General features: G+C 35.8%; 14 protein-coding genes across 21 annotated transcripts in view; 4 read left to right on the top strand and 10 right to left on the bottom strand.

Annotated features, from left to right (window-relative positions):
• Window positions 1-242, bottom strand: part of LOC122317109 (UDP-rhamnose/UDP-galactose transporter 1-like) — a 3,506-nt gene extending 3,264 nt beyond the window's left edge. The window contains exon 1 of one of the 2 annotated variants that reach the window (XM_043134030.1): window positions 1-242. This exon is cut by the window's left edge and continues 575 nt beyond it. The gene's annotated coding sequence lies outside the window, so the exon portion shown is untranslated. The other variant, XM_043134031.1, reaches the window with a different exon arrangement.
• Window positions 243-1,601: 1,359 nt separating this feature from the next.
• On the bottom strand, window positions 1,602-3,860 carry LOC122315467 (disease resistance protein RPV1-like). The gene is made up of 2 exons (XM_043131382.1): window positions 3,565-3,860; window positions 1,602-3,476 (listed from the first exon to the last, which is right to left on the bottom strand). Exons 1-2 carry the CDS (start codon window positions 3,790-3,792, stop codon window positions 3,021-3,023), a joined length of 684 nt encoding a protein of 227 aa, XP_042987316.1. The 5' UTR covers window positions 3,793-3,860; the 3' UTR covers window positions 1,602-3,020.
• Window positions 3,861-3,869: 9 nt separating this feature from the next.
• On the bottom strand, window positions 3,870-7,450 carry LOC122316337 (disease resistance protein RUN1-like). The gene is made up of 4 exons (XM_043132865.1): window positions 6,740-7,450; window positions 5,831-5,894; window positions 5,188-5,754; window positions 3,870-5,102 (listed from the first exon to the last, which is right to left on the bottom strand). Exons 1-4 carry the CDS (start codon window positions 7,243-7,245, stop codon window positions 3,972-3,974), a joined length of 2,268 nt encoding a protein of 755 aa, XP_042988799.1. The 5' UTR covers window positions 7,246-7,450; the 3' UTR covers window positions 3,870-3,971.
• Window positions 7,451-19,476: 12,026 nt separating this feature from the next.
• On the bottom strand, window positions 19,477-25,938 carry LOC122314998 (disease resistance protein RPV1-like). Of its 3 annotated transcripts, none has more exons than XM_043130665.1 (9): window positions 25,255-25,936; window positions 23,610-24,699; window positions 23,191-23,499; window positions 22,284-23,105; window positions 21,435-22,146; window positions 21,209-21,282; window positions 20,742-20,822; window positions 20,483-20,649; window positions 19,477-19,815 (listed from the first exon to the last, which is right to left on the bottom strand). In XM_043130665.1, the coding sequence occupies exons 1-5, from the start codon at window positions 25,758-25,760 to the stop codon at window positions 21,583-21,585; spliced, it is 3,291 nt and encodes a 1,096-aa protein (XP_042986599.1). In that variant the 5' UTR covers window positions 25,761-25,936; the 3' UTR covers window positions 19,477-19,815; window positions 20,483-20,649; window positions 20,742-20,822; window positions 21,209-21,282; window positions 21,435-21,582. The 3 variants fall into 3 exon arrangements, with proteins under 3 accessions (XP_042986599.1, XP_042986600.1, XP_042986601.1); XM_043130666.1 differs by having other exon boundaries at window positions 22,284-23,102; XM_043130667.1 differs by lacking the exons at window positions 19,477-19,815; window positions 20,483-20,649; window positions 20,742-20,822; window positions 21,209-21,282 and having other exon boundaries at window positions 22,004-22,146; window positions 22,284-22,401; window positions 22,496-23,105; window positions 25,255-25,938.
• A 10,998-nt stretch (window positions 25,939-36,936) lies between these two features.
• On the bottom strand, window positions 36,937-48,261 carry LOC122316512 (chaperone protein dnaJ 10-like). 2 transcript variants are annotated; one of them, XM_043133093.1, is made up of 10 exons: window positions 48,029-48,260; window positions 47,363-47,422; window positions 46,796-46,878; window positions 46,490-46,649; window positions 39,933-40,062; window positions 39,187-39,345; window positions 38,535-38,713; window positions 38,361-38,441; window positions 38,062-38,268; window positions 36,937-37,386 (listed from the first exon to the last, which is right to left on the bottom strand). In XM_043133093.1, the coding sequence occupies exons 1-10, from the start codon at window positions 48,113-48,115 to the stop codon at window positions 37,288-37,290; spliced, it is 1,245 nt and encodes a 414-aa protein (XP_042989027.1). In that variant the 5' UTR covers window positions 48,116-48,260; the 3' UTR covers window positions 36,937-37,287. The 2 variants fall into 2 exon arrangements, with proteins under 2 accessions (XP_042989027.1, XP_042989028.1); XM_043133094.1 differs by lacking the exon at window positions 36,937-37,386 and having other exon boundaries at window positions 38,064-38,288; window positions 48,029-48,261.
• A 6,454-nt stretch (window positions 48,262-54,715) lies between these two features.
• LOC122315709 (peroxisomal nicotinamide adenine dinucleotide carrier-like) lies at window positions 54,716-66,994 on the top strand. The gene is made up of 11 exons (XM_043131809.1): window positions 54,716-54,911; window positions 55,040-55,165; window positions 55,265-55,339; window positions 61,411-61,541; window positions 61,796-61,850; window positions 62,683-62,835; window positions 63,975-64,043; window positions 64,125-64,232; window positions 64,388-64,456; window positions 64,779-64,833; window positions 66,259-66,994. The coding sequence occupies exons 1-11, from the start codon at window positions 54,831-54,833 to the stop codon at window positions 66,447-66,449; spliced, it is 1,113 nt and encodes a 370-aa protein (XP_042987743.1). The 5' UTR covers window positions 54,716-54,830; the 3' UTR covers window positions 66,450-66,994.
• An 876-nt stretch (window positions 66,995-67,870) lies between these two features.
• On the bottom strand, window positions 67,871-72,019 carry LOC122315708 (protein ACTIVITY OF BC1 COMPLEX KINASE 3, chloroplastic). Its single transcript, XM_043131808.1, has 7 exons — window positions 71,648-72,019; window positions 71,326-71,553; window positions 70,560-70,895; window positions 69,865-70,420; window positions 69,287-69,473; window positions 68,812-69,178; window positions 67,871-68,285 (listed from the first exon to the last, which is right to left on the bottom strand). The coding sequence occupies exons 1-7, from the start codon at window positions 71,960-71,962 to the stop codon at window positions 68,157-68,159; spliced, it is 2,118 nt and encodes a 705-aa protein (XP_042987742.1). The 5' UTR covers window positions 71,963-72,019; the 3' UTR covers window positions 67,871-68,156.
• A 2,274-nt stretch (window positions 72,020-74,293) lies between these two features.
• LOC122316335 (protein FAR1-RELATED SEQUENCE 5-like) lies at window positions 74,294-76,636 on the top strand. Its single transcript, XM_043132864.1, has one exon. The coding sequence runs from the start codon at window positions 74,294-74,296 to the stop codon at window positions 76,634-76,636; it is 2,343 nt and encodes a 780-aa protein (XP_042988798.1).
• Window positions 76,637-81,462: 4,826 nt separating this feature from the next.
• On the bottom strand, window positions 81,463-87,385 carry LOC122317077 (cathepsin B-like protease 2). The gene is made up of 11 exons (XM_043133980.1): window positions 87,150-87,385; window positions 85,426-85,479; window positions 85,075-85,155; window positions 84,783-84,939; window positions 84,668-84,672; window positions 84,504-84,578; window positions 84,164-84,289; window positions 83,778-83,996; window positions 82,034-82,147; window positions 81,910-81,945; window positions 81,463-81,836 (listed from the first exon to the last, which is right to left on the bottom strand). Exons 1-11 carry the CDS (start codon window positions 87,213-87,215, stop codon window positions 81,702-81,704), a joined length of 1,068 nt encoding a protein of 355 aa, XP_042989914.1. The 5' UTR covers window positions 87,216-87,385; the 3' UTR covers window positions 81,463-81,701.
• Window positions 87,386-91,025: 3,640 nt separating this feature from the next.
• On the top strand, window positions 91,026-115,279 carry LOC122315255 (paladin-like). Of its 2 annotated transcripts, XM_043131072.1 has the most exons (19): window positions 91,026-91,531; window positions 103,798-103,929; window positions 104,704-104,775; window positions 106,290-106,360; window positions 106,484-106,583; window positions 106,675-106,773; window positions 107,593-107,719; window positions 107,818-107,951; window positions 108,033-108,092; window positions 108,279-108,514; window positions 108,808-109,237; window positions 110,039-110,362; window positions 110,498-111,100; window positions 111,256-111,429; window positions 111,760-111,990; window positions 112,079-112,362; window positions 113,098-113,382; window positions 113,992-114,114; window positions 114,773-115,279. In XM_043131072.1, exons 1-19 carry the CDS (start codon window positions 91,175-91,177, stop codon window positions 114,903-114,905), a joined length of 3,975 nt encoding a protein of 1,324 aa, XP_042987006.1. In that variant the 5' UTR covers window positions 91,026-91,174; the 3' UTR covers window positions 114,906-115,279. The 2 variants fall into 2 exon arrangements, with proteins under 2 accessions (XP_042987006.1, XP_042987007.1); XM_043131073.1 differs by lacking the exon at window positions 113,992-114,114.
• Window positions 101,467-103,634, bottom strand: LOC122315256. Its single transcript, XM_043131074.1, has 2 exons — window positions 101,941-103,634; window positions 101,467-101,665 (listed from the first exon to the last, which is right to left on the bottom strand). The coding sequence occupies exons 1-2, from the start codon at window positions 102,878-102,880 to the stop codon at window positions 101,628-101,630; spliced, it is 978 nt and encodes a 325-aa protein (XP_042987008.1). The 5' UTR covers window positions 102,881-103,634; the 3' UTR covers window positions 101,467-101,627.
• A 236-nt stretch (window positions 115,280-115,515) lies between the features above and the next one.
• Window positions 115,516-126,846, bottom strand: LOC122316334 (mannan endo-1,4-beta-mannosidase 4-like). Its single transcript, XM_043132863.1, has 4 exons — window positions 126,505-126,846; window positions 116,293-116,415; window positions 115,966-116,168; window positions 115,516-115,870 (listed from the first exon to the last, which is right to left on the bottom strand). The coding sequence occupies exons 1-4, from the start codon at window positions 126,844-126,846 to the stop codon at window positions 115,516-115,518; spliced, it is 1,023 nt and encodes a 340-aa protein (XP_042988797.1).
• Window positions 126,847-133,589: 6,743 nt separating this feature from the next.
• LOC122315254 (mannan endo-1,4-beta-mannosidase 4-like) lies at window positions 133,590-136,969 on the bottom strand. Its single transcript, XM_043131071.1, has 5 exons — window positions 136,414-136,969; window positions 136,059-136,253; window positions 134,453-134,575; window positions 134,129-134,328; window positions 133,590-134,033 (listed from the first exon to the last, which is right to left on the bottom strand). The coding sequence occupies exons 1-5, from the start codon at window positions 136,750-136,752 to the stop codon at window positions 133,679-133,681; spliced, it is 1,212 nt and encodes a 403-aa protein (XP_042987005.1). The 5' UTR covers window positions 136,753-136,969; the 3' UTR covers window positions 133,590-133,678.
• Window positions 136,970-142,957: 5,988 nt separating this feature from the next.
• LOC122314819 overlaps window positions 142,958-143,041 on the top strand; it is a 3,380-nt gene continuing 3,296 nt past the window's right edge. The window contains exon 1 of one of the 3 annotated variants that reach the window (XM_043130429.1): window positions 142,958-143,041. This exon is cut by the window's right edge and continues 325 nt beyond it. The gene's annotated coding sequence lies outside the window, so the exon portion shown is untranslated. The other 2 variants (XM_043130430.1, XM_043130431.1) reach the window with 2 other exon arrangements.

Raw genomic sequence — 143,041 nt, 5'->3', positions numbered from 1 at the left:
AATAAGTGAGGGAGGAAGCAGCGCTCGCCGCTCGGGAAGGAATGTGGAAATCGTGGGCAGATTGTTTCGCAGTTGGAAGCCTTGGCAGATCTCTCACACCCAAGCTGCAGTTCCTACAGAATAGAATAGGCAGCCACGCAACCATACGGCTTTACCCTTGCCTATCCTCTGTCTCAGACTGACTCTTCTCTAGCGCCCATGCTACCACAATTCCAATGTCTTTCTTTTGTACTTTCTATAACGGCAAGACTCGAGCCACCTTAATAAACTACGTTATAATCCGACTTGTCATTAATCTTCCTTCCTCTTGCTTATTTATTTATTTATTTATATTTTATTTTTTACGAGGGTGTTGGAGATACGTAGATAGAGAAGGACCTGGTCTATTAAAAGTACATAAAAATTTACATAATTTTATATGAAATATCTTATATATTTTTATAATCAAATACATTAAGTGATATTAATTTATAAGTTTATTTTTATATAATTTTTAAAGATCAATTATTTTTCATATCATTACGGAGACCATGTTTGGCTAATACCAAAATTTTTTAAAATTTTTCATAACTTTATTCTCAAACATCACTAAAATATTTTTATTTAAATTTTTTTCTCTCATTTCTCAATATACAAAAAATATTTTCAATCAAACTATTTTATACATATTCACAAAATTTTAAAATACTTTAAACATTCAAACAAGCCCTCAATCTTTGCTCCCACGTGATAGGAGAAAAAAATAGTATCAAACTCTAAGGTTATTGGTCGAGTCTGTGTTTATTATAAAGTAGATTTGATATATCAAACCAGTCTGTGAACTTAATTTTCATAATTTTCTCCGTATGTATAAAATTTCATATAAAAAGTTTTCATCTTATCGCATCTTATTATAACTTTTCTGAATTTTCACACAAAATATAATAAATAATTTAACTTTTTCAAATTATAAAACAATAATAATATTAAAAAATAATATTATAACAATATTTTATTCAACTTTCATCTCAACTCACTATCTAAACCTACCCTTAATATATTTGCCCCTTCCTTTTTGTTTTCATTACGTGAATACCAAATTTTCAAACCTCGTATGGTTACACAGATGAGATGAGAGAAAATTTAAAAATTGAATAAAATATTATTAAATATTATTTTTTAATATTATTTTTATTTTAAAATTTTAAAAAGTTTGAATTATTTATTATATTAGATGAGATGGTTTGGCTTATGTAACCAAACCAGACTATTAAATTATCATGCATTGATCATATACATCTCATATACTCAAGGTATATAGATTAATGGTAATGTGTATAATTTTATGATTTGATTTTTTAGATCTAATACATGTCAATCCGTATTTGTAAAATATGAAATTGTAAGCATGGCGTATCTGGTTTGTCTGTATTTTAAATACGACATCTACATTGATGTGTATATGTTGTCAGCATATAAAGACGACAAACGAACGCCACCTATTTAGTAGTTCATTCACTTGCCCTCTGCTGCTGCGGTCACATTTTCTCATGGCATCGTTAATGAACTCAACATCATATCAAAATTCAAAACTTTACGAAGAAGAACAGGAAATACTTACATTTATTGAAAGGAGAAATCACGAACTTGTATATATTGCTTAGGTTACTTCATGTTGGCTATAAATCACGAACCAAAAAAGAAATTATGATAGGACACAGAGAATATTAGTAAGTATTTGTTCTTGTGCTTGTGGCTCTGATTGGGACCTATCAAATGGAGAGCTACTTTTTACAGATTTGAGATGAAGAGCAGAGGGTCCGACGGAGGATGACTTACCAGAAACTTGAGAAACATATAGCCCCAGAAACAAGAAAAGCTTGGGCAGTTCTAGCAATTGAGGGAAGCCTCAGTTTCAGCTGAATTGCCTCAACTAATCTGGAAGCTGTGATCTGTGAATGGACCAATTGATGCAACAACATTAAATTTAAATTTCCTTGACAAGGTCAATGATATTGAGGGGATCCACGCCACGGCTACCCGTTTCCATGAATTCCAATTCGAAACCAAGAGGAGCAATGCTGTTGTAGAACGTTTGTGAAGCATCATGCGAACATATAAGACGCACCCCACACTCTTTCACCTCAATCTCGCCACTCCAACCCTGATTGTGTGCTGTAATTGAAGTTTTAATGTAGCTCCATCCATCCAAATTATTCCATCGTTCTGAAAACCACTGTGCTGATATGTACACCCAAAACCCAATCGCCCCAACAGAAGAGACTTGAGGGCCTTGAATGGGAACGCATCTTTTTACAGGATCTTCATCGGTTTCAAAATTAAACGAAAAACAGATGTATGGACCAAACTCAGACTCAAAAATCCTATAATTCGAATTCTCTGTCTGGTCATGGACTTCATAAAGAATGAACAAAGCACATCCCTTCCACTTACTATTGTGCAACTCAAGTTTTACAGAGGAACCAGGACTTCTATTGTCAAACCACTTTGGGATTCCATGTACCAACGACCAGCCATATAGAATCTGCAAAGTAAAAACAAAAAGAGTTTAATTGCAGTATTTTAAACAGCCACTTCCAATAAAACTGTTCACACAACGGGGATTTAGTGTGTGTGTGTGTGTTGAAAACTTGAAAGTTAGGGAGAGAGAGACTCACATTATAGTCATACATCAATGGATTGTCAACAGCCTGCAAAGACATTCCTAGACCATGCAATATACTGTCGCCCTTACCTTTATATTCAACATAAATGGCATGTGAATAGTTTTTTATACTGCAATATGATAAAAAAGAGACATGGATGGGATCTGAGCTCTTTTTTGATGAGTATAGATGTAAGCACGAATCTCTTGATTTAGGTGGCAAACCTTTCCATCCACTAAGGCGCAAGTCTTTGATGTTCTTTGGACGTAGACTGGGGGATGGCAATTGTGTTATAGCAGTTCTCTCCAATCTAAGAAATTCCAAACATTCCATGCTACTCAAGTCTGGAAATTTCTCTAGTCTTCGGCAGTTGCGTTAATCCAGTTTTGTAAGAGATGACAAACTATATATAACACTGGGGAAAATCGAAAGGTTTTTGCAGCCATCTAAAAACAATCCTCTAGAAATGCCGGATAAATTCTTAAATGATAACGGCAATTCTTTTATGGCAGTATAACCCAAAGTAACTTCCTTCAAAGATGTCATATCTCCCACAATATCTGGAAACTTCTCAAGTCTTAAACAATTATAAAGAGAAATTTTTTCAAGAGATTTCAAATTGATTTTGTCTGGAAGGTTTTTAAGACGTCCGCAGGAATTTATATCCAGCAATTTAAGCCGTTTGAGAACTCCAATGGATGGGTGGACCTTAGACAAACTTCTACACCATGAAAAGTTTAGTGTCTCAAGATTTGGGCTTCCGCTGAAATCTGGTGTCTCGATCAGGTTTTTGGACCAACTCAGGTCAATGCGTTTCAAGCTTCCTAAACTCTGCTATGGACCAAAATATAGTCGTTAATAATTAAGAAACTTCTTTGAAAAAATAAAAGAACAAAAGAAGAAGAAGAGAAAATCTTACCTTAGATCCCTTCCATAGTTGTTTTACTTGGCTTTCACGCATGCTGAGATCAATCAGATTATCGGATTGGAAATTGCTCGGAAAGGATTTCAAAGGATACCGAACTAATTCTATGACTCGCAACTCATTGGATGACAAGGATTTTAAAGGATCTCCATTCCATTCAATTGCTGATGAGTTGCCATAAAAGCAGCGATGGTCAATCTTAAAAATCCTTAACTTTGTCATCTTTGAGAGGGCTTCAGCTCTCAATTTTTCACTCTTTTGAAAAGTTAAGTTTAGGACTATGCCTTCGACCGGTTCGATTCCCTACAAGAACAATAAATTAGTTGTTGTGGTGGAAATATTAGACAAATACTTGAAGAATGTGTATAGCAAAAACATACTTCTTTACGTTCATATCTACACTAGTCACTTACGTTTTTACTCTTTAATACACGGAGGATGTCCTCATAACACCACAATCTAGTACGTCGACCACGATCTTCGGGACACTCACGACGAACTATTTCCCGACCCATTTTTCGTAGCAAATCATGCATCGACAACTTCCCATATGAGATGGTTATGAGGGACTTGTCCATGAGAACATCAAGGTTGATGCCTGGATAGTAACCGAAACTTTCTAATACATCCATTAATTTAGTATCAAGCTTCTCTCCTTCAAAGAAACATGCGATATCCAAGAATAACTTTTTCTGCAAATACTCCAGTCCATCAAAACCTATCTGAAGTACATCCAAAATTTCCTCATTAGGATTTTCTTGTAATTGATCCCAGGCACTTCTCCATGCACTTTGTGTTCTACCAAACAAGAAGGAACCCAAAACTTTAAGAGCTAAAGGAAGGCCTTGAGCATAATTCACAAAGTAATTGGACATATCCACATAGTTTTCTGTAGGATGGGGTTTCTTGAAAGCTGACAAACTAAAGAGTTGCCAAGCTTCATCTTCATTCAACTCCTTAACCTTATAGATACCACTCACATGTCTTTTCAATAAATGACCATCTTTTCTTGTTATAATGATTCTACTTCCTATACCAAACCAATCGTGACTCCCCGCTAATCCTTCTAGTTGTTTTTCACTATCCACATCATCAAGGATAACAAAAACCTTTCTTTTATGTAGTCTTTTCCTTATCACATTGATTCCATCACCATCATCCCATACATTTATTTCTTCTCCCGTGATCATAGAGAGAAGTTGTTTTTGTAAGTCAACTAGACCACCATTTTTAGTTTCTTCTCTACCACAAGTAATAAAGCTCCTAGCTTTAAATTGACAGGAAACTCTTTCATAAATGACTCTTGCCAGAGTAGTCTTGCCGATTCCACTCATCCCATGAATTCCTAAAAAGCGAACATCATCCAACCCTATACCAAGTAAGTTCATCATTTCCTTGACGCTAGAGTCTATTCCAACAAGTTTCTTGTAATCACTAAAGAGGAAGCACACTGCTTTTGGTTTGATTACGTCCCTGGTTTCCAGGTGAGAAGTGCTTCTGCGAAGAAGAAGACCGATTATTTCCGGAAGAGCCTCCGTTCCGTTGAGTGTAATTTGCAGTGGCAATCATAGTTGCCGATTGGGCTTCCAGTCGACGGATATAATTTCCATGCCCAACCAGTAAGTCATGAATTTCCTCAAATGTCATTGAGGTTTCCCGAGCACGAATGGGTGCTGCAATCTCACGGAATTCGGGTCCAAGGCCGTTTAAAATGTAAAGTGTTAGATCATCATCCGAAACATGATGATCTATGATTGCAAGTTCATCGGCAATCATCTTGATGGCCTGAAGAAATTCAGTGACAGTATTACTGCCACGGGTGCTCAAGGTTAAATTTTCCTTGAGTTGAAGAGCGCGTGTGCGAGATTTGCCAGCATAAAGTCGAGTGAGAAGAGACCAGGCCTGCTGGGATGTTTTACAGGAGGCAAGAATGGGGGTTATTGTTGGGGAGGTGGAAGCAAGAATGGCATGAAGGAGGAGTTTATCTTGACGCACCCAGTGGGAGTACGCAGCTTTAGAGGCAGCAGAGTTGGTTGCATCAATGGCTGGACATGGACGATGTCCGGTGACAAAATCAATGAGGTCGTAACCTATGAGCAGGGCTTCAAATTGAGCTCGCCATTGTGGAAAAGTTGCAGAGGTAAGCTTTTCAAATATGGTGGTGGCTGGGTTGATAGTGATGATCTGTGGTTCGGAAGGAGAGGATTGGGAAATATCAGCCATGACTTGGAAAAAAAAATGAAGGAATCTCGTTAGAGACCTGGCTCTGTGGATACCATAAAGAGGAAGCACACTGCTTTTGGTTTGATTTTGCAACACACAATCTGTTATTCACATTCAGTTTTTAAGTACAAGTTCTACCGATCTATCTTATGGAAATATACAAATGCTGTTTATGGAAATAAAGCATTTACACAGATAATAAAAACTGACAGCAAATACACTCCTTGATCTACTCTAAACTAATTTTCTGCTGATTTATTGCTTGATTGGAGCTGTGACAGATCTGTAATATTTTCCTTAATAATCACTTGATAATCTACAATTCAATCCAATAAATATCTTCTCGGTGATTTCTTGGATAAGTGGTGATTCGTAGCTGTAGAAAAGATTGGAAAATTAATTTTGATGCAAGAGTACATGTGATAGTCATAATGAAGAAACAAAACTTTAAATAAAGAGCCCTGTTTGGCATGATTCAGCAGAGAAATGGAGACTTCTTTAGTTCATACTAAGGTTTAATTTGTATAGTTAATCCAATAAGGTACTCCTAACTGAAACTATGCGGTTTCTTTTAGCAATAAAGGGTCAATAATTTGAGAATGATATAGGCTAAAAAGATTTGTCATGTCAGTCAATTGCGGATGGTTCCAAATTGCCAATAGCATTTTTAATTCATCAGTTCTTCATTGCTTGACTATAAGATGCGAAGCCTTTTTGTCATCTCTATTGAATTAGTGATCATTAATCGTATCAAATCTTAGCACTGAAAGGTTGGGATAGATCAATTAAATAAAATGAGATGATGCTGTAGCTCAATAGAATACAAAAAAGATGTTTCAGAGATTATATAGGTAATAGAAAATCAAAGTTTACTATTTAGTATTTTCCCAAGGTTTCCAAGTTATCTATGATATTCTTAGTGAAATAATGAAAGAATATATGTTACCTATCATGCAAGTGCCATCCGGAGATATTCCCCACCGCTGTCAAAGCATCTCTCCGTGCTTGCATCTTTTCCTTGTCAACCTTTAGGCTTTCTTCATGCATAGAAAAAGCTTTTTCAAAAGTTCCCGTTTGATTTCGTACGTCGGAGGGATCCACATGGTAGAATATGGGATAAACTGTCAGCCTCTTTTCTCCCATGCATTTGACGATCTCGGCAAGTTCCATCAAGCACCATTTGGAAAAGGCGAAGTTTCTTGACATGACGACAATCGCGTACAAAGATTCTTGTACTGCTTTCAAGAGTTCTTCAGAAATATTTTCTCCTCGTTGAAGTTTTTCATCATCTCTAAAGGCGATAATGCCTTTCCGTGTCAAATCGGCGTACAGATGGTCCGTAAAACCCATGCGGGTGTCTTTGCCGTAGAAACTGAGGAAAACCTCGTTTTCCCACCCATGCTCTGACGGCGAAGATGAGGAGGAGGCTGTTTGAGTGCTCGTGGACGCCATTGGAGACTCACAAGCTTAAACTTTAAGGCAATAAAAATTTTTCAGACTAATTAAGAAGACGGGGAAAAAGACTAATGCAGTAATTAAATTCCTCTGGCTTTCGGTTCTGCGAAACGACCAACGAGCGGCCAACTTGCAGAGTAGGTGGGAAAATCACCATAAACGCTTACTTCAAGAGTATTATAATGGGAGTGGCTCCATTTCAAGAGTATATTTTTTGAATAATCTTGACTTCCAGGACCCTGCCTACCTGCTCATGAAACGAATATATTCCCGCGTGAGTAGCAACGATCTCCTTACCTCTAGCATATTTTAAATTTTTTTATTTTTTATTTTTATTTTTTTTAACATAAACGCGTATTTCCAGAGTATTATAATAGGAGCGGCTCCATTTCGAGAGTATACTTTTAAAGAAAAAATCTAGTTATAAATATAATTGGGTATTAATATATACATCAATCTATTATAATTGATCAAAAAATAGATTTTATTGAAAACAGTACTAATTTAAATTTTAAGTATGAAAGAATCAATATTGGTACGCAGATTAGTACGCGACTTTACTTGTATGTAACAAAACTCATTTTTAAAATAATCTTGACTTACACTGGTATATTTTAAAATTTTTATATTTTAATTTATTTTACATTTTTTAATATTTTTAAAAGATAAAAAAAATATAATTACATTAAAGATCACTTCTTTAACTATTAAATATGAACAATCAAATGGAGCGGTCACATTAGACTAGCCACATTGGAAAGACAAAGTAGTGTTTTCCTTTTTATAAATATAACATAATTATTCCTTGCTCAAAATCTTTACAAAAAAGAAACAAAACAAAATCAGTGACCACGTGAGCCACAGCCATAGCTCTTTCGATTAGGGTGCAACCAATCCGATCTGGTATAGTTTTAAACAAAATTTTAGGACCGGATCAATATGCACCGGTTTTATATTTTTTTAAATCAATTACGCACATGTTACCTTTCTAAACCGGTACTCCTATTTTACAGGTTTCCGATCCAGTTTTTCAATTTTAATATACTATATTATTATATATTAAATATATTAATATATAATAATATAGTATATAATACTATAATGATAATATATTGTAATATATTATAATTGTATTATAGATTATAGTGATATTTTATAATATATAATATAGTGATATATTATAATATATAGTGATATAGTATTAATATAACTATTAATATGAACTATATAATATTAGTATAACTATTAATACAATAAACTATAATGATATAAGATTTTAAAATTTTTACAAAAAAGAAACAAAACAAAATCAGTGACCACATGAGCCACAGCCATAGCTCTTTCGATTAGAGGTGCAACCAATCCGATCTGGTCTAGTTTTAAACAAAATTTAGGACCGGATCAATATGCACTAATTTTATATTTTTCAAAATCAATTACGCACACGTTACCCTTCTAAACCAGTATTCCTGTTTTACAGGTTTCCGATCCAGTTTTTCAATTTTAATATGCTATATTATATATATATTAATATATAATAATATAGTATATAATACTATAATGATAATATATTAATATATTATAATTGTATTATAGATTATAGTGATATTTTATAATATATAATATAGTGATATATTATAATATATAGTGATATAGTATTAATATAACTATTAATATGAACTATATAATATTAGCATAACTATTAATACAATAAACTAGAATGATATAAGATTTTAAAATTTAATATTATATTAATTAGTAATTTATTATATAATATAAAATTATTGTATATATAATTATATATTCTATATATGAATTATATACAATACAAAAAATTAAAATATATATATGAATCGGTTCAGTCCGATTTGGTTTTAAAAAAAAAAAAAAATCAGAACCAAACCAATTTTGACCGATTTAAAAATAAAAATAAAATTGATACTAGACCAAATCAAATTCAATACCAAACCAAACCCATCGATTCAGTTCAATCCAGTTCGATCAGATTTATCAGTTCACTAATTTTTTTTTTACCCCTTACTTGCGATCAACAAGAGAGCTTTCTTTCTCTAGCTTGGATAATTGAGAGACGCTGGGTCGGGTTTGATACTCGTTTTTACCCTCGACAAATGAGATACTACTACGTATGAGTTTTAGCAAAGTGACTTATATATAGACCTGCATGTACTTGATCACTTTTTTTCAATTCTCATTAATCTTCTCCCCCAACGCTTCCTCTCTCTCTAAAATAAAGCTCTCTCAGAGCATCCCCATCTGGCACCATATCACTCCCATATCTCTATATTTTGAGAAAATATTTAAGGTTTTATGTAAAAACCTTTCTCCATCTGAATCCCCAAATTATGGATGAATTTTGGGACGCTACAATAAATCTTCATATATGGGAATCCACTGTACATCCTCATCCCACCTTGGCCCCAATAATTTTACCCTTCGACCCACGTCTTCTTCTCCCTCCCCTCTCTCACAACGTAGCACCTGCACCTCTCCTCGCCTAAATCGAAGGTAATCATCTGAAATATTTCTCTCTTTTTTTCTTTTTGCATACGGATCTTTGGTATCCCATTCTTGCATGTTTTTGAATTTTTTTTTTCTCTCAGGGTGGTTCCTATGTTGATTTCAACATTGTTGTTGTGGTTTTCTTGTTCCTATGTTTCTATCGACGCCTTCTATAAGTGTTTCTTGCTTTTGTTTGAGCATTTCGGCTTCAAAATCCAAACTTCCCTTGTATAATTTTCAAGTAACGTTCTCTTAATGTGTGTATAAATTTCCTCTGCTAGTTTTATCGTCCCTAGAGTTCTAAAATTGTTGAACGGTGGTAAGGCCTTCCTCCTTCTCTGTTTCTCACGATCACACACACATTCATTTTGGTTATTTTCCACTTCCATGAAGTTTCTGTGAAGTGAGTTTCAAATGTACAGTCCGGCAAATGTATTTCTCCTACGTTTTGTGTGATTTTGGATATGTGCCGATCTTGGGATTTGGGGATTTCTCCTACGTTTTGTGTGATTTTGGGTTACTGCCGATTTTGAGATTTGGAAATTTCTCCATTGCTTTTATGTGATTTTTGGTCGCTGTTGATTTTGGTCATTGCTGAATTTTCTCCTCCGTTTTGTGCCATTTTGTAATAGCTTGGGGTTAATTTAAGCTTATGGTGCTCCTCTTGAAAGTTTGCATCAGACATGTGTTAAGGTTAATTCACACCTTTTGAAGGTTGGCTGACATTGAAATACATAAGTTTCTACCTATTTGATGAAATCCTAGTGCTCGAATATAGTGTTTTGCTTTTTTGGTTCATTTGGTTGTTTGTTATTTGGAGAGATGGAAATGTTCTGATTTTTTATGATTTTTGAGGCCATGAGATGGAAATGTTATGTGCTTTGGCGTGTGCTATAGATATACTTTTTTTCAAACTTGATGAAGTTCATTGAACTTCATAATCTTAGCAAGTAATCTGAGTGTTTCAACTTGCACTATTGATAACTCCTTGATAATTCCTTTTATGCCTTTTCAACCTTTGGTTGTATTTCTCTGGTATTTTCTCTATAAGTATCCAGTGTTAACTCTAGTATCATATTTTTTGTCAACTCTAGCCATGGTATTTTAGAATCCGGATGGGAATTTTCAATGTTTATATTATTGTGATTTGTATTATTAAACCAAAAGGCCTTGGGTTATATATATATATACACATGTTTTCATTAAACCACTAAGTTGGGAACCCCTCTAACAATCAAGGGATCAAGTGGGAACTTTGAATCCATAAATTAACTAGAAAATGTTTGGAAAAGTTGTTGTCTAAATTTACAACCCCTGCTTTTGCCTTGTTCTATTTTAATGTATAAATTGCAGTTGTAGCATACTAAAACTCATCAGTCATTTGATGTATTTTTTATGGAATCTATTTTGTGGAACAACTGAAATCATATTGTCAAAATCCTAGTGTTTATATTAAGGATAACCAAGCTAATGGACTTGATTATTAAAAATGATATATCTCATGTCTTTTCTCCATCAAAGAGGAAAAATTAATTTAGCGAAATTATTGAGTTGCCCATGATTATGTGTTACCTGCCACTTGCCATTTGGCCTTGTTGTGTACAAATTTGATAGCTTTTTCTAACTATCTATGGATGCATGAGGCCCATTGTAGTCAGCTGAGGATTGGCCAAATATGTGTGGACCCCAAAATTTATAGAAATGAGAATATTAAGTTGATTTCTTGAAAGGAGAATATGTAGGCAGCTGAGGATTGGACAAATACGTGTGGACCCCAAAACTTATAAACTGGACCTGGAATGAATTGACTCGTGCATGTATTGGCCCTCTCTTGATTGTCATTGGTCAACCCTTTTTTATTATTATTATTAGTACCATTAGTCAGTTGCATACTTATTTTATTTTAGCTATGTGCACTTTCATTGCTCTTTCCAAAGGGTAATTAGACATTATTGTTCGGTCATTTGTAATGTTTCGTATCTCTCGGGGGAGAGGGCTGTTATTAGGCTGTGATGATGGTGTTATTGTGCGGGTTCACTCATAAGTGTTAATGGGGCCTCATCGATATGGCGGGGTAATCCTCCCCCAAATGGCCATATTGCAGTTTGCGGTATTTTCCACAAAAGGCAATCGGGGTTCAGGTGTGGTTTTGCAGCCATTTGATATTGAGCTCCTTTCATACGCATGCTGTCAATATTTACACTATTCTGAACCCCATTTTTATTTATATTCGATATAAATTGACCGGATGAGGATGCTCTTATTTAGCATTATTAAACTTTGCATGTTGTTTGATTATTTTTTGTGTTATGTTGTGATATAGAAGTAATGTGAAAACTAATGGAACTCGGTTGTGATGATGACAAAGCCTGGTGGGCATACAGGAAATTTATTGTCATTTCCTCAATGGTTAAGTAACCCGGACGGCTAACAAGTACTGACAACCGATTTTTGTAGCCATAAGTGAGTGGCCAAATTTCTAAGATATCACCATTCCATTCCTGAGCCGGCGACCCCGACTAAACCCCAAATTTCAAAGTTTCTTGTTCTAACATTTCATTAATATTTTAGAGATGGATTCACAAGACCCTGAACATATGTATTTCATCAACCTCCTTAGTTAATATACTTAACTTGATCCCATTTACGGTGGGCAAAGTGGAACCTCTTCTATAACCATTAATGACTCTCCACCCCTACCCCCTAATGAGCCTATCAGCATTAAGAAATCAGTCAGGGGTGCGAACTTCACCCCCGAAGAAGACAAGTTACTTGTCTCCGCATGGCTAAATTATAGCCTTGACGCCGTCCAACGAACAGATCAAAAACACTCTCAATTTTGAAAAAAAATATTTGAGTACTTCCAGTAATATAAAGAAACCACAAATGAGCAGACAATAAAGTCTTTAATATATCGGTGGTCGGTTATTCAAAATGCTACAAACAAATTTTGTGCAAAACTAGTCCAAGTTGAAGGGTTAAATCAAAATGGCATGACCGAGCAATACAAGGTAGAATTTCTATACTCTTACTTATTTTACAAAAAATTTATTTTTTCCTACATTGGTTTAACATGGATTTTTTTTATTTACATGCAAGTTTGACAATGCCAAGGTTATGTACCAATCGCTAGAAAAATGCAGCTTCCAGTTCGAGCATTGTTAACACCTATTGAAGGACCAACCTAAGCGAATTTGGCGCACCACAAAAGAGGATCCAAAGCGAAAGAAGACAATATCCCCGTCCCCAACCCCAACTCGATGTTCTACCACTACGGATGATTCAATTTTTTATCTTGAGGTAGATAATGTGATAAGGAATGAAGTTATCGAATTGGACCGACCAATGGGAAGGAAAGCTGAGAAAGGAAAACGAAAGGCCCAAGGTAGGCAAACAGAAGAAAATTTTCAATTCAGGAAGATGAAGTATACTCTTTTCTGAAGTCACGCGCTCAAGAGAAAGAGTTTTATCGCCTTAAGACCTAGAAAATGGAGTATGTCAAGGAGAAAGAGGAAAAAAATTACGTCTTGAGAATAAAAGACTGAGGTTGAAGGCCGAGAAGATGAAAATTGATCGGAAAAAAAGTTAAATAAAATCCATTAAGAGGATGAAAGACTAAGGTTGGAGGTGCAGAAAGTAGAGCTTGTGAAGAATGAAGCAGATCAGCGCATTATGATGATGGACGTCAGTGTCATGCCAGAAATACAGCGGTTATATTTCCAGTAACTACAGAGGGAAATTATGGCGAGACGCAAAAGTAGTCTAGATTTGGATTGATTTTTATTTTTGTAAAAATTTTATTTATTTGTTTATTATATTTTGGACAATGATATATGAGTATATAGATTAACTAAACTTTTGTATTTCAATACTTTGTGATGTAAATTGATATTTTTTAGCAAGGAAATTGCCTATATGAATTTCAAAAACAATTACAAATTACCTCTAATATAGTGACTATTAACATAAAGGAAATATGAAATAAAATTTTATTACCATTAATATAGTCACTACTAATATGAAGGAAATACGAATGCAGCGGAGAAAAAAAAAACATAGTCACTACTAATATGAAAGAAATACAAATGCAGCGGAAATTAACTCAAACATAGTCACTATTAACATGAAGGAAAGAAATACAAATGCAGAGGAGATTAACTCAAACATAGTCACTATTAACATCAAGGAAATACCTTACTAATGCGACATGTCTAATGTTGGGAATATAATAGCCATTGATATTCAATTAAATCTGCTTGGCGCTGATGATGTGCCGAGCTATCTCTAATATAGTGATGACGCTGGATGAAGTTCATAAGCTCAGTTGTATGATTGTGCGAGAGTTCTGGGAGTTCATCATCAAGTTGATCATACTCAATGTTTAGACTCTCACTATCATCACACTCGTCTTCAATGATCATATTATGTAGAATAACACATGCTTTCATTATATTTGTTAGTTCCTTCACTTTGAACATTCAGAAAGGTTCATAAATGATAGCAAATCGTTGTTGAAGTACTCTGAATGCATGCTCGACATCTTTTCTTGCGGATTCTTATGCTTTCACAAAAATTTTCTTTTTATTCCCTCTTGGTGATGGAATCGTCTTCACAAAAATTTACCACTTAGGATAAATACCATCAGCAAGGTAATACCTCATAGTGTAGTCATTGCTCTTGATTGTATAATTGACTGGAGGAGCACTCCATTTGGCAAGTTCTGTGAAAATAAAAGATCTCTCTAAGACATTAATATTGTTATGTGAACTAGGCATACTAAAAAATGCATGTCACATCCAGAGATCATGTGAAGTAACTGCTTCTAAAATAATAGTTGGTTCACGGATGTGGCCGGAGTACATACCTTTCCAAGCTGCGGGATAATTTTTCCACTTCCAATGCATGTAGTCAATGCTTCACAGCATTCCTAAGAATCCCCGTTGTTCAACAATAGCAAGCAATTGGGCAATATCATTAAAATTTGGAGACCGCAGATATCCATCTGAAAAAACACTTACTATTATCTCAGAGAATTTCTTGAGGCTCTCCATTGCGGTGCTTTCACCAATACGTATGTATTCATCCATAAAATCTCCAATAACCTCATACGCCAGCATTCTAAATATTGCGGTTATATTTTACATAGAAGATAAACCGAGTCTTTTGGCATTATCTCTTCTTTAGACAAAGTACGGTTCGTAAGACTCTACCTCATTTAGAATACAGAGAAATAGGGGACGGCTCATCCGAAATCTCTTTCGAAATAGATTTGAGATATATACTGAATTTTTTGCAAAACAATCACGAAATAGGCACTCGTGCCCCTGAATATGATCACGTCCAATAAACTTACGACGTTGACGATTGCCATGATGCGTCGATGACTGTCTATCGGCCTCGTCATTAAGAACAACATCGATATCATCTTCAGAAGATACGTATGTCAGCAATTTGCGAAAGAAAGTACGAGCTATTTGAACAAGGGAGTAGGAGATCAGGAGAGATGAAGGAATTTCGGTTCTATAAATCAAATGAGACTTGAATTTATAAGAATATAAATGCTAGCAATATGCATATTTATAGAGGAAAAAGTTACCATTACATATATGACAAAAAATGTTACCGTTTGAGAGAAGACAAAAAAAGTTACCGTTTGATAAAAGATAAAAAATGTTACCGTTAGATAAATGACAAAAAATATTACCATTACAAAAATAACAAAATTTTTTATTATCAACACGTGACTAGGTATTACGATTAGAGAAACTGATAAAGAGTACTAAATAAAAAAAATTGGCCATCACATTAGGAAATGCACATATTAAAAAAAATTACTATTTTTATAATACGAATTTCGGTTATAAAAATAATACTATATTGGATAGTCAAGATTGTATAAATATTTAGTAGAAAGTGAAATTTGAAAAGAAGATAATAAGACAAAAAATTTAATAGTTAAAATTGTAAATGGAAGAGAGAAAAAAAAGTAATAAAAAAAGAATAGAGAAATATTAGTTAATAGAATAAAGATGGAGATGGAGAATGAGATGTAGGAGATTTTTAGAAAATGAATAAAATTTAGGGATAAATTTAAAGGAATGTGATTTTGAGATAAATTATAAGAAATTTTATGGGGATCCAGATAGGATGCTCTCAGACCCCCACTTTTCTATTATGTCTTTGTAACGCCCTGATAAAGCTTTCCACCAGTTTTTAAAACTCTAAATTATTTCGATAAATTCAATGTCGTCCATTTTTCTTCATCTAATTTTTTTTTTCGATACTATAACTTGTTTGGTGATATGTTTGATGGGTAAGATTTATTTATCTGAGTTTTGTTTGTTTTTATTATTATTATTATTATTTTGGAACTTTAAATACTCTTGCAAGAAGTTGGAGGAATTTGAAGAAAAGGATGGGAAGGAAGAAGTTGGTGAAGAAGCTGCACTTGAAGCGATAATCTCATGGAATTCCATTAATAGGAGTTCATTAGCGAGGAAATTATTTATGAATTCCATTGGGTCAAATGGGTTTGTCATGCTTTTCTCTTCCTTTTTTATTTCAGTAATGGAGAATGATTGCAATGATGTCTAAAAGCTAATGGAAAGTTTTACGAAGACTCTACTTTAAAGAGGTCTCAGAGAGAGAGAGAGAGAGAGAGAGAGAGAGAGAGTTGCAGGTAATGGGGGTTGGGGGTTGGAGAGGAGAGAGACAAGGGAGAAGAGATCTAAAAAAATATTAAAATAAGAAAAATTCTATTCATAAGTCTCATACACCACACACTATTATTTTTTGTTATTTTTTTTTAATTTTTTTCCTCATCAAATATATGGTATATGAATAATAAGTAGAAGAATTCAATTATTTTAAGAAGAATAAAACTATAAAAAAATAAAAAATTGTGTGATGTGTAATGTATAAGACTTATGAATAGAAAGACTCTTAAAATAAAATGAAGTAATCATGTAAATAACAAATTTATTTATAACATATTTAGTAATAAATATTTAGTAAAAGAAAAAATTTTAAAAAAATAACAAAAATAATGGTGGGTGATGTAAGAGGCTTATAAATAAAATTTTTTATCATGTAAATTTTGATTTGCTACACGTCTTACGTGGTGAACTTTTATTAACTGCTGTTAAATGGAGTTTTCACCCTATTGGGAGCATTTCTCTAATTTTATTTTTATTAAAAAAAAAAGTTATTGCATCCACCTCTCCGAGTGGAAATGTAATAATATCAAATTGAAATTAATTTTAATGTAATGGCTCAATTATTACGGCGGAGCTACTTTGTCACCTATATCTACCCGCTGCAAGTTACTGCTAGGCCAAAATGAGATTTTTATCTTTTTTAATTTTTTTATCATTTTAAAATATTTTAAAAATATATAATTATATTAATAGTCACTTCCTTAATTATTAAATAGAGAACAAAAAATTAAAATGAGGTGTCAAAATAAAGTGTCAAAGTATCATTATTCCAATTATTAAGATCTCATAATTATTTTTAAAATAATTGTTAATATATCACCAAAAGTTTCACTACAATCCTTGGATAATGATTTTGATTTTGGAAATCTAGTAATCAACCATCAATAAAAGAGTCAAACTAATTCGTTTTTCTTTTCTATTCTAATTTCATTTTCTTGGGTGGACAAGAGATGAATACAAGGAAAATCCATTTGATTCTTCTCATAGAGTTTATTTTAGAATTTAAACTGGGATACACACGTGCGCGCACACATACATATATGTATATATACACATGTATATATTTTTATATATACGTGTGTATATGTATGTATTTACATACGATTATGAATTGATTTTTGTTGACGGTGGCCAACCGCTATCCAAAAACATGAGGTATAATTTAATTTAAAATATAAATTTTAAATTTTACAAATCAAATTTTAACATTTTAAATATAGTAAATGATTGCTCTACACACTTAAAAAAAAAATAACTCATATAGGGGTTCGGCTTACCTCCAGTTTATCATTAACAGGAAATCTCCTATTCTAATAACTCAATATTGACATGTATATTCTTTTTCAACAAACGATGGAGATTCAAATTCAGTTTTAAATTTTATTTTTCAAGCATAGGCGCATAGGCTCCCTTAAGAAATATATACATGTTTATATAAATATATATATATATATATATATATTTATATAATCCATTACAAATTCATGGGTTTTAAAACTCCATTTTTCAAGCACCTGCCATAACTTTTGTTTTGACAAACAACTTGAACAAAATATCTATGGCAATTACAAATAAATCGCAAAAATCCTACTAGCAAGATTACTGCAAAGAAGGAATATATGTGTGTACATGTAACTCACTATTTTATGAGCATAATTGTAAAAATATTGATATTTTAAGAATTTGACATGATATTTCCAGTTATTAAAATTATATACTAACACAAATTTTCATTTTAAATATAAAGCTATGAATTTGTACACGTTATCATTATTTTTAAAGGAGATATTAAAATATAAATTCTTTTGATAGTGCTTCGAGTTTGTACTACTGTCTCAAATTTCTAAGAATAGTAGATAGTATTGTAATCAAATCGAGTTCGAGTTGAGTCGTGCCTAGCCAAACTTGGCTCGATTATTAAAAAATCAAATTCAAGCTCAACTTGAACTCAAATAAAGCTTTTTTAAATGTTCAAGTTCAACTTGAATAAGATATTTTCATGTTCAAACTCAACTAGAGACCGATTAAAAATTAAGTGGAGCTAGCATTAGACTTGACTAGTTTGTCATTTAAAAAAAAAAATAGAGTTCAATAAATAAAAAATAAAGAAAAATAAAATAATATATTAGAATATTTTACTCACAATTGTACAGTTAGATAAACATTTTTTTATTGCAGTAACAATATTTTACAAAATAGAATTAAATGTCGAGAAGATGACTATTTGGCTGATCTTATACAACTCTAATCAATTATACTTATATAAAATCACAATATTTTTATAATATTTTATAATTATGCTCTTAAAATAATGAGTTATATATACACATGTATATATTCCTTAAGTGAGCCGATATATGCTAAAAATTAAAATTTAAAACTGAGTTTGAATCTCTACCGTTTGTGAAAAAAAATATGTGTCAATATTGAATTATTAGAACAGAAGATGTCCTGTTAATGATAAACTAGAAGTAAGCCGAACCCCTCATGTAGATATAAAAAAATCCAAGTTTCAATTTGAGGTGACAGCTTTTCATGGAAGAAAATAGTCGCTTTGCACTTTTACCTAAATTGGAAAATACTATTTAACCCTTTCAATGTTATCGTTCACAGTTAACACTCAAGTATTTTAATTTTTTTATTTTTACTTAATAGTTAAAGAAATTATTATCAGTGAAGTGGTATATTTTTTTAATAGTTAAAAATGTTAAAAAATATTTGAAAAATAGAAAAAAAACAAAAACAAAAGTTCCAAACACACTCGGGGGCACGTCTAAATGACCGGGCGGCCCCCTGGCTTTGTCCATCTAAATTATGGGCGATACTGATACATTGATATCCAAATGACCCGAGTACCAAGCAAAATCCTCGAAACTAATTATGAACATGTGAAACCGAAATACAAGAACGACAACCCATAGAAAAAAAAAAAAAAAAAAAAAAAAAAAATTTAAAAAAATCACATAAAGGGGCAGCCAATCGCAGCCAGAAATGGTGACAAATGCAAAACAATACCTTCCTTCTACAACCATCTCCTCCTCCTCATCCTAAATGTATATAATTATTTGTCTGCCATAGATACATACATTACAGCATGCGCACTAAGCCAAAGGTGGGATGTGCTTTCCAGCACGAAAGCACAATCAGCTATTCATACAACCACGACATTGATACATATGAAAGGTATTATACACGACAACCATTTCACACATGATATCAAACCTCTGTTCCATCACTCCCTGCCCATTGAAGAATGTCTTGGAGCACCAATCGGTGGCGTTGGCTTTGGGAAGTTAAAGCCTCCAATGTTGGGGGTTTCCACATAGGGGCTCTAGCGCGTCCAATTGTTCCAAAAGGAAAAAAGGGGGAGAAAATAGCATAAGATAAGAGGAAACAAAAGAGAAGATGAATAAGGGTCTTCATCCTAGGCATATGTAAATTGGCACACCATTTAGGCCAATGCTACTGTCTGTATCTTAAGTGTGCATGATCAGTCGCGATCTTCCAAATTCACCCCTATGCTTGTCTTAGACTCCATGAGACCATGGAGTAAATTTTTTACCATAAGTAGATCATCAATTGTCCGTGCTCTTTTTGTTTTTTCACTTTTCTTTTGTCTTTTTTCCTTGATAGTCTCATCATGAAACCAAAACCTACAGCTACCTAATAAAGTAACAAAATTCTATCCAAGGAGGATCCTTCCAACTTGGTGGGAGCTATGCTAGATTTTGTAGTCTTTTACAACTTTCCTGAACTTCCATCCTCTTGATTTTGTATAAAAAAACCAGTCCAATTTGTGACCAACTTTTCGTTCATTTCTTTCTTGAGGGTCACACAAGAAAACATCTACCGATATTAGAGAGTTGAAAAGCTAATTCTCGAAATTTGATGAAAAAATCTAGACAATTAATACAACTCAATCACGTTTGGGATTAAACATGTAACATGTTGAATTGATTAAAAAACCTCATGAACTTACTAGAGAGAAAGAAAGGTACCTCTCGTACCTCAGTGATGTACTAGAAGTAGCATCATTGCTCGATTCACTTCCATTCATTTTCCTTGATTCACTTCCATTCAATTTGCTTGATTCACTTCCATTCAGCTTATGTACTCCACCATTTAGAATCATTTCAGTATCATTTCCGTTGGCTGATTTAACCCTCTATATGTATAGCATAGTATCTGTTAGCCATCTATGGTGAGAATTTTGATATTAACCACACGAATTTGTGTAAAAGGCACCCAAAAATATACCTGGAAGAATTTACCAAGAGTTTTCAACCCCTTCGCTCGTGCATGGAGCTCCTCTTTCTTGGCATTGTTGTCTTGAAGAACCTAAGTACAATGTATAGATTACACAACAAATTTTGACCAAGTTTCTACTTCAGTTTTCTACTACTGGAAATAAAAAGAGTAAAAAAACAACCATCTGACAAACACGCGAAAGAGTGGCCTCAATATCAGCTACGTTAAGCTTCCACAGGGAATCAATCATCAGTTTTTTAAATATGGCGTATGTGGTTTGTCTGTATTTTAAATTCGACATCCACTTTGATGTGTATATGTTGTCAGCATATAAATACGACAAATGAACGCCACCTATTTAGTATTTCATTCACTTGTCCTCTGATGCTGCGGTCACATTTTCTCATGGCATCGTTAAGGAACTCAACATCATATCAAAATTCAAAACTTTACGAAGAAGAACAGGACATACTTACATTTATTGAAAGGAGAAAACCCCATTGTAAAACTCCATGAACTTGTATATATTGCTTAGGTTACTTCATGTTGGCTATAAATCACGAACCAAAAAATAAATTATTATAGGACACAGAGAATATTAGTAAGTATTTGTTCTTGTGCTTGTGGCTCTGATTGGGACCTATCAAATAGAGAGCTACTATTTACAGATTTGAGATGAAGAGCATAGAGAGGATGACTTACCAGAAACTTGAGAAACATAGAGCCCCAGAAACAAGAAAAGCTTGGGCAGTCCTAGGAATTGAGGGAAGCCTCAATTTCATCTGAATTGCCTCAACTAATCTGGAAGCTGTGATCTGTGAATGGATCAATTGATTAAACAACATTAAATTTAAATTTCCTTGACAAGGTCAATGATATTGAGGGGCTCCACGCCACGGCTACCCGTTTCCATGAATTCCAATTCGAAACCAAGGGGACCAATGCTATTGTAGAACGTTTGTGAAGCATCATGCGAACATATAAGACGCACCCCACACTCTTTCACCTCAATCTCGCCACTCCAACCACGATTAACATTTTGTGTTGTAATCGAAGTTTTAATGTAGCTCCATCCATCCAAATTATTCCATCGTTCTGAAAACCACTGTGCTGATATGTACACCCAAAACCCAATCGCCCCAACAAAAGAGACTTGAGGGGCTCGAATGGAAACGGATCTTTTTACAGGATCTTCATCGGTTTCAAAATTAAACATAAACCAGATGTAGGGACCAAACTCAGACTCAAAAATCCTATAATACGAATTCTCTGTCTGGTCATGGACTTCATAAAGAATGAACAAAGCACATCCCTTCCACTTACTATTGTGCAACTCAAGTTTTACAGAGAAACCGGGACTTCTATTGTCAAACCACTTTGGGATTCCATGTACCAACGACCAGCCATATAGAATCTGCAAAGTAAAAACAAAAAGAGTTTAATTGCAGTATGTTAAATAGCCACTTCCAAGAAAACTGTTCACACAACGGGGATTGTGTGTGTGTGTGTGTGTGTGTTGAAAACTTGAAAGTTAGGGAGAGAGAGACTCACATCATAGTCATACATCAATGGATTGTCTAAAGCCCGCAAAGAAATTCCTAGACCATGCAATATACTGTCGCCCTCACCTTTATATTCAGCATAAATGCCATGTGAATAGTATTTTGTACTGCAATATGATAAAAAAGAGACACAGATGGGATCTGAGCTTTTTTTTGACGGGTATAGATGTAACCGCGAATCTCTTGATTTAGGTGGCAAACCTTTGCATCCACTAAGGTGTAATTCTTTGATGTTCTTTGGACGTAGACTGGGGGATGGCAATTGTGTTATAGCAGTTTTCTCCAATCCAAGCGATTCCAGACATTCCATGCTACTCAAGTCTGGAAATTTCTCTAGTCTTCGGCAGTTGCGTAAATCCAGTTTTGTAAGAGATGACAAACTATATATAACACTGGGGAAAATCGAAAGGTTTTTGCAGCCATCTAAAAACAATCCTTCAGAAATGCCGGATAAATTCTTAAATGATAACGGCAATTCTTTTATGGCAGTATAACCCAAAGTAACTTCCTTCAAAGATGTCATATCTCCCACAATATCTGGAAACTTCTCAAGTCTTGAACAATAATAAAGAGAAATTTTTTCAAGAGATTTTAAATTGATTTTGTCTGGAAGGCTTTTAAGACTTCCGCAGGAATTTAAATCCAGCAATTTAAGCCGTTTGAGAACTCCAATGGATGGGTGGACCTTAGACAAACTTCTACACCATGAAAAGTTTAGTGTCTCAAGATTTGGGCTTCCGCTGAAATCTGGTGTCTCGATCAGGCTTTTGGACCAACTCAGGTCAATGCGTTTCAAGCTTCCTAAACTCTGCTATGGACCAAAATATAGTTGTTAATAGTTAAGAAACTTCTTTGAAAAAATAAAAGAACAAAAGAAGAAGAAGAGACAATCTTACCTTAGATCCCTTCCATAATTGTTTAACTTGGCTATCACGCATGCAGAGATCAATCAGATCATCGGATTGGAAATTGCTCGGAAAGGATTTCAAAGGATACCGAACTAATTCTATGACTCGCAACTCGTTGGATGACAAGGATTTTAAAGGATCTCCATTCCATTCAATTGCTGATGAGTTGCCATAAAAGCAGTGATGGTCAATCTTAAAAATCCTCAACTTTGTCATCTTTGAGAGGGCTTCGGCTCTCAATTTTTCACTTTTTTGAAAAGGTAAGTTTAGGACTATGCCTTCAACTGGTTCGTTTCCCTACAAGAACAATAAATTAGTTGTTGTGGTGGAAATATTAGACAAACACTTGAAGAATGTGTATGGCAAAATCATACTTCTTTATGTTCATATCTACACTAGTCACTTACGTTTTTACTCTTTAATACACGAAGGATGTCCTCATAACACCACAATCTAGTACGTCGACCGGGATCTTCGGGACACTCACGACGAACTATTTCCCGACCTATTTTTCGTAGCAAATCATGCATCAACAACTTCCCATATGAGATGGTTATGAGGGACTTGTCCATGAGAACATCAAGGTTGATGCCTGGATAGTAACCGAAACTTTCTAATACATCCATTAATTTAGTATCAAGCTTCTCTCCTTCAAAGAAACATGCGATATCCAAGAATAACTTTTTCTGCAAATACTCCAGTCCATCAAAACCTATCTGAAGTACATCCAAAATTTCCTTACTAGGATTTTCTTGTAATTGATCCCAAGCACTTTTCCATGCACTTTGTGTTCTACCAAACAAGAAGGAACCCAAAACTTTAAGAGCTAAAGGAAGGCCTTGAGCATAATTCACGAAGTACTTGGACATATCCACATAGTTTTCTGTAGGATGGGGTTTCTTGAAAGCTGACAAACTAAAGAGTTGCAAAGCTTCATCATCATTCAACTCCTTAACCTTATAGATACCACTCACATGTCTTTTCAATAAATGACCATCTTTGCTTGTTATAATGATTCTACTTCCTATACCAAACCAATCGTGACTCCCTGCTAATCCTTCTAGTTGTTTTTCACTATCCACGTCATCAAGGATAACAAAAACCTTTCTTCTATGTAGTCTTTTCCTTATCACATTGATTCCATCACCATTGTCCCATACATTTATTTCTTCTCCCGTGATCATAGAAAGAAGTTGTTTTTGTAAGTAAACTAGACCACCATTTTTAGTTTCTTCTCTACCACAAGTAATAAAGCTCCTAGCTTTAAATTGACAGGAAACTCTTTCATAAATGACTCTTGCCAGAGTAGTCTTGCCGATTCCACTCATCCCATGAATTCCTATAAAGCGAACATCATCCAACCCTATACCAAGTAAGTTCATCATTTCCTTGACACTAGAGTCTATTCCAACAAGTTTCTTGTAATCACTTGATAATCTACAATTCAATCCAATAAATATCTTCCCGGTGATTTCTTGGATAAGTGGTGATTCGTAGCTGTAGAAAAGATTGGACAATTAATTTTGATGCAAGAGTACATGTGATAGTCATAATGAAGAAACAAAACTTTAAATAATGCGCCCTGTTTGGCATGATTCAGCAGAGAAATGGAGACTTCTTTAGTTCATACTAAGGTTTAATTTGTATAGTTAATCAAATAAGGTACTCCTAACTGAAACTATGCGGTTTCTTGTAGCAATAAAGGGTCAATAATTTGAGAATGATAGAGGCTAAAAAGATTTGTCATGTCAGTCAATTGCGGATGGTTCCAAAGTGCCAATAGCATTTTTAATTCATCAGTTCTTCATTGCTTGACTATAAGATGCAAAGTCTTTTTGTCATCTCTATTGAATTAGTGATCATTAATCGTATCAAATCTTAGCACTGAAAGGTTGGGATAGATCAATTAAATAAAATGAGATGATGATGTGGCTCAATAGAATACAAAAAAGATGTTTAAGAAATTATATAAATTTTACTATTTAGTATTTTCCCAAGGTTTCCAAGTTATCTTTGATATTCTTAGTGAAATAATGAAAGAATATATGTTACCTATCATGCAAGTGCCATCCGGAGATCTTCCCCAGTGCTGTCAAAGCATCTCTCCATGTTTGCATCTTCTCCTTGTCAACCTTTAGGCTTTCTTCATGCATAGAAAAAGCTTTTTCAAAAGTTCCCGTTTGATTTCGTACGTCGGAGGGATTCACATGGTAGAATATGGGATAAACCGTCAACCTCTTTTCTCCCATGCATTTGACGATCTCGGCAAGTTCCATCAAGCACCATTTGGAAAAGGCGAAGTTTCTTGACATGACGACAATTGCGTACAAAGATTCTTGTATTGCTTTCAAGAGTTCTTCAGAAATATTTTCTCCTCGTTGAAGTTTTTCATCATCTCTAAAGGCGATAATGCCTTTCCGTGTCAAATCGGCGTACAGATGGTCCGTAAAACCCATGCGGGTGTCTTTGCCGTAGAAACTGAGGAAAACCTCGTTTTCCCACCCATGCTCTGACGGCGAGGAAGAGGAGGAGGCTGTTTGAGTGCTCGTGGACGCCATTGGAGTCTCACAAGCTTAAACTTTTAAGGCAAAACTAATTTTCAGACTAATTAAGAAAACGGGGAAGAAGATTGCAGTAATTAAATTACTCTGGATTTCGGTTCTGTGAAACGGTCAACGAGAGGCCAACTTGCAGAGTAGGTGGGAAAATCACCATAAACGCGTACTTCAAGAGTATTATAATGGGAGTGGCTCCATTTCAAGAGTATTATATTTGCTACACAACTTCCTAATATTCTTAATATCTCATCTTTTTTTAATTTTTTAATATTTTTTTAATATTATTTTTGAATTTATTCTTTTTAAATTAATTTAATTATTTTATTTATTATTTATATATTAAATATTTGATAAAAAATAAAATAATAAAAATTAAAAAAAGAGTGAGGTGTTGAAATGTCGAAAAGTTATGAAGATTTTTTCATTCGGATATTCCCGTGAGTAGCACCGATCTCCTTACCTTTAGCATATTTCTTTTTTTTTTTTTAAAAAAAAATTAACATAAACGCGTACTTCAAGAGTGTTATAATGTGAGTGGCTCCATTTCAAGTAGGGATATATACGATGGGTTTGCGTTGGTTTTGGCGCGAAATCGAGACACTACTCATTTCTTCCATATCTTTATTAAATCGGCTGAAATTGAGAGTTTAGGAAGAGAAAATTGATCATATCGATCTCGGCATGGTAGTCAGTCTACCATCGACGTCTTTTGTGAAGGAGGAGAAATTGAAAAAGAGTGATGAAGACGCGTGCCATCCTCTATCATGGATGAAGAAAGCGGTTGCAGAAAGGAAGTATGGAAGAATATGGCACGGGGAAGAAGAAGAGGGGTGGGGAGATTATAAACTCATTTTGAAAGGGTGTCGTTCTATTATATTTTTTTTTTAAGTACTTAACGTAGTTGTTTCACTAATTTAGTGAAACAACGCCGTTTTGTATACATATATTTCAAAAAAAAGAAGACTGGATCGGTCGGTTCAACGATTTCTCAGGGTTCAAACAAGCGCCAAACCACTAAAGTCGATTTTCCTTCAATTCCTCTCGCTCGCAGACTGGTTCTTTGCCGGTTCCAGCTAGTTCCGTACTCTGGCCGTCGGTCTGATCGGTTCATGGCCGGTTTGGTCGGTTCCTATACACCCCTAATTTCAAGAGTATATTTTTAAAAGAATCTTGACTTAAGCTAGTATATTTTAAAAAAAAAAATTAATGTTTTTTTTTACATTTTTTAATAGATTTAAATATTTTAAAAGATAAATATATATATATATATATTAATACATTAAAAATCACACTCTTAATCATTAAATAAATAAAAAAAAATTATGAATGATCAAATGGAGCGTTCAGATTAGAGCAGCCACATTGGAGCGACAAAGTGTGTTTTCCTTTCTTATAATTTTTTTTTTTTTGAAAATATAAATCTTATAAATATAACATAATTATTCCCTACTCAAAATTTTTACCAAAAAGAAAAAAAGAAACAAAACAAAATTGGTGACCATATGAGCACGGCCATGGCTCCTGTGATTAGGGGTTTAACCAATCCGATTTGGTTTGGTTTTAAACAAAATTTAAAATTAAATTAAACCGGTTTTATATTTTTTCAAATCGATTGTGCACTAATTACTCTCTTAAATTAGTACTCCGATTTTACAGGTTTTCAGTCCAGTTTTTTCATTTTAATATATTATATTATTATATATTAATATATATAATATAGTATATTATAATATATAATACTATAATAATAATATATTATAGTATATTATAAGGAAAAATATAGTTGCAAGCACAATTATGCACTAATCTGTGCACCAATGTGATGTGATTGGTCAAAAAGTAGATTTATTAAAAACAATATTAATTTAAATTTTAAGTATGAATAAATTAATATTGGTACGCAGATTAGTGCGCAACTGTGCTTGTATATAGCAAAACTCATATTATAATATATAGTGATATAGTATTAGTATAACTATTAATATGCATTATATAATATTAGCATAACTATTGATACAATAAAATATAATAATAAAAGATTTTAAATTTTAATATTATATTAATTAGTAATTTATCATATCATACAAAACTCTTTTATATATAATTATATATTATATATATAAATTATATACAATATAAAAAATTAAAATATATATATGAATTGATTCGGTCCGGTCCAGTCGAGTTTTAGAAAAAGAAAAATCAAAACTGAACTGATTTTGAACAGTTTTAAGAAAAATAAAACGTATACTAGACCAAATCAAATTTAGTACCGAACCTAATCCACCAATTCGGTTCAGTCTGGCTCAATCTGATTTATCAGTTCATTCATTTTTTTTACACTCCTACCTCCGATCAACAAGAGAGCTTTCTTTCTTTGGCTTGGATAATTGAGAGACGCTGGGGTCGGGTGTGATACCCGTTTTTACCCTTGATAAGTGAGATACCACTACGTATGAGTTTTAGCGAAGTGATTTATATATAGACCTTCATGTATTTGATCACTTTTTTTCAATTCTCGTTTATTTACTCCCCCAACGTTTCCTCTCTCTCTAAAATAAAGCTCTCTCCCACCCCCACTTTTCTATTATGTCTTTGTAACATCCTCGTAAAGCTTTCCACCAGTTTCAAAACTCTAAACTCTTTCGATAAATTCAATGTTCTCCATTTTTCTTCATCTATTTTTTTTTATCGATGCTATAATTTGTTTGGTGATATGTTTGATGGGTAACATGTATTTATCTGAGTTTTGTTTGTTTATTTTATTTTATTTTATTTTGGAGTTAATCTAAGTACTCTTGCAAGAAGTTGGTGGAATTTGAAAAAGAGGATGAGGAGGAAAAAGTCGGTGAAGAAGCTACACTTGAAGCGATAATCTCATGGGATTCCATTAATGGAACTTCATTAACGAGGAAGTTATTTATGAATTCCATTGGGTCAAATGGGCTTGTCACGCTTTTCTCTTCCTCTTTGATTTCAGTAATGAAGAATGATTGCAATGATATCCAAAAGCTAATAGAAAGTTTTACGAAGACTCAATTTAAAGAAGTCAGAGAGAGAGAGAGAGAGAATGGGAGTTGCAGGCGATGGGGGGTGGGGGGAGGGAGACGAGAAAGGAGATAAAAAAAATATTAAAATAAGAAAAATTCTATTTATAGGACTGATATACCATACACTACTCTTTTTTATTTTTTATTTTTATTTTTTCTCTTATCAAATGTGTGGTATATAGATAATAAGTAGAAAATTTCAATTATTTTAAGAAAATAAAACTAAAAAACATGTATTGTGTATTGTATGAGGCTTATAAATAGCAAAGCTTATTTTTAAATTTTTTTTAATTTTTTGTAGTTTTATTCTTCTTAAAATAATTAAAATTTTCTATTCATCATCTATATACTACTTATTTAGTAAGATAAAAAAAATTAAAAAATAAAATAAAAAGAATAATATGTAATATAAAAGACTTATGAATAGAATTTTTCGTCATGTAAATTTTAATTTGCTACACGTCTTACACGGTGGACTTTTATTAACTGCCGTTAAAATGAAGGTTTCACCCTGTAGGGAATATTTCTCTAATTTTATTTTTATAAAAAAATTTATTGCATCCGCCTCGAAATGTAATAATATCAAACTGAAATTAATTTTAATATAATGGCTCAATTATTAGAATGGTGCTACTCTGTCACCCATATCTGCCCGCTGCAAGTTATTGCTAGTCCAAAATGAGTTTTTTATTTTTATTTTTTTATCATTTTAAAATATTTTTAAAACATATAAATTTACTAATAGCCATTTCCTTAACTATTAAGTAAATAAAAAAAATTAAAATACATTAAAATGAGGTGTCAAAATAAAGTGTCAAAGTAGCATTATTCCAATTATTAAGATCTCATGATTATTTTTAAAATAATTGTTAATATATCACCCATGTAGAAAAGTTTCACTACAATGCTTGGATAATGATTTTGATTTTTTTTTTTTTTTTTTGGAAATCTAGTAATCAACCATCAATAAAGGAGTCAAACTAATTTGTTTTTCTTTTCTATTCTAATTTCATTTTCTTGGGCGGACAAGAGATGAATATAAGGAAAACCCATCTAATTCTCATCAGAGTTTATTTTGGAATTTAAACTGGGATACATATACATGGAGCATTCTTCAGCCCAAATGGCATGACGTTTCACTCATAGTGACCGAATGGAGTAGTGAAAGCAGTCTTGTACAAGTCTGACTCCCTAATTTGAATCTGCTAAAATCCAGACTTAAGGTCAAACTTAGAGAAAACAACTGCATCACTTAACCTATGAACCAAGTCATTCTTGTTAGGGATCCAGGTCCGAATGAAAATGTTTTAGCTGAAACAAAAAAGATCATAGAATAAAACAATTTTGTCAACTAGACCCTCCATACAATAAGTCAACAACTCGACCGTATAGAGGATAAAGTTGAAAAACCTGCTTCAACAAGTTTAAAGATGGTGGACAAACCTTTGATTATTTTGCCAGAAGACAGGTCAAAGATCCATTTTGGAGAGACCAGTATTATGGCTAAACTTGATCAAATGCTTGCTGAAATTAAGCAAGAAAAACCCTCTGTTTCAACTATAGACAGAAACAGCCCAGGGGTTAGTTTCGATGATTCTTTTTCTGTACGTACTTGGAATGATTCTGGTGATGATGTTTCTTTGTCTGATAATTCCTTAGTTCAGAAAATTGATTTACTTGAAAAAGAATCGCAGGGTCTTCAAGTTGAAAAACCCGAACTTGCTAGGATATATTCGAGAGACATTAAACCAATAGATCTCACAAAAAACTGGTATTCTAGACCCACTCCTCCTGATTTATAGTACGAAGAAAGAGGTTTTCAATCTCAATTCTCCGTATCTGCTGACCAAATGTATGAATGGAATATTGATGGATTCTCTGAGCAAGAAATCCTCAATACTCTGAATCGTATGTCTATGGTTGTTGTTGCCTATTACAACAATAAACTCAGCCAGACTGATATTGTTGATATCCTGACCAGCAGATTTTCAGGGATGCTTCGTGCTTGGTGGGATAAACATCTGACTGCTGAAGCAATGGAAGCCATTCATTCAGGTTTACCCGTTATAGATACTGAAGGGAACCGAATGGAAGGAACCCAAGGGTCTCCTGATGGTGTCAATACCCTGATTTATACCATAGTTAAACATTTTGTTGGAACCCCTTCCAACATCACAAATAGAATTTCTGATTATTTAAATAATTTGCGATGCAATAAAATTTCTGATTATCGTTGGTATAAAGATGTTTTTATGTCTCGTGTTATGCTTAGAGATGATTCCCAAAATCCTTACTAGAAAGAGAAATTCATTGATGGATTGCCTCATTTGTTCGCCATTAAGGTAAATGACTCACTTACTGATATCTCGGGTTATCTGAATTATGATAATTATACTTATGGTGACATTATAAATATTATTCAGAAACTTGGTATTAGTATGTGCAATGATCAAAGGATGATTGCTCAACAGATGAAGGATAGAAAGAAAGCCAAATATGAGATGGGAAACTTTTGCGAACAATTTGGTCTTCCTCCTATTGCTCCATTCGTGCAGCATAAAAAGAGTTCTAAAAGGTTTTCAAAACCTCGCAGGAACTATAACATATCCCATGAGGAGTTTTACAAAAAACTTGTTTCAAAACCAGTTTCAAGAAAGAAATCATTTCAAAAAAAGGTTTCAAAACCCTCTGCAAAGTGAACATGTTTTAATTGTGGCCAACCTGGACACTATGCAAATAAGTGTACAAAGAAGCCACAAGGTTTTAATAAAAAGCTTAATGAGTTGAATATCAATTCCGTTGATCAAGAAGATCTGTTTCGTTTACTCGAACATAGATCTCCTATATCTTCGGATGAGGATGAATTTAGTTCTAGTGGCTCAGATTACCACTCAGACTCTGATCATTCTAACTCACCAACTATTAAGCTGGGTTGCAATGATTCTTGTTGTATTTCTAAAGTCAAAACAATCAATATTTTAGACGGTAGAAGAGAACATGAACTTGTTTTGAGTAAAGAGCAGGAACATGAAAATATGTTCCTCTATATTATCTCACATATTCAAGACCTTGAATTTAAAGAGAAATATCTCAAGAAGCTTAAAGAGACGATGCCTCGTAAAGAGCCATCGTCCTCTAAGGGCAAGATTTCTTTTGAAGAAACTTTGGGACGCTTTCATAAACAAAAACTCAAAGATATTTCATTAAAAGATTTGCAGTATGAAGTGTCTCTTGTTAAAAAAGAGATCACTGAACTCAGAAAAGAGATCAAAACTCTCAAATCTGAGAATGCTTCTTTTAAACAAGATTTAACATGTTTAAAGTTGGATTAAGAATTTGATCATGATAGTCTTTCTGGTGAAGAATCAAACCAGTCAGACCATACTGAACCTTCTAGTCTAACTAAGGATATTTGTTTGATTCACCGTTCTATTCCACAGAAATAGTTTTGTTTGGTAGAGATTATTGTTAATCATGAATACAAATTCTCTGCTATTGCTTTGATAAATTCAGGAGTGGATCTTAACTGTATCCAAGAAGGCCTAGTTCCTATCTCCTATTTCAAAAGGTCCGAAGAGAATTTATTTTCGGCAAACGGATCTAAGATGAAGATTCGTTATGAGTTGAACACAGCTCATGTCTGCCAGGACAATGTTTGTTTTAAAATTCCCTATGTCCTTGTTAAGAATTTGACCCATGATGTTATTCTCGGCATGTTTTTTCTTATCATAATTTATCCATTCCTTTCTGAAGCTAATGGGATCACTACTGACCCCTTTGGACAGAAAGTTAAGTTTAATTTTGCTTCTAAGTTTGAACGCAATATTGCTAGAAGATCTGTGCTTTTTGCTTTCTACAAAAAGAAAACATTTAGATTTTCTTAAACAAGAAATCAAGTTCAAACGTGTTTCTAATAATTTGCATGATTCCTTGCTTAGATCAAAAATTGAAGATTTTCAAAAAACTTTAATTTATGAAGTCTGCGGAACTTCCTAATGCTTTCTGGCATAGGAAGAAACATGTTATTTCTTTACCTTATGTTAAAGATTTCTCTGAAAACTTAATTCCAACCAAAGCAAGACCTATTTAAATGAATAGAAAAATTTTGGAGTTTTGTAAAAATGAGATTCAGGATCTTCTTACTAAGAATATCATCAGGCATAGTAAGTCACCCTGGTCGTGTACTGCTTTTTATGTTCAGAAAAATGCTGAGATTAAGCGAGATACACCCCATTTAGTCATTAATTACAAACCTTTGAACAATTTGTTAAGAGTGGATTCGGTATCCCATCCCTAACAAGAATGACTTGGTTCATAGGTTAAGTGATGCAGTTATTTTCTTCAAATTTGAACTTAAGTCCGGATTTTGGCAGATCCAAATTAGGGAGTCAGACAGGTACAAGACTGCTTTCACTACTCTATTCGGTCACTATGAGTTGAACGTCATGCCATTTGGACTGAAGAACGCTCCTAGTGAATTTCAAAATATTATGAATAATATCTTCCTATCATTCACTGATTTCACCATTGTCTACATAGATGATGTTCTTGTATTCTCCAAATCTATTGATGAGCACTGAAAACATTTTTAAACGTTTCTTGAAATCGTCAAAAGAAATGGACTTGTTGTTTCTGCAAAAAAAAATAAATTATTTCAAACTAAGATCAGATTCCTTGGTTATGACATCTTTGAAGGCAAAATCAGGCCCATTCAATGAGCTATTGAATTTGTTGACAAATTTCCTGATGTCATCCTTGACAAAAATCAGCTTCAAAGATTTCTTGATTATTTGAATTATATTTCAGATTTCTACAAGGATATGAGAAAACAATGTCGCCCTCTTTTTGCGAGATTGCGTTCTAATCCTTCTCCATGGACTGATGTTCACACCAATGTTGTCAAACAAATCAAGACACATGTCAAAACTCTTCCGTGTCTTGAAATTCCTACTTCAAACAGTTTCAAGATTGTCGAAACTGACGCCTCAGACACAGGCTATGGCGGCATCTTGAAACAAGTTGTTTCACCGAATTCCTCTGAACAGATTGTTCGCTTCCACTCCGAAACTTGGAACCATGCACAGCATAACTATAGTACTATTGAGAAAGATATTCTATCTGTAGTACTATGTATTTCTAAATTTCAAAGTGATTTACTCAATCAACATTTTCTTTTACTCATTGATTGCAAAACTGCTAAAACTATTTTAGAACAAGATGTTAAAAACATTGCATCAAAACAGATTTTTGCACAATGGCAAGCTATTTTAAGGCCCCGCTTGGTTACACAGATGAGATGAGATGAGATGAGATGTTTTAAATAGTAATAAATAAAATATTGTTATAATATAATTTTTGAATATTAATTTTGTTTTGGGATTTAAAAAAGTTAGATTGTTTATTATATTTTATATTGAGATTTGAAAAATGTGTAATGATGAGTTGAGATGAGATGAGATGAGATTTTTGGTTTTGGCTAAACAAACAAGGCCTAAATGTTTTTTATTATGATATTGAATTCATCAAAGGTTCAGATAACTCAATTCCTGATTTCCTTACCCATGAATTCGTGCTGAAAACATAAGTAAGAAGAAGAAACTAGTTCTACCCGTTACTTCACCACCTCCTGCACCTGTTTTCCCAATGCTTATGCCTTCGGCATCTACATCGACCTTGGCTTCCTCCCCACTGGAGATAGCCAACAGATTTACCAGTCTAGGACAAGTTCCTAGACCTATTCCCCCAGTTCATTTGCTTCCACCCTAGCCATGCCATACGATCCGTACGTGAACCCCTTGGCTACGACACCACCCAGATTTCCCTCTACCAACAAGGCAGAATATTTCAAGAAAGCCTGATTCCAAAATCTGTTTTACATTGAGAAATCGGTAAAGACATATCCTTTCCAGATTGCTTCAGGTTACTTTCCCCGAAGTTTTCATTGGATCCCCGATGATCTAACTAAAAACATCTCTTTTTAACTTGGAATCTTGGTCAACACCGGTTCCATTTCCATTAAACCTATTTATTGCAAAGTTGATCCCTCAAAGATTATCTTTCACAATTGCTTCATTATTTCTGTTATGACGGAAGAAGAATGGAAAACCCACCCTTCTACCTTCAAAACAATTAAGGATTCTAATACTCAGTATAATTATTATGATTATATTGAGGCCTGGTTAAAGTTTCCTTTATTTCAAACTCCCAATATGCAGCACTCTTGGTTCTTCAATTTTAACAAGAAGTGCAAACATATTTTTCCTTTGTGGTTTCAGAAATGATGGCATTTCTTTGGCCCCATTACTGATTTATTTCCTAATAGTCTTCAGAAGGCTATCAAGCATTATACTTTTTCCCGCCCTTGCTCCATTTTTCTGCCAAATACAAGACCCCCTGGATCTGTAAATGGCAGTATGCAAAAAATGAAGATATTGTGGTTCGACAATATTTTGTCAAATGGTGGGATAAATTTCCCCACACAAATGACATTATTTCAAGAATTTTAACTGATTTTCCTATTGTTGTTCCTAACCTTAAAGATAAACAAGAATTTCCTTCCCCCACCCTAAGTCAAGCCTTGATTGCATATCCAACCATCCCAGGTTCAGGTGATCAAGCTTCATGTTCAGAATCAAAGAGTTCTTCATCAAAACCAAAGAAAAAGTCATCTTCAGCCAAGAAGAAGGATTCTACAGGTTCTCACGATTCAGCCTCTTCTTCAAAACAAAAGTCCCCATTTGACAGATTGAAGAAGAAAGATTTGCTTGAACTTTGAAGAAATCTATTGAAGGAAACTCCAACATTGAAGATTCATATAAGGAATCAGAAGCCCCGTCAACAGACTCAGCAGCCTCTGCTCCTCGCAGCAATACCTTCAGTCATGACTCAGAAGACTATCCCCCTAGACTGGGAGATAATTGAATCATGCCTGACCATTTGGCATCTTCTCAATCCTAGAGTTTCAACTTTTTGGAGGCGGAAAGATGGTTTACTCATTACAATTTGCTTTCGGCACAAGAAAACAAAATTGCTTTCGGTGCTTTGAAGTGCAGAAAGAATATTTCACTTTCGACGAAAGAAGACAAAACTACTTTCGACGAATGCATGCTTCTAAAAAGTGAATAGTAAAAAAGTCACTTTTCACTTTCACTATTCATCACGTTATTTATGGGATTTACTGTTTGTAAAAGCGTTTTCTTCATCTATAAAAGGACGCTTCATTTCATTTGTTAAGCAAAACTTTCTAGCCGAACTCACCTTCAGTAAGAACTGCTTCCCCTACTTACTTGCAAGCCCAAATTCACCTTCATTCTCTTCTTTCTTTATTTTCAAGTTTGTAAATCTTTTGTTTAAATATTTACTTTCAATAAATAATATTTGAAAGTTTTGGTTCAATATTTCATATTTCGCATTTCATGCATTAGCAGTCTAAGACTCCAAAGATATTTTGTTCATATTTAATTCTTACCATTAATTTTTTAGCTCATTTTCTCTCTATCTTCACTTGATTCCGCATTTTATGGTATCGGAATATATATGTATGTATATGTATGTATTTTTCATACCATTATGAATTGATTTTTGTTGATGGTGGCCAACTGCTATCCAAAAGCATGAGGTATAATTTAATTTAAAATATAAATTTTAAATTTTACAAATCAAATTTTAACCATTTAAATATTGCAAATGATGGCTCTACACACACTTAAAAAATAAAATAACTCATCGATATAAATCTCTCCATATCTCCATGCAACTTTCAATTTGAAGTGACAGCTTTTTATGGAAGGAAATAATCGCTTTTTACTTTTATCTAAATTGGAAAATATTATTTAACCCTTTCAATGTTAAATAGTTCACAGTTAACACTCGAGTATTTTAATTTTTTTATTTTTACTTAATGGTTAAAGAAATTATTATCAGTGAAGTGGTATATTTTTTTTTATAGTTACAAATGTTAAAAAAAATATTTAAAAAATAGAAAAAAAAAACAAAAACAAAAGTTCCAAATGACCGGGCGGCCCCCTGGCATTGTCCATCTAAATTATGGGTGATACTGATACATTGATATCCAAATGACTCGAGTACCAAGCAAAATCCTCGAAATGATATCCAAATGACTCGAGTACCAAGCAAAATCCTCGAAACTAATTATGAACATGTGAAACCGAATACAAGAATGACAACCCATACAAAAAAAAATTAAAAAAAAATCACATATGGCAGCCAATCGCAGCCAGAAATGGTGACGAATGAAAAACAATACCTTCCTTCTACAACCATCTCCTCCACCTATATGTATATAATTATTTGTCTGCCATAGATACATACATTACAGCATGCGCACTTAGCCAGAGGTGGGATGTGCTTTCCAGCACGAAAGCACAATCAGCTATTCATACAACCACGACATTGATACATAAGAAAGGTATTATACACGACAACCATTTCACACATGATATCAAACCTCTGTTCCATCACTCCCTGCCCATTGAAGAATGTCTTGGAGCACCAGGCGGTGGCGTTGGCTTTGGGAAGTTAAAGCCTCCAATGTTGGGGGTTTCCACATAGGGGCTCTAGCGCGTCCAATTGTTCCAAAAGGCAAAAAGGGGGAGGAAATAGCATAAGATAAGAGGAAACAAAAGAGAAGATGGATAAGGGTCTTCATCCTAGGCATATGTAAATTGGCACACTATTTAGGCCAATGCTACAGTCTACATCTTAAATGCGCATGTTCAGTCGCGATCTTCCAAATTCACCCCTATGCTTATCTTAGACTCCATGAGACCATGGAGTAAATTTTTTTACCATAAGAAAATCATCAATTGTCTGTGCTCTTTTTTTCTTTTTTTTTTCCCTTTTCTTTCACCTTTTTTCCTTGATAGTCTCATCATGAAACCAAAACCTACAGCTACCTAATAAAGTAACAAAATTCTATCCAAGGAGGATCCTTCATACTTGGTGAGAGCTATGCTAGATTTTGTAGTCTTTTACAACTTTCCTGAACTTCCATCCTCTCGATTTTGTATAAAAAAAACCAGTCCAATTTGTGACCAACTTTTCGTTCATTTCTTTCTTGAGTGTCACATAAGAAAACAACTACCGATATTAGAAAGTTGAAAAGCTAATTCTCGAAATTTGATGAAAAAATCTAGACAATTAATACAACTCAATCACGTTTGGGATTAAACATGTGACATGTTGAATTGATTAAAAAAACTCATGAACCTACTAGAGGGAAAGAAAGGTACCTCTCGTACAGATGTGGAATAAGATGGATCTTTAGGATTTGAAAATTTCGGTGATGTACTAGGAGAAGTAGCATCATTGCTCGATTCACTTCCATTCATTTTGCTTGATTCGCTTCCATTCAATTTGCTTGATTCGCTTCCATTCAGCTTATGTAATCCACCATTTAGCATCATTTCAGTATCATTTCCGTTGGCTGATTTAACCCTCTATATGTATAGCATAGTATCTGTTAGCCATCTATGGTGAGAATTTTGATATTGACCACACGAATTTGTGGAGAAGGCACCCAAAAATATACCTGGAAGATTTTACCAAGAGTTTTCAACCCCTTCGCTCGTGCACGGAGCTCCTCTTTCTTGGCATTGTTGTCTTGAAGAACCTAAGTACAATGTATAGATTACACAAAACAAATTTTGACCAAGTTTCTACTTCAGTTTTCTACTACTGGAAATAACAAGAGTAAAAAAACAACCATCTGACAAACACGCGAAAGAGTGGCCTCAATATCAGCTACGTTAAGCTTCCACAGGGAATCAATCATCAGTTTTTTGTGAGATTGCAGGTAAGCTTCAAGTTCTTCCTCTGAATAGTTTCCTTCTGCACTCAGTTGCTTTTTCATGTCCTCCTGTAGCTGGATCAAAGCAATTGCACCTGGAGCCACCAGCAAGAAAAACCAATTCATCATCATATGCAATTATTTCCAAGGTGGTCACTCTACACAGAGAGTACAGGTACACAGTTTATAACACAGAGCACCCCAGATAAATGCTACCTCAGCACCAATTGCCCCAACCTAATTAATGATCTAGGTGTCATACATTGGTGTGACTACACAAAAAAAATATTTTTTTTGTAATAGTGGATTTTATATCATAAAAGAAGGCATAGCCTAAGTACACGGGTTGAACAAAATTACCAATGCATTGCGAGACACAGATCTAGGGTTTCAAGGACGATGTTAAATTATTAAAAAAATAGCAATCCTAAATAAACAGAAAGCTACTCTATTGATTCCACCTTTAGCCAGATATGACCTGAAGGATCAAGTCAATGGGAAGCTTTCAAGACACCATCGCAACATGACTAGATGTTGCCATGGGCCAAAGCTAGCAATATGCACTAACCTGTTGCTGCTGTTACTTGAGATTTAATGAAATGCCCTTTGTTTCTAAACCATTCAGCAATAAATGGCACACCCAAAAATATTGCCTTCTTCCCTAGCTCTTTGGCAGCCTGCCTTGCATATATATAGCCAATTGTATTCAACATATCACTACCATAAGCTGTAGAAAAAAAGACAATATAATTCATGAGAAAGAATCACTTGCAATGCATTAGGAAAGATTCAAAAACAAAATACAGAAAATATGAATATGTACACCAAAAGATTCAGACTGCACAATAAATATACAAAACTAGATCTTTTCCACACAGCCCAAGTCACTGCACGACTTGCTTGCTGATATTTAAACCTAGCAAAAAAAATCTCTCAAAGATAATCAACAAGCCAATAATTCACTGTACTTTGACTGGTCTCCATCGACTATCCCACTATACAGATAATGACATTAAATGGTGGTAATTTTATTTGCAAAGTCAATTTTTATGTTTATAGACTAATTTTTATGTATACAGATAATTTTTATGTTCATAGACTAATTCCATAATGAAATGGTCATCTGACTTAATCTCCAGATTAAATTTCTTAACATATCTAGTTGGATTGAAATTTTTCGAGCAGAATAATGCTATTGAACATTAGAAATAACTAAATTTTTTTATATAAGTGAACCAAATTAAAGGCAAAAATATGAAACAAATAAAAGACTAAAAATAACTAGATTGCCCAAGGAGTAATGGCAAGAATTACCCGCATTGGATAGCCTCGCCACTTCAGCTTCAGCATGTCTCTCAAACTCCTCTTTGTTTCCTTGCACATATTGGTTGAGTCGATCTTTCAGTTGTTCTGCAAGCTTTTCTTCTCTTTCCTTTTGAACAATCTGCACAAATGAGGAATTTGCAAAAACAATCCAAATGAACATGAGATTTTGTGCATCTAAAACTGAATGAACATAAAACAAACAACAGTTGTTCGCTCATTTCTATTATTATTTTTGTTGTTGTTTACATTGGTAAATACTTGCAAAAAAAAATTATTTGCGATTGGTAAATAACTACACGACACCGGACTTGAACCCATGACCTCACCCACACCTCATAAAGGAGGGGATTTCATGGGTTCCTCATCACTTAAACGTGCAAAAGTTGAGAGAGAGAGAGAGAGAGAACATCCAATGAACTTATATCATATACCAATAAATAAAGCAAAAAGTAACAATCACAAGAAAGGGCAGAATAGTAAAAAAGGTATTCATGCCACCATCCTGATAGAGCTCAATTACATTTCACTGCTACAGACATGCAATGTCACTGATAGGAGAAAATTTCCCTACTATATTACCCCAACTAATCATGTCTTTCTCCTCTCTCATTTAGTATGCTAACCAGCAACAAGCATAACTCCCTAAGAACAACAAGAAGATGGTACATGTCAAGAAACAAGAAGACAGTAGACGAGCATAGCAATGTTGGGATCATCAATTCATTGCAGCTGCACAGCCCAATACTGTTGGACTTCTCTATTCCACTACCACAAGGATTTCAATAGCATTTGTTCTCAATGTTCTGTGGTATTAAATAGGTTGTTCTTCAACTTCCTATTAATTTCATATATCTTTTTCCGAAAATATCAATTGGCACATGCATATTTTGCTAGTCCTAGTTGCCAATAATACTTAATGGAAGTATGTCCATGAAATATTTCTTCTTCTTCTTTTTTATTGGCACTAGGTGTCTAAGAATAGCGTCCCGACTAAACCCGAGGGTGTACAAGCCCTCGGCAAAGAGTTTCCCGCAAGTGCACATCGGGTAATTTAAGGGAAAAATCCCCCAGTCCGATGGCCCCTAGATATTTTTTGCACCCAGTGGAATTTGAACCTTGGATCTTGAAGGGAGCATACTACCAATACCAAGGCCTTTACCACTCAAGCCAAAATGATGAGAGAATTTTTTTATATATAGGTAACAAAAGGTTTTATTCATAATAAAAGGCATGGTCAAGTGCACAGGACAAATATATGAGTAATACCTTCTTTTTTTTTTTTTTTTTTGATAAGGGATAAATATTATTGATCTGAATGAAATATGCATAGCCTGCGTACACAGGAAGTATACATAAAACACCTAAATACATTCTAAGAGTGATGAATTAAAGACAGGAAATCATTAATGTTGTCCCCGTTTAGTACAATAGCGGAAAACCAAAGCAGTAAAGTGTGAAAAAAAAAGTTCTTCAGCTCTGCCATAATGTGTTCCTTGTCTTCAAAGCAACGCGCATTCCTTTCCGACCAAATACACCATATAATACTCAACGGGATTATCTTCCACACTGCTGCCACTTGATGACAAACTTGTATCTTCCTCCAACAACCCAAGAAATCCACCACCCTCGAAGGCAAAACCCAAGCCACATCAACCCTGTGAAAGATCTCATCCCACGGCTCCCTTGTTACCTCACAATGCAATACGAGATGATCCACAAATTCTCCATTCTTTTTACACAAATAACACCAATCCGTCACTACACAACCCCTCTTCCTCAGATTGTCCGTGGTCAGGATTTTCCCAAGGGCGGTGTCCCATACAAAGAAGGCAACTTTGGAAGGCACACATAAGTAATACCTAACATGAGAAAATTGAAAGATGTCGATGGCACAAAAATTTCTTGTTGGTTCCCGAAAAGAATAGCCAGAAATGGTGACCTCTCAAGAAGTAAATCACAACCTAACCATTTATGTATGCAAGAAAGGTTCAAATATTGGTATAACCTCTCGATAAGTAAATTGTAACAGACCGACAAAAAAAAAAAAGTAAATTGCAATCTAACCATTTCCATATGCAAGAAAGATTCAAATATTGGTAAGTTAGTTCTATTTAAAAAGTATGGATACACCTTTATTCACCTTTCAACATTTGTTTCTCTTCAAAAGTTTTGAGACTTTTGTTCAACATTGACCCTTAGGGCATGTTTGGACACTATGAGAATTCTCAAAGCTTCTCGTAATTTCATTCACATACATCACTCAAACATAGGGCTGCAAACGAACCGAGTTGAGTCGAATTCGAACAAGGTTACTCGAGCTTAATTAGCATGTTTACTCATTCAAACTCAACTCAAACTCGAAGATCATTGTTCGAATTCGGCTCGTTAACCATTAATATTGTTCAAATTCGGCTCGAGCTCAGGTAAAAATAAACAAATGACTCAAACTCGAATTTTCTTTTCTTTTCTATTTTTGGAAATCACAGAGGTCCAAAATCGAGGCTTCCTTCATTCTTGCTATACCAAAGAAATCGGGATAAGTTTCCTTAAGAACCTTGTCACCACACCGTATGTCATGCCAAAATTTGATTTGACCCGTCACCCGCCTCAAAACGGGTAAATCTAGAAAATTCAGTCCATCCACGTCAAATGTGCTTCTAGAGCCCCACCCCATAGGATCCACTCACCTCGATCAAGCACCAACCTCCCCATGCTCTACCATATTTTGAGTTTAAAACTGTTTTCTACAAAGCTCCATGTTTTATGGGATGCCTCTATAGTCATTTGCCCAATAACGCCTTACTAAAAAGCTGAAAATTGTAGATACCCAAGCCTCCTTCGGAAATTGGGGAACAAGTGATGGCCCATTTTACCAAATGAAATTTGAACACATCATTCATCCCTCCCCATAGAAAATCCTGCTGTATTTTCTCTATGCAGTGAGCCACCTTTGACGAAAGTGAAAATAAAGAGAGGAAATATGTAGATAGGCTAGAGAGGGTAATTTTGATAAGTGTAACTTTGCCACCTTTCGATAAATAAATCCAGATATTTCATAGGTAGATGAGATATCTTAGATCCCAAAATAGTAGCAATACTATCCACATTATGCACATGCCCCAGCGGAACAACCTCTAATTTTCCCAAGTTCACCTCCAAACTGGAAACGACTTCGAAGCATACTAGGAGAGCCCTCAATGAACGGATATGATCATGGCTGGCCTCACAAAAGAATAGAGTATTATCGACAAATAAGAGATGAGAAATGTTGATTGAGCCAGTATTTTGTCCCCCACTGTAAAGCCAGATATAAAACCACCCGCCATGACCTCATCGATCATTTTGCCTTCCATTACTAAAACAAATAGTAATGAAGATAACAGATCCGCCTGTCTCAATTCCCGTGAGCTCTAAAAGAAATTGTTTGTTGTGCCGTTAATCAAGATAGAGAAACATACGTAAAGATGCAATGTTTAATCCATGAGCACCACTTCACCCCGAAGCCACATTTCTCGAGCATATAGAGTAAGAAGCTCCAATTGACTCGATGATACGCCTCTTCCATATCTAATTTGCAAAGAAGCCCCGGCTCTCTCACTTTGAGTCTACTGTCCAAACATTCGTTAGCAATAAGCACTGGATTGGGTATTTGCCACCCCTTCACAAAGGCATTTTTGGGGCCTCGATATTACTTTCCTCACCACCATGCTTAACATGTTCACCAAGACTTTTGAGATGATTTTATACATACCACTCACCAAGCTAATAGGGCGATAATCCTTAACCTCAACCACCCCTAGTTTTTTTTTGGAATAAGAGCAATAAAAGTTGCATTGAAACTTTTTTTGAACTGTTGATTTTCATGGAATTCTTTAAATTACCCCCATGATATCACTCTTAATCACTTCCCAACAAGACTGAAAGAACGTCATAGTGAAGCCATCCGGACCTAGAATTTTATCCCCTGCCATGCCTTTTAACACTTTCCGAACCTCCATTTCTTCAAAATGCCTCTAGAGCCATCCTTTTACTTGTGGGTCAATAGTATCAAAGGTAAGTCCTTCTAAGCTCGGTCGCCAAGAAAATTTTTTCGAAAGTAAATTCTCATAGTAGTTGACAATATAATCCCTAATCTCAGTTTGGTTAGAGATAGTCACCCCATCTGCTAGTAGGGAATCAATGGCGTTGTTCCTTCTATGTGAGTTATCCACCCAATGGAAGAACTTGATACATTTATCCCCCTCCTTCAACCATGGGGCTCCAGAATTTTGTCTCCAAGATATCTCTTCCATGAGGGAGACCCTTTCAAGTTCTACAGACACTTGAGTTTTGCGAGCCCTTTCCACTTCTAACATTTCCCGTACCTCCAATACGTTCTCCATACCCTTAAGTTCCTTCGAGAGTAGTTTCTTCTAGTCTTCCACATTACCAAGCACCTGTTCGTTCCAGCCCTTCAAATATTTTTTTAGTGCCTTCAATTTACATGCTAGAATATAACTTGGAGTTCCTTGGAATTGATAGGAAGTCCACCATTGTCTAACTTAGTCGATAAAGCCCTCAGACTTCAGCCACATGTTCTTGAATTTGAAGTACCTTGGACCTCCATGTATTCCTCCACAGCCAAGAATGATGGGAAAGTGGTCTAAGCATAGTCGGGGAAGACACTTCTGAATGAGGTTTGGAAAATGTGTTTCCCAATCTGAGGAAACCAAGAATCTATCAACCCTCGACCAAGAAGGATGTTGACGATTGCTCGACCTAGTGAAGAAACCACTTGTACGCTTCCATGAGTGCATTATAAGCATACAAATCTGGCTCGTGCCCAGCTTCTTGCAGTTGCTCAAATATCTCATCCGTTTTTTATGAAATAAAGTAACTTGAAGTTATAAATTTAAAGCATAATATATAAGATAAATGTAATAAACTAAACAATTTAATATATATATATAGATAGTATAAAAAATCAAAATTTCTAGTTGTATGATATATTATTATACAACTTATCCTACACACACTTTGGGAACATAATAAATATTTTAAATTAGGTAAACTATAAATAAATTAATAATATATAATTAAGGATATAAAATATAACTAACATGTAATAAATATAACACATACATATATAATACATATTACGAGCTTCAAAACGAGCTCAGACGAGTTAAGTTGAGCTTATATGAGCTTTGCTCACGAATTTAAACTGAGTGGAGTTGAGTTTATACAAGTTTTGCAAGTTTAATATTCGAACATATATTAGTGTTTACGAACATCTCATTTATTAAATGAGCCAAGTTCAAACTACGTATACACGAGCCAAACTCAAATTATTCACTATGTTCATTTGCAATCATACTCAAACACAAAACACTTTTCAATTTCAAATTTTCAACTTTTCAACTTTTTCATTTAATCATTACCTAATCATTATTCAAACACAAAAATAATACAAATGTTCAAACTTCAAAACAAAACACAAAAATTAATACAACTTTTGAAAACTTCAAAACAAAAATAATATTAAAAAAGCTGTTTGAACTTTATAATAGTTTTATTCAACTTTTTCTTTCTCATTTCCCAAAATCCAATAAAGACATATTCACTCAAACTATTTCACTACTATTCACAAAATTCGAAGATACTAAGTGTCCAAACATGCCCTTAGTTTCATTCCTTTTTTTTTATATAAGTAAAAATATTATATATATATCAATAGGAGTAACCAAGTACACTGACGTATACAAGAAAACACCTAGCCCATATTAGAGAGCCCCTAATGACTCAAAAAGTCCGTGAAAAACTCCCCAAAATACACCAAGCCTGAATTGGAATGGAACACGCCTCCCCAACCCCAACCCCTTGTTTCCTGTAAAACTAATACTCTACCCGAAACTCCCTCTACAAAAATGTCTTCATTCCTTGAGCCACATACAAGTAAGTATGTCATTGTTTACGATTACACTCCACTTCCTTATAAAGCCCTAGCCGCATCTTCTCTTACTCCTCAAAAGGCAAGTCTCATTTCTTCCATAACGCTGGAATGTTAGCGTCATATTGTATCATCAGGCGAATGTAAAAATAAAGAATAAAATAAAATTTTGGTATGGTGTTAATTCATTAATTCCTAAATAAGATGATTGCATGGTAAACTGATATCAGTCAAATAATTGAGGTATGATCGCCAAAGCATCCATTTCAGAGCCATAACAAGATCACCTTCATGGTGCATAACAAATAGGGTTGTTCATGAGCACAACATAAATCTAATCATATGTTGTACCTAGATTTTAGTCAAGAATCACCAGCTTTGGAACTGAAACTAAGAGAACTATATCACAATTACTAGTGTGCAAATTCCCTTCCCCTTCTTTTTACTAAAGCATTTTTATTTCCATCATGACTAAACACCCAACTGCATGCTCTCACAACAGAAACAAGACAAGACCCTAGCAATGGTACAAATAAATGAGTACATGAGGTCCAGTACAAGATAATATAAAATAATAACAAAAAGCTCGAATTGAAGAGGCATTTTAAACTCATACCCTCATTTTTTCTTGCAGCTTTTTAGTGTCAAACTGTTCCCCTTCTGTAAATATGTCTAGTGAAGCCATTGATGCCATCGCAAGCTGGCCTATGTATTCCTCAAAAAGCTCACTTCCAAAAAGCATCGCAAAGATAGCTGCAGGATCGATAATTGCTTCACTGCAATATTAGGGAACCATGCGATGTATCATTTCAAATCAAATTTGACAACAATTTTATTCCATTCTACCTACATATAGTACAAGAAAACACACACCATCATTCTTGAAATACATCTATTGATAAATTAAGGACAAAAAACTAACGTCGAGATTCCTGATTTCCCAAAAGTGTCATATGCTTCTCGCTGGGCTGGATCACTCAATACTTGGTAAGCTTCACCCAAAACCTGAATTCAGATAAATCAAAGAAATATATACATATAAATATTTCCAATGGTTCAGAACCATATGAGAGTAGACGAAACATGGGAATTAGCACTGTTCCTCAAAATTTTCAGATTGCAAAAGTATCATTCCTAATGTTCTTAGTAGATTAGTGGCCAGTGATTATTTCCATGTTGAATATGCATGTAGAAGGGAGGGCTCTGGTCACAATTAGATAAAAAAAGGATAGGCTCAATTATATAGAAATAATAATAATGATATTAAATTCCCTATAAATAAATGAATAAATTTGAGAGTGACAGCCAAATGGATCAAAAAATACATATTGGGCTTGGGAAGAAACCAAGGAAGTTTGGAATATCGATCCTGGACAGTAGGCTGCTGAAACAGGAGCTTTTGTATCTTCTAGGTGCAATACAAAACACAACTTACTTTAAGCATTTGCAGTAGAATACAATATTCAATAAGCAAGAAGGAAAACCTTACCTGAAAATTCTGTGCCGCAAGAGGATCATCTGGGTTTTTATCTGGATGAACTTGCCGTGCCTGCAAGCAAGAAATAAAGATGATCCATGAGATCAAAGAATTCGTTCATTCTTAGCTAGTGGTCTTCAGCATTACAAAGCATGTCAGGAGTCGATTACGCTAGACATGAATGAAAGAATGCATATTAAAGCTTGTGCTGGCATGATCTTCCGGACAAATAAACTTTAAACGGCATCATTTACATTCACAGTTTTGGCCAACCTGATGAAAGTTTCTTTAGCAATTAATCAAATATATAGCAGGCGTATATTTGATGAATAAGTAATCAGACAGCTGGCAAATAAAACGCGATAGAAAGAAGAAAACAAAGAGCCAAAAAAAAACACAGGGAAGACGGTAGAGGGGAAGTCAACTCTGTGCTGCAAAAGAAATCAAATGTTAATAGATCCACCGTTCGACCAGGGAAGTTTTAGCTAGAACACCATAAGCAAAGGGCAATAAAATCTGAGGCATGCCCTAAAAATTGAGATTACTAACAATCAAAGGTATCGTAAATTTCTAAAACTTATCGCAAATAATCAAGCCTAAAAGAATTCCTCGAAGATATCACCATTTCTCAAATTTGTGACAAATAATCAAACCTGAAACCTTGAAGATTAGATTCACCTTTATGTAATAAGCTTTCTTGATTTCGGCCTCCGTTGCTGTGGGTTTCACTCCAAGCACGTCGTAGTAATCTGTCTCCTTCACCATCTCAGACTTTCCTCTTCCGATCCGATCGGTTATATGCAGCTACAAATTCCCCCGTCCAACTTTCGAACGGTCCGGAAGAGAATGAGATTCACAGACCGTAAGGAAACGCGTCCACAGAGAGTTCTGAGATCAGGTTATGCTAAAACGAAAAAGGGACTATATAGAAAGCGACAGCAAGATAACAGGAGAATATTATTCACCCGGTCACAATTTTTTTAAATTATTTTTTTAACGTCCGTGACGTTTCTCCGCTAGTTTTGGATGTAAATGCCTAGTGACGTCAATAAAAATTCATTTTTAAAGAAATTAACAATCTAATAACATTATATGGTGATTTTATTTTTTTTTTTTATTACGGTGTATTAAAGATATTTTTTATGTACCAAGTCATTGTTTTGGCAACATTTTTTATTATATTATTAACAGCGAAGCATTAAAATGAAAATTATTTATTTATCACATCAATATTTTTTTAAGGAAAAAAATTACCTTAAGAACCTGTCAAAGACTAGTAAACAAATTTAGCTTTCGTTTAGATGTTAAGATGAGTTGAATTTTTTATAAATAATAATAAATTAAAATAGTAGAGTTAATTTTATAAGGTCTACCTAATATGAGTTTAGATATATTTGTATGTTAATATAAGTTTAGGTATATTTATGAAAAATTTAAAAAAGTTATAGATTTCACGCTTAAACATATGTTTAGTTGAAAAAAGTTATACATCCCACGTGTAAAGAAAGTCTAAGTTTAGACGAGTTTAGTAATTTTAGAGTTTGGTATTTGAATGTTAGATTCAGTTTAAAATTAGACTAAACGAAATTAATCTCAATTCAATTTAACTTCTAAAATGGACCTTAATTTTTAAATTTTATTTAATAAATAAACCTTTCATTAAAAGTAATTGTGGTTCAAATATCAATCAGGTCCATTCAAGAATTCCGTGCGACTCCACCTTTTAGAAGAGAAGTTCTGATTTCTCTCTAAAAAAACAAATATCTCTGTTTGTTTTTGCTGGAAAGGAAGTTGTGAGTTCCAGCTCCACCTTCCTCTCCATCTCGTTTTCTTTTTTCATTCCTTTAATACTATCTATATGTGAATATACTTATATGGTAGTGTTTTTCCACCGGTTTGAATTTTCTAAAATATGTAACTTTCTAGTCATGAACAATCGACACGCGCCCCACCATCACGTTCGCCTTCCTCCGATCTACTAGAATGACGCGGAACTGCGCCAAAAATGTCTGCGCGTGGCCCTCACGCGCGGCTTGTTTCCACGCGTGGTTCTTCAGATCGACTCAACCTTGCATCTTTTCAACTGGCGTGTGGTCCTCACGCACTACTCCAGAGGCGCTTTTCGGAGACTACATTTCTACCCTTCCGATACCAATCTATTCGGAGTTTTGTTTTCCCTAACTGGTGATCTTGTGAAAGAGACTTAAGACCTCACCAACAAATATTTCAAGACTTTCAACTACAGTACTTCCTCTTGCACCGCCCTTGGCGGTGACTTACCTTCAAAACGTCTTTTAAGATGGTACCCTCTTTGTAAGGTTTAGGTAGAGACTAAGAAATTGGTCTCGGAACCTGTTTTTTTCTTTTTTTTTTCCACCTCGCTTGCCTTGTAGTTGTTTGCTTTGGAAAATTTGTTGGGGAATCCCACCCTCTCTAACTTGTATCATCTTTATATTCTATGAAATATGCTTGCTTAGGAAAAAAAAAAAAAAAAAACAGGTCCATTCGCAAATAATACAACTCAATTCAATGCAATTCATATTTTTGAGTAAAGCTTACACAAACTCTATCGAGCTCACATAAAAGCTCATTAATATTTGAAAAAACACAAAGATTTCTTTAAAATTTGTATACACACAAATATTATATAAAAATAATTACACGCTGAAGTGCCTTAATATAATATGTTACATCTATTTTGTAAATAAAAAGAGACTTGCAATATGATATATTACATTAAACCATTTCAATGTATAAATCTTCTTGTGGGAAATTTGTGTGTATGTAATATATATATATTAAACAAAACCTTGGAAATTTTGAAAACAAAAGGATATCAAAATACGTGAATAATTTGAAAACAATCTGAAATTTTAAAAATAAAAAACTAAGATATTATGCAAAATCTGTAAAAACATATTTTTTTAAAATATCGTGTGTTGTTTTTCTTCAAAACGTTTTTATTTTTGAAAAATTTAAAAGAAACTTCATTTTTAAATTAATATGAGTTTTTTTTTTTTTTTTTTGCTTTTTTAGATTTCTTTTTTTATAAATAATCCTAGCATTTTACTAAAAACTAAAAAGGGTACATCCTAGGCTTTTGATTGTTTGGAAGGGGGATCGTAAAAGTTGATAGTTTTGGATTGATTATAAATTGAGTGGTAGTTTGATTGGAGTTTAGGTAATTTACTTAGATGTTATTGTATGCTATATACATTGCATTGCATATTAATTCAGCTATTTTGGATTTATATCATTTTTCTGCAAGCGAGTTGGATTTATATAGAGTATATGTTTGTACTTTACATTATGTGTGTGTGTATATATATACATGGTGTATAGGGAATGCATATATACTCTCTCTATATATATGTGTTTGTATATATGCATTGCAATCTTTACTAAAAATATGACATTTTTATGATTATATTATGCATATATATGGTAAGATCATTAAAAAAAGTATTTTTTTATGTGAATTTTATATTTATCTTTTTTTTTTAAATATAGTACCCTAGCCTTGCACAATCTATAACTATAAATATTATTTTTTATTAAGAATCTATAAATTATATTTATAGTATTAGGGTGTACAAGTCTGGCACACTCCATTTAGGTAACACGTGAAATGTATATAAAAAAATATTTTTTTAATGATATAATTTTTTTTTATCAAAATAAGTGTTCGAGACTTGCATACTTTATAATTATATCTATATGTGTATATATACATATACTGTAATATGTATGTCAATACATTTCTTTCATTTCCTTATGCTTACTAATGATTTTAAAATGTGATTAAGTGTTGAAGATCTTGTGGCTCGATCTGGTTCCCTGAAACTTTAAATCAGCATTAAACAGGCACGTGAGGAGCATGTGCCGTGTATCTGAAGAGATGACCTGAGCCGCTGGATGGAAGACATGTGTTGGAGATCTGTTGTATCATATATATATACTCACTTATGTGTTGTAACCCTAATGAGAGAACTCATTTGTATCGGCTGAAATCAGAGAGGCAGAGAGGGAGAGAAATAGGCGATTTTTCTAGGGTTTTCTAGGATTTGCTCGAGTGGAGAAATCCGTGCGATTTCTATGTGAGAAATGAGAGGGTTTTGTAACACTATGAACTGAGACTTCTCTGTGATTCATTGATTTATCAATAAAGATCTCTGAGGCCATTCCTGTCGTGGACGTAGACCATTAGGGTCGAACCACATATCTCAATGTGTTCTTTCTTTATTTTCTTATTTTCTTATTTCATTGTTCATACTTATTTTCTTGCAAATATTCTGGTATATCTGTTCTTGATTTATCTTGTTAATTCGAGCATAATATTTGTTCTGTGAAGTGTTGTATATAGTGATATTTGGATCTGTGTTGGTATACTGCTGGTTTTGTGACTGTAGCTGAAATATTGTGTCTGATTATGAATCTTGAGCATTATGTTTTGAGTCAAGAAACAGAAAGATATTATTTGTTGTTGTTTCAAAAATGAAACTATTATAGAACTGTTAGAACAGAGTGGATTTCTTCATTATTAATAAAACCTTGGCAAGTAATTTATAATCTATAAAACATAAGTTTTATAACACATACATATACATATGTATTGTAATATGTACTAAAAAATATGGCATTTATACTATGCATATGTTAAGCATTCAATATATTTCTTAGTTTTCATGTGTCACATGTAATATTTAGTTTCTTTTCCAAGTATGACTTGACTGAGACATGACATATGAGAAATGATATTTACAATCGTGAAATATATGTGTAAGAGTCGCACAATTTCTTTAAATAAAGTAAATAAATAAATATGAGATTATATAAAAAAAATTAATAATAAACCCAATTATATTTCAAAACGACGGCGTCACACTTACGTACCTTACGACTTTTTATAGCATTACTCATCATATATTGTTTCATACTGTTCATTGATAAATATATTTGTTTACTGAAACGGGGTATGACTAAAAATGGCATGCTTGCCAATGTGCGCGGAGCATAACATTTATGAACAAAATAAAGTTACCAAATAGAAACACACCCTATTTGGATATCTATTTTTGATACATTTAGCGTGGTCTTGGAAATGTGCCTTACCGTGATAAAAATATGTTGATATTTTATTGTTTATAAAAATAGCATAAAAAATCTGAACGTAGTTTTAAGTTTTTTAAATTTTATATTATATATATATATATATATTTAAAATTGGTTTTCAAAAAATTTCAAATGCAAGTTATTTGTTTCGAAATCGCGTAGACCGTTCCTAACGGCGTTACTCTACGCGCAACTTCATGACCCGGAACGCCCTTGTTTGTACGCGTTGACAATTGACATTGACCGCCGTGTACGAGGTGGTGGGTTTTCATTGGTTGAAATGTACTATTTTTTGGATTTCTTGGATCTGGCTACTTAACAACAGGAATTGCAACCTTCATTGCATCGGACCGTCCGACACTGTAGAGCCTGCAAATGCAGAGCTTCCCAAGATTTTTTATGCTATACAGAAGACAACTATGAGCCAATGATTAATTCCGAGTTCTAAAATTAAAAGGCTGTCCACTTATCAGGGAAAACAAAAAAACCAAAAAATTAAATTATTGGATGAGAGAATATACGGTGCTAATTATTACACATTTTACGCTTTGTATTTTAAATTACAGAACCGTTTCAAAGCGGTTGGATCATTTTTTCTCAAATAACAATCTTCTATTCACATGTTATCACATCAAAAATTACACCAAACTCAACTTACACTCATTTACATGAAAAAGAAAATAGACAAATAAGAGGAGATAGGAAATCGATATGTGCTTCCAGTTTCACCATCAAGCAAAGTTCCACCGCCAGTAGTCCACCTCCACCAATCCACCACTACCAATCCAACGTTGAGTATCTATTGCCCACCTCAGAAATTGCCCACCATTAGAAAATAGCCTTTATCCCAACAATTCCCAAACATATAGCAATATGGTAAAATAGTATTGAATGAACTTCCGCACTTTTCATTCTAAGTAATTTATATGATTCTCTGCTAGTTTCTTAATTTTTCCAACCATTAAAAAGTACAGATAAACTATATAAATACCTTCACCAACCGTGAATAAAACCCAAAAAATGAGAAATGAGTGAATTTGCATCTAGAAAAAGAGAGCAAGATTTCAAAATTTCATCAAAATTATGGAATGAAGCAATTAAGCAAATAGCTTGCCAGTGATTGTGGGGTTCTTACATTGAAAACTTGAGATGCTTCGTCAGAATCATATTCCAAGCCTTCCCAATAATGCAACAACCAAACAATAATGAAAACTAGAAATGGTTGTTCTATACGAGAATGGGATTCTATGTGAGAGGGGGGTGCAAAAGGACAGATTGCAGGAAGACATTGAGAAAACTAGAGGAAAATGCGAATCTCAACCAGAGGGAAGTGCGAAAGGGCAGAAGGCATTATAATATGATGCAGTGCATCCACAAGATTGTTGTAATAGAAAATTTAGGTGTTACTATATTATTGGTGGGTTGTTATTTGGATAACATAAGCCCAACTGATTTTAAGGATTTATCTTTAAATTATCAAACTCCATATATTACACTCCAATATTTAACAAGTTGCAATTTATACCATTCGATTCAAAAATATTGGAGCGAAGGTGTAAAACCCATAAAAGTTGAAAGTTGGATATGTTGAGGGGAGGAGAGAAAAATAGGGCGTAACAAAGACGTTGATAAGACAAAAATAGATAAATTTATGTCACTTTTTTACAACCATTGGAGTAGCATGCGTCCAAAACTTAATTGTGAACTAAACATTTAGAGAAGGATATAGGCACCGTTTTGAAGTCGAACTAAATTGAGTCAGTTAAATTTAATATTTAAATATTTAATTATTAAATTATTAATCATTTTAATTTAAAATTTTTTTAATACGTGAGACTTATAATTTTTTTTAATTCAACATTTTTTTATCTGTAAGACTTACAATATTTTTTAACTTCTTAGAAATAAATTTAAACTCATATTAAGTGGATCTCACAAAATTCACCACGATATCTTAACTTATTATTATTTATAAAAAAATCAACTAATCTCAATTCATCTTAATATTAAACGGGACCTTATATTTAGGAAAGATAAGCCAATCAAATAAGCTACAAAAATTACTTTGATCCAATAAAATACAAAAAATTTGAAAAGGAAATATAAAAAATTAATGCATTTGATAAAAAAAAAAAAAAAATCGGCCAGTTGGAGGGCAAAAGCAGTGTTTTTCCAAACTCAAACGGTAATTACCGCCAAAGTCACTCAGCTGCTTGCGCCTTTTAATTATGTGAAAAAAGAAAATAAAAGAAGTGAACATTAGGAAGTGGATATGACAAGTAGCGATACCGCATGGGTAGGTAGGTTTTATGCAGCAGGGATCCGAGTATTTGGGAGCAACGACTGATTTTGACTGAATATTTGAGCGATGTCGAACGCAGTGGCGAATGGGCTTGCCGGAGCTGGAGGTGGTATCATCGCTCAGATCATTACTTATCCCCTCCAAACGGTACCAAATCCCACTCTCCTACCTCCCTCTCGTTCTGCACCGTCGTAGTTCTTGCCGTTATTCCTTTTTTGTTTCTCTGGAATTCGGTTCTCAGCTCGTCTGAAGGACGTGATTCTGTTTGCTTGCAGGTGAATACGCGTCAACAAACTGAGAGAGTAGCCAAGAAAGGCTTACGCAATTCCGATGGGAGTTTGCCCACTTCCAAACGCCATGAAGTTGCTCGTCCCACTAATACTCTTCTTCAAATCATCCAGGTTTCTTTTCTGTTTTCTTTTTTATTTTTCTTTCATTCTTTCTTTCGAACAAACGGACGAAATTTTTCCCAATTTTTTATTTGGTTGGATGGATATCAGGTCATAAGAACCGAAGGTTGGGGAGGACTTTATAGTGGTCTTAGGCCGTCTCTGTTCGGAACCGCTGCTTCGCAAGTTGGCTCATTATTCTTTCCTTTACTTACTCATTTTTATTTTTATTTTTATTTATCGATTACTGTATTTTATCTTTGTTTTAAGTCCTTTTACTCATTTATTTCTAAATACCATAGAAAGGAATGCATAAATGACAAAATCCCCTACTAAGTTTCAGTTGGGAAGAGGATATATTACTAGAATTACGTGTGCGCCTCTTTGATTGGTTCAAATGACAAGTCTAGACTCTGGAGCATCATAAAACAATATATCGATGACATGACATGTTGGGAGCTGTTCTGACACAGAGACTAATCTAAATAAAGGAGGGACGAAATTTAACGTGGTTCGGCAATTGCCTACGTCCACAGATGCTGTAATTTCACTATGAAAATAATTTTTACAGAAAAACTCTCTCTGCTCACTCACTCTCTTTCTCTCTTCTTTCTCTCCCACACTCTATCTGCACACACGCAGCACTCTCTGTTTTCTCTCTGCTGCACACTCTGTCCGCTGCACTTCTCTGATGCACACACCCACAATTGAGCTCTCTCCTATTTATAGGAGAGAGCAGCCTACAATAATTTTTTCGGTGCAATCGGTGCCTAATATGACAAAGGGACAAACGGTGCATGGCTCACCGTTCACCATTTTGTCTCCATCTGCAACAATCTCCCACTTGGAGACAAATGAGTCTACATATCTTCATAGCAATCATCACAGCAACTTCAAGTCATGCCTTTAAGTACGAAGTCCAACTGAAACTATACACAGCTTCAGTTTGTCAGCAGTAACTACTTTTGTGAACATGTCTGCTGGGTTCTCTGTTTCTCGAATCTTCTCAAGTATCAACTGTCCACTATCGAAAAGAGATCGGATAAAATGGTATCACAACTGTATGTGTTTTGTTCTGGAATGAAAGGCTGGATTCTTTGCAAGAAAAATAGCACTGTAACTATCACTGTGCAGAATGCCTTTTTCATTCTTCTTTTCCAATTCCTCCAAGAATGACTGCAACCAAACCATTTCCTTCCCTGCTTCAGTTATAGCAACGTATTCCGCTTCTGTAGTTGAGAGAGCAATAATCTTCTGTAACTTAGAAGCCCACGATACAGCTGTACCACCCAGCGTATACACAAATCCAGTAGTACTTTTTCTGCTGTCAACGTCACCTGCTAAATCAGCATCTACATATCCCTGTAGTTTTAAACCTGCTTTTGTAAAGCATAGTGACGTATCTGAAGAGCCTTGTAGATATCTTAGAATCCACTTGACTGCTTCCCAATGCTGCTTTCCTGGATTACTCATGTACCTACTCACAGCTCCCACTGCTTGTGCAATATCTGGCCTTGTACAAACCATGGCGTACATAAGACTACCAATAGCAGATGCATAGGGTATTCTGTTCATGCATTCTTGCTCTTCCTCCGTCTTTGGCGACTGATCCTTAGTTAGTCGAAAGTGACTAGCTAAGGGTGTGCTCACTGGTTTCGCCTTGTCCATGTTAAACCTTCTGAGCACCTTCTTTACATACTCCTCCTGCGAGCGCTTGAGAGTATCATTAGACCTGTCTCTAATAATTCTCATACCAAGGATTTGTTTTGCAGCACCCAAATCCTTCATCTCAAATCGCTTTGACAACTGCTTCTTCAGTTTATTGATCTCCTCGATGCTTGACCCTGCAACGAGCATATCATCCACATACAACAGTAGGATAATATAAGAGTTGTCAAAGTTCTTTATATAGCAACAATGGTCAGCCTGCAGTCTTGTAAATCCATTACTGCACATGAAGTTGTCAAACTTCCGGTACCATTGTCGTGGAGCTTGTTTTAGGCCATACAAGCTCTTCTTCAGTTTGCAAACTAGATTCTCTTTTCCCTTCACTGAGAATCCTTGTGGCTGGTGCATATAGATGTCTTCCTCCAAATCACCATGAAGGAATGCAGTCTTCACATCTAACTGCTCAAGATGTAGATTCTCTGCAGCCACAATTGCCAACACTAGCCTGATCGTTGTCAATTTTACAACTGGAGAGAAAATGTCTGTGTAGTCGACACCTTCCTTTTGTTGAAACCCCTTTACGACCATTCTGGCTTTGTAGCGCTTGCTACCATTGTGCTCTTCCTTAATTCTGTACACCTATTTATTGTGCAAAGCCTTCTTGCCTTTTGGAAACTTAGTTAGCTCCCATATCTGATTTGACATCAGTGACTCCATCTCATCTTGCATGGCTTTCTCCCACTTGATCGAATCTTCAATTTGTAGAGGTTCATCATGACTTTCCAGTTCACCACTATCTGTTAGCAAGATGTAGTGTAGAGATGGTGAGAACCGCTGTGGTGGCCTAATTGTCCTTGAAGATCTTCGAATAACAGTGAGTGGTGTACGTTGTTCGATTTGTGTATCATCATTTTCTTGATCCTCGTTCTGATCAGTGTTGACTCGAGTAACATCAAAGTCAACAACCTCAGGTTTCTTTGGCTGTTCCTCAGGTTCAGCTTGTGACTTAGTTTTGTACAGAATCTGCTCATTAAATATCACATTTCTACTTCTAATGATTTTGTGATTTTTATCATCCCAAAATCGATAGCCAAATTCTTCATCACCATAACCGATGAAAAAACATTTTCTAGATTTGGCTTCTAACTTGTTACGATCAGTAGAATCTATATGAACATATGATAAACAGCCAAAAACTTTCAAATGGGAAAGATTTACCTTCTTTCCGCTCCAGACTTCCTCTGGTAGATAGAACTTTAAGGGAACTGAAGGTCCCCTATTAATCAAATAGGCTGCAGTGTTAACTGCATCAGCCCAAAAACATTCAGGCAATCCTGAATTTAGCCTCATGCTTCTGGCACGTTCGTTGAGAGTTCTGTTTATGCGTTCAGCTACGCCATTCTGCTGCGGTGTCCCGGGAATAGTCTTCTGAAATCTAATCCCATTTGCAGCATAGAATTCTTTGAACCCTCCGTCGATGTACTCTCCTCCATTGTCTGACCTCAGACATTTTAACTTCAAGCCTGTTTCAGTTTCAACCATGGCTCTCCACTTCTTGAAAGTATCAAATGTGTCAGATTTATTTTTCAAAAAATAAACCCATACTTTCCTACTTGAGTCATCTATAAATGAAACATAGTACCGCGATTCTCCAAGAGAAGCGACTGGGGATGGCCCCTACAAATCTGTGTGCACCAACTCCAACTTTGTAGATTTTGGAGTTCTACCATTTTTCAGGAAACTAACTTTTTTCTGTTTCCCAAAAATGCAACCTTCACACATATCGAAATCAGTTGATTCCAACTTTGGTAACTTCCTCTTGGATAATAGTACTTTCATTCCTTTCTCACTCATGTGACCAAACCTTTGATGCCATAGATTGACATTTGCATCAGCAATTGCAATAGTATCTCTAATACTTGAAGTCATGTATAGAGTACCTGTTTTTGTGCCTCGAGCTACTACCATAGCTCCTTTTGTTATCTTCCACATGCCACCGGTAAATAGTACCGAATGTCCATCAGCATCAAGTTGTTCTACAGAAATTAGGTTCCTCATGAGCTTAGGAACATGTCGCACCTTCTGTAGCAACCATGCACTTCCATTAGGCAGATTGATTGGTACATCTCCTATGCCTTTGATTTCCAACGCTTCACCATCTGCTAAGTACACCTTCCCGAAATCACCAGTGACATAATTCTGCATGATTTCTCGGTGTGCTGTAGTGTGGAACGAGGCTCCTGAATCTAACACCCAAGATTCAATTTGGTTGTCGACTGAAAGGAGTAAGGCATCTCGGAGATCTTCTGTTGTGGCATTAGCAGAGTCATGCTCATTATTCTTCTTTGCCTCCTTGCAATTATTTTTGAAGTGGCCAATCTTGCCACAATTCTAGCACTGTACTTGTTTTCCGGACCTAGATTTACTTCTGCCTTTTCGGGACTTTGACCTGCCCCGATTTGAACTTCTACTAGTTCCTCAACCTCTCGTCTTGAGGTTTAAGACAGAACTGGAAGTTGATGCTTCTCCTGTATCTCTTCTGCGAACTTCCTCGTTAAGAATATGGTCCCGGATATCTTGATACTTCATCTTTGTTTTGCCATAAGAATTGCTAACAGCTGTTCTCATGGCCTCCCAGCTTTTTGGCAATTGAGATAGAGCAATCAGTGCACGTACTTCATCATCAAATTCAATTCCCACTGAAGCTAATTGATTGATGATGGTGTTGAACTCATTCAGATGCTGAATAACTGGAGTTCCTTCTGCCATTCTCAAATAGAATAGCTTGTACATCAAATGCACTTTGTTATTGGCTGATGGCTGCTCGTACATGTCTGATAGAGCTTTCATCAAATCCGCTGTGGTCTTCTCCTTTCCCACATTGTGTGCAACTGATTTTGACAGTGTTAGTCGAATGACTCCCAACACTTGTCTATCAAGGAAACTCCAATTTTCAATGCTCATGTCATCTGGCTTTCTTCTTAGGAGTGGAAGATGTAGTTTCTTCCCATAGAGATAATCCTCTATCTGCATTCTCCAATAGGCAAAGTCTGTACCGTCAAATTTCTCGATACCAACACCTTTAGTTCTTTCTCCAGCCATAACTTTACAAATGAGTTCAAATTTAAACAAACAAAGATCACCGTTGCGTCCGAAACACTCGAATTAGTTGGAAATGAGTTCGGAATGATCCAAATAGTTTGTCAGCACTATTTGATCGTTGCGATGGAACTCCAACTGACGTGATCTAGCCCAAAATGATCTGCAACACGTGGATGGTTCAGATCCAATGTACTGATGCTGAATCTCAAACTTTCGACCGTACGGATGAGTCCGAAATGATCTAAATAGTTGGAAAGCACTATTTGATCGTCGAAATCGGACTCCGAATGGCTTAGATTTAGCCGAAAACAGATCTGAAAAACGGACGGTCCTGATCTGTCTGGCGCGTGGATACACGCTCTGCACAGTGCGTTTGGGCAAACGCGTGGCGCGCGTGTAATACATGCGCTACAGTACTGTGTGCGGGTGGGGCAGAGTGAGGCGCGTGTGACACACGCGCCGAACCTCTCTAGGGCGTGTGGGGGTGCGTGGGGGCGCGTGTCCTTCACGCGTCTTCAACCTCTGGAGCGCGTGAGGGCACGTGGGCGCGTGTGGTGCACGCGTCTTCAACCTCCGGAGCGCGTGGGGGCGCGTGGGTTGCAGCAGATGCACGTGCCGATCTTCTAGGGGCGCGTGTAGGCTCATCCGACCTCCGTTTTCGATTCCGTTTGCGGCAACGGATTCGTCTCGACTTGAGGAACACCGTGGAGTTGTCAAAAATTGATTTTGAACAACTTGAATTTTTGGACAGCTCAAACCAGTGCTCTGATACCAATTGTTGGGAGCTGTTCTGACACAGAGACGAATCTAAATAAAGGAGGGACGAAATTTAACGTGGTTCGGCAATTGCCTACGTCCACAAATGCTGTAATTTCACTATGAAAATAATTTTTACAGAAAAACTATCTCTTCTCACTCACTCTCTTTCTCTCTTCTTTCTCTCCCACACTCTATCTGCACACACGCAGCACTCTCTGTTTTCTCTCTGCTGCACACTTTGTCTGCTGCACTTCTCTGATGCACACACCCACAATTGAGCTCTCTTCTATTTATAGGAGAGAGCAGCCTACAATAATTTTTTCGGTGCAATCGGTGCCTAATATGACAAAGGGACAAACGGTGCATGGCTCACCGTTCACCATTTTGTCTCCATCTGCAACATGACAGTGGTTACAATAAATAAATCCTTGTCCAGAAGGGTATTGCCACTGGCCAGTATTATCATGTCTTTGTCTGGTTTTCGGGCCTTGCATGTATGTCTTCATCCACGTGAATAGTGTTGACACACCAGAGAAAGAAAACACCGTTCCTCCTTCGTATTTCCTCATTGTACCATATCCCAGACCATGCAAAACAAGCATTATGGTTGACCTACTCATACCTTTATCAGCACTTCTAAGTGGTATCTATGTCCGTTAGTTAATCAGGTTGTCTCTGACACTAGATTCTTCTGCCTATGACTAACTGCTTCCTTTTTGTACTGCCAGGGGGTTTATTACTATTTTTATCAGGTCTTCAAAAACAGGGCAGAGGCCATTGCAGCTGCTCATAGAGACAAAGGACGTGGCGATGGTACTGTTGGCATGCTCTCTTGGCTTGTTGTTGCAGCTATTGCTGGGTAAACAATCCATTCTATGTTAGCCCTAAACATTACTTTATTTTCATAGTAATTACATGTTGAGGGACTTTGGAGGTTCATATGAAAGCTTTGTTGAGCCATGGCTGGGGGTTAATCAGTCCCTGTTTCGCTATCACATGAGTGATAGTTGAAGTCAGGATTTAGTGTGAACAGGTAGATGTAGTTCCCGCCTTATCTATTATGACTCAGTTTTACTTTTTAGTAATAACTTCTGAAAATGTCTTATCTTGCAGCTCCTTAAACGTGTTGTTCACAAATCCTATATGGGTTCTTGTGACTCGTATGCAGGTGCCTTTGCATTTTTGAGTGTACACTTTGCTTCTTTTCAGTTTCTAATGCTTTTAGTTAAATCCTTAATGAAGGGGTTTGCATTTAGTTACTAAAAAATTTAACTCTAGTACCGTATGTGTCAACTAGTAATGAAAAGTTACATACGAGCAATTTTATAGTATGGTTATGCTGCTCACAACTATTTGCATCTATTTATCATTGTTTTATTGTTACTTTACTTCTGAAGAAACAGAATATGTCTGCATCTTTGCAATGTGATGGCTGAAAGAAATGCTTACTGATGTTTTTTTCTCAGTTCAGTGATCCGTGACTAATGGCACCACAGTCAATCTTTTTTAAGTGCAAGTGATTTTGTGTGTGAAACTGGGATTCATAATTGAATCTAGGGAAGCTTCAAATTAACTGTTTTTTATTTTTGGGGGGTAATGGTATAGATGACAGATGTGGCAAGCTTTTCCCTGAGTCGTTACAGTGTGTGCGCGCGTCTCATATAGCCTGTTCAACCCATAGAACTTCTGTTTGAATCATGGAAACCCTGTTTGCTCATCTTTTTTTTTTTTTTGCATGTACAAGGGCCCTACTTACACAAGACACAGAAACACGCGTGCTAACACATCATAGACACACAAGACACAAAAACACGCATGCTAACACATCATATGCATGTGTAGAGATACATATGAATGTACAAATATATACATAATGATTGATATAGGGAGTATTTCATTAAACCTTTAGATGCTTCAATTGAAAATTATGTATAAGCGATAATGGCTGATTCCGGGTTCTCTCTCTCTCTCTCTCTCCCCCCTTTCCTAATATTGTTTAGACACACACTCAAGCTGAAAGAAAGATAATGGAGAAGAGGAGGGAGGCTCTATTGAGGGAAGCGTCTGAAAGAAGTTTAGTAGATTCAACTTTGTCAGATAAATTGACTGAACTTGATTCAGAAAAACCTCGTCCATATGGCACTCTGCATGCGGTTGGTTCTTCCTCACCATTTGTCCCTTTTTTGGGTTTGCTTGCAAGATGACTCATGTTTTGGATTTCCGGTTGCTTTTACATCAATTCATTGTGATCTACTCTAACAACACACTTCAAATATGCCAAATGGAAATTAATATTACCTCTGCTATTGCTGAAGTAATTTGATTTGGATTGGTTAAGTTTCACCAATGAATAGGCAGATTTTGTTGTGGTATTATGGTGAACAGGAAGAATAGCTGCATCTTGAAATATAATTTGCAAAGTAACAACAATGAAATGGAGTCATCTGACAACCTTGCTTTGCTTGCAAGCTTTACAGTCAGTTTCAAGCTCTTAGCCTGAAATCTATGAGTTCTAACTTTGTTCTCATAAATTGAGCAGTGATTAATTGGGACTTATAATAGGTCTTACAAATCTAAAAATCATATTCATATGACTTAGTGGAGTGGTTAACTCTTTCACGGAGCAGTTAACTCTGTCACTTAACATAAACGTGAGCCAGGGCCTAAATTTCCAAAAGTTGAGTTAATAATATCTCCCAAAGGAGATTTATATGGTTAGCCTGTGAAGATTGTAACCGTCAATAAGAAAACTGAAATGTGGTTATCACAAACTGATACCAATGTTGAATAATTAATTGCATGATATGGTGAATACAGTTTAAACAATTTTGAAGTAAATATCTGGTGGAATAAAATGAATATGTTGATGTCTCATAAACCATAATGTTGTCAGCTTGCTATCGACCATATCTTTGACATGAAAATGTCCTGGAGAGCATTTTAAATATGAAATTCATTGAGGTAAGTGGCATGTGATAATTCTTCTCCATTTATAATTTGAGAAATATAATGATAACAAATGAATTATTGGTTAGATATCTTGTTTAGGACTGTGTTTCTAGTGTTAGAGGAATCTCTCTCTCTCTCTCTCTCTCTCTCTCTCTCTCTCTCTCTCTCTCTCTCTCTCTCTCTCTCTCTCTCTCTCTCTCTCATGTATGCCATTTATTTAAGCTGTAAACTCCAAATTCTTAACATCTCGTTTAACCTGCCCTCATTGTTTTAGTGCTTTTGACTTTTTGTGATTATGTATTTGCTTCTCATCACCAGTCCATGTGCATGCATTGTTGGGCAGGCACGCGAGGTTTACAATGAAGCAGGAATTGCTGGATTCTGGAAAGGAATTGTTCCAACACTTATAATGGTTAGCCTTTATTGATAATTGAATCAACTTGTCATGCATTATTGAGTTACTTCTGGCATAATCAAGTAATCCCATTCCCAGGTGTGCAATCCTTCAATTCAATTCATGATTTATGAAAGCTTGTTAAAGCATCTAAGGAGAAAGCGTGCTGCAAACAAGCAGGGGTCAAAAAACATAACTTCTTTGGAGGTATAATATCCCTTTCAGATGATAGTCGGAATACACTTACAATCTTTTGTTAGTGTTCTGACATTTTTAATGGCAATAAGAATTTCATGATTTTCTGTGGACAGTCCTCTCTCTCTCTCTCTCTCTCCAAAATTTTTAATTCTCTTGTGAAATAGGTTTTTCTATCGGGGGCTGTGGCAAAGCTGGGTGCAACTCTTGCAACGTATCCCTTGTTAGTTGTCAAGGTAAGTAAAACTCTTAGCGTGCTTTCTTACTCCGTTGAGTGGAAAATGAAAAAATGCTTCATAAACAGTTCGCTCAAGTGAAGAGGCTAACTTCTCTATCTTATAGTCTTATATTGTATTGGTTAAGAACCCTCAACATGTTCAGTTTTCTTGTTTAATTTGTAGTACTTACCTGTCAATTTGGCTTGCCTATCAAAAGATGAATCCATATGTTAAGTTTTTTGATCAAGTGATTTCTTTGCATCCCACTTGGTATGCTTTTGCCATACCATGTTCTTATTGAAGCTGCATCTTTATTTTTTCACTTTGAATGCCTATACAGTCAAGGCTGCAAGCAAAGCAGGAGATTGGTGGGAATATCTCATTAAGATACTCAGGTATTCAGTTTTCTAAAATTTATCAGTATTTTATCCTCATCCTTATCATTATCCTCATAACATTTGCATTTGTTAGCCTGGACCTTATAAAACAATATGCCAACTTAAATGGATTGAGATTCTTGTCAGGTAGTAAGCCTATTTTCAAATTTTGCCAGAGATGTTAGTAAGAAAACCGGGTGACTTTAATTTTTCGTATTATCAATTTGTGTGTATATATACTCTGGTGCATTCCCTATATCATGTATTGGTCAGTTTGGGTATAAATCTGGAAGAGGAGAGGCAAGGCAAGTCAATTTTGTCTTTAACTTATCAAAAAAATTTGTCCTTAATTTTTGCATATAATTGGGTTTTTCTTTTCTTTTCTTGGACATTGGGTCACTCAGAATCTTATAAATTTCTTTCCCAATTAGTTTTGCTGAATCAAGCATTTCTCCTCATGCTTGCATCAACATTTGGACCATCATGGCCTACCCTAGTCAATAAATGGATTGAACAAAATTGGCATAATAGATTAGTTTGACGTCACTATACTTTTCTGTTGTTCCATTATTGTTCAAGAAATTGATGTGTGTAAAAATATTCTCCGCAAGCGACTGAGCAGATCAGAAATAAGATCCTTTGAATCTGACAATCAATTCTAGTTTGATCAGTTACTTTGTTTTGGCTTCTACTCACGTGATGTGCTATGATGCCTTGTTGGAAATATTCAGATTATCAGATAACCTCTCCCTCCTCCCTCTTGTGAGTCAAAATAGAGGTTATGCCAAATCATTGCGCTGTTTCTTGTGACAACCTTCTTTTAAGGATAGGGGGTTATAAATTAGAATGATCTCCTCTAGGGTTTTAGTTATAGTATAACGAGAACATTCTTGTTTACTTTAATGAAAAATGAATTTCCTCAAGATCAGCAAGTCATGACAGTTGTGCTCCTCCATTGAACTGCCCCAGAAATTAGATGTTCTGTTGAAGCCTTGATAAAAATTCCTTTAATTCCAAAGACCCCCTTAATTTTATCAGAATAACTGTATATATACCATTCAGTCAGAGACATGAGAGCGTAAGTTTCATCTTCAAGCTATGAACCTACTCTTCAACATGGGTCTATTAGACATGCAAAAACCTTAGCTACCCTTACATTGCTGACTAGCCCATTTGCTAATTAGATATTGCTTCTGTTGTATTATTTGCAAATTTCTCTACTATTTCATTGGATTCCACTAAGTTCCTTCTTTGTGTTCACTTTACACCTTGTAGTTACTTCTGTCCTAATATAGAGAGGGAGAGAATTTAGCTGATGAGTTATCCTTCTGAGTTGTTTCAACTCCAAGAAATATGCTGTTTCTACTTTTTCTGAATTTTAATTTAATCAAACAATCAGTTTCAATGATGTGCAAAGTTTTAATTGGTATCTTTGCTGCACAGGTACTCTTGATGCGATCATTAAAATGATCCGCTATGAAGGCTTGCCTGCCTTTTACAAGGGAATGAGCACCAAGATAGTGCAGAGTGTTTTTGCAGCTTCTGTACTTTTCATGATTAAGGAGGAGCTTGTCAAGCTATACATGACGCTGGCACATAAAAGCCAGAAAGTTATATTGAACTTGGTGAAATGACTACTTCACTACAGAAAAGGGATAACCCCGTCCATGTGGTAAATAGTTATATAGATTATAGAACCATGATGGACACATTGCCACTATAGTCGTTGGGCGGATGGACACCAAGATGGAGTAGACCTGCTAATATGCCCAACGTGCCTGCTGCATTATGTCGGGAGGCCATTCCTCCCAACACAAATAAGGAAGGTATGTGTGACCTGGGGCCCACTTTCTGACACTGCATTTTTTTTTTTCCTCATGTTTTCCTTTCCTCCGTCAAGTTTCATTTCATGGTTGCCTGCTGACTGTGTTACTTGGGACAATATGAGTGGAGGATATGATTCAAACCTGTTTTAATTCAGAGATGAACCAACATCAGATTTGAGAAATAGGTCTTATGATTTAATTTCAGGTTGAAATATCATTTGTAATTATTGTTTAAAACTGTGTTACATGCTTTATGCCTTCATGTTACTTGCTTGAGCATGTGGCATGTGCAGTTTGTTTAAAAAACAGATTATTTAAGAATAGCGTCATACACCTTTACATTTGTTGACTCATCCTGTTTCTGGTATTAATGATGTTATGAACTTAGATGATATGAAAATACTTGTGAAGAAACTTGATTATAAATTAACTTAATTAGATGGTCTCTCAAATAATTATTCAGCTAATGATCAAGTAAAGATTCGCTCGATATTGGTCCAAAGTGCCAAAACTTGCCAGATCCGCCACCGACATAGAAATGGTATGCTAGGGAGTTGGGACATTAAAATATAATCCAGTTTATTAGCTTAAAAACATGCCTTTATATCTTTTTGAAAAATTTTATATGTAATTATTTTTACGTACTCTTTTGCACATTTATAATTGACTGCATCACTTTTTAAATATAAAATAACTGTATTGACCAATTACATCAATAAAATCTATAAAGAATATGTAAAAGTGACTAAAATATTTTTTAACTTTCTAAAAATATTAGCGCCAAACTTAGAACAGGGCTGGTTGGACCGGGTATACCTGATTAGCGAATATTCTCAGTAACCCGGTTTGTTATAAGCAATGAAATAATTTTAGTAACTAGTTATTCAATATAAGCAATGAAATGACTAAACTGTAGTTACTACCTAATGTACAGATTCTTTTTGAGTAACTGCAATGGATGTATTGCAAACATGAAAAATCTCGGAGCCCCCCACAAAAAACAAAAACCTGATCGTAGGGGTAACCACGGAGGGTAGACTAATAAGGCGAATAAACCAAAATACAAAAGATTGAGCAATGGCACAACGAGGGATGTACCACACAAATCATGTGTTGCAAGACCTAAAATGACCTAATAATGTAACAAAGCATGGCCAATAAAAAAAAAAAAAAAAGAAAAGGAAATTTAACTTTTTAAGTGGTCTAGAAATTAAATAAAACACTGTACATTGCAAAATGGAATGCATGCATCCGTTTGACCTTCAGCGTACAAGCTCTTATGAAAATGATTACAGAACAGCAATTCGTTCACAATTTAAAAGAAATCTTGACGACTTCTCTGTTAAATCCAATATACATGTATAAATTCCAAAAGTGACTTAGTTTTTCCTTTTTCATTTTAACAATCGATGAAAATGTAGGGGAAGAAGATTACAGTAAGCATTTTTTCAAATCATTGTTGACAAGAAATTTACAAGGCACATCTTCTAGTTTACCCAAAAACAGTTACAGGTGTCACAAGGTTGGAGCAGAACCAGCTGGTGGAACTCGGAGTACTTGTTGCAGTAAGCGAGCGGCAAGACGTTGAGTGATCCCACCAATAATGCGCCCACCTAGACTGCGTGCTTCGGGTTGTTGAAGGACCTGCTCATGTATTTTTCAACAATTGCCCTTAGAAACAAATATAGATAAGTTGAGCTTTCTTTTTCTGGGACTTTTTATTTATAAGTAAAATAAAATTTTATTTAAGCAAGTAACATTTTTTTCTCTGGGATTTCAAAATATCATTAGTGTTGTGCATTCTTTATTTCCTTTCCATATTAGATTTTTCAATTTACTGAATAAATTTCGCAATGGAAGATAATTGAAACCTGGACTGTGCTGAGGACAAAGCTAACAAATAGCACGAAGAGGTTTACGGTAATACAAATAGAGAACTATTAATCCCACCAGATATAAGTGTTAGGAATTGCTTTGTATCTTACATTTAATTGTGGAAGCTACAAAATATTGGGATTTGTTATCTTCTATCGTTAGTGTGTTCTGGAGCGATTATCGCCCTTTTCAGCCGTTCTGATACTTATGATGCAATTATTTCTCAATATCACACCCTCCCAAACCTAGAAAGGATAAAGAAAAAGATAATCATGCAGCAAACAATGGTTCTTACCAGTAAAATAGGCTGCAAAACAGCTGGATCAAACTGTTCCGAGGATTGCAGAAGTCCCCAGATCCTTGAAACTTGATCTCGAAGTCCTATCATGCTTTCCTTTTCGATGTTACTCATCATTAGAGGTCCAGTTGGATTGCCATTAAATATTAGACTCCTCGGAAGATCAGGGATAGAATTGTATGTATCAATTACTGTGCCTAAAGCAAAAGCTTCAGTAACACGGATGGCCTCTTTAGTAACTAAACCCCGTAGCTCTCCACCGTCTGGACCCAACAATAGCTTCAACACTGGTTGCAAAGCCTCTTTTGCAGAAAAGTCTCTATCTTTTCTTCCCTGTTCCAGTAGATTTTCAAGTCTGTTCCACCTGCAATGAAGCAACAAATAAGCTAGTCTTCAAGTGGGAATCTTTAATACCATACGGTATCCAACTCAAACAAGAAGTATAAACATAATATAGGAACAAAAGCCATACCTAAATTTCCCATCCTTGAAAAGCAGCTCAACAAGAGCATCTCTGAGATATGGGTTAGGATCTGTTAGAAGCCTTTTAGCAAAGTACGGATATGATGCTGCCAGCACCTTGAAATTAGGATCAGCGTAAAGTGCTAAACCTTCCAGTACAGTAAGTGACCTCAATATCAATGCATAATATGCTGGAACTGCATTAACAAGACAAGACAAGACATCAAAATCAGCAAAAAAGTAGTGAGGAAAGCTTCAAGTTCTTTACGGCTGTACAACTATAACATTCTGGGATTGCAGAAGATAGATTCTGAACTCAAAGAAATCAATCTGCTACTTTTTTTCTAACAATTATAGTCAAGACCAAGGAATCAACATAATGGAGCACAGTACCCACTACATCTAACCCTTCATACAGATATAAATAACAACTAAATCACTACCAATTCAGTTGCAAGATCCACCACATTAATTGGCTACTTAACAACCAATCAGGGACCATTTCCCAAATCTGCTGTAATCATACAGATGAAAAGAAACTTGCACATCACTACTTGAAAATCATTCATAACAACCATATTGACTCACCATTAAACGGATATTGATATAGAACAGCACCCAGACCATCCACTATTGTTTTGAAGTTTAGTTCACTCACAGTTGAATTAAGAGCATCATCAAAGAAGTCTCGTAGTGCCGGCACAATTGGAGAAACATCTACGTCAGGAGACAAGAAATCAAGAGCATAGTAATCACGAGCCATAGCTTCATAATCTCGATTCACCATATGAACAACATGACCGATGATAGCAGATCTTGCTGCTTCTGGAGTCTCACTCATCATTCCAAAGTCAAGAAAAGCAAGCTTTCCATCAGGTGTTGCTAAGAGATTACCAGGATGAGGATCTGCATGAAAATAACCATACTCAAGCAGCTGTCTGAGGCTGCATTGTATACCGGTGTTCACCACATCCAAAACCCTCAACCCTTGTCTCTCAATGGCCTCTTGCTCATTTAATTTGACTCCATCAACCCACTCCATTGTCAATACTTTGCCGCTGGTGTAATTCCAGAAAATATCTGGGACAAGGACATCTTCCTTGTCTGCATACAATTTCTTAAACCTCCTTGCATTCTGCCCCTCCTGCAGGGACCTGTCAAATTAACATTCAAACCCCAAAGAATCTCGTACAAGTACGATATTTAAGGCTTAAGTGACCCGATGCCCGATTCTGACAGCATGCATGCTTTTTGTAGTGCAGAAATATTGTTAAGAAACTAACCTGTACATAGTTGAGCTCTTGATAAACTCTGCGTGCAAATTCATCAATAAGCGCAACAACATCACTGGAGATTATGTCAACATATTTATTGACTAGAAATCCTACAGCTCTTATCAGGTAGAAATCAAGTCCGATAGCTTCTTCAATACCAGGGCGTTGCACCTTTACCGCAACAACATGCCCGGAATACTTCAGTTGGGCTTTATAAACTTGACCTAAACTTGCAGCCGCAATCGGAGATGGAGATATGGATGAGAATATGGAGTCAAGTGGTAATCCCAGCTCCCTCTCGATGCACGAAAATGCCTCATCATCTGGGAATGTCGGTAAAGCATCCTGCTCAATTACAATGAGAGAGATATTTGTCTTAGCATCTGAAACAAAGCTCTGCATATATGCTTGTAGTTGTGGAAGAGAAACCATGACATACGATTTCATAACAAAAACATGAATCATTTCAAGACTTGGACTCAATGGCGTTACATCAAGATATTAAGGTCGATGCATATCCGCATTTGAGCTAACCAAAAAGAACCAACCAACACCAATTGATGTCGTGAATTTTTTAAGCCCATAGATGAAAGAGAGAATAACGAAACTTGTGACGTGATAGTAGCAAAGCCAACAGCCCAACACCTATGTCTCCTTGCCAAACACCAAAATAACAACAGCAACAATGATACGAAAAGCAAGGAAAGAGAAGCAGGTTATTGCAGGGAAAGTACTGTCGGGCGACGGAGATATTGGATAAGGAAGAAGACTATACTTGAAGTTCAGAGAGCTCCTCAAGATACTCGGTTGGGCAGAGGTCGGGCCTGGTCGACAAACCCTGACCGAGTTTGACAAAAGTAGGGCCCAGTCGAGTGAAAATTCTTCTCAGTTCCACGGCCCTAATTCTCTTGTTCATATCGAGCTGGCCATTCCTTTCGTCGACCAACAGTTTTAAGCCGAACGAACCAAGCGCAATGAAAATTTGCAGGGTCCTCCGCAATACCTAACCACAGTCAATACGAAGAATCAATCAGAAAACCTTTACTGGCGAAATCGTAAAAAGAAACAAGAAACAAGAAACAAGAAACAAAAACAACCTTGAATGGGCGAGAGCCGTATTTGAGGGCAAGAAGCTCGGGACTATAGACGGAGGCATTGACGGCACGAGCCATGGCCCTTGCCTCGGCCTGCAGATCCTCCGCTCGGTTCCCTCGAAAGACCAGCCCGGAGGCGGCCCCGGCCCCGGCCCCAGCCCCATCTCTCAGCGCAGGGACGGTTCTCGGCGTCGCCTCCACCAAAGCTGCTCGGGTTCGAACCAATCTTCTTACTCCGCCTCTACTGTAGATTTTCTTCCGAACCGAACCGCACGGACACAAAGAAAACGGCTGACCGGCGGCGAGAAGAAGACTCATGGCTGTGGAGTGCCGTTAAGCAAATGGCGAACGGATGAATTTACCGAATCCCAAATAAATAAGTAATTCAGAGCTGACTCAGCTTTTAAATTAAGTTGAGAAAGCCAAGCCAACGCGGCAACGCCACGTGTCTTTGTCTTCTTCCCCAACATCTACTTCCCTGTTGGCCACTCTCGTGCCACGAACCCTCTCAATATAAAAACAAAAGAAAAATGCTAACGGCTTTTCTATTGATAATAGAGTAACCCTGGTTAACTTTTATAAAATTTTATTTTATTTAATCTTAATTATTATAATTTTTTAAAATTTTTATATAAAATAAAATAAAAAAATTAAATTTTTTAAATTTTAATATAATTTTTTTAAATCTTAATATTTTTTTATAATCATATTTTATTCAACTTATCTCATCTCATTTCTAAAAACAAATAATAATTTTTAGAAAAATTTAAAATATAGTTTTTAAAACATATAAAATGAACATGGATCGAGTTTCTATTAGATCTTAATAATAGTATTTTTTTAACAATTTAAAAAATATATTTATTTACTTACAGGAAAAATTAGTTATGTTTAAAATCAATTACATATATATTTTAAAAACTTGTTTTAATATTTCATTTTATATCATTATAAAATCTTCGGATTCTCCAACGTGAACGTGGTTTCTCACAAGTTACAAGAAGTCTGTCCTAGTACGTTGTCCCTATACCACACGCCTCAACTTCAACGTGCATCACATACCATTTTTCTAATAAATTTTGTCCTCCAAATTGGTTGTCGTGTGAAAACAGTCCCTCGGGATGAACGAAACGATCACCCATGGATTTCCTCGACAACAATCACCACCATTGCAGCATAGATTTCGTTGGATATGAAATTAATCGACATCCAGCCTATTCAAAGCTCATTACCAACAAATATAGAACAAATAAACGTAATAAATGTCAACTATCGAAGGTGACATAAAGTAAATAAAATTCAATTACTCCGAATAATAAATGATACCTCTATAAAAAGAAGGGGCTACTACACACGTAGAGATCTAATTACTCTATCAAAGAAGACTTTTATACCATCTCAAAGGAATCTCTCTCCACAAGTAAGTACACGAGAGACTGTAAAATTATTGAATGAGCCATGCTATATAGCAGCTTTCATATCTAACACATCTTGCACACACCCAATCTTAAATACTTTCTCTCGTAACGCAAAGACTAAAGAGCCCTCGTAGACTCACTATACTCATCATTGGTTAAAGAGCTTTTCCTTAACAGTTCCTCTTCGGAACGGTCATGCCGTTCTCAACACTTAAACGGCAACCAATAACAGCCCGACACGTCAGCGGGCTTCATCTTAATTCCATGCAGCACACGACAGGAGATAGCCCAATAGATTTTGTAAAAACAGAGGGAAAATCGTTCCCGGTTCCCTCAACGTCGCAGCCTTCACTCACGTCGTCCGTCGCACTGTAGCCCGTCGCAGCCTCCAGTTCACGCCGTCGGCAACCTCCACCTCAGCCCGTCGTAGCATTCACTTCCGGCCCAAAAATCACGTCGCACACTTCAGCCTCAGCCCGTCGCACATGGTCGGTTTTGCATCAAAAAAATTATTGTTTCCAGATTTATGTTCATCTTGTTTTCAGATCTATTACGTTTTGAGTTTTATTTCGTCTCACATTCAGTCGATCTGTAAAGCCATTATAAGTTATTATTGTAATCTTGAATCTGATGCCATACGCTTGACAGATTTATTGGATGTAAACTCCATTTCCAGATTCGGTGTGGATGATTCGAAATAAAATCCCAGATAATATTTGGGTCGGTGTGTTTGTTCATCCTTATGTTGTGAATATTGTTTTAGCAAAATGGAGTCATACACTCTGTTATAGGGCTTTGATTTGAAAGGTAAAAAACATCCCATTTTAGTTGTTCATCACTGCTAAATCCACTTAAGGTATATATCAGTGTTAAAAAAAAAAAATTAGTCGGCCATCTAAATCATTAAAAGAGGATTGTTGGAATTTTCATCTTGTTGAAAATTTATTTTAGCATGTGGTTGGTGGAGGTTGGAATCTAACATGGCGTTAATTATAATGCATATATGCACGTCAAATTCATTAACTGTTATGCTTCTATGTTTTTTTTTACAACAGAAATTTTTATTACAAGAATTGCTATGCTTCTATAATTATAACAGAAATATTTATTGCAAGAATTGCTATGCTTCTATATTTATAACAGAAAATTTCTTTACAAGAATTGTTATCCTTTTTTATATTTTTTGTAGGATTTTCTGTCAAGTTCGGATAGTGATGAAGTTGAGATTATGATGAGTAGAAATTATCCTGAAGTTGAAGATGTTAGTAGTGATGCTGAAATTGGAGTAGAACAAAATGATATGAATGTGGGTGTGGGAGACTGTGTGAATGAGGGAGATGAAGTGAATGTGGAAGAGCGAGATCAAGCGGTGGAAGATGGAGTTAATGTGGAAGTGGAAGTAGAAGATGGAGATGAAGTCAATAAGATTTCCAGTTCGAGTAGTAGTCTTATTGAACCATTCGTTGGGAAGGAATTTGATGAGGTTGAAGATGCTCAAGCATTTTACAAGGCGTATGCAAGACGAACGGGTTTTGCAATGAGGACCAACCATACTCGATTATCAAAGGATGATAGAAAACTAATTCTAGTAGAGTATGTTTGCTCAAGGGAAGGATTTCGGCGTGAAAGTCGGAAGCAAATAGAACGGAGAATCCCTGAACCTGCAGAGACAAAGATTGGGTGTAAAGCAACGATGTGTATAAAAAAAGATTGTCAAAAGTGGACAGTATGCAAGTTCATCCGCGAACACAACCATGAGCTACTTACACCGAGAAGCACTAGTTTGTTTCGTGGACATAGAGGCGTAACACGTGTCCAAAAAAAACTCATTCTCACTTTGAATGAGTCCGGTGTACCAACAAGGAAGATAATGTCGGTGTTGAGCAAAGAATCAGGTGGTGATTTTAATGTTGGATGCATTGGTAAGGACGTCGAGAATTTTTTGGGAAATAAAAGAAGGAAATTGTTTGAAGAAGGAGATGCACAAAGATTGTATGCGTACTTTCTTGATAGGCAGTGTAAAGAACCTGGGTTTGTGTATTCCATGCAAGTTGATGAGAATGGGTGTATGGGAAGTTGTTTTTGGGCAGATGCAAGATCAAGTGCCGCATATCAATATTTTGGAGATGTGGTCACGTTTGATGCGACTTACTTGACAAATATCTATAAGATGCCGTTCGTGCCATTTTCAGGGGTGAATCATCATCACCAAACTATAATGTTCGGTTGTGCATTGTTAGTTAATGAAACAGCTGAATCCTATATTTGGCTATTGAGAACTTGGCAAGAGGCAATGCTTGGGCGTGCCCCTTCAACCATAATTACTGATGATGATAAGGCGATGGCGAAGGCCATTAGTGAGGTCCTCCCAAATACAACCCATAGGTTGTGCCTGTGGCATATTTTACAATTTCCAGAACATTTGGCACATGTGTATAACAAGTTTTCGGACTTTCAAAAAGAGTTCCATCATTGTATCCATGAGACAATAACTGTTGATGAGTTTGAGCAGGAGTGGAGTTCAATACTAGCGAAGTATGGTCTAGTGGATAATGATTGGCTGCAAAATCTTTACAACCGAAGGGATAAGTGGGTTCCAGCTTACTTGCGAACCACGTTTTGTGCTGGTATGTCAACAACCCAAAGGAGCGAGAGCATGAATAAATTTTTCAAAGATTATGTTCGTTCGAGTACAATGGTGAGCGATTTTGTGCATCAATACGAGAAAGCCTTAGATGCACGTTATTTCAAGGAGAAAGAGAAGGACGTGCGCACAAAATCGACACGGGCGATTATGAAAACGTTATGGAAAATTGAAAAAGATGCAGCCTCAATCTACACAAGGAAGTCTTTCATGATCTTCCAGGATGAGCTATTCAATAGCCAACGGTACATTCCAACCAAAGTTGGGAAAGATGGTGAAAGTAAGATATACGGAGTCACACGGAATGACAAAGAATATCCTATTTATCAGGTCACCTTGGATAGTGGAGAAGTGAAGGCAATATGTACTTGTCATATGTTTGAGTTTGTGGGGATTCTTTGTCGGCATATCCTATGTGTCCTTGGGAAGAAATCGAAATTAGATTTGTTACCACATCATTATATTCTAGAGAGATGGACCATCAATGCTAAGAGCCGGACTATTCTTGACATACCAACTTCTGATGGGCATGTAATGAGACAAGATGATCCAATGTTGAGAAAAAGTAAATTGATGATGCAATTCTATGATATTGCCGAACTTGGCTCACAATCAATCCAAAAATGTCAACACCTCTCTCTTGCCTTAGACAAGGTCCACAAGGAGTTTCTGTCAATGGAACAAGTTGAAGGAGAAAAAAATTTGGAAGATGAAAACATGTCATTGAATGATTCACAAATGTTCAAATCACAAGTCGTATCAAATTTTTCACAAGTTTTACAAGATCCTCCACGGGTGGCAACTAAAGGCCGACCGAAATCGTTGAGAGCAAAAAACCCAAAGGAGACTCAAACCGCGAAGAAAAGGCGTTGTAGCATCTGCAAGATTGAGGGTCATGCTAAGAACAACTGTCCTTCAGTGAGGTTGTAAGATAGTTTGAAAATTTGTGTTGTAAATTTTTCATTCTTATTTCAATAAATTTTTGACAGGTTTATTATCTTTTATGTAGGGATATTGGAAATACAACTGGTAACATATCACAAAGCTTGGACCCGTCAGTTCAAAAATGAGGTTGGTAAAACAAGTTGGTGTTTTATACTCTTTCAAGGATTGAGGAACTTGGGATGGTTTTTTTATTATGCTGAGTGATTCAAGGATTGAGGAAGAACATGGAGGATTGCGGTTCAAAGGCAGTTGGAATTGATTTCCAGAATGTTATACTCATGTTCAGTTTTATTTCGATTATCGTGTTTCAGTTTCAGTTTTTTATTTTTTTTGTGCCTGTGGCAAATTTGAATCTGGTTATGTATGTTATATTTGAAGCTGGGAAGGTTAAGACAATATTAAGTTCAATGGGAAGTTGTAATAGATTGACAGTTAACAGTCATTGTAATGGAAATGAATTGGTTTTGACATGGAGGATTGAAAACATGTCTAAATCTGGAAATGATTTAGTTTTACTTGGAGCATGTATTTTCAGCATGTATGTTGAAGGTAAGATTCTGCATGTTTGAGCATGTATTTTTCAGCATGTTTGATTTAGTTTTCAGCATGTAAATTCCAAGATTCTGCAAGTCTATGTATTTTCAGCATGTACATGGCAAGATTCTGCAAGTTGGTATATTGTTGGATGTAAATGGCAAGATTCTGCAAGTTGGTGTATTTTCAGCAACTTGCGGTTCACAGGTTTCATTACATGTTTAGACCTGTAATGGAAATGATTGACAGATTTGATTTCATAAGAAGCAAACATGTAATGCTAATGATTTCCAGATTTGATTTCCAGATTAGTAAAACCAGATATAAGAAACAGTTTTAGATTCACATGTAGAGATTACACGATCATGTCAACTTCAGAAGTACATCATTACATTTCCATAAGTACAAACCAAAAAACCAAGCTAAGTATCATTACATTTCCAAAATACATTTTCAACATTACAAGCTAAGTATCATTACAAGTCGGAAATAAGTTCAACATTACAAGCTAAGTATCAGTACAGATCCAAAATAAGCTAAGTATTACATCATTACAATGGCAGAGGTACATTCTTCTCCAGAACCAAAATTATTACAGCCAATATCAGCACAAAACAAGTCCATGACAAATATAAAGCTTTTAAGGTTCCCTTATACTTCTTCTCCATATGCTTGAATTTGGCTTCTTCAGTCATTGCGCGTTCTTTCATTATTAAAGAGTTCCTTCTTTGAGCTAGATCCAACGTCATCTTGCAACATGTGTTTAGTTCCATTTCAAGATCGATCCATTGAAAAAATTCACATTGCTTGTTGATCTTGTAATTTGGGCAGTTGTAAAACCGCCTGCCAAAACTAGTAGCCTTGCCTGAAATCCTAAGCTTGGATGGAATCCCACAATAGCAAAATGGACGCTCGAAACTGGCACTACTCTCACTGGCACTACTGTCATCGTATTTCATTACAACTACTGCAAGCAAATATTGGAAGAAAATATTGTATCAAATTTGAGGAACAAGGCAGATTCTAAGTAATAAAGCAAGTAGTTAATGCAAGCAAAAGGAGAAAAGGTTGGACAGTGTGATTTTGAGGAACAGATTCTAAGATATTTAGCAACTACTGAAAGCAAAGTAATAACGCACAGTGAAGATTCAGCACTGAGGAACTGGGCAGATTCTAAGACAAAAGCAACTACTTCAGCAAATTAATACATATCATACTAAATAACATATCATAAAGCACAAGTTACCTTAATTAGTACAGAAGATTCAAAGAACATGACCAAACAAATGTCCTTCAGCTAAATAATAAGTACCAGGCTAATTGAAAGAGTATTAACAGTACGTTAACAGTGAATGAATGAATTAAGCAGATTTCATAAGAAGATTCACACTCAAATGGCAAAATGATTGATATATCATATACAAATAAATGACGAAGACTACAACAGTTTATCTTACTTGTACAAACAAATAATGATTGATATATCATATACAACCAAAGCACACGTTACCTTAATTAGTACAAAAGATTCAAACCCCATGACCAAACAAATGTCCTTCAGCTAAATAATAAGTACCAGGCTAATTGAAAGAGTATTAACAGTAAATTAAGGTAATGTATGAATTAAACAGATTTCATAAGAAGATTCACACTCAAATGGCAAAATGATTGATATATCATAAGTAAATAAATGACCAAGACTACAACAGCTTATCTTACTTGCACAAACAAATAATGATTGATATATCATATACAACCAAAGCACACGTTACCTTAATTAGTACAGAAGATTCAAACCCCATGACCAAACAAATGTCCTTCAGCTAAATAATAAGTACCAGGCTAATTGAAAGAGTATTAACAGTAAATTAAGGTAATGTATGAATTAAACAGATTTCATAAGAAGATTCACACTCAAATGGCAAAATGATTGATATATCATAAGTAAATAAATGACCAAGACTACAACAGTTTATCTTACTTGCACAAACAAATAATGATTGATATATCATATACAACCAAAGCACAAGTTACCTTAATTAGTACAGAAGATTCAAAGAACATGACCAAACAAATGTCCTTCAGCTAAATAATAAGTACCAGGCTAATTGAAAGAGTATTAACAGTAAATTAATAGTGAATGAATGAATTAAGCAGATTTCATAAGAAGATTCACACTCAAATGGCAAAATGATTGATATATCATATACAAATAAATGACGAAGACTACAACAGTTTATCTTACTTGCACAAACAGATAATGATTGATATATCATATACAAATAAATGACTTTGCCCCTGAGTTTTGGAAGCAACTGAACAGAGCATGTACAAAACCCACATCCATGGACCAGAAAAAGCTCAACAAAACAACCAAATTTATGTTCAACAACTACCACCAATATAAGGGAAATCCTTTGGGGATTGCTAAAACCATCTATTCTATCCATATAAAATAAATTATTGGGCTCTTACAAACAAAATACAGTATAGAAAATTTATATAAAATCTACAACTACAAGCACGAACATGGCTGTTCAACATTCATCCTAAGCATAAATCAAATGCAAACAAAATATAGAAAATGGAAATGATTGTACAAATACAACAAGGAAAGGAGCTAGCAATCAGAAGTATCAACAAACCCAACAATGAGAAACAAATGGTATTTCGTATCAGGGGCTCTGTTCTGGTTCGATGGGAGGGAAAGGGTAGGGGTTAGGGCAGTTGTAGAGGAAGAGGAATCGGGAAGGAGGGGGGTGAGGGTTAGGGCTCGAGGGAGAGGAATCGGGAAGGAGGGGGGTGAGGGTTAGGGCTCGTGGGAGAGGAATCGGGAAGGAGGGGGTGAGGGTTCGACTGAGAGGAATCGGGAAGGAAGGGGGTGAGGGGGTGAGGGGGTGAGGGTTCGACTGAGAGGAATCGGGAAGGAAGGGGGTGAGGGGCTAGGGCTCGACTGAGACGAATCGGGAAGGAAGGGGGTGAGGGGCTAGGGCTCGACTGACAGGAGCCGGGAAGGAAGGGGGTGAGGTGGTGAGGGGCTAGGGCTCGACTGAGGGAGAGGATGGTGGAGACGTCGCAGGAGGGAACGAGGAGGGCTAGGGGCCAGGGCTCGAGGGGGAGGGGCTCGAGGGAGAAGGGAGCGGGGAGAGGGGAGAGGAGAGGTCGGGGGAGGGAAGTTGGGAATACCAGGTTGAATGCATTGCGGTCACATGGTATGGCAATGAGGTGTCTACGTGGCATGATTTTATTGGATGCCGTTTTTCAAATTAGACCGGCGTGACCGGTAGGAATATATATTCTTTCCTTAAAAGAGTTTCATAGACATAGCGAGGGAGCCATGGATTTTTTTTTTTTTTAATAAAAAAATTTAGTTACAAGCAATTTCACACATTAATATGAATGAATCATCTAATGTAATTGTTCATAAATAGACTTTATTGAAAATAAAATCAATTTAAATTTTAAATATAAAAATATCAATATTGATATGCAGATTAGTACGCAAATTTTCTTTTATATAGCAAAACTTTTTTTTTATTATTATATAACTTTCAAATAGCGAGAGAGCCAACTTCTTCACATAGATCCATCGGCGCCGATGTCTATATATATATATATATATATATTTTTTTTTTTTTTTTGGGTTGATGAGCATTTGCTATTACAACATTTTTTTTTAGAATACTGGTTGCATGGGGGAGAGCCGATTTCGCTGACGGTTTCAGATCTAAAAAGACTACACAACCAACTACAAAGAACACTCAGGCTGGATGTGAAAAGAGTAAAACCACTCAGATAATTAACTCATCACTTCCGGATGTTCCTAAATGTCTTCTTAAACTCTACTCTGCACTAATAATTAAACATCATGAGTGGGTTGCACAAGAAGAAGATTGCATTCTACAACTGTTGGGAGAAGGAGACGTTGTTGGACGAGAACGTGAAGAAGACACGTTGGAGAAGAAGTTGCTAGAGGTAGGAGAACATTAAGGGAACTACAATTTATTTAAGGGTGCGTAGGGTGTGAGGCTTCTGTTTAGATTTTTCCTTATCCAATATAGTAAATTTTGCCTCCAAACTACCTGTTAATGTATGCTTTTATGTTGAAATATGTAAATCAATCTCTTTTATTTACAGTTTATATGTTTTATTTACTATTTATTATATGGATAAGTATCCATAAATCATAACAACGACGCCCAAGCAAACATCACGAACCATTCAACCGTGTTGTTGGTCTCCAGCCAAGCCGGAAAAATCAACAGGATATATATGAATTGTGCTAATATCGTGATTGCATTAATAAAAACTTGTTCTTTGTGTATAGGTGATTTGAAGCCCCGATGTCAATATTATTATACAAACCAACTATAACCTTGTCCATTCGCACACCCAAGCAGCTTTTGATTGCCATCATTTTGATACCTCGATGGCATAATTAACACATATATATTTTGTCACTTCCAGCTCACAACAGCCAGCAAGCAGAAGTTCTTATGGGATAAACAACCTACTTTCAAGCTGAAACATCTGCAACATCATCCTCGCTGGCAACCTCTCTTACGAGATTTTTGGTTGAAGGCAAACCAGCAACCACATCATCTTCAATACCGCACTCGTTTGTCCCTCTTCGGATCATGAAGTACCCATCCTGCCATTAAAATCAATTAGTCATTGAAAATTTGAGAAGACACACAGTGGAGAATGACTGGATAGGAACATACATCACCCCAGCTTCTATTCCACTGATTTGCAAGGATCTGCCACAGATACAAGTAAAAATAAGAATATAAACATTGCAAATCTAGTATCAAAGCTTGAAGATTACTGGTGGAAATATTCACATACCCAATAGTCCTCCCCGGACTCAGTTGTCCCCCAGCCAATTAGCTTTACAGCATGACCTCCCATTACGTCACCTGAAATGTGTCTGTAAACTCCAGATTTGTAGTGAGCAAAGTCCTGTAAAATGGCGTAAAGAACCAGCAGTCAGATAGCACATTTCTAATAGAAAATTGACAAAAAACGTCATTTTCTAACAACCTCCTCTAAAGGCAAAATTACTGAAACATTAAAGGCTGTATCTGTCTTTCACAGAGAAATAAACAAGAAATGATCTTCAAACATTTTGTAAAACATAAAAAATAAAAGAATAAAAGTTTTTTTTTTTTGATAATATAAAAAATAAAAGAATAAAAGTACTGGCTTGATAAACCCTGTTCCTTTTGTTCAGGGCAGTCCAAATAGAAATCAATTACAGGTGTAGGAAAGGTTTGAACTTTTTTTATTTTTTATTTTTATTTTTATGGTTTAAGGGTGGGCACTCAGTTGGCCTGCTCTACAAAGCATTCCACCTTGGAAGGCTGGTGACCTAGATCAGGAAGGAGTTTCATACTAACCAATCCACCAATAACATGAGTATTTGGCTTGTATATGCAAGAGAAACAGGACTGACTGCTAACTAGCCTTCTTGCTTGTTCCTAGAAAACTCCAGCCTTCTTTCATAAGCTAACCTTTTTTTTTTGTTTGTTTGGGGGGGGGGGGGGGGGGGGGGGGGGGGGGTGGGGAGGATTACGGATCATTTTCTCAACCGTTTGAACAAAGCTTCCTTCACAGTGCATGCAGGGGATCATAATAAATGACTCCCAGCTTTGCATAATAAACTTGCTTTCTTCAGAAGTTCTTGCTGTACCACTGAGATTTGCCTTTTCAGATGGAAAAATCAAGATTCCAATAGCTTTTTAACAACTACCTGAACTCTACAGGCTCAGCAAACAAGCAATTCAATGACAGGCAGTCCATATCGCACAACTGACAGATGAGAGGTAGAGACCTGTTACATCACACCAATACATATGTACCACTGGGCTTTTGCAGGGATACACTATCAATGCCATATTTAAAGATGCCGGTCACCCAATGCAGAAGCCAGACAGCTTAAGTGAGCATATAATGGTAGTAGGCAATGCCTACGAAAGCTACAGCAGAGATCAGGCTATCTCTGAATTTAATTTCTCAAACTTCACTCGGACAATGTTGTGAGAAAAATCTCTTATTGATGGGGTGTGGCTGAGGGGAATGAGGAATCTACTTGGCATGTGTATTCTGAATGGAAGTTTAAGATCGGCCAAGAAAGTGGCTCCATCAGCTCAATACACCATCTATGGAAGAGAAATCCAGCCTCCAGAGAGATGATATTAGGGTAGTCCGCGTCCAGACCCATCCTTTCTCCCAAATTCTGGATAGTGATGGTTACCCAATGGTGCACACCTCTTACACACACCTTTGATTTGCATTGTTGATTGTTAACATTGATTAAAAACAATGGTAGGGACAAGAGACGCACAAGGCAGTGCAAATGACATTTTCCCCATGCTTCAATTCAGTTGCAGCTATGTCTTGATACTCAGATATGTCTGGATACTCTAGTACAATTTTATTTTTTTCCAGTAAAATTCTATTTTTATGCTTATCGAGAGAAGAAGATAATATCTTATTACCACACTAAAAACAAGAGAAACAAGAACCAACAATGTTAAGAATTATGCAAAAGAAGTTTCAGCAAATAATATGAAGCAATAACTTTCTTTACCTCATAAACGGTGAAGGAGACCTCAACTGGTCCATTCTTGTAAACTTCTGCCATAATACTGTGGGGATCAGAACTGATTCTATATGCACTAGCACTATAGCGCTTTGAATCCCTCCATAGCTGGTTCTTATCTACGCATTTCCTAACACACTTGGGAGTAGGATATGCAGGCTCGCATCCAGGGTGGGAACAGCCAGTATCATCAAAGTACGGGTCACACTGCCATATGGGAATTCTTTACATTAAGCACAGACCACGAGGACACAACCAGTGGGACAAAGAAACTTTATTCAGGCAAAATTTCATGATATAAATTAAGCGGGTGCACACGCGAGCGCATGCAGCCTACAGAGTCATGGCAACAAGTACAAGCCAAAACACGTTACCTCTTCAGTGACAACACCATGGTGGATGAAGTATCTCCATGCATAAATTGGATAGCCCCCATCACAGCCACTTCCACACATAAAGCCACAGCATGCTACAAGATCATTGGCAGACAGAGACGTATTCTGCAGTAAACCATATATAGGTATTTACCCCAAAAATAGTCCATTAATACATACATACACACAGCTGGTTGCCCAGAGTGTGGAATGCTTAAGCTACTAAACTAAAGTAGTTTATAGTATGGAATGCCATGGTAGCAGCTTTGTGCGTGTGTGCGTGTCGCATTTATAATGGACAAGAGAAGTCAAAATGCTTCACATAAGATGTTAAAGTTACCACGCCATAATGTATGCAAAAACGATCTGATAGTGATTCAACAGCACCAAAAGCCCAACAAGAACCACAGTGACCCTGAATCACCAGAACAAGAAGTTTTAAGAATTTTTAGAAGTCTTCAGTGTAAGGAGATATAATCAAGCGAGGATTTGAAACAGAATTACCTGATCTTTAATGATGAAATCGGGTCCAGCATTTGACATAACAAAAAAGAAAACCATCAGGACTTCTGAAAGAATCTCGAGATCACAAAATTTGAGCATCGACCAGGTTACTAACCTAGAATTCTTCCAATGGTACTACACTGTGGCCATGCAGTTCTTGCATCAAAACTACTGGGCAACCTTAAGGATTTTGGATGAGTTATGAGAGGGGTGCTCTGCAAATCCTTTCGAGGTGTTGGTTTGACTCCAAGAATGTGCTTAAATTGCTCAACCTGTGCATGAGAAGAAAAATTGGTAAATAATCAGCTTATAATGAAAAGAAAATTTGCACTTGTCAAGCACATAAAAGAAAGTGGAGAAAACCCAAAACTTAATCACAAAACGTTTTGCGCCAGTTGAAGACTCACGGTATAATTAGAGAAGCGAGGATTCATGGCAGCTTGCCATCCAGCCTCAGGGTCTTCGTTTATCTTTCTGATGATTGACTCCTGTAATGATCATATAAGAGCCAAAACTTATATATTCTGAATTCCACCCAAAAAAAAATAAAATCAATTGCCATAATTTTATAAATAAATAGGTAAGAAGGCAGTTTTGTTTAGTTTGAAAAACTCCAGCAGGCTTCTGAAATTCAAAGGTGTTGGTAGTCATAGATTTTTCCGTTAATTCATTCTATTAGTACATACCAGAGGGAGGGAAGGGGGGGGGGGGGGGGGGGGAGAGAGAGAGAGAGAGTCTTCAGAAAGTAAGGGAAATACCTGAAGGATATGAGAGTTAAGTTTGATACTTGGAACTTGTTCGGCTGTACTGACCTGCAGACAATATGACAAAGATGTTCACATAACGATTTGAAAACTTAAAACATATAGGGAAAAAAAAAAATCAGTTCAAGGAATACCCATACAAGAACCAAGCTAGAATGTACCCATTTTCCAACTCTTAATGGGTTCTTAGGAAACTATCTCAGAGTTACCAGAATACAATACTCATTGGAATGTGGTGCGCTTTCGTTCCAGTAAACTAATTTGGCAAACCAAAAATCTCAGTATTTTTCTTCCCTTATTGATACTTATAAATGACTCTATTTTTGGTAGTCCTGAATATCGTTCTATGTGTTAGAAATTCTTTTTGTGAAATCAATCTATCAATTTATTTGATATGCAAAACCAGGCTATAACTATAAACATAATAACTTGAATAAGCACTATGTATGTTACAAACTTTTTTCTTTTTGCTAGACATTTCTCCACAAGTAGAATAAACTATTTTACAAGTTTGTCTAGCTGCATGTTTAGTGAAATGAGTACATATATAAAAAGAAGAATAAGAATGATTGCATTCTATCTTAGGTATTACTACACTCCTGCCCCGTCCGCGGCCCAAATTGAGTCTGTCACATTTGTGGCACTTGAACTGCCAAAGTTACGAACCTATTGTGAACAAAGTTGGAAACATTTGAGCATTGGGTTTTTCACTCCATAGATTCCTGAAGTACTATCATGGCCTAATGGTATGTATGCCCCATCCTTGGCTCAGTGGCTAATCTAGTAGACTCCATTATTGGTCTTTGGAAGGGTTCTGTATAGTTCTAGTTTGGGGTATAACGTTGTGGTTGTTCCCTCAACTGATTGAGAAAACAAGTCAATAGAGTAACATTATGTACAATTGTGGAATGCGCGTACAATCGTTTTGGAAAATAGTGGAGTCCACTATTAAAAACTTAGTTTTTTTTCCACGTGAATTTCGTATTTATTCACTTTTTCTATAAGAATTGAGCGGCCCTCACACACTCCATCAAATATCATTTCTCTTTATACTACCGAATCCCACATTCAGGGGTAACTTGGGTACCATGTTTTCCACACCCATTCTGTATGCCACATCGACAAGTGTTTCCATGACTAAGCTCTGTCTTATAAAATCATATCCCATTACTCTGGTGGGTTTGTACTGTTACGTTACAAATGGTGTGCAATTGAACCATCAGCTTGCTTCTCTTTCTAGTCGAAGTTCTCTTATGGAATAGTAGGAATTTTAGAATAAGTAAAGCAAGCCCCATAAAGAATTGGATCACTTTTCCTCCCACTCGTAAATTAATACGATTCACAACAGCATACCCTTCTGAAAAGAGCTTTCCAAGAAATAAATTCTTCTTTACGAAGTCACGAAAACCAACTTGGATAATTCTTGATGATTACAGATGATAAAGACCGCAACAGTAAACTTGGAATCGTACCATGAAATTTATATAAGCAAACGAGACAGGGTTTTGAACGGATAACACATAAAGTATTCGGCAGAAACAGAGAAAAAAGACAGGATAGGAGGAAGAAACTTCTAGTAATACGATTTAAATTAACTTTGATATCAGTCAACAGCGAAAGTTGGATCAAAATAGTTCTAAACAAGAAACGAGACATCGGATCAGGACCTAAGAGGGGTGGTGGGTAGGTGGGAGAGGAGAGAGAAAGGGAGCACATACCTCAGCTACCGCCGCTCCCAAAAATAAGAGCAGCAAGGACGCCCAATAGAAGGGAGTTGTAGCCATTGCCGAGCCCTTTTTGTCGACGGAGGTTGGGGAATCAGGAACGGATAGGACGATAAGGTACGCTTGTGTTGCTTTTATTGATGGGTTGCTTCTCTAATGTATTACCGGGAGTCGGGACTCCCAAAAAAGCAAGACACGACGGGATAAGCAATAATTGTAACCAACTGCGACTGGGAATGGAATTGACACTTTCGTACGTCGTTTATGTTGAGTCTTTAGAACGTAACTCGGGGCAGTCCGGACCAATCGTAGCTTCATTCAACTCCCCAAGAAATCTGCGGATATTTTTGGTTCAAGTGATTTTTTCTGAACTCCAAAAACAAATATTTATTTATCTGAGTTTTTTAAAAATAAAAAAATAAAGATGAAAACAATTTTAAAAAAAAATCAATGTAAAATATATTAAAATTCATTAAAGCAACCCATTATGAGAAATCCAAAATTTATGTATAATTAATTCTTAAGGGGCAATCTAAGCAATCCAACAAATGTCACTTGCCTTAGAATGTATAATGGCCCCATGCTCAAACATATAAAATGCATTATCAAATCATGCAAAACTATATATTATTTGTTGAATTTGCTTCTATGATATGATTGATTATTCTTAAATCACCGGCTTGAACGCGATGGAGCAATAATAAGATTGATATAAATTATGATTCTAAAATGAGTTGTGTTAAGATCAAGAGTTTAAATTTATCATTTTGTTATTTAGACTGTGTTTGGATATTGAACTGAATTGAGATAAAAGTTAAAAATTAAATAAAATATTGTTATAATATTATTTTTTAAAATTGTTAATATTTTAAGATTTAAAAAAATTGAATTGTTTATTATATTTTGTGTTGAAATTTAAAAAAATTATAATAATTAAATGAGATGAATTGAGATGATGTTGGAAACTAAACTAGCCTAATTCAGATGGTGAAGTGAGTTATGTAGGACCCATTTAAAATGTGTTTAAATATTAAGATGAATTTAATACTATTTATAGGAAGTTGAAATAGGTTGTGGGTCACACGTATAAATAACTGTTGAGTTGAAAAATGTTACGACTCTTACATATAAAAAGATTTTGAATTGAGATAAATTTAATAATTTGAGAGTTGTTTGTTTGAATGTTACATTCAGTTTAACATTCAAACAATTAAAATAGTCATTAAAATAGAAATAAATTTACTTTTGTTAGCCGACATTAAATACTATGCATGGATTTACACCAAAGGATAGGATAAGATCGCTCTCACTCTTACTATTTACTATAGAAGATGAAAGTGAAAAAATAATTGTTAAAAAAAGGCTGAGCTAGCCAAATTTTTTTCAAACAAACATCAAACACCTCGAACTTCATTTAAAAAAACAAAAAAACCTTGAACGTGCTTGTCGGGGTGGCACAAGGTGTGGACCTGAGAGCTGAGCTTAGGAAGGTTGGGAGGAAGAGGCTTGTCCCAAGGGGTTCCTGATTTGGACCGAACCACAAGTCTTCAAATGGCTCAAAACTTAGGCCCAAACAAGGTTTATGGGTTGAATACAAAAACTAGCCCGTTGATACGCCACCTAACCTATACGTAGAACTTAGAAGAAAAGGGGGACGATAAATGGGCTGGAGGGAGTCATGGCCCTCTTTGGTTTTGAAATTAATATTATTTTTTATATATGATTATTATTTATAGCTGGGTTAAAAATAAATAAATCAGACTCTACTCCTGCCTAATAAAACAACCCATTTTAACCCTAATCCATTTTATAAACTGGGCATAAAAATGAAAAAAAAAGTTCTTAATATTTATATTATCTTTAATAAAATTGTGTAATAAGTTCATCTAAAAAAATAAGAGTTCTGATACCAATAGCAAAACAAATAAGTACATTTTATTTTTTATTTTATATATTTTTTAAACATATTTAAATATTTAAAAAAATAAAAAATATATAAATTTACTAATAAAAAATTCCTTAATTATTAAGTATTCTTTAAAAAAAATAAAATACACAATCAGTCGAGAATCTTTAACATTCCTCAAAACAACATTCTCGAAGAAACTAGTGCTTGACTTCATGCATTAATGCTGCTCTTTTCAATCACCGACATCGTGATCTTCCCTTTATCTTAGGAACATGTTCCTAAAAAAAATAAAACCGCATGCAGAGCGTGGCACAAAAGCAACCTTAGAATATCACTCTCACGTGAACCATGTGCTAACTATAATTATAGTTTTCTGGTTCAATTTCACTTTTCAAATCCTTCAATATAAAAAATTAAAAAAAAAAGAAAAAAGAAAACTATAATTTGTATGCTTTTGAATTAGTCGCTACCATATGTTTTTATCCACCAACATCACCGGTGGACCTCCACTCACTCCTCACCTTTTGCCAGCCTCCCTTGTACTCTATTTGTAATTATCCAACTTTTGTTTGAAGAATAATACTATATATAATTATTTTTATTTTTATTTTTTTGCATTTTATTAATATTATTAATTACATCAATTTTTTTAATATACAACTAATTACATCAATAGAATGTACAAAAAAATATAAAAATAACTGCATATATAATTTTTATTATTTGAAACTAAATTACAACAAATTGTTGGAAAATAATTTATTTCAAGTCCTTACTCGTAGAAGTGAAAGAAAAATAAATACATAAAATAGATTAAACAATATTTATTACTGTTCAAAATATTTATAAGGACTAATAAATGGTATAGGATTTACATAAATTCTCCTAATGTGAATAAATATTCAACTAGTGCATTTAATACTCCTCTCAAGATGAATTAGTAGTAATTGTTCTAGAAGATTATCTTAATTCGAATAAATATTTAACTTTTAACTAAAATTATATCATTTCACTGTCCAAATAACTCATAAATTTGATATAGATGGCGTGTGGGCACGAGTTCAATGGAATGGAAGCGTGATTAAAATAATTGTGAATGATTGTGATACCATCTTTATCTATGGGAAGTCGAATGATTGTAATATCAAGCCATGCATGTTCATTCAGCGTAGAGTATATAGAAGCGTGACGCTATTTTAATTTCCACGTGTTTGTTTATGTATTCATTTGTGAGAGTAATGCTAGTATGTTTCTTTATTCACTTTATCTCATTAAAAGAAATTAAAAATACAAATATAGTAAGAATAAAGGAAATTTAACATTTCATTTTTTTTCTTTTTGTGTTTTCAAATTTCATTTTATTTCTAATATATATATTTTTTATTTTTTTAATAAACCAAGTTATATTGCTAGAGGCTCTGCATAACATAGTAGCATTTATTCATTATAAAAAATTTCTACATATAGTCAAATATTTTATTTGAACAAAATTATTTTACTATATGTGCAATCAAATATAAAACTCTATAGCTAATTATATACAAAATAAAAATTTTATATGCAGTTATTTTGTGAAAAAAATATCCGACTAATCATATCAATAGAGTGCATATAAAGTACGTAAAAGTAATTGTACAGAATAGTTGTTAGATTTATTTTATAATAAATTTTTTTAGAGCAATGTTACATACAGTCACTTTTGCGTATTCTCTGCGCACTCCACTGATATGATTGGCTGGATTAATTTTTTTTTAATATCCAACCAATCATATCACTGGAGTGCATAAAAGAATGCGCAAAAATGACTGCACATAGAATTTTTATTTTTTTTATAATTTACATTAACTATAGAGTTATATTTATGAAATTTATTTATGAATCGAATATTTTTTTATATTTTAAAATTTCCACGTCTATTTATAAGCGAGGGCAGAGGATTTTCCCTTAAAAAACAGAGGGTTGGTGGCGTTGGGTGATGAGATGGGTCTTGCGCATACAGAGACAAGGTAGGCGGGAAAGCATATGTTAATGGCAAACGCGGGATGACAAGAGAATCATAAAACCAGTAAAAGAAACAGAGCAGTACTGCACCCATACCAATACTTTATTCATGCACACAAGTTTCACGTTGCGTAGTCTCGGGGCCCGGCGGGGACTCTCTGCCTGCGCATACTACAAAACAATATCCTCCCAACTCACAATCCCAAGCTGCGGACTTACAGAGGGCACACTCTTGATTTGCTTTAGAATTAACTTCGAGTTAAGAAAATCTGCGCAAGTGTTCGTGTGGAGGAGTGTAGCAAGTATGGAGAGAGCAATGTCGATACCCAAGGAGCCAGAGCAGGTGATGAAGCTGAGAGGGGGATCCGTGCTGGGTAAGAAGACCATTCTCAAGAGTGACCATTTCCCTGGCTGCCAGAACAAACGGTTGTCTCCCCAGATCGACGGTGCTCCCAATTACCGTCAGGTTTTCCCCTCCTTTTCCCTATTTCGGTAAATTTTCTTGGATGTCTTGTTGATCCTCCGTTGTTTGACTTTTGTTTTGTTTTGATTTTTTTTTTTTTTTTTTAAATTCTTTCTATATCTTTGGTAAAGTTTAATCGGAAGTTGTTTGCGACATGAATTTCAGGGTTCCTCTGACTTATCCAGGCTAACATAAATTTTTTTCCCCTGATTAATTTCACTCCTCGGATAGCTCTTTTATCTTCTTGGAAACGGACTTATCTTTCTTCGGAAGTTGGAACAGTGCTTAAAAAATGCTACTTGTTGTAATGCTCTTGAATGCTATGTATTTGGTAGTTCCCTTTTTTTGCATCTGCTTTTGGTGCGCCACCACCAACTTACCTCAAAACCTGCGATTTCAAATGTTGGAGGTTTTTATTAAACTTCTATGACCACGTAATATGCATTTTGGGAGGGACCAATTTGTGCCTCGTTTGGTCTATTCATTTCCTTTCTTTTCACTTCACCGATCTTGCTTAATTTCGAAAGTCACTGATTGTGTTGCACTGCGTAATAAGGTTTTGTGACAAAAATAGAAAGAAAACAGTTGTGGGAAAAATATTCTTTCCACTGAGAATTCAATATGGTTACACAGCAACCACTATGGCCGTTATATACAACTTTGGTGTCCTCTGCTCAACACTGATGTAGAGAATAAAAAGGACAATACTAACAAACGTATTGACGTGTACAAATTCACATGTGACAAAAAGTAAAAGGAATCTTCTAGAACAATTACTACTAGTGCTTTTAACACTCCCCCTCAAGATGGACTATATATGTTTAATAGTCTCATCTTGGAGATTAAAGCTTCAAATTGTTGCTGTCCTAAAGCCTTGGTGAAAACATCTGCCAACTGCATATTACTCTTGACATGCAGTGTCTTGATTAGTCCTGCTTGAAGCTTTTCCCTCACTATATGGCAATCGATGTCTTTGTGCTTTGTCCTCTCATGAAACACAGGGCTAGCAGCCATGTGTAAGGCTGCTTGGTTATCACAAAACAGTAATGCAGGATGTGGATGAGGAACATGCAAATCCTTAAGCAGTTGAACTAGCCACATTAATTCACAAATTGTTGATGCCATCGATCTATATTCGGCCTTTGCAGAACTTTTAGAAACAGTACAATGCTTTTTGGACCTCCATGAAATCAAAGAATCTCCAAGAAATATGCAAAGCTAGTAACACTTCTTCTGGTATCTATGCACCCAACCCAATCCGCATCTGCAAAGCCTTTTAAATGCAGTTTTGACTTAGAAGAGAGAAAAAGACCCTGCCCTGGGTTTCCCTTAATGTATTGCAGCACTCTATGTGCTGCTGCAAGGTGTGTATGTCTAGGCTTGTCCATAAACTGAGAAAGCACTTGAACCACATATGAGATATCTAGCCTTGTAATAGTAAGGTATATTAGTCTGCCTATCAACCTTCTGTATGTTGTAGGATCATCTAGCAAGTTGCCTTCCGTTCTGCTCAATTTTAAATTCTGCTCCATAGGGAATTTCTGCACCTTACTTCCTAACATCCCACTATCTTCAAGGATTTCTAAAGCATATTTCCTCTGACTAAGAGTAATCCCTTTTGCTGTTCTAGCTATCTCAATACCCAAGAAACTTGAACTTGCCATCCAAAAATAGTTTTAGTTCCTCAACTGTACTCATGTCATTAGAGGCTATTAGTATATCATCTACATACACAAGCAATGCTATAAATAATGATCCAGTAACTTTGGTGAAGAGAGAGTAATCTACAATGGATTGAGTGAAGCCATGAGTGATAAGGGTCCCTGAGAATTTGCTAAACCATTATCTCGAGGCTTGCTTTAAGCCATAAAGAGATTTGAGTAATTTGCACACTTGCTGAGGCTCCCCCTGTTTAGCAAAGCCTAGTGGCAAACTCATATACACTTCCTCATGAAGCTCACCATGCAAAAAGGCATTGTTAACATCTATTTGGATGAGGTGCCAATTATAAATTGAAGAAAGAGCCAACACCATCCTAATAGCTTAATAGTTAGCATTTTGGCAATAGGTGAAAAGGTCTCATAATAATCAAATCCCTCTTGTTGGGTATAACCCTTGGCCACTAATATGGCCTTGTACCTCTCAATGGACCCATCAGACCTAAGTTTAACCTTGTAAACACAATGACAGCTAATAGGAATTTTATTAGCAGGTCGTGTAGTGAGTTCCCAAGTCTGATTGGCTTCTAGGGTTGCTACCTCTTCTGCCATAGCCTTTCTTCAGTGAGGGTGACACACAGTCTCATGAAAAAATTTTGGTTCATAAATGCTTGATAAATTTAAAGTGAAGGGTCCATGAGAAGGTGAAAGATTATCATAAGAGAGAGTAGAAGCTAAAGGGTGAGGATTACCTACTTGCAAAGGACCATTTGTAGAAGGGGATGGTTGGAGTGAGGTTTGAGAGGGAAGTAACCTGTGATGAAAATCAGACAAGTAGCCTGGAATTTTTCAAATTCTAGTGGAGGTACAAGCAGGGAAGACAGGAGGTATAAAAGGGGAAGGTGAGGAGGCATTAGTAGGATCAGTAGAATTAGCAGAATGAGTAGGAGAAGTATCGTGAGATGAAGAATTAATGTTAGTTAGAGATTCATCAATAGGAACATCAGGAAGATCAGGTAATGATAAAGGGAGAACAAGTGAGGAATTTTCAGTTGATGGTGGAGGTGGTAAAACAGAAGTTAGAAAAGGAAAAATAGACTCATGAAAGACCACATCTTGAGATACAAAAACTGTTTTAGTAGTGAGGTCAAAGAGTTTGTAACCTTTTATGGCATAGGGATAACCAATGAAAATGCATTGTCTAGCACGAGGAGAAAATTTATGTCTATGACTAAAAGGGGTAGTAGCATAGCAAGACATCCAAACCCCCTTAAGTGACTAAAAGTGGGGCTGTGTTTATAAAGGGTCGTAAGCTGGCCCGGACACCCCCAGATATCAAAAAAAGAAAAAAATGTTTATAAAGGGCAACATAAGGTGAGATATCACCTATAATAGGAGATGTTGCTGTCATAATGCAATCACCCCAAAATGAAAGTGGAACACCATATTGAAACCTAAGGGATCTAGCAATATTTAAAAGATGCTGATGCTTTCTTTCTATCCTAGCATTTTGCTGTGGTGTTTCAATACATGATGTTTGATGAACACAACCTTTAGAATTGTCAAAGTTAGGCATAAGGAACTCAAGTCCATTGTCAGTTCGAATATTTTGAATGATAAGACCAAACTGAGTTGAAACAAGAGCAAAAAAAGAATGCAAAATGGACCTAGTATCTGGTTTGTGTTTCATTAAATAGGTCCATGTCATTGTATACAGTCATCCACAACACAAAGAAAATACTTAAACCAGAATAAGTGGGCATAGAAAATGGCCCCCAAATATCACAATGGATAAGATCAAAGGGATTAGAAGCAACAGAGGTGCTGACATTAAAAGGTAAACGTTTTTGTTTTGCTAGAGGACATGTAGTACAATGAAAAGATTTTGAACAGTGAATTGTAGAATCTAGTTTATGTAGTAAACTAATTCTAGAGGCAGAAACATGCCCAAGTCTAAAATGCCATAAGTCAAAAAAGGAAGGTGCAACAGGAATACTAGAAGCATAATTATTTTTTTGATGAATAAATAATTTTATTGATCAAAGAATGGCAACGCCTGAATTACAACTCTGATGCCCCACCTAAGTGGGCACATTAGAGGCAAGAACATCTCGAAAGGCCATGCCATTAAAATCTACAGCTATGGCCCATCTACAAAGAGTTCTAAAAAATAAAAGTTTAAGCTCCTCCAACGATCTTTCCTGGTCTTCGAAAGTCTGCTCATTACGCTCCCGCCACAAACTCCACAAAATGCAAATAGGGATCATCTTTCACATAGCTTTAATCGGTTGCTTGCCTCTTATGCTTGGCCAATTGGCCAACGCCGCCTCAACCGTTTTTGGCATCACCCAGACCATTGGTGAATGAGCAAACACCTCATTCCATAGGGTCCTTGCTACATCACAATGCAACAGAAGATGATCTACCGACTCTCTCCCTCCTTTGCACATACAACACCAGTCTGCGATAATGATCCTTCTTCTTCTTAGATTATCAGTTGTAAGAATCTTACCCAAGGATGCGGTCCAGACAAAGAATGAGGCTTTTGGAGGTGCCTTGTGGCTCCAGATCTTTCTCCAAGGGAAATGAGAGTTGGACTCTGGGGTGAGGGCCTTATAGAAAGACCTAACGGAGAAAATACCTTTTCTTGCTGGCGTCCACCACATGACATCTTCTTGTTGGCTGTTTAATCTTATGGAGTATATGAAACTGTAGAAATCTGCAATGTTACTTCTCCCAGTCCTGTACTGCCCTATTGAAATTAATATTCCAAGTAATCCGTCCCCCCAACACCTCCATAGCATCCGCCACTGATACTTCCTTTGCACTCGCCAATTGGAAGAGAGAAGGATACAAATCTTTTAAAACCTTGGTATCACACCACACGTCGCTCCAAAATTTTATCCTAGATCCTATTCCCACCTGACGCTTAACAAAACAGTTAAACACCTCCCAGCCTCTTCTAATGTGTTTCCACAACCCAACTCCATAAGCCCCTCTAACTTCTCTAGTGCACCAAGCCCCCATATTTCTTTTCAATAACCAATTTCCATAGAGAGTTTGGTTCCTTGGCAAATCTCCATAACCATTTGCCTAATAATACCCGATTGAATACCCTTAAGTTTCTAACCCCCAGCCCTCCCCCCTGAATAGAGCGGCACACCTGTTTCCACTTAACCAAGTGAAACTTGAACTCATCCCCCAAACCCCCCACAGAAAATCTCGTTGGAGCTTCTCAATACGGATTGTCACACTTGCTGGTATTGGGAATAGAGATAAGAAATAGGTGGGTAGGTTAGATAGTGTACTCTTTATCAAAGTGATCCTTCCGCCTTTAGACAAGTACATTCTTTTCCACCCCGCCAAACGCCGCTCTATTTTCTCAATCACTGTATCCCATATTGAAGAAGCCCTCGAAGCACTCCCCAATGGAAGTCCCAAGTAAGTCATAGGGAAAGAAGCTATCTTACAACCCAAAGTTCTTGCCAAGAGGCGAATATTAGGGACTGGCCCAATTGGCACCAGTTCTGATTTTTCCAGAGAAGCAGAATTATGGAAGGCTGCTTGTTTGAAAAGGTAGAGGACATCTCGTTCTTCACCCACTCCAATCATCCTCTTGCTGATAAGGTCTTGAATCAAACAAGTATGAGGCAAGAAAACAAGAGAACAATTAGAATGACTAGTTAGTTTGCTAGCAAAAATTAAGTTGAAATGAAAAGAGGGAACATAAAGAACATTAAGTAAAAGCAAATCAGGGGTTAGTTGAACTGTTCCTATGTGGGCGACAGAAATAGAAGAATTATTTGAGAGTTTAACAAGTGAGGAGGTGGAAGAATAAGAGGTAAAAAGAGCTAGATCAGTTATCATGTGATCTAAGGCACCCGTATCAAGGATCCAAGTGGGAGGAAAATAAGGTAAAAGGAGTTGAGAAGATGAGAGGCATGCAGTACCTGAAATGTTGTGAGAAAAGGTTAAATTGGCAGATTGAGCAGCAGAACCTGTTGGCTTCACAGAGGTGGAATTGAGCATGGATATGAGTTGTTGGTATTGCTCGTTGGTGAAGGACATGGCAGTAGCTGAAGCATCATTAATAGAAGCTGTAGATGTCTTGTTCTTAAATTTAAATCCTGGAGGGTAGCCATGGAGTTTATAGCAGCGGTCCACAGTGTGTCCCAATATGCCACAATGACTGCATAAGGGCCTGTCCTTGCCATCAGAAGGAGGGGGTTTGATTGATTGAGCAAGATCTTGGCGAGACAATAAAGCCATGGATTCAACATGTGGGGTTGGGAGAATTTCACGTTGCTTTTCCTCTTGGTGAACCAAAGAAAAAACCTGGTTAATGGAGGGTAAAGGGACCATAAGGAGAATTTGAGCCCTGACTAAAGAAAATGATTCATTAAGGCCAACAAGAAACTGCATAACATATTGAGACTGTTGGGCAGAAACAACCTCCGTTAATGCACCACAAGAACAGACAGGTAAAGGCTTATAGTTAGTGAGCTCATCCCATAAGCCTTTAAGAATTGTGTAATATGCAGAGACAGAGAGAGAGCCTTGAGAGAGGCCAGAAATTTGACGTTGAAGCTGGAAGATTCCCGGACCATTGGCTTGAGAAAAGCGGTTACATAAATCATTCCATACTTCCTGAGCATTGGCAATATAGAGGACACTATTTGCAATTTCTTTGCAAACAACATTCAAAAGCCAAGAAAAAATCATCTGGTTGCAACGGCACCAAGCACCAAAGAGAGGGTCAGTATCAGAGGACGAGAGATTGACCCATCAAGAAAAACGTGTTTGTTTTTCTCCTGAAACAGAGAGTGGTTGAGACACAAGCATGGCACCAGCATGGATTCCATTGCTGTTGATTTCAATGGAATGGTCCTCCATGATTTTCTTGTCTCTCTTGCGCTCGCTTAAGGGGGCAGTTTCTTGAACATACTGGGCTAGGCCTAGTCTTTGATTAATACAGTTTTGATTACCTATCAAAAAAAGAAAAAGAAAAAAAGAAGTAGCCATGAAAAGGAATGAAGATGAAGAAGAAAGGGAGGAAAAACTCTTTTCTCAACTTCTCTGATACCATACCATGACAAAAATAGAAAGAAAACAGTTGTGGGAAAAATATTCTTTCCACTGAGAATTCAATATGATTACACAGCAACCACTATGGCCGTTATATACAACTTTGGTGTCCTCTGCTCAACATTGATGCAGAGAATAAAAAGGACAATACTAACAAACCTATTGACGTGTACAGATTTACATGTATGACAAAATGTAAAAGGAATCTTCTAGAACAATTACTACTGGTGCTTTTTGTCAAGATGATTCAATACCTCCTGAGTGAGGGTTTCCTTTCATTATATAGGCACAAGTGTGCAAGATACAAGGCTGAAATCAAGGCTAAATTACAGGAATTAAATCTATTTACAAGAAAGGAAACTATGACTATGTACAAAATCTGTCTAAGTATGGAAAGTCTGCTATCTAAATAAGGAAGTAAATATATACAACTCATAACAGAAAATAAGGCAAGTGGAGACGTATCATGCTGTCATTAATCTGTCTAAGTATGGAAAGTCTGCTATCTAAATAAGGAAGTAAATATATACAACTCATAACAGAAAATAAGGCAAGTGGAGACGTATCATGCTGTCATCCCCCTTCAAATTGATGCTGGTCGGTCAAGAAGCATCAATTTGCCCACAAGAAACTGATGACGGTGTCGTGTCATGGCCTTAGTAAATATATCAGCAATCTGGAGGTCAGTAGAAATATGAGGAAGAGAAATGATGTGAGTGTCCAATACTTCCCGAATGGAATGACAGTCCACCTCAATGTGTTTCGTGCGTTTATGAAAAACGGGATTGGCAGCAATTTGAATGGCACTAGTGTTGTCAGCGTGGAGAGGAGTAGGATCAGACTGAGCGCAACCAAGCTCAGCAAGGAGACCACGAAGCCAAAGAATCTCAGAGCAAGCAGCAGACATCGCACGGTATTCAGATTCAGTGGAAGATTTGGAAACACGATCCTGTTTCTTACTCTTCCAAGAGATCAAGGAGTCACCAAGAAACATGCACCAGCCTGTAACAGAGCGTCGCGTATCAGGACATCCCGCCCAATCAGCGTCACTGTAAGCCACAAGATTAAGAGAAGTCCCAGTAGGAAAGAACAGGCCACGGCTAGGAGAGCCGCGAAGATAGCGAATAATACGACGAACAACAGCAAAATGTAGATGACGGGGAGCCTGCATGAACTGACTAACCTGCTGGACAACAAATGAAATATCAGGCCGAGTAATAGTCAAATAGTTCAGGCTCCCCACTAATTGTCGATACAGAGTAGGATCAGAGAGGAGATCACCCTCGTCCTGACGATATTTCGTGTTTACTTCCAAAGGAGTATCCACAGAAGAAGTATCCTGGAGACCAGCCAAAGTAATCAGATCCTGAGTATATTTATGCTGATTCAAAAAAATGCCAGATAGATCAGTATGAACTTCCAACCCCAAGAAGTATGTAAGAGGACCAAGGTCCTTCATATGAAATGAGGCTTGAAGATGCTGCTGCAGTTGGGTGATCAAGATAGAATCCGTCCCAGTAATAACAATATCATCAACATAAACCAGAAGAAGAACAATTCCAATCGATGTTTTGCAGAAAAATAAAGAAGAGTCATATTGACTCTGCTTAAAGGAAAATTGAAGCAAAGTGGAGCGGAATTTATCAAACCATGCACGAGGAGCTTGTTTCAACCCATATAACGAGCGTTTCAACTTACAGACATCTGAGGGAGAAGAAGAGGACAAACCAGGTGGAATGGTCATGTATATCTCTTCTTTAAGGTCGCAATGAAGAAAGGCATTTTTGACATCCATTTGATGAAGAGACCAGCCTTTAGAGGCAGCAACAGAAAGGACAGTTTGCACTGTAGTCATCTTAGCCACCGGAGCAAAAGTCTCCTCATAGTCCACTCCATACTCTTGCCTATTGCCAAGTGCAACCAAACCGGCCTTATATCGATCCAGAGTCCCATCGGAACGCAGCTTGATAGAATAAACCCATTTGCAACCAATAGGTTTCACCTGAGCAGGACAAGGGACAACATCCCATGTATGATTATCTTGAAGAGCTTGAAGTTCATCAGCCATCGCCCCACGCCAACAATCATGTTTAGCGGCCGCAGAATATCCGGACGGAATAGGAATGGAAGACAAAGTAGTATGAAGAGAGGTATGGGAGAAACCATACCGATCAGGCGGACGAGACACTCTGGTCGAACGACGAGGAACTGTGATAGTGTCCGGATCACCCGTAGAAGATGCAGTCGGAGCAGGCTCAAATGGCGGATCAGGCTCAGGAAGGGGCAAAGTAGGATGTCGTCTTTCATAGACAAGGCCAGGTTTGAAGCGAACAGAAGAAGAAGTCAAGTCATCAAAATTAGGCAAGACAGGCATCTCAGGCAAAGACTCAACATGAGAAGAAAAGAATGACTGATTTTCAAAGAAAACAACATGACGAGAAATGCGAAATCGGTTAGAGCATGGATCATAGCAAACATAACCTTTGTGCGAAGTACTATAACCCATAAAAGCACATTTGACCGATTGAGCAGATAGTTTATGACGCTCATGGGAAGGTAAATGAACAAAACAAACACAGCCAAAAGTATGCATATCAAGGTAGCTAGGATGCCGATGATAAAGACGAAAGTAAGGAGTTTCAAAATTTAGAACACTCGACGGCAATCTATTAATTAAATAAACAGCCGTAGACAAGGCTTCAACCCAGAATTTAGAAGGAACAGATGATTGAAGCAATAAAGTACGAACAACATCCAACAAATGTCGATTTTTACGTTCAGCGACACCATTCTGCTGAGGTGTATAAGGACAAGAACGTTGAGAAACAATGCCACGTTGTTGAAGAAAATCATGAAACTCACTAGACATATATTCACCACCTGAATCAGTCCTTAGAATTTTAATGTGAGAAGAAAATTGAGTCTCAACATAAGCAGTGAATTGTTGGAAAACAGAGAAGACCTCAGATTTAGAACGAAGAAAATAAATCCAGGTATACTTCGTATAATCATCAATGAAAGTAACAAAGTATTTATAATTGGCATGCGAGATAACAGGAGAAATGCCCCACACATCACTATGAATCAAATCGAAACAATGTTCAGCATGACTACCATGAGAAGGAAAAGAAAGAGACTTACTTTTACCTAATTTGCATGTGGAGCAATCAAAAGAAAGATGAGAAGAAAAATTATTTTTATTGCCCAACAAACCAGAATTTATTACATGAGATAAAACAACGGAATTAGGATGACCCAACCGTTTGTGCCATACTTCATACTTATTGTTCACAGTGTGACAAGCAAACGAAATAACAGTAGGAAGAGAAAAATGTAGAGGAAATAAACGTCCAACTTTAGGCCCCTTCGCGAGTATCTGGCCCGACACCTGATCCTGCACAAGACAACCATCACGAGAAAAACGAACATCACAGTTGTTATCAACCAATTGTCCAACAGATATAAGACTAGTAGAGAGCTGAGGTGATACAAAAACATCCTGAACAGTAGAATCAACATCCCCAATAGCATGAATAGGTAACTGACTACCATTAGCAATTTGAATGTGTGATGAGCCATTATAAGGCCGAACATTGCTAAGAGTATCAGAAGAGCTAGTCATGTGATTAGACGCACCCGAATCAACAAGCCATGTAAGGGAACCGTTACCTTGCAGCCCTAAGGCTGAAAATGCTGAAATAATCATTTGCTGAACCATCTCTGTAGTAAGAGTAGAAGAATCTCCTGTAGTAGCAGAAGAAGAGGAACCCACAGTAGCCTGATAAGCATTAGCCTGACGATTCTGGGGACGAGTAGGACAATCTTTAATAATATGGCCCGGCTTCTTACAGTAGTTGCAAGATTTTCTGGCACAGTGGGCAGCAATATGTCCGTATTCCTTGCAGCTGAAGCATTGAACGTTCCGCATGTCCCGTCCCTTGCCTTTCCCGTGAGCAGCGTAAGCCACAGCATTGGGTATCATTTTGTCATGCTGATAAGTGGCCTGGGTGGCAAGACGCTGCTCCTCACGAAGTAACTCCCCAAAACAAACATCCAAAGAGGGCACAGGATCACGGTTCATCAAATTGGAGCGAGTGACCTCAAATTCAGGTCGTAACTTCATTAAAAACTGATCACGCTTACTTTGTTCATGAACGGCCTGCACAACAGAGAGAGAAGCTTCCGGAACCTTGGCATAAATCATGTCAGTAAACTCTCCCCACAGAGTATTAAAACCAGAAAAATAATCTTGAATAGAGAGATCGCCCTGAGTGTAACTGGCAATCTCATATTCTAATTGAAAACGCCGGGCAGTATTGTCCTGATTATATACTTTCCGTAAGTATTCCCACATAGATTGAGCAGTCTTATAAGGCCTTAGATTGAGAACAATAAGGGGATCAACAGAGCCTAAAATCCATGTCATCACCCTAGCATCTTTAATTGTCCATTGAGCCAACTTAGGAGGCTCAGTAGGAGCGGGATCACTACCATCAATATGACCCCATAAATCTTTCCCCAAAACAAATAAGCGAAATTGAAATTCCCAAGCAGAATAATTTTTACCCGTAAATTTCACAGTAAAAGAATCTGAAGACATGATGCTCATAAAATGGAAACCAGCCAAGAATAATACTGCTGCACGTATCTACTAAGCACCAAAAAAATTAAACTCACAGAAATGCCAAGAAGCTCCTGCACGTAAACTGCCGAAAGCTACACAGAGACTGCCGAGAAGCCCAAATCTGTCACAGAAACTGCCGACAGCTACAAAACTCCAAGAAATAGCACAGCCCAGCAACAACGACAGCAAGAAACCAGCACAGACAGTGCCGACGGGATGAAAACTGACACCCACCACCAAGAAAAAAAATAATAGCAGCCCAGCCACAAGCAAACAACTCACAGAAAGTGCCGACAGAGTCAACACTAGCCTCCAACCAGAAAAAAAATTATCCCACGAGAATGAACCAGAAATATTCCTTAAGGTCTGGCTCTTGATACCATGTCAAGATGATTCAATACCTCCTGAGTGAGGGTTTCCTTTCATTATATAGGCACAAGTGTGCAAGATACAAGGCTGAAATCAAGGCTAAATTACAGGAATTAAATCTATTTACAAGAAAGGAAACTATGACTATGTACAAAATCTGTCTAAGTATGGAAAGTCTGCTATCTAAATAAGGAAGTAAATATATACAACTCATAACAGAAAATAAGGCAAGTGGAGACGTATCATGCTGTCATTAATCTGTCTAAGTATGGAAAGTCTGCTATCTAAATAAGGAAGTAAATATATACAACTCATAACAGAAAATAAGGCAAGTGGAGACGTATCATGCTGTCACTTTTAACATTTTGGCTAGCATGAATTAAAATTTTATTCTCGATCTGTGATCCAATGCACATTATGGAGTGCCTGTATCTGTGGATGCCTTTGTATATTCTCTGATGCATTGTTATTCTTTTTAATGTATTTTTTATTATATTTATTTTTCCTTTACAATTTATGGTTGCTATTAATAGGCCGACTCATTACCTGTTCATGGTGTTGCAATCCCAACAATCGATGGAATCCGCAATGTTCTAAAGCATATTGGGGCTCAAATACATAGCAAGCAAGCACAAGTTCTATGGATCAGTCTTCGCGAGGAACCGGTAAATTCATCTGTTACCATGACACTCTATTTCTAGATGAATATTTTCACATACAGATATCCTTTAGTTTATGTTTGACTAATGCTCTAATGCAATAAGCCAGTCACATTTAAGGCATTGACGATTGATCAAGACCCTACGAATTATCAGACATCAAAACATGAAGCTTTAATAGGAAACATGTTTCTCAGTGAGAAAAGAGAAGGATACTTTTAGCTGTATTTGGTGCTATCAATCTTACTGACATTTTATAGAATCTCAAAAGAAAGTAGAGCTTGATGAAGGAATAAAGACTATAGTTAGAATTTCATTATAGTTTATTTGTCACAGATGAGAAATTCAAACCTAAAATGAGTTTACCTGTTGACAATCACAAAAATCCTGAGTTATAATTTATCGTTGTTTCCTTTTGCGTATTGCGTAATAAATAGAGAAGGTTGAGATAGGTTGTCAGTATGGATAAAAGTTTTATCGTATCTAGTTATTGAATCTAAATAGTTGGGATTACCGTTTAGTAGAGTTTTGTTGACAGAAACTAATAGTCCATATAGAATAATGTCATCCATAATGTGGTGAGTATTTAGTATTGTATCTCTTGTGCATCACTGACCACGGAACCCTTTGAATACATGAATACATGAATGTTTCACTGTAATTCTGTGTACAAAACAGTTTAATCAGAAATTAGGCACTAGGACGTTCAAAGTCTCATCTAAAATACAGGCTCCCTTTGTGTTCCAATTTATGAATTGCTCCTTCCTATTCTTAAATCAGGTGGTCTACATCAATGGGCGTCCCTTTGTTCTGCGTGATGTGGAGCAGCCCTTCTCAAACCTTGAGTATACGGTATCTTATTTCAAATAAATTTAATTATTATGATTTGACATATCTTTTGATAAATGTTATAAGTTCTTGCCTTTGTAACTTTGTATTTAGAGTACGACTAATTGTGTTCTAGCACTCGTAGCTATGGCCTTACATTTTTGGAATTACTAGTACTTGAATGTGATATTTTATGTTATCCTTTGGGGTTTTGGTGTTGCAAATATTTTACATGCTTTACTTTTTAAGTTTGAAAGGAATACAAGTAGAAGAGAGGTCATCAATGCCCCAAAGAAGGCCTAAGCCTCATATAGACCTATACTCTAAAAGAACTAACCAATGGTACAATTAGAGCTTGTTAGAATCATTATAAAGAGCTAGGACCTTTTGTATTGGATCGTACTCACCACCTATACTCACTCACAATGGGGTATTACATTCCCACCCCTTAAATTCCTGGTTGGGCCATTCATCATATGGGTGCAAATCCCACATTTTTGGAGGGGATTGGCTATGATATCATTTGTAACACTCCGAGGAAGGCCCAAATCAGATCTGAACTTGTATTCTAAAAGACTAGTCAATAGTACAATTGGAGTCCCTCGGAATCATTATTAAGAGTAAGAAATTCTCCTCCCATGCAACGTGGGATCCTATTCATTAACTATACTCACTCACCATGGGGTATTGCAATCTTCCCCCTTAAGTTTTTCATCAGATGATTTCATTATAGGTGACATGGTTCAAGTTCCACACTTTTGGTTGAGATTGACTATAGTACCATTTGTAATGCATCAAGAAAGGCCCAAGCTATATCTGAACCTATACTCCAAAAAGATTAGTCAATGGTACAATTGGAGCCATTAGGAATCATTATGAAGAGTAAGAACTTCTCCCTCCCAAGCAATGGAGGATCTCATTTACCATCTATGCTTACTCACTGCAGGGTATCAAATCATCATTTACAAACTTTGTTTATACATACATACTATAGATATGTCATACATACATAGGTACATACATATGTGTCACTCAAACTAGGGATGTTTTTATCCTTATCAGTTGAAAATTTTGGTTGAAAATTTTGGTCTCATTACACCTTTATTTTCAATAAAATCAAGACTATCTATTGATTTACTTAGAGATGCAGCACTTAGTCATGATCTGGGGCTAGATGATGGTAGGATATATGGGAGACATGCGATATTTGATTGTTCTATCAGGCTTTGGGAGGTAAATTCGAGCTTATTCTTTTTTTATAAGTAAATGATTTTATTCATAATGGAAAAGTAGGCATAGCCCAAGTAGATAATAGTTGGGTTGCGTATTAAAAAGAGTAATCTAATAGATACCAAGAAATAATGAAAATCAAGCCCATTGAAGTCAATAGCTTTAGCCCATAAGAATAACGTATTAAAAAAGAGTGATCCTAAGATAGCCTTCTTTGTTTGGTGCACTATGGAGATTTCGCTAGAGCATGAAAAGAAGGTTTCTCGAGGGCGTGGTGCAACTTGATTTTGATTTTTTATACTATTCAGGGAATCAACAGGGCTAGGGTTGAACAAATGGAAGCACGATTGAAAGAAGATATCTTGATGGAAGCTGCAAGGTATATTCTGTTGATGCACTCTGTAGAATCTGTACTGTCTTACCTATGATTCATGGGTGTCTTTGCCATGGATTACTCCAGATTTGCATGATAGCAAACTTTATTGTGCATCTGACATAGCAGATATGAAAATAAGATCCTTGTCACTGATGAACTGCCAGATGGTCAGATGGTGGACCAGTGGGAACCAGTGTCTCGTGATTCTGTAAAAACACCATTAGAGGTATTGCCGTTGGAAGTCATCTCACATTTGAACAACAGGACTGCTTCACCAGTTTTCTTAGAGATGATTTAAACCTATTCCCTTGTTGTAGGTGTATGAGGAATTGCAAGTAGAGGGGTACCTTGTTGACTATGAACGGGTTCCTATAACTGATGAAAAACCACCAGAGGAGACGGATTTTGATAGTTTGGTGAGTTTTGATGTTTTAAATTTTAATTAGAATGGTGATTTTAAATTAATTAGTACGTGCTGGCATGGGATCACCAGTAATCCCTTTTTTTGCTAGTTCCTTTGTTCTACATTTGATGACTTGGATAAGTTTGAACAATGTTACTGAAAGTAATTGGGTTCATTATTTTATTGCCAAGCTGCTGCGTTTGTGAGAGTCTGGAGGCAACTTGTGCTTCATATATTGTGGATATGTTTTTCATTCAACCAAAATTCTTAAAAGAAAATGTCTAAACTTTTGTCTAAATAAAATGAGATCTTAACCATCCAATACCTAGTCTAGATTTCCAAAGACGCAAACCCACTTGATTGACTTGAGGTTTGGTCACAAATTGTCAGATGGGGAAAACAACTAAAAAGATGTTGTGGTACATATTGAAGAACGAGAAGCTAATATTTGATTTTTTTATTCAATATTTTTGTATAATTAAATTTTTTTAACTGATCCTGAAAAAGAGGGGGCAAAAATGGAAACACAGATAAAAATATAAATACAAATATTTCACAATCCATTTTTCTTTGCCTGGCAATGCGAGAAGCCCCCTCTTTTTATTGACAATTAATTTATAAAACTATTCCATGTGTTATGCCCTCTCTTGTGCTTTTTATAAATTCTATTTACTTAACAAGAAATATTTAAAAATATTTGTGGTATGCTATTGTCATTTGATTTAATTACTTTTTGCGAGACAAGGATGATTATTTAACATTATTGGACACCTCTATGTGATTGAATTCTTCCGTTACGATCAGTCCATTTCTTTCTTCATTGTACATTCAGGTTCATAAAATTTCTCAAGCCGAGATAAGCAAAGAGATAATTTTCAATTGTCAAATGGGGCGTGGACGAACTACAACTGGGATGGTGATTGCAACTTTGGTCTATCTCAACCGAATTGGATCTTCTGGTAGTCTTATTACTTTTTGTACTTTACCATTTAAGCAAGTTGTGCAGCTTTTAGTGATAACAAAGTCTAATGTTGTAAGTTATTTTCCCATGAAACAGGCATTCCAAGAACCAATTCCATTGGGAGAGTGTCTGATGCTGGGGCTAATGTTGTTGACCATTTACCTAATTCAGAAGACGCAATTCGTAGAGGAGAATATGCTGTCATAAGAAGCTTGATTCGAGTATTAGAGGTATTTGAAATTTTCTACTTGACCAACATTTGTTTATATTTTTATTTCATAAATTTCTTACCAATAGTTACATGTCTTTAGGGGGGTGCTGAAGGAAAAAGACAAGTGGATAAGGTCATCGACAAGTGTGCATCAATGCAGGTTTGATGCTCTGATTTTACTCTCATTCTGGTGAACTTTTGAAGTTCATGTCTAATTTTGTGGTTTTTCTGAAACAATTTTTTTTTTCCTTGTATGTCTTGTTGCTTCCTTAATATACATTTATTGCCTTGTAGCTCTGGGGTATTATTCATTTCATATTAAGTGTTTCTTTAATTTCAATTGCAGAACTTACGTGAAGCAATTGCCACTTATCGCAATAGTATTCTAAATCAACCAGATGAGATGAAAAGGGAAGCATCATTATCCTTTTTTGTGGAGTACTTGGAAAGATACTACTTCCTTATATGCTTCGCTGTATATATTCATTCAGAGCAAGCATCCCTCTGTTCCAGTTCATTTGACCATAGCACTTTTTCTGACTGGATGAAAGCAAGGCCAGAACTGTACAGCATTATTCGTAGGTAAGTTTTCATAGAGAGTAGTGTATGTGCCCATAATAGAGATTAGCAATTGGAGAATGATATTCCTATATGGTCACCCAGTCAGTTAGAGTTCATGCATAATTAGTTCTTTAACTATCTGTTCTTATCACTTGTATGGAGCATCTATGGAGTAATTGTTGGATTTTTGGTTGAGACATTGCTTTATGGTTTCATTTTGTTTAGACTGTTTCTTACTCATTGTTTACTTTTCCCATGCATTTATGGCTAACTCCTTTTATTTTTTTATTTATTGCGATTTTGCCTTGTTGCAGACTACTCAGGAGAGATCCAATGGGTGCACTTGGATATGCAACTTTAAAGCCATCTCTCATGAAGATTGTTGAATCTACCAATGGCCGCCCTTGTGAGATGGGTGTAGTTGCTGCCCTGAGAAAAGGAGAGGTTCTTGGGAGTCAAACTGTTCTTAAAAGTGACCATTGTCCTGCTTGTCAAAGTGCAACTTTACCAGAAAGAGTGGAGGGTGCACCTAATTTTAGAGAAGTCCCCGGGTTTCCAGTTTATGGGGTGGCAAATCCAACCATTGATGGAATTCGATCAGTTATTCAGAGGATTGGCAGTTCTAAAGGCGGTCGCCCTGTTTTTTGGCACAACATGAGAGAAGAACCTGTAATTTACATCAATGGAAAACCTTTTGTTCTCCGTGAAGTAGAAAGACCATGCAAAAACATGCTGGAATACACGGTAAAAATCTGTAATTTTAATTTATTTATTTTATAAGTAGTACTACTTATACCTTTGTCAACTTTGTTATACTGGTTAAGGTAGTATGGAGGAGTCGATATGGCTTCAAGCTGACTCTTTTATTAGACCCCAGAAGTTATTGGGTTTACACTATTATATATATTACACATGCAAATACAGGAATGTAGAAATAACAAACCGCGTGTTTTATACTGATGCAATGTACTTTTAATATGGGGTGGCCTTGTCATGAAAGAAGAGTGTGACGCTTGGTTACATTGACTGGACTAATGTCACTGCTGTCATGTCCCAGGACTCTTATCATAGACCATTATAGTTTTTCCCCCTCTATTTTGCAATACAAATATGTAGAAAAGCCACATCATAAATGGTCACTGTGTTTCCAGTCTCCATTGGAACAATATCTAAACTTGCAGTGGGAAGAACTAAAAAAGTTGTGGACATTCTGAAGTGTGTTTGCGAGTAATAGATCTAAATAAGTATTGGCCTAATATCTGAGGTTTAAATGGCTGATAGAAAAAACAGTACACAATTGCTTACCAAAAAAAAAAAAGCATATACATTTTGGCATTCACCTACTTTGACCGGTGAAGATGATGAGCAGGTTTTGTAGAAATGGAAAATATCACACAACCCTTGTTTGAACATAGCAGTTCAATGCCATCAGAACATTCCTTGTTTGAAGTGCACCTGTTTTTTGTGGTTTCTATTAACAGTTTAGGATTATAACTCACACTTCCTATAGTTGGTGAAGTTGCAATCATTATTTGATTCTTTCAGGGTATTGATCGTGAGAGAGTTGAAAGAATGGAAGCTCGATTAAAGGAAGACATCCTTCGGGAATCTGAACACTATGGGGGTGCCATAATGGTTATACATGAAACAAATGACGGGCAAATATTTGATGCTTGGGAACATGTGAATACTGACGCTATTCAGACCCCACTTGAGGTTTTTAAAAATTTGGAGGCTGATGGTTTTCCCATCAAGTATGCACGTGTGCCCATCACTGATGGTAAAGCTCCTAAAAGTTCCGACTTTGACACATTGGCAGTGAATATTGCTTCTGCTACCAAGGATACTGCTTTCGTTTTCAATTGCCAGGTTAAGATTTTCATTCTTCAGTTGATTTTGCTTTGCATGTGCATGGAGATGTAGATGTTAGTATATTTGTGGAATTTCCCAACTATTTATTTTCTTTCCATTTCTTTACGTTATATGCTTTTTTAATATTAACAGATGGGTAGAGGAAGGACAACAACGGGTACTGTAATTGCTTGCCTTCTGAAACTTCGAATTGATTATGGAAGACCTTTAAAAATCCCGCATGATGATATGAATCACAAAGAGGAAAATGGTGGCACTTCAAGTGGCGAGGAAACAGGCGGTAGTGTTGCTGTATCAACCACCTGTACCACAAAAGTAAGATCTGAAAAGGAGCAAGGTCAGGTTTTTGGCATAAATGACATTTTGTTGTTGTGGAAGATAACGAGATTATTTGATAATGGAGTGGAATGCCGGGAGGTCTTAGATGCTATTATTGATAGATGTTCTGCATTGCTAAACATACGACAAGCGGTTCTGAACTATTGGAATGTATTCAATCAACAAGATATTGAGCCAAGGGTAAGGAGACTTGCATTGAACCGTGGGGCTGAGTGCTTGGAGCGGTACTTCCGTTTAATCACCTTTGCAGCATATCTTGGAAGTGAAGCATTTGATGGGTTTTTTGGGCAAGGGGAATCCAGGATGACATTTAAGAATTGGTTGCATCAGAGACCAGAGCTCCCAGCAATGAAATGGAGCATAAGATTAAGGCCCGGGCGATTTTTTACTGTCCCTGTAAATTCTCTTCTTCTTTGTTAAAGCTGATTTATTTTACTATATTCCTAATAGACTCGGGGCACAATTAAATGTAGGGTTTTTGTTAATTTTATATTATTTTAACTTTGACGACTTACATATGATTTCGCACTTATTTTGATTTTGGAATTCAGGAAGGGTTAAGAACACCAGATGAGTCCCCACACGGTGATGTGGTGATGGATGCCCTTGTTAAGTCCCGTAATGGTTCAGTTTTGGGTAAAGGCTCCATACTGAAAATGTATTTCTTTCCTGGTCAAAGAACTTCCAGCCGTATACAGATTGATGGTGCACCATACGTTTACAAGGTATATAATTTCTGTAGAAGTATATGATTACCATTATCATTAAATCCCTCATGCCTAAGGTAAACAAAGAATATCTAATACAAACCTACTGGATCATTCTTGAGTAAGTAGAATTAGTGTGTCTTAGAAGTTTTAGGAATAAGTTTATTTTGGTCATTAGGCATTTCCTTTCTGATTAAATTTATTGATTTTGTATAGATACATATTTCTTATATATTCTTTTCAGTATTTGCATCTGAGGTGAAGCAAGTTGGAGGGTGTTTTTTGAGATTTACTTTTGTGCAATCAACTGAGAATTAAGGGTAAAAGTTCTTGAAATTTTTATTTCAGGTAGATGGGTTCCCTGTGTACAGCATGGCAACTCCAACAATTGCTGGGGCAAAAGAGATGTTAGCATATTTAGGTGCCAAGCCTGAAGCAGAAGGCTTAGTTGCTTGTAAAGTGATATTAACTGATCTGAGAGAAGAAGCAGTAGTTTACATAAATGGCACACCATTTGTCTTGAGAGAGCTAAATAAGCCTGCCGATACACTCGAGCATGTGGGAATCACTGGTCCAGTGGTATGTCACCATGAATACTTTTTAATTCTAAAAACAAGTCATTAAGCCACAGTGGTTTCCCCACTTGCTTTTTCTACTCATTATGCAGGTGGAACACATGGAGGCAAGACTAAAAGAAGATATATTATCTGAGGTCAGACAGTCTGGTGGACGGATACTTTTACATCGTGAAGAATATAGCACCGTACCGAGTCAGTCCAGCATCATGGGATACTGGGAAAACATTTTAGCAGATGATGTGAAGACTCCTGCTGAAGTATATGCCGCTCTGAAAGTTGAGGGCTATAATATAACATATAGGAGAATACCATTGACTAGAGAAAGAGAGGCTTTAGCTTCTGATGTCGATGCAATCCAGTACTGCAAAGATGAGTAAGTGTTCATACCTAACGTGTATGCTATGAGCAATATGGCTATTAAAAGATCAGTGATATATTATAGTAGTAACCAATTTTGTTACAGCTTGCTGCATCATAGTTTAATTGAGGGCTGAAAACGGTCCACAGGTGGCATTTTGTTAAAAAAAAAGTACAATCGCTAGATGACCTCATAAGTTGAAGATTCCATTAAGCTTCTTACAAATTTATCCCTATGTCTATCAACATCCAATCCAACATTTCTTTTCTTCCCATTGTCCGTCCATCATATCTTTTAACATCTGTGTACAAAACAAAGCTGTTTGGTTAAATTTCTCACTGTCGTCTTATTCTTCTTTCCTTTCTCAAAAGTAACATAGCTATTGGAGGTTAGATCACCTAATCATTACAAAGAAAAAAGTTGATAATGATCATAACAATGATAATGTTGATACACCCAAATCATGAACTTTATTTGTATATGATCAGGTGTTGATCCTTAGACTTTAATTGGTTTGTATTTATAGAAATTTCCAGTTTTCTTCCCTTTTTTTATGAGTAATTTTTTTGCCCTTTTTAAAACTTCTTTGTGCTGCTGCTCATCCAAAGGCTGCTACAGCAGCAGGGGTGACTGGATCATTAGTTCGGCATGTTTCACTCAGGCTGCATAATATCTTATATGGCTAGCTGCACAATAATTTTTTCCTTAATTTACATAACGAACTAAAATTAACAATAACTTTTTGTATAGTGCTGCAGGGTGTTACCTTTTTGTATCGCATACAGGGTTTGGAGGAGTTGCCTATGCAATGGCAATTACATGCATTAGACTTGGAGCAGAGGCAAATTTTGCATCAAAAACTCTGGAGTCATCAGTTGATACAAATCTACTTTCTAGGAATGAAGAGAACTTGCCTTCTCAGGCTTCTGATGAAGAAGCTCTGAGGATGGGTGATTACCGTGACATACTAAGCCTTACAAGAGTACTAGCATATGGTCCCCAAAGCAAAGCAGATGTTGACATCATTATTGAAAGGTATGCCATTTCTTGGGAACACCAGGGGTAGTGGTGATATTCCACTGTATTACGCCTTAAGTTCCTTGTTGTAATAAAGAATCTTGTTGGTGTGCCTTTTTTTTTTTTGGTTTTTTTTTGGGGGGGGGGGGGGGGGGGGGGGGTGGGATGGTGGTTGGGGGGTTGTTTGCTGAATACAAAGTGCCTTTGTAATTAGCTATTGCTTTCTTTGAGTATTCGTGCAATCGATTGGCTTTTGTTTTATTTTATATTTTTTAAAGATTTTTGTTTTTTTAGTCTCATTTTTACCTTGGGAAATTACTCTGGCCCCAACTGCCATCTCTTCTGCAATGTGCCCCAAGTTACCAACTTTGATACACTGTATCTTCAAATTACTAAAAACTTGCAGACTTCTTGTTTCCTTAAAGATTGGACCATCTTGGCAAACATATAAATGGGTGCATATTGTAATTTTTTATAGATTGAGGATGCAATGTGTAAAGTTGATAGTTTGGGGCACATTGTAAAAGGGTTAGTAGTTTGGGAGTGCAAAGTGGAATTTTCCCTTTTAGCTTTTAGCCATTGGCTTTTTCTAAATGATGGCACTAAGTTTGTTCATTCGCTTTAAAGGTGTAGGGGTGCGGGGCATTTACGAGATGATATTCTCTATCACAGTAAGGAACTTGAGAAGTTCCCAGATAGTGATGATGAGCAGAGAGCTTACAAGATGGATATGGGTATTAAGGCTTTAAGGTTGGTTTGTGCACGCATCTTTCTAATAGCATTCACTTACTGGCTTGTTCTGTTCCCTTTTACTTTTAGTAACTATTTTTCTTTTGGTAAGTGGCGATCATATAGGTCAATAATTATCATTAGATGAGTTTAGACTGTAGAGCTTTTAAGGTAAGGAAGTGGCTATTTGAGGAGATAGTTTGCTATCATGCACCGTGGTGCCTGATGACTCTTTTCTGAGAGAGTAACTGCTAGTTTGTGCTTCTATTTTAAGGGAGAGAGCAGAAATTTTGGTTTGCAGTATGTGGTCTTTAAACTTAAAGTGCTTCAAGCCGAATGATATCTAGTTATGCTCACTTTTAATTGACTAACAAGTTATCCGCATTTCATTCTGGGGGCAAGGCTTCTAAGTTTCTTCTCTCCCAAGTACATGTTAAAGGATGAATGGGAAATGACTCATGTTGTAGTTTAAGTTGCATCCTTTTAATTTTCAAGCTACTTTCCTATGGATGGTTATTTGCATTCGAGAATAGACATAAATTTAATGTTTGCATGTTAGCTTAAGTGGAGAACGTTTCAATAACTACTGCATGCATGATCTTCAAGCTTTTAAACGCAATGTTTTACTTTTCTTATCGCGCTCTTCCATATAACGAGTTCTTTTGTATCCATCCTGCAGGCGGTATTTTTTCCTAATCACCTTCAGGTCCTATCTTTACTCCACTTCAGCAGTGGAGATGGAGTTCGCGTCGTGGATGGATGCAAGGCCTGAACTTGGACATCTATGTAACAACCTTAGAATAGATAAATGATTTCAGTCGTATAACAATGCTCATATATTAGATTTGTGTAAGCTGGCAACGCCCGGAAAGACTCAACTCCACTTGCCAGAAAATCAAACATCCACATGAACTGAAAGAAAAAAAGGCGAAAAAACAAGAGAACCCAAGAATGTTGCAACGTGAATTCTAGACAAAAGGGTAGCCTCTACGGTCCATAATCGAGAACCCTATCCTCGTAAAGTGATGAAACTTCCAAAATTTCTTCGAATTGTCAGAATATTGTGTTCGTAAGAGTGGTTTGTGACATTTATTGGAAGTTTTAGGAAGAGAGTGGTTTGTAACAATTATTGTTCAAGTGTGCTCAAGAATTTGGGTCATCTTAATCGAGTTCTTATTTTTCAACATTATTTTGTTTATATTAATTGAGTTCTTATATTGTTTGGATTGTGAGGTGGTTTCATCTCATCATTATAATTTTTTTAAAATTTCACACAAAATATTATTAATAATTTAACTTTTTTAAATCTCAATTTAATTTTTTCAAATTCTAAAATAATAATAATAATATTTTATTTAAATTTTATCTTTTATCTAAAATTATTTTATTTGATATCATCTCCCAATCCACTAAGACGTACTTTCATGGGAGAATTGAGAGAAGGTGAGACTGTAAGGCGATCACCCTGGCTGTTGAATGGCTATCCTCCAATACAACCTCGTACCCATCTCTAAAATTATCCATTCCTTGGGCCCTGCGCTGCCAGAAAATTCCACCCACAAATGGGCCTCCACTCCTAGCGTTGGTGTAGATGGCGTTATACAGCTTACTAAAATAATGGTCCCTTCTTTCTAGGCTGTACCCAGCGAGCTTTGAAGACTTCCCAAACTCACCCAGAATGAGTGGTTTATTCAGTACTGATTTTGAATCTTCAATGTGCGCTTCATTCCATTTATCCACAAAAGCAGCTTGGACCTCATCATTTGAACCCGCTAACCTGCCATCGTCGATCTTCTTCATTATTATTCTATAGTGCAAGTGATTTTTGTGTTTTCATCATGTATGCAGGGAGGTTTTGGAAAACATAAATACCATTGCTCAGGGTAGAGATGAATGATGGTGGCAAAATCAGCTTGGGGTAACTGATTGTTGGAAATGAAATCAGTCCCAACAAGCAGGTTCCCAGGATTGTACATCTGCTTTGTTGTTTTCCCATAAAATCCTTCCAGCCCTATTTCCAGTAAATGATTCTCATCAATGGACTTTACATATGCTGCCATTTCTGTCACCCATTCCTGAAAAACATTATATTCAGATGATCATAAAAAACAAAATGATATATGCAGATTGGCTTTTAGTTATTATATATCAAAGCCACAAAGTTGGCAACATTTTCTTGCAGTGAGATTAGAGAGACACCTGAATAAATCTGCCAGAGGGGTCAGTTTGGCAATGAGGTTCATTTATTAGCTCCCATACAAAAATGAAAGGGTCATCTTTATATAACATCTTGGTAATGGAGTTTTTTCTCGTGAGTACTGTCTGCATGATTCCAATGTAATCACCATTTCAAGAACAAATCAGTAGATTTAAGACTTTCTTTCACCCCAAATGGTGAGTCCGAGTTAATTACACATGAAGTGAATGTTCTACAATATCTATAATCAACTCTGGAAGATATAATCTAATTATAATATGATCCAGTCATTTGAAAACTGTATTTAAAAGATGATCAGGATACGTTCCAAAAGAACATACTCAAAATAACCAATAAATAAAATAGGGTTTTGAGAGATAATATATAAAAGATTTGAGAGATCATCAGAAAAATTATAAGAAAATGTGGCTAATCTGTTTAATTTTGTTTTCTTTTCCCCTTAAATTACACAATAAATGATTTTACTCTTTCCTTTTTGCGTCTCATGACTGAAACAAATAGAAAGCCATTTAAGATAATTGACTGAAGTAATAACTAATTCTTTTCTTTATCATCTTTAATAGAAAAAAATGATAATTTTTAAAATAAACTAACAAATTGACATGATTGCATATGAAATGTTAAATATATTTTATTATAATAATAACTTTACAGTCTAATATATTATATCAAATCACATTAATTTATATATTTACTTTTACCAAATTTCTTTATACCTAAACCATTTCTCATTTTTAGAAGTTCTTTCAAAGTTAATTTGTAGGAGCTAGTCTTTTGACTCTTTATTAGTTAGAGGATTTAGCTAGACAAAGTTCTTAATGACCTAGCTAGCTCTCTAATTAACGCCTCTGCCCCTGATATATTAATATAATTTGCATGCAATCTCTACCATAAATCACCATAGAAGTCTACCCATTAACAGATCATGAAAACAACGAAAGAAGGGTATAGAAGTTAGAACTATAGAAGATGGACCCCACAAATATAAAAGCAAGTCACATATAGCCTAGAGGCCGTACTAGCGATGGTTTGCGAGCTTCACTGCATCTTTGAACCACCTCATGCATAAAAGTCTAATAGTTTTAAGGAAAACTCACTTGAGTTCGAATGTCCAACCTACATACCTGCTGCCAAGGAGAAAAATGTTGAAAAATAATGTCCAAACCTACAGTTGTTGTCAATAAACAGTTGTTCTCAAAATGTTTTTACAGAAAAAGGTGTATAGTCTCGGTGACAAGCTGTTTCTACCCATTTTTCGCATATAATAATAATCTCAGTTCACTTGTTTCGGCTCATAAATAAACTCACTTGTTGCCAATAACTTTTTTCTAAGATGCATGATAATATCATGATCATCATGACTCAAGATAAAAAAGCTCGAATGTGTGTATGGGAAGAAAAAAAGGCAATTCTGTTGAGTACTGTAGAGTCTGGTCCACACCGCTCGAGCGGAGGCATTGGCCGCTCAAGCGAATTCAGGCAGATTCAAATGATTGATGCGAGCTCGAGCAGGAAACTTTTGCTTGAGCGGAGGCATTAGCCGCTCGAATGAAGTCAGGCAGAGTTGAACGCTCGATTTCAGCTCGACAGTGAGCTCGAGCAGGATGCGGAAGGGAAGTTCGTTCGACGCGAGCTCGACACGCTGCTCGAGCGAACATGCATTTTTTAGGGTTTTCCGCCGTGTAACTATATATATGATGTTTTGCATCATATGGCTGTACGAGTGAATACTGTAGACGTACAGTGTTGAGATCCATCTTGTAGTATGATATTCCTCAATAATAAAATCCTCTGCAGCTCCCGTGGACGTAGGCAATTTGCCGAATCACGTATATCTTGTGTCGTGTGTGATTGTGTGTTTATTGCTTTTCTCGTTCCATATTCTCTTTTTCAATTCATTGTCATCGTTTTTCATAACAATTGGTATCAATAGCCAAGGTTCGGGTCTGAGAAAAAACGATAGCTAGAGATGATTTGAAGGTATCGGGGATTGAGAAGTTTGATGGCACGGATTTTGGATACTGGAGGATACGAAATAGAGGACTACCTCTATGGGAAGAAACTATATCTTCCACTATTGGGGAAGCAACCGGAAAAGATGGATGATGCTAATTGGAATCTGTTGGATCGACAGGTTCTGGGGGTTATTCGATTAACCCTGTCGAGATCCGTTGCACACAACGTCATCAAAGAGAAGACGACTGCGGATCTCATGGCGGCTTTGTCAGGTATGTATGAAAAGCCGTCAGCGAATAACAAGGTACATCTGATGAAAAAGTTATTCAATTTGAAAATGGCAGATGGTACGTCTGTTGCACAACATCTAAATGATTTTAATACTATCACAAATAAATTGTCGTATGTTGAAATTGAATTTGATGATGAGATACGTGCACTGATACTATTGGCTTCACTGCCAAATAATTGGGAAGCCATGATAATGGCTGTTAGTAATTCTGCTGGTAAAACTAAACTGAAATATGATGATATTTGTGATTTGATTTTTGCTGAGGAGGTGCGCAGGAAAGATTTAGGCGAGACCTCGGGTTTGAGTTTAGCCCTAAATGTTGATTCTCGAGGGAGATCACATGATAATAACTCAAACAGAGGAAGATCAAAAGCAAAGTACAGGGGCAAGAGCAAGTCAAGGCCTGGTCAGCAGGCAACTTGCTGGAATTGTGGCAAAACTGGCCACATAAAGAAGAACTGTAAAAACCCTAAGAAGACGGAGAATGATAGTGCTAATGTGGTAACTGAAGAAGTACATGATGCACTATTGCTTGCAGTTTACAGTCCAGTTGATGACTGGATACTGGATTCAAGGGCTTCCTTCCATACATCTTTCCACCGGGAGCTAATGCGGAACTATGTTACAGGTGATTTTGGGAAGGTGTACTTGGCTGATGGTGAGGCTTTGAACGTAGTGGGGATGAGAGACATTGACATTGCACTCCCTGGCAAGAACAAATGGACCTTGCAAAAGGTCAGACAGACACATTCCTGAGTTGAAGAAGAACCTCATTTCTGTTGGGCAGCTCGATGAGTGTGGTCATTTAGTGGTGTTCTCAGATAGCACCTGGAAGGTCATAAAAGTTGCATTGGTACTAGCTCGGGGTAAGAAAACTGGTACACTATATATGACTACTGGTTTGATTGACATTATTGCTACTACCATTGCAGAGAGCACAACAGATTTGTAGCATTGCAGGCTTGGCCATATGAGTCAGAAGGGTATGAAAGAACTTCTGTCTAGAAGCAAGCTACCAGAACTGAAGTCAGTTGATCTCAGTATGTGTGAGAGTTGCGTTATGGGAAAACAAAAGAAGGTCAGCTTCTTGAAAAGTGGCAGGACGCCTAAGACAGGAAGACTTGATCTTGTGCATACAGATGTGTCGGGTCCTTCCCTAGTGGCATCTCTTGGAGGTTCTCGCTATTATGTTACGTTTATTGATAACCATAGTAGGAAGGTATGAGTTTATTTTTTGAAGCATAAATATGACGTATTTAATGTGTTCAAAATTTGGAAATCCATGGTTGAGACAGAGACATGCCTGAAACTGAAATGTTTGAGGACTGACAATGGTGGTGAGTATGTCGATGGCGGGTTCAAGGAGTATTGCGCAGCTCTAGGTATCAGAATGGAGAAGACCATTCCTGGGACACCACAACAAAATGGAGTTGCTGAGTGTATGAACAGAACCATCAATGAGCGTGCTAGAAGCATGACATTGCACGCTGGACTACCACCTACTTTCTGGGCAGATGCAGTCAGTACTACCGTTTACTTAATAAACAGAGGACCATCAGTTCCACTGGATTGTAGATTGCCTGAGGAGGTTTGGAGCGGGAAAGAGGTTAAATTTTCTCACCTTAAAACTTTTGGTTGTCTTTCTTATATGCTTATTGATTCTGATGCTCGTAATAAGCTTGAGGCTAAGTCAAAAAAATGTTATTTCATTGGCTATGGAGATGAAGCATTTGGCTATCGTTTCTGGGATGATCAGGGTCGGAAAATCATAAGAAGCAGGAATGTGATTTTCAATGAGAAAATTATGTACAAAGATAAGTCTAGTACAGCTTTTGCAGTAGCTCTTCAGGAGTCCGAATTTGTAAGATTGGATGACCTACCAGAGGTCACAGTGCAGTGTAGAGATGTGAGTGACAGGGAGAGTGGGTCCAGTGCACCCATTCCTATTATTTCGCAGACAGTTTCAGAATTGTCTACTCCTACAGTTGCAGTTCGCAGGTCAGGTAGGATTATACGTCCTCTATAGTGTTTTTCACCTACTTTGAATTATATTCTGTTGACAGATAGTGGAGAACCACAGAGTTATGAAGAAACCTTGTAAGATGAAAATTCTAGCAAGTGGGAGCTGGCCATGAAAGATGAGATGGATTCCTTAGTAGGGAATCAGACATGGGAGTTGACAGAACTTCCATCAGAGAAGAAGGCATTACATAACAAGTGGATGTACCGGGTGAAAACTGAGCATGATGGCAGTAAGAGGTACAAGGCTAGACTTGTTGTGAAAGGCTTTCAGCAGAAGCAGGGTATTGATTACTCTGAAATCTTTTCTCCGGTGGTGAAGATCACAACCATCAGGATGGTACTGGCTATGATTGCTACTGAAGATCTATTTCTTGAACAGTTAGATATGAAGACAACTTTTCTTCATGGAGACCTTGAAGAAGACATCTATATGCACCAGCCTGAGGGGTTTGTGGTATAAGGAAATGAAGGTTCAGTTTGCAGACTGAAGAAGAGCTTGTATGGCCTGAAGCAAGCTCCTAGACAGTGGTACAAAAAATTTGACAACTTCATGTACAGTGCATGATACATTAGATGTTAGGCAGATCACTGTTACTATGTCAGACATTTTAACAATTCTTATATTATTCTGTTGTTGTATATGTATGACATGCTTATTGCAGGAGCTAGTATTGATGAGATTAATGATCTGAAGAAGCAGATGTCAGAGCACTTTGCAATGAAAGATTTGGGAGCTGCAAAGCAAATCCTTGGCATGAGAATTGTCAGAGATAGAGTCAAAGGTACGTTGAGACTCTCATAGGCTGAGTATGTGAAAAAGGTACTCAACAGGTTCAATATGGACAGGGCCAAACCAGTTGGCACACCCTTGGGAAGTCACTTCAGACTCAGTAAAAATCAGTCACCAGAGTCAGAGGAGGAACAAGATTACATGAGTAAGGTTCCTTATGCCTTAGTTATTGGTTCACTTATGTATGCTATGGTTTGCACAAGACCGGATATTGCTCATGCAGTAGGAGTTGTAAGTAGATACATGAGTAACTCAGGAAAACAACATTGAGAAGCAGTGAAATGGATTTTGAGGTACTTATAGGGTTCCTCAGAAACCTATTTGTATTTCTCTGGAGAGAGCTTGGAGGTGCAGGGCTATGTTGATGCTGATTTAGCTGGAGATATTGATAACAGAAAGAGTACCACGGGCTTTGTTTATACACTTGGTGGTACTGCAGTGTCATGGGGTTCTAATTTACAAAAAACAATTTCTTTGTTTTAACAGAAGCTGAGTATATTTCAATGTCAGAGGCTGCAAAGGAGATGGTATGGCTATAGGGTTTCTTGGAAGAGTTGGGTAAAAAGAATCAGAAAGGCACTCTCTATAGTGACAATCAGAGTGCCATATTCCTTGCCAAGAATCCAGCATTCCATTCCAGGACCAAGCACATTCAGATCAGGTATTACTTCATACGGTCATTGTTAGATGACGGACAGTTATTACTTGAGAAGATTTGTGGAAGCAAGAACCCTGCTGATATGTTGACAAATGATGTTACGCTTGAGAAACTGAAGTTGTGCGCAACTTCAGTTGGTCTTTTAGCATGAAGACAGGGGCAGTGAGTTGCAAAGGTGGAGGATATTATGTTTGAGGAAGACGGCGATACAACAAGTGTACCAGTCTCCAAGTGGGAGAATTGTTGAGTACTGTGGAGTTTGGTCCACACCGCTCGAGCGGAGACATTGGCCGCTCGAGTGAATTCAGGTAGATTCAAACGCTCGATGTTAGCTCGACAGTGAGCTCGAGCAGGAAGCTTTCGATCTAGCGGAGGTATTGGCCACTCGAGCGAAATCAGGCAGAGTTGAACGCTCCATGTCAGCTCGACAGTGAGCTTGAGCAGGATGCGGAAGGGAAGTTCGCTCGACGCGCGCTCGACACGCCGCTCGAGCAAACATGCATTTTTTAGGGTTTTCCTCCGTGTAACTATATATATGATGTTTTGCATCATATGACCGTACGAGTGAATACTGTGGACGTATAGTGTTGAGATCCATCTTGTAGTGTGATATTCCTCAATAATAAAATTCTCTGCAGCTTCTGTGGATGTAGGCAATTTGCCGAACCACGTACATCTTGTGTCGTGTGTGATTGGGTGTTTATTGCTTTTCTCGTTCCATATCCTCTTTTTCAATTCATTGTCATCGTTTTTTACAACAGATTCAAGAGTTCATGAAAACCAAGGAAAAGACCTAAACCACAAGAAAACAGAGGATGGATCGGGGACACTGATATTGTGACGCCCCCAAATTCCGTTTGGGATCGGACGAACATTTGAAGCGTCGAGACATGCAACACAAGGTTACCTGCCCCCGTTCATGACATATAAGATGCAATATTCCTAACATGCATCTAACAATATGCAATATTCGCAGCGGATAAATTTTTTCTTTAGCAATACTATGCACCAAATTGAAAATATCCCTAATGCTTAAAACATACTTCATACATAAAAATCCATTGAACAACTAAGATCACAACACTAGTCCAAAATGGTTATGATCCAAAAAGTAGTAGAGATGCAACTCAATCGTACAAGTAGTAATTTACGTTAATTACTATATCAACATTTATGTCGCACCGTCACTTAGTCAACTGTGTCTAGTTGATCAGCTCCTGATTCTCCTTCAGGTCCTGTAACAAGATCTACCATTCGGGGGGAATGGTAGTTGGGACTACCAAAGTGAGATTTGATTACAAATCTCAGCAAGTTAACAAAAAACTTCCATACAGACTAATGATACATGTATGACAGTAAAAGCATAAATGCATAATCAAATTCATAAGTAATTAAAGCATAACTTAGCGTACAACATAGCATAATTGACATAGCTTAAATTGAATCATGAACTGAACTTGACTTGACATGAACTTGATCTGAAACTTGACTTAGCATGAACTTGCTCTGAAACTTGAATTAACATGAAAAATACATACTCCACAGTTGTTGTGGCCCCATGTATTCTACACAAACTTGACTTAACATTAAAAATACATACTCCACAGTTGTTGTGGCCCCATGTATTCGACATAAACTTGACTTAACATGAAAAATACATACTCCACAGTTGTTGTGGCCCCATGTATTCTACGTGTAAATACATACTCCACAGTTGTTGTGGCCCCATGTATTCTACACAAACTTGACTTAACATGAAAAATACATACTCCACAGTTGTTGTGGCCCCATGTATTCTACATGTAAATACATACTCCACAGTTGTTGTGGTCCCATGTATTCTTCGCATCACAATTGTAGTAAAATACATACTCCACAGTTGTTGTGGCCCCATGTATTCTACACAAACATAATGTACTCAAGATGAAACGTGACTTGAACATAACTTGAAATACATGACCAACTTGAGATAGAAACATTTCGTAACATGGCATAACATATAATAGACAACATATTTAACATGACATACTTGCAACATTGAATATTACATGACTTGACATACATGTAATAGATGGCATACTTAGCATGACGTACTTGTAATGTACAGTAATACATAACAGAATATATTATGTAACAGATAAAAATTGATGACAGAATAAATTCTGTATAATAAACAATTACGTGATAACTTGGCGTGGCATGACATATATGATAACACACATACATACACTATAGTTCTTTTACTTAGCACACATACACAGTAGACTGCTAGTAAGTTAAAAGCTAACTTACCTCGATCTCCGCGTTTCTTATAAAACCTCAAGCGCGATCACGAGGAACTGTAATTAGTGATTCTAAAAGTTAGTACTAAATCACTAATAATTTGAAATATGGAAAAATACTAACTTAAAGAGTAAAATTTCCATTTTACTTCCTACATGTAGGAAAATGACCGTTTTACCCATAACTTAAGGATTTTGCATACTAACTCCAAAAGTCACCAAAATTTACATGCCTCATGTAAATTTTATCCTCAACTCAAATATCAATTTAGAAAAATTTAAAACTAATCACAACTATTAAAACTCCATAGGGCCGAAATTCTCATATGCTATTTCTATTGATTTTTGTTTCTAACTTGTTTTGATCAACCTTTTGATCTATGACTTATAAATATGTGATCTTCAAACCAAACCATCACATGGTTTAAAAAGATGTCCTAAAACATATATAAGCTTCTAATTCAAGATCACATGGTTAAAAATTAACCAAAACATAAATTTAGCCAAGAACATCCACACTTTGGCTTATCTGAATATCTCTTTGTATAAAATTTCATATCTTTGAAACTAACATCAAATATCTTCAAAATAATAATATAACATGTATATAAGATGCTTAGGATCCTCCAATAAAATTATCAAAGTCATTAGAATAGGTTTAGACCACCAAAGAGTTAAACTTTCTCAAAATAGAAACTGTTTTTCTTCTTCCAGTTTCTAAGTTTCTAAATCTAAGCAAATATTTCATCAAAACCTTCAATCATGCAAAAATCATCAACCAATATTCATATATACATGTTAAAAATACTCCATAAAAATTTCGGACCAATATCTATCCATTAGCTTGGTCAAAAACTCCAAACTATAATATATTCTCCAGTTTATCTCCCAGAATGACCTTTCTATAGTTTACACAATATTTTACTGACCAAATGATCTTCAAATGGGGCAAATAAGATATCCATGTAAACTAGACTAAAAAAGAAACAACTTATATGAAGGAGACTTTATGATAAAACACTTACAACAGCTTCGAAATGGGCATGCAAAAGAACTCCTAAAAGCTGTCCGAGAGAGAATGTTTGATATTCTTTTAAAGAAACGTGTAAATGAAGATAAGTTCGTGGGTGATGGCTGGAGATGCTTATGGAAGAGATAAGGGAGATGATAAGACTGGAGTTGAGAGTTGAGTGTGGTTTTCTCCTACCCAAAATATCTATAAAATATTATCTCAAAATATTCTATCCAATAATATCTATAAAAATCAGCTCAATATATTTTCCAAATGTGGAGTAGACTTGGAAGAGTAAGGTGGCTAAAATCTTTCTATGTGTATTTTAAATCTCTATTCTTAAGATATTTTCCAAATGTGTATTTTGCTTAGGTGTCATGATCTCACACCTTGATTTCCTTCACAATTCCATCTAATGGTTTCTCTTTGTGCCAAGTATCTAATACTATTCATTATGTGTGGTTAAGATCTTGCCAAGTGTCCAAATAAAATATCGCTATCCTAATTTGGACATTTCACACTATGATTTTGAAAACACTGCGCTCAGTACATTTACCGAGGTTACTATTCACTCCAAAAATAAACGTAATAAACTTAGTACTGAAAAATTCTAAATATTTAATTAAGCCTAGTGGTGTAGACTATAATGTATTCTGACACTTTTAACTATCTCAAATAATTAAAATCGCATTTCTAGCACCATAGTGAGTGATAACACTAACTATGTTGACAGGCTAAAATTTATGCGATTAGTCGATTCGTGTAAACTTACAGAGTTTTTACGAGGTTCCTAAAGTCAATAGAAATTCCTTAATTGAATTTCTAGCGGGCTGTTACAGATATTGTCGATCGGTACCTTGACATGATCTCTGTATTATCCTTTGACGACAGGGTTTGTATAAAAGTCATCATCGTTGTGCAAATGCTTACCTCGCTCCCTTGCCCACTCTACGTATTGCTTTCTTCCCCCAAAATCTTCAAAGTTATTCACCAAACTCAGTATCAGATACACTCCATATCCCCGAGAAATATTGCCGTTCAGACATTAAACCAGGAAATATTACTAGGTTCATGTTTTCGTTTTTCAATCTACCAATAGATCAAAACGAGGAACCGGAGCAAATTAGTAAGGAAAACAGAAAAAGAGGGCCTGTAAAATAACCATTAATATACGTACATACACTGAACACATCCTCATTATACAAACCAGAAGAAGACTGGAGAGGCCTGAAACCACCATCACTGAAAGCCCAAGTTCTTGCCACATTCATCCCATTCTCGGAAGCTTGTTGGAAAGCAGTAGAGACCTTGGCCCTGGTCGAAGGGTCAGATGCCATGTACATCATCCAGTATGCATTGAAGCCTTTCAAGTACAAGGACTTGCCGTTCAGAACGAAATGGGTTCCTTCTGTTCTGACAAAACTAGAACATGCAAGGCTCCCAAAATTTCCCTGAAGCACTAAAAGTACGATAACAATAAAATATTTCAGAATTTGGGAGGTGAAAACTCTCTTCCCCGACATTCTGAGAATATGAACTGGTTAGGCGGCCCTGAACAAAGTTTTTGAACCTTTTTTTATTTTTCGTAACGATCGAGGAGTGCTTTCTAGGTAGATAACTAGCTAAGAACTGAAATCAGTACTCATGTCCTTGATGAAGCATAGCAGCATGAGATAGAAGGTGGGAGAGAATGGGAAATCCAAAGGGACGGCTAGTACTGGGGAATGTATGTGTGGCATGCCCTCCCTCGCGGGCGGTGCCTCCTTAAATAAAAACCGAAAATATGTCTAAATATTGACTGAATTTTAATGTTATTTGAAAGATTTATAAGCACAACAACGAATCCTGTGTTACCTGCCTTATATATATATATATATATATATTTTTTTTTTTATCTCTTATTCACTCACACTCTTTTAAGATTTTAGATTTTACAATAACAAGTCTTAGATTTTAGACAAAAACTTGAAGAAACTAGCGCCAGCTTCATCAGTCCTCCAGATCATAACATCTCTGTCCTTGACTCACACTACAGTTAGTTTTTGGAATTGAGCTATTATATACATGTTATATGACGTGTTGTGATCCATATATATATATATATTATGGAATGGCCCTGAGTGCGTTAGGCTCGGGATGCACCTGACATAATGATTTAAATAAAAATAAAAAAGTCAGTAACTTATTTGTTTGGAAAAAGAAAATATAAGGTTAAACAAAAGTAAAAAATTAAGATTAAAAAAATCTAAACTTTAGCAAAATATGAGTATTGGTCTGCATCTATATTGAATTTACTCTCTATATAATAATAAAATATTATTAATTTAATAATTTTTTAACTTTTTATTTTTTTTATCACATTTTATAGTTTTACTAATTAAAATAATAATAATAATTATATTCTAATCAAATCAATAATATTAAATATTAATATTAATAATAATTATATTCTAATTAAATTAATAATTAAAATTTAATCTTATATATTGAGTGTTTTAAGTATTTTATTAGTTAAATTTACTTAAAATTGAATTTTACAATGAGAATACTCTAAAGCGTTTATGTTCTAAAGACTAAAGTCATTTTAATTTTTTATTTAAAAAAATTGAAACAAAAAGAAAGGAAAATGATTACATTATCAGAACAAAAAAGATATAAAAAAGAGACGTCAATTCATGTGCGGCGCGGGGCTATTAAGGGTCTTTTGATAAAACATGATCTTTAATTAAATTCTATAATAGAGCTACACGTCAAATAGTCAAGGATCTTAAAGACTTTTTGATAAAACATGATATTTTATTAAATTCTATAAAGAAGCTATATGTCAAATGGTCAAGAGTCTTAAAAGGCCTTTTGGTAAAATAAAACTTAACAAAAACAATAAAAGTTAATGAAAAAATTATAAAAATTACTATTCACAATTAAATAACTACTTATTATAATAAAATAGATATATACTAGTAAGACTTTACGTGCTTGAGGCACGTATGCCTAGTTCAAAGTACTATATATTTGATTAAGATAAAAATAAAGTATATATCTTTATAATTACTCCTCTCGCTTGTAATAAGAGCTAAGGATGACATGGCGCTTTATAAAGAGAATGAGCATTTGAAAAATGAGGCTACAAGAGTCTCAAATTTTTGTAAGCTCAATTAAAATATTGTTTTCATTTTTGTAAGCTCAATCAAAATATTGTTTTCATTTTTTTCTTTTAATCGTAACTAATCTACCTCTTAACAGAAATTATTGACCACAAGTATCGACTTTAGAAATTGAAATATGTTGCAAAGAATCAGGATGATCTACTAATATTAAACAGTAAAGAAATAAGAAATGTTATAAATGGATTAATAAAATTTCACATTGACATACCAAAATATCTAACTAATTATAACTAAAATTAAGAATGCTGAAAATAATTTTGAATTGAGATTATAAATAAATACATGTACATATATGATTAGGAAGCTGTTAGCTAAATCTTTAAATGATTGACACTCAATTTTTAAGATTTTGTGAAATTTGAGCATTTTAGTAGAGTGGTTGAGTGGAATTATTTTTGCAAAAATTCATTTTCAACTTTATTTTCAAATTTAAGCATAGAGCACACATGCCCAATTGAAAGTTTTCTATATTTTTATCTTATTAACAACCCACCTCAATAATTTACAAAATTCTCACAAGTAGATATATTATTTTATATTAAAATTATTTGATTTGATTCACCTATATTTTTGAAATTACCATAAACCTAAAATCAGCCTTAGATCATCTCTAGCCCAGTGTTTAAAAATATATAAGTTAATTATATATATATATATATATATATATATATATGGAAAAAAAATTAATATGCACGCTAATCCGAAAAAAGTACATTTATTTACAAATACGAAAATCACATAACTAAAGAAAAGAATTCAAGACAAAATGAAAGGAAAAAAAAAAACAACATATATATATATATATATAGATATATATATTTTCATTGCAAATGACACAACGAAAAAGAAAAAAAAAAACTTTACAAGAAGATGAAAGAAAAAAAGTCAACACTGCATTATATATCCATTCAATCTAGTAATATAAATACTAATATATGAACTAAAGATTTGAAAATAAAATAATATATATGACCACCCTAATAATATACACATTAAACAAATTTAATATAAGTTTACAAAATGTAATTTGATAAAAATTTGAAAAGAGTTTTACTACATATAAACACAGTCGTGTACTAATACAGTCGTGCACTAATCTGTATACCAATACTGATTTATTCATAATTAAAATTTAAATTAACATTATTTTTAATAAAATTTACTTTTTAACCAATCACATCACATTAATACACAGATTAGTACGCAATTATACATCTAACTATACTTTTCCATTTGAAAAATAAGATCTACTTTAAACAGTCATACCGGCACTCACGTTATTACAATGCTTACTTTCTCAATTATGGAAAGAATTAAATATTATAAAAAAGAAAATGGAACATTTGGATAAAGCGGACTGCCTTAATTTTTGGGCTCATCTGTTGGGATCCAAGGCTTATCTGTTGGTCCCGCATGCAGCCTATGCAGTGTTTTGACTTTGAGAGAAAAGCCGGATAATGATGTAAATTTAAATTTTAAAAATAAAAATAGCGGAATTAGTATTTGTAAGTAATAAAATTCTTTTTTTATATCCCAAGGGTGTCAAACGAGAAATGGAGTATTAATTTCACCATCTATTTTATGCTATTTAATTGAGTATGCTATTTAATTGAGTTTTGTTAAGTATAATGATTTTTATATATTTTTTATATATTTTATTAATGTGATTAATCAAAATAATTATTTTATATTATAAAAATAATATAACCAAATATATTAATAAAATATATAAAAATAACTATACATCAAATTTTTATATTTAATATTCTAAAATATTTAACTTTTGTTAAAGAATTGAACGGTGGGTTAAATAAAAAGCAATATTAATTAATTAATTTGGATGATAAAGATTTGTACATGTCCTGTTATTCATCAGAGCCGTCCAAACTCGGAACATCTTACATAAGCAGATCGGAAGACCACCTTCGCAGTATCAGAGAGAGACAGAAGGTGAAAACGCTCTGCGTACGGGTTCAGTACGTTTCCATGGCGGCCAGTTAGGTCCTCTTCATGTTTTGTAGTGATGTTAGGTCCTTTCATGTGGTGGAGACCTTGGACCGAGGAGACATGGGTTTCCGTCTGCGTCGTTGCCTTTGAAGAAAGGGTAAATTCTGAAGTTTTTTTCCCAAGTTTGTTTCCTGTGTTTGCTTGCTTTTTTTTTTTTTTTTTTTTTTTTTTTTTACTTTAAATGATCCTGGTTTGTTTTTTGGCAGTAGTTTTTTATTTTTATTTTTTGTCCAAATGTAGTTTTTCTTTTCGAGTTTTTCGCATTACAAGAAATCAGGTCATTTGCAGCGCTTAAAATCGTTGTAAAAAAACTATCTAAAATGTTGCATGTACTTATTTTCAACTTTTTTAAATTCCTTGCACAATTGCTTCTATAATCTCGTCTTTTTTGCCCAAACTAACGATAAAAGAAATTTTGCTGGTTAAACTACTTTTAGCAGCGATTTTTTTTCCTTGCTAACCTTATCAACATCGCTGCAACTGCCCGCAAATCCATAAAGATATATCATTGAGAAATCTTAATTACAACAGTTAAAATCCTTGCAAATACTCAATAAATCGCTGCAATTGATGTCCAGTATTTATAGCGAATATCTTCAAAATTGTTGCAAATACTTATTTTCAGCATAACCTAGATGCTGAAAATGCAACTAAAACCGCTGAAATTAGATAAAAAAAAAACTGTTGCAAATGTGATTATATTGATTGAAAGTGCATATAATATCATGCACTGCATCTTTCTATATTGATTGAAAGAGATGCCCATAGTGGGGGCAGAAGGATACATGTTATTCTAGTTTAAAATATCAATCAAACTCTTCAGCTAATAAATATTTGTAAGTATTTAGAGCAGCCTAACACCCAGACCACAATATCGATGCTCTTATCTTATTTATAGAGTATGGCAGTTTGATCTTCTTGGCACGAAGTTGGGGCTTTCTACTATTTATTAATTTCAGCATTTATTTGCTTGTCCCTTGTATATTTTAATTACATAAATAAGTTGGAAAAACAGGACCAAATCCCACCAGTCATAAGATGGAGAAAGGAACATTCTGCAGCATAAATGGCACAACTTGTTAAAATGTGATTATTTTTCTTTTTAGCATTTCAGTTCAATATTTTGATGTTAAAAATATAATGTATCTATATTATGGATAATTTTCTATCATACAATACTGGGAAAATATGATGCTAGAAACCCAGCCACAAATAAAAATTGTTCCAAAAAGCTAAATGGGTAGTGTTGTTAAAATCGTTGCTTCTAGTTCAGAATTACAGAAGTTCTATTTGCTTAATGCTATTAATTATCTAATCACACAACCTTTCCTCCAAACACAAGAGGCAGCTACACAACTAGTATACCTCAAACACACACACATGCACATCAGTTTCACATCATGTTGCAAAAAATACAAGTGTACATCTGAAAAACGACAACGTTTGTAATGCAACCTACTCGTAAAGGGGTTTCATAAATTCACAAGAAATAGAAGATACCTGGAGTCTCGTTTGATGAAGTTGGGAAAACAGAAGACTAGGCACTTCGGATTAGAAATGGAGGCACAGAATCGTCTATTCCAGCGAAGGTGGAAACGTAGTCATTCAACTTCCCAAACGGAGACCACAACCAAATAAAATGGAAGGACGTGTGCACACTAGGGTTTACGATTGGGAGATTTCAAAATCTTTTTTGAAAAATCTAAACGAAAATAGCGCTGAAAATGGAATGAAATTGTTGGAAAGTGGCTAGAGGTGGAGGAGCTCAAGCCACTCGAGAACGCAAGGGAACTAGGTTTTCGTTGGGGTGGATTGAGCTACGACAAAGCTTGATGGGAACGAAAGGGAAGTGAAGCAGAACTGTTGCAAATCGGCCGGAGTGAGCAAACGTGAGGGAAAAAAAACTTGGGGGGAAATATAAAAGTGAAATAAGGTGTTTGGCGCGACCACGAGTTGTAGTAGTGAACAATACAACGCTGCAAAATCATTTTCTTAACTCGAACGGAAAAAATCATTGCAATAACACTAAAAAGCGCTGCAATATTCAATAATGAACAGGTTTTTTTTTTTTTTTGCAGCAATAATTTTCGTTGTAATAAGCAAAAAATTGCTGCAAATAGTCATAAAAGAAAATTACTGTTTTAAAAGTATGCAGCATCCTCAAATGCTTTTAATATGCTATTGCAGCGATTTTATTTTCAACAAAAATAAATCGATGGAAAAGGCCCGATTTCTTGTAGTGTCGGTTGCATGCCAAATTTGTTATTTCTTATGGGTTTTTTTTTTTTTTTTCATCCCCTTTTTTCTATCGATGGGATCTGACTTTGAAGAGCATTTTCAGATTTATTTCTCCATCCTGTGTGTATTAAGGTACTCTGTTTGGGTGGGGGTTTTATTCTCATGGATATTTTTGGATTTCTCAGTTGGATGCCAAATTTGTTTTTCTGGTGTGGTACAGAGGCGGTTGAACTTTCATGTGCTGCTAGTTTCCAGGTTCTCATTAGCTTGTTCGTTTTTGTTTGGATTTGGTATGTTTCTACTGCATGCATGATCTTCAAGCTTTTAAACGCAATGTTTTACTTTTCTTATTGTGCTCTTCCATATATCGAGTTCTTTTGTATCCATCCTGTAGGTGATATTTTTTTCTAATTACCTTCAGGTACTTCAGCAGCGGAGATGGAGTTCGCGTCGTGGATGGATGCAAGGCCTAAACTTGGACATCTATGTAACAGCCTCAGAATAGATAAATGATTTCAGTATAACAATGCTAATATATTAGATTTGTGTAAGCTGGCAACGCCCGGAAAGACTCAACTCCACTTACCAGAAAATCAAACATCCACGTGAACAAGAAAAAAAGACGAAAAAAAAAAAGAGAACCCAAGAATGTTGCAACGTGAATTCTAGACAAAAGGGTAGCCTCTACAGTCCAGAATCGAGAACCCTATCCTCGTAAAGTGATGAAACATCCAAAATTTCTTCGAATTGTCAGTAATATTGTGTTAGTAGGAGTGATTTGTGACATTTATTGAAGGTTTTTAGGAAAGAGATGAGTGATTTGTAACAATTATTGTTCAAGTGTGCTCAAGAAGTTGGGTCATCTTAATCGAGTTCTTACTTTTCGACATTATTTTGTTTATATTAGCGAGTACACTTAACAGGATTGACAAAAGATGTACTTTCATGGGAGAGTTGAGAGAATGCGAGACTGTAGAGCGATCACCCTGGCTGTTGAAGGGCTTTCCTCCAATACAACCTCGTACCCATCTCTAAAATTATCCATTCCTTGGGCCATAAGTTGCCAGAAAATCCCACCCAAAAATGGGCCTCCACTCCTAGCGTTGGTGTAGATGGCGTTATACAGCTTACTAAAATAATGGTCCCTTTTTTCTAGGCTGTAACCAGGGAGCTTTGAAGACTTTCCAAACTCACCCAGAATGAGTGGTTTATTCAGTACTGATTTTGAGTCTGCAATGTGCGCTTCAATCCATTTATCCACAAAAGCAGCTTGGACCTCATCGTTTGAACCCGCTAACCTGCCATCGTCGATAGTCTTCATTATTATTCTAAAGTGCAAGTGATTTTTGTGTTTTCATCATGTATGCAGGGAGGTTTTGGAAAACATAAATACCATTGCTCAGGGTAGAGATGAATGGTGGCAAAATCAACTTGGGGTAACTGATTGTTGGAAATGAAATCAGTCCCAACAAGCTGGTTCCCAGGATTGTACATCTGCTTTGCTGTTTTCCCATAAAATCCTTCCAGCCCTATTTCTAGTAAATGATTCTCATCAATGGACTTTACATATGCTGTCATTTCTGTCACCCATTCCTGAAGAACATTACATTCAGATGACCATAAAAAACAAAATGATATATGCAGATTGGCTTTTAGTCGTTATATATCAAAGCCACAAAGTAGGCAACATTTTCTTGCAGAGAGATCAGAGAGAGACCTGAATAAATCTGCCAGACGGGTCAGTTTGGCAACGAGGTTCATTCATTAATTCCCATGCAAAAATGAAAGGGTCGTCTTTATACAACATCCCGGTAATGGAGTTTTTCCTCGTGAGCACCATCTGCATGATTCCAATGTAATCACCATTTCAAGAACAAATGAGTAAATTTTAAACCTTTTTTCGCCCCAATTGGTGAGTCAGAGTTAATTATAGATAAAGTGAATGTTCTACAATATCTATAATCAACTCTGGAAGATATAATCTAATTATAAGGTAGATCAGTCATTTGAAAACTCTATTTAAAAGATGATCAGGATACGTTCCAGAAGAACATATATACTCAAATAACCAATAAATAAAATATTATTTTCATTAGATAACATAACCAATCTATTTCTCAAGTCACAATGATCGCATGCATCAATATTAATACAAAGAGAAATTTTTAGTGTACAGATATATAAAAGATTTGAGAGGTCAGATCACAAATTATAAGAAAATGTGGCTAATCTATTTATTTATTTTTTCTTTTCCCTTAAATTACACAATAAATGTTTTACTCTTTCCTTTTTGCATCTCATGACTAAAACAAAATAGCAAGCAATTTAAGATAATTAATTGAAGTGATTAATTACTAATTCTTTTCTTTATCATTATTAATAGAAAAAGAATTGGTAATTTTTAAAAGTAAATTAACAAATTGATATGATTTTATATGATATGTTAGATTTACTTTACCATAAAAATAATTTTAAAATCTATAATATTATATCGAGATAGATTTATTTTTATAAAATACCTTTATAATTAAAGCATTTCTTTTATAATAAGCAGCTAGTCTTTGATTCTTTATTAGTTGGAGGCTTTAGCTAGACAAACTTTTTAATGACCTAGCTAGCCCTCTAACGGCTCAGCCCCTAATACATTAATATTTGTATCCATGCTCTACCAATATATCACCATTTAGAAGTCTACCAATTAATAGATCATGAAAACAACAAAAAAAAGAAGGGCGTGGAAGTTAGAACTATCGAAGATGGACCCCACAAATATAAGAGCAAGTCACATATAAATTTATAATATATAGCCTAGGGGCCGTACTAGTGATAGTTTGCGAGCTTCACTGCATCTTTGAACCACCTCATGCATAAAAGTCTGATAGTTTTAAGAAATATTCACTTCATGAGTTCGAACGTCCAACCTACCTACCGCTGCCAAGGAAAAAAAAACGTTGAAAAAGAACGTCCAAACCTACCTAGTTTACTATCTTGTACGTTTTGTTGTCAATAAACAGTAGTTCTCAAAATGTTTTTACAGAAGAAGGTGTATAGTCTCAGTGACAAGCTATTTCTACCCATTTTTCGCATATAATAATAGTCTCAGTTCACTTGTTTCGGCTCATAAATAAACTCACTTGTTGCCAATATTTTTTTTCTAAGATGCATGATAATATCATGATCATCATGACTCTCAAGATCAAGAACTCGAATGTGTGTATGTGAAGAAAAAAAGGCGATTCAAGAGTTCGTGAAAACCAAGGAAAAGCCCTAAACTACAAGAAAACAGAGGATGGATCGGGGACACTGATATTGTCCATCGGTACCTTGACATGATCTCTGTAATATCCTTTGACGACAGGGTGTGTATAAAAGTCATCATCGTTGTTCAAATGCTGACCTCGCTCCCTTGCCCACTCTACGTATTGCTTTCTTCCCCCAAAATCTTCAAAGTTATTCACCAAACTCAGTATTAGATACACTCCATATCTTCTGGCTTCTGAGATTACAAAGTCCAATCCCTGAGCATTGCAGTTCAGACATTAAACCAGGAAATATTACTAGGTTCATGTTTTCGTTTTTCAATCTACCATTGATCAAAACGAGGAACCGGAGCAAATTAATAAGGAAAACAGAGAAAAAAAGGGGGCCTGTAAAATAACCATTAATATACGTACATACCCTGAACACATCCTCATTATACAAACCAGGAGAAGACTGGAGAGACCTGAAACCACCATCACTGAAAGCCCAAGTTCTTGCCACATTCATCCCATTCTTGGAAGCTTGTTGGAAAGCAGTAGAGACCTTGGCCCGGGTCGAAGGGTCAGATGCCATGTACATCATCCAGTATGCATTGAAGCCGTTCAAGTACAAGGATTTGCCGTTCAGAACGAAATGGGTTCCTTCTGTTCTGACAAAACTAGAACCTGCAAGGCCACAATTTCCCTGCAGTACTAAAAGTACGATAACAAAAAAAAATTTCAGAATTTGGTAGTTGAAAACTCTCTTCCCCGACATTCTGAACTGGTTAGGCGGCCCTGAACAAAGTTTTTGAACTTCTTTTATTTTTCGTAACGATCGATGAGTGCTGTTTATGTATATAACTAGCTAAGAACTGAAATCAGTAATCATGTCCTTGATGAAGTATAGCAGCATGAGATGGAAGGTGGGAGAGAATGGGAAATCAAAAGAGAAGGCTAGTGGGGAATGTATGTGTGGCATGCCCTCCCCTCGCGGGCGGTGCTTCCTTAAATAAAGAAGTAAGCTGCGTTACAAGGACAGAGTAACGATAGGTTGGAATTCTAGAATCTAAAAACGGAAAATATGTCTAAATATTGACTGAATTTTAATATTATTTGAAAGATTTAAAAGCACAACAACGAATGCTGCGTTACCTGCCTTATATATATATATATATATATATTTTTATCTCTTATTCGCTCACAATCTTTTAAGGTTCTAGATTTTAGAGCATCCTCGTTAAATTATGTAAATTTAAAACAAAAAATAATAATAATAATTTGACAAATAAAGTCTAAGAATATGCGGCATTAGATTATGCAAATATTAAAAAAAAAGACTTATAACTACAGGAAAAATGAGTGTTGCGGGTAACATTTAGTTTTCATTGTACCATATGCTATTAAATAAGAAAATTCTATATACCATGCTATTATTCCACTTTCATTCCATTAAATATAATGTGTTGGATTTATCATAATTGAATGATCATTTATTACATACTTCTTTATTATTTAATGATGATAAATGTGCCACATCTTATTTAATAGGATAAAAATAAAATAAATGTACCACATCTTATTTAGTAGGATAAAAATAAGATGAGACTATGATATATAGCATTACTCAAACTTGAAGAAACTAGCTCTGGCTTCATCAGACCTCCAGATCATAACATCTCTGTCCTTGACTTACACTACGGTTAGTTTTTGGAATTGAATTGATTATATACATGTTATATGACATGTCGGGATTGATCATATCTATGCATATTATATATATACACAGAGAGAGAGAGAGAGAGGGAGAGAGAATAATTAAAAAAAAGTTGGTGTACATATATAAAATGATTGTGTGAGTTCGAACGAGTTTTTTGCCCCCATAATATTTGAAAAAGAAAGTTATTTCTGTAAGTTTATATAGAGGATAGATCATCGTGTACCCTCAACTAATATTATTGATGCAATTAATATGACATAATTGAATTTAATATTTTCATTATAAATCAAATTCTACAAATCTCTCTATTATAAAAAGTGCCTATCTAACGGTTAGTTAACAGTAATTCTTGTTTTCTTGTTTTTCCGTCTATTTTTATTGTTTTATTTAACGCCGTGTAAATTGTTGGGATGTATGTCAGTTCTTCTTCTTAATTTCTTAAATTCACCTTTACGTCTTCTATTCTGCATATTCTCTTTCGTTTAACTCTCCAAAACCAAACTCCTTTCCTTATGTCTGTTCGTCTTCTCTCTTCTTTCAGTCTTCGGATCTTTCTCTTCGTCCCGAAAATGAATTCCAAGAGGAAAAATGAAGAAGACCCATGCTCTTATATGCCCTCCAGCGTGCGTTTCTTTTCTTTCTTTCCATCCTCGGTAGCTTCACCAGCAATGGCTTGGGATCTCAGATCTTCAATCAAGGCATTCAAATCGGAGTAAGAGGATCCTCCTCCTTCAACAGAGTTCTTTGCCATCTTCATAAGCTCTCGAACGAAGGCCATCGCCTCAGGTAGCCCAGCTCCGTCGCGTCACTTTCCCCACGGTACCTCTGTTTTTCCTGAGGTAAGCCTCTGCCGCACGCCTTTTCTTCTTCTCTGTAGGGCAGCCGCACCAGCCTCTAAATCTAGAATTTGTTTCTTGTATATATATATATCTTTATATTACTATGCGACAATAATCAAGCAGCTGTAGTATAACTCTTTTATGCCAATTCTGTCTCTGCTTTATTTTCCAAATTTCCATCGTATCCAGCTGAATGTGTACGTTTTTGCTCTGCTTTTAAACCGCTCGGTGGATGCGTCCTCACTAAAGCATGCAAGTTATTGAAGATCTGCTTGGTGAGCTCCATCTGTTAAATCACGTAATTCCAAAATCACCGCTTGCTCTCACCGATTGAAATCTGGAAACTATACTTCCACTTCTGCTCTTCTCTATTCTCACTTCTCTCACAGAAAAATCTCTGTATGTTTCGAATTGCTCCTCCGCATCACCCACACAACAAGCTCGTTATGGTTGTTTTGGATTCGAATCGTGTAAAGCTCGGTTTCTCCTCTTCTTCGTTCATCAGCATCGTTTATCTGGTTCTTTGAAGACCGAGCTTACTTCTCGTTGGGTTGCCTTCTAAAATATCTCTATTCTACAGTGTGGTGGTGTGACGTTGTCAGGGTGAAGAGATGTATTTGTTAGTTGATGGGTGGAGGCCAATCTAAAGCAAAAGAGCAAAGCAACTAGCAAGCCATTCATCAAGTTCATCTCCCTCTGAGAATCTCTTCTCTTTTTTTGTGTTTTCATTTCTCTTTCCTACGGTTAGGGTTGAGGTGACCGATTCAAAGGGGAAGTAGTCGTGAATCTACAGCTTCGTGGCTCAGGGGACGGTGATCCTGGGCAAATAGACAGAGTCGTCTAGGAGGCTTCCGAATGTATTCCTAGGGCTCGACGGAAACCACCTCTCCGCGGTTGGCAGCAGCCAGCTCGAAGGAAACTCTGCTTAGAGGCTTCCGATTCTTCACCTAGGGTCTCTCTCTCTCTCTCTCTCTCATAGCTTATCTCTGTTTTGTCTTTTGGTTTTGGCAGGCTTGCGAATGTGTTCCTAGGTTCGACGGAAACCACTTCTTCATGATCGACGGCGGCCAGCTCAACGGAAACTTTGCTGAGAGGCTTCAGAATTTTCATTGATGGAATCTTTGCTTAGGGTTTCTCTCTCACCACCTCTCTCTCTCTCTCTCTCTCTCTCAGCTTGTCTCTATTTTTTTTTTCCTTTGTTTTTTGTCTAATCTGCTTGTGATCTGATGCTCAAGAGACACATGAAAATGCAGGACAAGATGAAAAATCCTTGTACACGGAGATCAATAATTACAATGCAAGCATTCTTTGTTGTCAGGTAAATTACGAGCTTTTCATTGTTTATGCACATATGTATATGCAACGTTATTGTTGTTTGGGTGGTTGTTAGTGAGCATATTAGATTATTGAAAGGGAATTGGTATAACGTTTTTTTCCTTGTTCTTTGACATTCGTTGTTTTAGCTTTCAAAGCAGAAGTATAATGAACTATTAAAACATTTATACATAGGCTTTCCTAGAATTTATAGGTAATTCGCTAAAATTCTTTTATGAGTGGTGGATGATATAACCATTTTAAGCTTCTTTTCATGCCTGAATGATTTATTTCTTAATCAAGATTTTCCTTGCTTATGAAGAATATATTTCCCTATTGCCAGGTCCGTAAGAAGATAGAGGGTTCTTCCACAAATGATCCCTTTGAAGATCTCAACTCATTTGGGAAGATCTCATCAGATTAACTCTACTCCACAAAAAATGCTTCAATTTGAAAAGCCTAAAAAAAATAAAATCCTTGTAGAAGAAAGAGGAGCTGGATTTAGATGTCCTTGAAGCAGAGGCTCTTATCTGCTGGTCTAGGTGTTGGGGATCTTGGTTCCCAGAAGGATGCAGAGAGGCAAGCCACAAGAGAGAAGCAAGAAAGAGTAGAGGCTGAATTGAGAAACCATGCATACCAGTCAGCCTATGCAAAAGCTAATGAGGCATCGCAATGATAATGTATTCTTCCATCTCGAAAATTTTACTTAATTTTGACACTTTTTTGGATGAACTGTTACTGCTATTGACTATTCCTGTGAAGAGATTTTATCTTCTGTTGGGGTTTCTTCATTCCTCCAACCGGGCACTACGTGCAAGGGCATACGTGCCTTGCACGTAGCGCCCTTACTAGTAGTATAAATAGGCATGTAACGTTAAAATCAATTCAGTCGTCGTGGTTTTAGTGTTTTTATAATAGAATCTATTACCCTTATACGACTAATATTAGATATAATTATAAAATGTATAAACGGTTTCATAATTTTTTTAAAAATAAGTTAAAATTATTATTAAAATATCAAATTTTTAATAAATAAATTTTATATTTACTTATTTAAAAAAACTTATATAATATTTACGAAGTTCACAATTGCAAATTTGCACATATCATTTCTATCCCACCACATACATTTCACGTACAGACCGCACAAACCTGGAGAAACGTCTAATCAAATGCTTATTTTTTATAAGTTCTTTGTAAGAATCAAATCCCCTGCTTGATTCAACGAATGTTACTCCAACAAAAAGCTCTTGATTTTCTGTTATGAAGATGGAAAAACGTATCATACAGAATTACGCAAAGAGGGACCATCACATGATGGTCGATTAATCCAAATGATGCACGGCACGCGATCAGACGTGCGGGTATATCTATAACGACAGAGACATCACCTTAATTGTGAAAGATTGGTGCTACACGACCATCGAGAATCTATTTTCACTTGAATTCATCTCATTATTATAATTTTATTTTATTTAATTTTATTTATAAAAATAAATAAAATAAAATTTAATAAATTAATTTAATAATAGATTCTACTATTTTTTAAAATAAATATTCAAGACTTGCACAACTTATATCTGGTAAGATTATACACCGATGGGTTTAGTGTCAATTTCAACGCCAAATTAAGACACTGTCGACATCTGCCATGAGCCAACACCATTGACTGAAAACTATGGATCTAGGGAGAGAAAATTGACCATATAGGTCTCGATATATGTCGGTATGGTTTTCGATTTATACTGTCGGCATCTTCTATGAAAGAGGAGGAATTGAGAAAGAAGACATTTATGTCGTGCCATTCTTTGCCATGGAAGAAGAAGAAAGTTGTAAATAGTAATGGGAGAAAAAGACGACGTGAGATAGAAGAAGAAGGATTGGGAGGTTATTAATTCATTTTGAAACGGCGGTGCCATTCTATTATATTTCTTTTTAATTTTTAAGTCTTAAAATGACATTATTTCACTCATTTAAATAAGATGATGTCGTTTCTATATATGTATTAAAAGAAAAAAAAATGAACCGATCGGTCAGTTCCATGATTTTTTGCATAGAATAACCAAAACCGAATTGGCCGACATGCATTTCAATCGACCGCCAATCAGTTCTTTATCGATGTTAGCTGGTTTCAGCTGTCGGTTTGGTGAAGGTTGGTTTCACGATTTTCTATACACTCCTAATATCTGGATCTTTAAGCACAAACGCGTTCTTTTTGCCCTTTTTTAAAAGTCTTTCACTTTTTGATGATTTGATACGGAAGGAGGAGGCAGGTAGCTGGTACGACGCGCGCGGTTCGTGCCAAAATGCGCAACTCGATCACTCCGTGACCATCCTCGTGAACCCGATGCCTCTCCATTTTCAACCATATTAATCATATTTACGTGTACGTTTTAACCCGAACGACGATGCCATGCTAATTTGTCCCTCCCCCCATCCTCCTAGGTCTAGAGTGAGGCACATTACAATTTCTATTTATATGTATAAATGACGTTTGGTATTTTTAAAAGTCGAGGTTTTCATATCCCTAAAACTCCAATCACGTAAGGAAACGTGTTGGTTGAGCCATTTCCTCGATGTAAAACATTCATCATCTCTAGACATATTTGTCAATTGTCATCATGATGTGGGTGTTGCTGCATTGTAACGTCCACTATGTATTGCATTAACGTAATACATCGTATCCGTTCGAATCCTCTGCAATTTGCTATAACTCGAAAAGAAAAAAAATATAAATTAGAGGTATATTGCCCCCAGTAGTCCAATATTTACAAAGAATGATTTGTACAAATTTTAAATAGACAAAATATATATAGTTTTTTTATAAAATTTGTGTAAAATTTATCTATTTAAGACTCGTACATTTAACGTTACTCATGTCTACGATACGGCAGACCTGCATCAGTCACGGGCTGAGACTTAAGCCGCATTCTTGACCCAATATTCCAATGGGATAACATATCTGAAGCAAGATTACTTGGGCTTCTAAATTGTGATTCTTAATTCCAGTTGTTGGGCTTCAACGATGCTTCGTACCGAGGCCCAAAACAGGGCCACTATAAATGGTGGTTAAATTTGCCCCACCCGCCAACTGCAAAAGTAATGGCACATGAATCCATATCGATTTCAAGATAGATATACATGAATCAATCGGGAATTATGGGCCCTACGATTGTTATGGATTGGTGTGGCTA

The sequence above is a fragment of the Carya illinoinensis genome, chromosome 7, assembly GCF_018687715.1.
Source record: "Carya illinoinensis cultivar Pawnee chromosome 7, C.illinoinensisPawnee_v1, whole genome shotgun sequence".
NCBI lineage: Eukaryota > Viridiplantae > Streptophyta > Magnoliopsida > Fagales > Juglandaceae > Carya > Carya illinoinensis.
This window is presented reverse-complemented; position numbering and strand designations above follow the sequence as displayed.

Bases quoted from the DNA above. Each gene is read 5' to 3' on its own strand.
- LOC122315467 (XM_043131382.1), bottom strand. From the start codon at position 3,792: ATGACAAAGTTAAGGATTTTTAAGATTGACCATCGCTGCTTTTATGGC. The intron at 3,477-3,564 runs GTAAGATTTTCT...GGTCCATAGCAG, and splicing joins AACTATGGAAGGGATCTAAG to AGTTTAGGAAGCTTGAAACG.
- LOC122316337 (XM_043132865.1), bottom strand. From the start codon at position 7,245: ATGGCGTCCACGAGCACTCAAACAGCCTCCTCCTCATCTTCGCCGTCA. The intron at 5,895-6,739 runs GTAACATATATT...TGTGAATAACAG, and splicing joins GGATGGCACTTGCATGATAG to ATTGTGTGTTGCAAAATCAA. The intron at 5,755-5,830 runs GTCTCTAACGAG...TCCGAACCACAG, and splicing joins TATGGTATCCACAGAGCCAG to ATCATCACTATCAACCCAGC.
- LOC122314998 (XM_043130665.1), bottom strand. From the start codon at position 25,760: ATGGCGTCCACGAGCACTCAAACAGCCTCCTCCTCTTCCTCGCCGTCA. The intron at 23,500-23,609 runs GTAAGTGACTAG...TTGTTCTTGTAG, and splicing joins GTGTATTAAAGAGTAAAAAC to GGAAACGAACCAGTTGAAGG. The intron at 23,106-23,190 runs GTAAGATTGTCT...TTTGGTCCATAG, and splicing joins AATTATGGAAGGGATCTAAG to CAGAGTTTAGGAAGCTTGAA.
- LOC122316512 (XM_043133093.1), bottom strand. From the start codon at position 48,115: ATGGTGAAGGAGACAGATTACTACGACGTGCTTGGAGTGAAACCCACA. The intron at 38,442-38,534 runs GTTGTTTTTTTA...CATTGTACTTAG, and splicing joins TTTCGCGTGTTTGTCAGATG to GTTCTTCAAGACAACAATGC. The intron at 38,269-38,360 runs GTATATTTTTGG...CTATACATATAG, and splicing joins CTCTTGGTAAAATCTTCCAG to AGGGTTAAATCAGCCAACGG.
- LOC122315709 (XM_043131809.1), top strand. From the start codon at position 54,831: ATGTCGAACGCAGTGGCGAATGGGCTTGCCGGAGCTGGAGGTGGTATC. The intron at 61,851-62,682 runs GTGCCTTTGCAT...AATATTGTTTAG, and splicing joins TTCTTGTGACTCGTATGCAG to ACACACACTCAAGCTGAAAG. The intron at 64,044-64,124 runs GTTAGCCTTTAT...TCCCATTCCCAG, and splicing joins TTGTTCCAACACTTATAATG to GTGTGCAATCCTTCAATTCA.
- LOC122315708 (XM_043131808.1), bottom strand. From the start codon at position 71,962: ATGAGTCTTCTTCTCGCCGCCGGTCAGCCGTTTTCTTTGTGTCCGTGC. The intron at 71,554-71,647 runs GTTGTTTTTGTT...GACTGTGGTTAG, and splicing joins ACGGCTCTCGCCCATTCAAG to GTATTGCGGAGGACCCTGCA. The intron at 70,421-70,559 runs GTTAGTTTCTTA...AGGTCCCTGCAG, and splicing joins AAGAGCTCAACTATGTACAG to GAGGGGCAGAATGCAAGGAG.
- LOC122316335 (XM_043132864.1), top strand. From the start codon at position 74,294: ATGAGTAGAAATTATCCTGAAGTTGAAGATGTTAGTAGTGATGCTGAA.
- LOC122317077 (XM_043133980.1), bottom strand. From the start codon at position 87,215: ATGGCTACAACTCCCTTCTATTGGGCGTCCTTGCTGCTCTTATTTTTG. The intron at 84,290-84,503 runs GTAACTTTAACA...GGTTTACTGCAG, and splicing joins TTTGCATACATTATGGCGTG to AATACGTCTCTGTCTGCCAA. The intron at 81,946-82,033 runs GTATGTGAATAT...TATCTGTGGCAG, and splicing joins AGTCCGGGGAGGACTATTGG to ATCCTTGCAAATCAGTGGAA.
- LOC122315255 (XM_043131072.1), top strand. From the start codon at position 91,175: ATGCACACAAGTTTCACGTTGCGTAGTCTCGGGGCCCGGCGGGGACTC. The intron at 106,361-106,483 runs GTATATTCTGTT...CTGACATAGCAG, and splicing joins ATCTTGATGGAAGCTGCAAG to ATATGAAAATAAGATCCTTG. The intron at 106,774-107,592 runs GTGAGTTTTGAT...TTGTACATTCAG, and splicing joins AGACGGATTTTGATAGTTTG to GTTCATAAAATTTCTCAAGC.
- LOC122315256 (XM_043131074.1), bottom strand. From the start codon at position 102,880: ATGAGCATCATGTCTTCAGATTCTTTTACTGTGAAATTTACGGGTAAA. The intron at 101,666-101,940 runs GTAACGGTTCCC...TGTCTTGTGCAG, and splicing joins TTCAGCCTTAGGGCTGCAAG to GATCAGGTGTCGGGCCAGAT.
- LOC122316334 (XM_043132863.1), bottom strand. From the start codon at position 126,846: ATGTCGGGGAAGAGAGTTTTCACCTCCCAAATTCTGAAATATTTTATT. The intron at 116,416-126,504 runs GTATGTACGTAT...GGAATCATGCAG, and splicing joins ATAATGAGGATGTGTTCAGT to ACAGTACTCACGAGAAAAAA. The intron at 116,169-116,292 runs GTGTCTCTCTAA...AATGTTTTTCAG, and splicing joins CCTCTGGCAGATTTATTCAG to GAATGGGTGACAGAAATGGC.
- LOC122315254 (XM_043131071.1), bottom strand. From the start codon at position 136,752: ATGTCGGGGAAGAGAGTTTTCAACTACCAAATTCTGAAATTTTTTTTT. The intron at 134,329-134,452 runs GTCTCTCTCTGA...AATGTTCTTCAG, and splicing joins CGTCTGGCAGATTTATTCAG to GAATGGGTGACAGAAATGAC. The intron at 134,034-134,128 runs GTATTTATGTTT...CGACGATGGCAG, and splicing joins CATCTCTACCCTGAGCAATG to GTTAGCGGGTTCAAACGATG.